This window comes from Manis pentadactyla, chromosome 13, assembly GCF_030020395.1.
Source record: "Manis pentadactyla isolate mManPen7 chromosome 13, mManPen7.hap1, whole genome shotgun sequence".
NCBI lineage: Eukaryota > Metazoa > Chordata > Mammalia > Pholidota > Manidae > Manis > Manis pentadactyla.
In genome coordinates this window covers 105,332,503-105,448,619 of record NC_080031.1, presented here as the reverse complement: position 1 = coordinate 105,448,619, position 116,117 = coordinate 105,332,503, and the positions used below count along the sequence as shown (strand labels likewise).

Here is a 116,117-nt window from a genome sequence, read left to right as displayed (position 1 = left end):
CCTGCCCTGTAACGCATTCTTCTCTTTGGTGCAGTCATTTCCAAACTTCTGTCATTCATGCAACTCGTATCTTTTTTTCATATTTGGCAAATTCATAATTTTGTACCACCTTTATTCTTGTTTTCTTAATATTTTTGTTTAATCAACATAAAACTGACCTCTTAAAAGAATTAGATTAATATTAAGCAATAATATTACTGGAAGAATGCATTGTCTTTCCTGATTCTTGCTTGAAGAAAGAATTCAATCAAGAGACAGACTTAGGACAGTTTTAAACAGTACAAGTTTATTAAGCAAAGCGTAAGTACACTTTGAAGAAGAGAGGAGAGCAGGCCGTCTGGAAACCAGAAGCGGCATTGCTCTCAGGGTTAGGTTGGCTTTTATATTTTTAGATGCAGTCCTGCCCTGCATCTGACGTCATTTGATTGACAGGTTGATTGACTGCTCTAGGTCATATAACCTTTCTCTCAGTGAGCAGGCACCTTACCCATAAGTACCTCAGCAAGCCCACAGCGGGGGCCAAAACCACAATGCTAATTAGATTTAGATGCTACTTTAATGGGGCGGGGTTACTTTCAGACAAGGTCTTGCAACCTTGCGCGTGCCTTGTAATCAGGGAAACGCGTGTGGTCTTAACTTTCTGGGCCTCCTGATAAGCTGGGCACCCTTGGCTGTGGAGCCGGGGAACTACGGCAGGTTTAGTGGTTGGCCAGGGAGGAGTCTCCCTTGGTGCTGGGCCGGCCCTTGTCTCCTGATTATGTCTCACTAACTGCCTATTCTAACAGTATCTGTGGAATTATGGGGTTTAATTAATTGGCTATATATTTTTTCAGTATCCATTAAGGTGGATATGTGTGTGTTGGAATTTGAGGGGACTCAATAAATATCATTTTCCCCCACTCAAGTTTAGCATCATCTGAAAGATATAATCAGGAAAATGGAGCTCAAAATACCAGGTTCATTACTAATAAAATTTCGCTTGGGGATGTTGCTCAGGTGGTGGATGATTACGGGCTCCCTGGGAGTGGAGGCCAGGCTCGGACAGACACGTCCACTTGCTGGCCTTGCCTGCAGCGCGGCCCGCCTCACCCCACAGCCAAGGAGAGGGCTGGAGTTGTCCTCCCTGAAGGAGAGATTCCGAAAGGATAGGGAGAGAAGGACTGGGCTGCCATGATGAGATTCTTGTCCAGTCGGGCAGTAGGAAGGGACCGAGAGGGATGGTCACAGGACCCCCAAGCCCCGATGTGTGTGCCCCTCCTTCAGTTCCAAGGTTGTGGCCTCACAGCACTCGGCTCAGTGGACAGGACAGCTTAACCAAAGCCCCTGCCTGGAGCCTTGCCCCTGTGCCTGGCGTAAGGGAGGTCACATGCCCATCCCTGCGCCAGCCGCACTCACCACGGAGGGGAGGCTGGTCGGCTCAGCCTTGGTGTCGGCGCCGCCCCAGCAGCACGGGGTGGCAGCAGGGTCTCCAGGTACCAACCAGCACAGGGAATGTGGGAAGAGTGTGCAAACGTTCTCTGAAACGTCTTGGACTGTGGTCGTAGAAGAACGTGCACTGCCCCTGGGTAAGGAAACACTGAAGGATGCCTACTGCGCCCTTCCTCCCGGCCTCGTAGTTAATGTCCCTTCTGCAGGGGGGCTTCCTTTGGGAAACACACACCAGCTCGGTTAGAGACTCCTTTTATTATCTCTCAGTAGTCCCTCTTCTTTCAAGGCAAAATATGTAATTTTGTGTTTATTTGTGGGATGGTTTGTCTCATATGTGTCCCTCACTAGAAGGTAAGGCTCTTGAGGGGAGTAACTGTATGTGTTTTACTTACCGATGTTTCCTCACCATGAACCGGCCTGTGGTAGGCTCCCAACATTTACTGAAAGAACTAATAGCAAATCCTACACATTGGATATTTGCTGATTTTAAGATGAAGGCATGGAGCAGAATTTTGGGGGTTTTGGCTCAAAGATACATGGCCTGGGTTTGGGTTACAAAGTAGACTAACAGCATGAATGATCAAGTGCTTCTTCAATAACCTTTAGACTGCAGCAAAATGAAAACACATATTTCCAAGAATCTGGAAACCAACACAGCATATTAAAGTGTTGTAAAAAAAATAAAAAACTAAGTAAATCTGTATTTTTCACCTTCTCTTCCTGGCTAGAAGATGAAACACAATCTGGTTATGAACTGGCTTAGGTAAATCCTATTGACACACAGACAACTTCAAAATTTTATTTTTATTAGCTCTTAGTTATTTAACCACTGAGATTTTTCATTTTCAACAAGCACACCTTCTTACATGTATCTGAGTAAATGTGTTGTGCTTCATCTTCTTCACCTATAAATTGTGTACAGAAAGAATAGTATCTGGCTACCGTGGTGAGGATTAAATAAGTTAATACATGCAAATTGCTCAATCAGTTCACAAAGAATAGTGCCTAGCACATAGTAAGTGCTCAAGAAACGTCACCTCTTATGAAGAGCTTGTATCAGTGCTTGTTTCTTTTATTATTTTATTTGGATAGACTTTTCCTCTATCAGAAAACTTATTTATACATTATCTTATCTGAGTTGCATGAGAGAGTCAGCATTTAGTGTTTGTAGGGTGCCAGAGATTAAAGAAATGTTAGACCCCATCTTATCTTTGTGAAATTTGCAATCTAGTTCCAGCAAAATATTTTATCCTATGGCTTGATTTTAGAAAAGAGCTCTCCAGGGAGCTAACTTTTTACCAATTAGGATTCTCCAAGTCACAAATAGCAAAATCCAACTCAGACTGACTTGAACCGCCAAGCAGATTTATTAGCTCATGTATGGGGCAGTGGAAATAGTGTGGAATTTAGGGGTGATTGGTCAGGGGTTCCACAGGGCTCCCTGAAGGCCCAGATTTTTCTGTCTATTGCCTCCAGTCATCACAGGAATGTTATTAAACCAAGGCTGTCTGCTCATAGGATGTCTGCTAGCCAGAGCCAGGGACACTTTCTTGCTCATATCCAGGGGAGCTAATTAACAGAAGACCCCAACTTACCTCTCTTTATGTCTTACTGGTCCAGACTAGGTCACATGCCCATTCTACCGCCAATCACTGGTGGTGGAGATCGCTCCCAGACCATTGAGGCTGATCCCTGCAGCTGGGAGTGGGCTGAAACCCTAAAGGAAAACAGGGTTCTATTTTGAAGACAGACGGGCAGAATGAATGCAGAGTAAACAACCAGCAAGTCCCCAGCTGCCCTCTGAAGGGAGAACCGTATCTTACTCTTCTTTATGTTCTCATATGTTCAGAGCCAGGTGCACTGAAGAAGCTTCATAAATGCCAGTAGAAAGGATGGATGGTAAGAGACCTACCAAAGAATTATTTGTTCACCTTACCTAAGGGTCCTAAAAAATGCTTGCCCCAGGAACTAGGACAACCAGTTTTCTTTGTTTAATTGCCTTCTCTCTTGGGACATGACCACGGACTCCACCGAGTCCCAGGAGGGGAGGTCTGGATTGCCCCTTTCTTCTGGAGTCCCTCATTGACTAGTGATAAGCTGTGATACTCGTCATTCACTCCCAGGTCACGGGGCATCTCTCAGCTGATTGGTGTATGTCATGGTAGATGAGTCAAATCTTTATGATTTGTGCCCAGAGAAATAGGCACTTTAGCTTCCTTTTTATTCCAGCTCTGAGGTTAGGGAAGCAGCCGTTGATGGACTAATTAGCATCTTAGGAGGACTAAGAATGATCTCCTCAACCTTTAACAGTTGTTTAATCGGTTATCCCTGGGAGACTCAGAGAGTATCCCTGGCATGTTATTTTATGCAGAAACTACAGGCTGGCCTAGCTTCCTGTCACCATCTGGAACACAGTGATCGTAACCACAGTAAACGAAACAAGTCTGTTATGCCTGGTCATATGTAAGGGTCGTGTTAGGGTGCATGTGACACAGGTAAATTTGTTACATCCCTGGAATTAACCCTTTGACTTGTGTGCTCAATATCTGTTTTATCTCATCTCTAACTAAGAAAGGGTTCATGTTTTGGGGTAACAGCTGTGCACAACCACTTTATAATATCATCCATCATAGTCGTATAAACTACTGGGAAGCTAAAGCAAAAGCTAAATAAAGGAACCACGTTATTTATTCTGAGACATCACTACCACACCGTTAGAAATGCTCCTACTGGTAAGGTCAGCCTGCCTGGCAAGCAAAGACAGGAACCAGGCAGTTGCTTGATGACTTAGGTTGACCTTGTATTGACCATTTTAGGAAAATAATATTTTTTGGGGGAAAGACTTAGTCAAAGTCTTTATGTGAATCATCAATTTCTAGGGGTCATGTTGTCTCTAGTATCTCTCTTTGCCTCTTGAATTTTATTTTCTCAGGGTTTCACAAGTCACCAACACCCCCTTTGGATTGGCTTCCTCTTTCTTTAGAAACACCAGTGCCTTTAATCTGGGCACTCTTGAGTGTTCTGCCTTCAAATGATTCCAGTTTTCTTCCAGTTACTTTGCACCTTTGCAGATTTGGGGAGACTGGATTCTATTTTCTTTGGATGAATTAATTAGCCCCTCCGAGCTTCAGTTTCTTCATCCATGAATTGTGGGTAATAATGGCGATGGATGTGATTGTCCTCTAGCCAGATCCCCTCTCCAGGGCCTGGGCTCCCCCCACCCCTACCCCCGAGCTGTGCTTCTTACTGGGAACTGTCCTCCACTGCCGGGAAATTGCCTCACCAGGTCCCTATGCCTTAAAGGGGGCCACCCAGCACCAGAGCTTCCTATAGGATTGGCTGAGGCCTCAATTAAAACCAGATTTGGGAGCACATTATCTCTTTGACCAATCCTGAGTCTTTGCTTGCTTGTGGGTGTTAGAGGCTCTAACAAAGCCCAACTCACTGCATTTTGAAACAAGTCAAGTGGTAAAACCTCTCCCCGCACGTTGCCCTTTCACCAGACCTTTCTGAGTTTCAGGAACTTTGCCTGGAGCTCCCTTGAAACCACTGATAAGGTCTTTGCATTCTTGAGGCAGTTTCAAAGGACACAGTCTCCTTGACACCATCAGGTCTGCGGTTAGTGTTGATTGGCCGCTGTCGTGCACGTACGCCCTGTTGTTTCACTGGAAGTTTTCCTTTAAAACTCTCTCACTTCGACTCGCACTTCAGCGATGGTCTTGGGACGCTAGACACCATCTTCCCAGGTTGCTGGTTTCCTAAATAAAGCAAACTTTCATTTTTCACCAACACTTGTCTCTGGAGTTTTAGCCTTTTGAGCTATGAGCCGCCGAACCTGGGTTCAGAACGGAGCTATATGACCCTGTCACATAGGTGTATCTGCCCAAAGTACCCCCAAGCTTCCTGTATATAACTTCGGGTCTCAAAGTCTGTTTCCAAAGAACCCAGTCTAAGACAAATGCCACTTCAGATTGTTGCTAATCAATATATAAAGGCCTTTGGACAGAAATCTCTTTGGAGTTGGGAATGAACTTAACATTTGAAAGCTATCATTATTCTTGTGTGGTATGTCATTGGCTTCTGTCTGATCTCATCAGTCAGATACCGACTAGCTCAAAACAAAGTTAAGTCGTGTTAAGTTTGTTATTTGTACCTGGACTCACTCTTCCTTTTCCCTGGTGTAGGTAAAATTGCAATATTTCCAGAATCCCTAGCCTGGCTTTAGTGCAACTCTGTACAATGGGTGTTTCCATGGGGTGGAGAGGAGCAGTCCATCTCCGTATCAGTAGGTGATTGCAAGGGCCAGGAGGGCTTATCTGGACCAGAGGGGTTGGGTGGGGGCTTCTTCTTCTGCAGCCTGGTCATGAGAGACGTGGGGGAGCAGAAGTGGATGACCACTCGTGACAAATAAACTTTATTTTTCCCTTTGACTGATTTTGGCTTCAAAGGTGTTTTGCTGCGGGGTTTCCCCCGGGAGTCCCACCTGGGCTCTTGGTAGTGGCGTCCTTCTGTGTCCTTCTCTGTCCCTGCTTCCCCTTGACCTCTTCCAGCCCTCTAGCACCTCACTGCTCACACCTTCTTCTCATAGAAAAATGTGGGGTAGGGGAAAAGGCTTGGCAGACTTATTCACACTGAGGGCGACTAGGCTGCCCCTTAGCTTTGTCTGTTATACTTGATCTGAACTTTTCTCTGTGTGCCTTTGGTTGTATTATTATTATTATTCTCTGTATTGTGGCCACAGCTGCCCTGCAGTGATTTCTGGTTTTTAGTCTGGCAGGAGATCAGGTTTTCAAAATTGGTCTTCCCAGAGATGGAATATCTTTCGCAGATTCTTTTGAAATGCATACCATTAATTGCTCCTGCTATTATAAAAATAATGTCCCCTTTTGTAGTAATACTGTGAGGTGAATTGGCCTTAAGGATGTAATTTTACCAAACAAACAAAAGGGATAAAATTCTTATTGGATCTTTAAATGATCAAGGTGAAAAGAGTAAAAACAGAGTTGAAAATACAAAAGTGAAAGGCAGTGCAACTTTGGAAGGTCTCCGGGAGCTGGGTTGATTTCAAGGTGGAAAACGACCTGGCAAGTAAAGGTCGCCCCTCCCCTCCCCTCCCCTCCCCTCCCCTTCCTCTCTCTTCTCCTTTTTTCCCCTTGGCATATGAACTCATAACAGCTATCTTTTTCTTCCACATCACAATAGGTAGGAAGAGTCTCAGTTGAAGTGATAGAAAATTCAACTCAAATTGAATTAAACATAAAAAGAGATTTCCTAGAAGGATCCTGGAGAAGCTGAGCAAATTCAAGAAGGAGCTGCAGAAAACAGGGCAACGTAGGGGACTCAGGGACCTAGTGCCACCAGACACTGCATCTTTCATCTCTGATGGTCTGTGTCGGCTGCTGAGGGTTGAATTGTGTCCAAAAGATGTGGAAGTCCTAACCCCCAGCAGACCTTATCTGGAAAGAGGATTTTGGCAGATCATCAAGTTAAGATGATGTATTAGTTTTCCAGAGCTGCCATTACAAAGTGCCGCAGACTGGATGTCTTAAGTAACAGAAATTTATTTCCTCATCATTCTGGTGGCCAGAAGTCTGAGATCAAGGTGTTGAGGGGCTTAAAATGGTCCTTAAAAATCGTCTATCATTTTGCTCAGTAACTACCCTTCCAGGACTCTATTCTAAAAAAGCAATAAAACATGCTGATAAAAATTTACCTACCCATAAGGATTTTCATGACAGCAGTAGTTATAAAAAAATAATAGAAAAGCCATTATTTAAAATTATGGCTCATTCATATAATGGAATGTAATTAATATCATTAAAATCATATTTTAAAGATAATGCTCTCAATTTGTTAAAAAGCATGACAAAAGGGTACCGAAGTCATGTATACTACATCGCTCAATGCTAAAAAGAGGGCAGAGGGCTTCTTCTGAGGCCTCCCTCGCTGGCTCGCAGATGCATGCCTCCTCTGTCTTCACCTGGTCTTCCCTGTGTTCATGTCTGTGTCCTCATCTGCTCTTCTGACAAGGACATGAGTCATGTTGGGTGAGGACCACTTACAGGACCTCGTTGTACCTTCACCATCTCTTGAAGGGCCCTGTCTCCAAATACAGTCCCGTTCAGATGTGCCAGTGTATGAATTTTGAGGGGGGCACAATTCAGCCCATAGCAGATGAGGTCATTAGGGTAGTTCTTAATCCAAAAAGGGGACACAGAGACAGACATGCATAAAGGGAAGATGATGTGAGGACACAGGGGGAACACCACATGCAAGCCACGGATGCCTGAGGCTACGGGGCGCTCGGAGAGGTGGAACAGATTGTCAAGTCCCTCAGAAAGAACCAGCCCCGCCGACTCCTTGATTTCAGAGGTCCCGCCTCCAGAGCTGTGAGACAAGCAATTTCTCTTGTTTAATCCAACTGTTTGTGGTCCTTTGTTATGGCAGCCCTGGGAAATGAGTATATCTCGGGTCATTTCCTTCCACAGTCAGGTGGGCTTTCTCCATGGTGGCCACTGTGCCCCTTAGGGGCGTCCGTGGCGCTTCCCATCTTTCAGTGTACTTGCCCACCTCTACCTTCACAGTGGATCTGGAACCTAACAGCTGCTCCCCACTTCCACCGACACCACCAGGGTCTCGGCTACCACCATCTCCTGTCCAGATGATTGCAGCAGCCTCCCAAAGGGTTTCTTTCTTCCGCTTGCCTCCCCTAGGTCCCTTCTCCACAATTACTAGCCAGGGTGATTCTGCTAAAACACAGAGTTCAGATCACGTCTTTCCCCAGCTCAAATTCTCAGTAGCTTCCCATCTCACACAGAGATGAAGCGAATCTCTTCGCGGTGGGCTAGAAGCCTCCACGTGACCTAGATCCTTGTTTCTTTTCTGATCCTACCTCCCAGGACTCTGCTCTCGCCTCCTTACACTTCTCAGACACAGTAGACCAAGTAATGCTGTCTCAGGGCCTTTGAACTTGCCGCTCCCTCTGCCTTGTTAAAAAACAAAATTTAACAGCACATTTGACGATCTAATTGGCAATTCATGAATCAGCCAGATTCCGTCAAGCAAAGAGAGAGATGCTCCAAAGAGTTGTTAGGGATGGAAAGTTTTTATAGGAAGGATTGTTGGGCAAGGACAATAGCAGAAGAAAAGAAAGGATTGTTTCGGACAAGGTCACCTTCCCTCCAGGGAACAGCTGAGGATGTTATTATGCAGATGACCTCATCTTCTGGGGGATGGAGAGGGCCCATCTGACAGGTTACCTCAATGGTGTTAACCGGGACATTAACCTGATTGACTGTTAAGACTAATTTCTGGGGAGTGAACTGTTTCTCTGAGTTCTGTGAGCTGCTCTAGCAAATAAATCGAACCGAGGAGAAAGTCACGGAAACCTCTGATTTATAGCCCGTTGGTCAGAAGTACAGCTAACTACCTGGACTTGGGATTGGCCTCGGGTGTGGGCAGGGGGCAGTCTTGGGGGACCGAGCCCTTCACCTGTGGGGTCTGATGCCATCTTCAGGTAGATACGTCAGAACTGAGTTCAACTGAGGGACACCCAGCTGGTGTCACAGAATTGCTTGGTGTGGGGAAAACCTGACACATCTGGTGTCAGAAGTATTGCAAGAATAAAAGAGAAACACAGGAGAAGGGCCGGGGATCTTCCTACTCAGCACAGGATAGGGCAGAGTGCGTGGTGCATAGAGCCTTCCAGTCTGGACGGCCTCACAGTGCTGTGAAGAAGTTACACAAGGAGAAGATAAGATTGGATGAAAATTGTGAGTGACAGAGAGATGGTCGGGGCGATCAGAAGAGGGAACTGAGCCAGCATGGGGAGCAAGAGCAAAGAGAGGAGAGGGCAAGGAGAGCGGGTCCGGGCTGCAGCCCCGTCCATTGGAACCGTACAGCATCTACGAAGGCGCACCATCCATTCACACGGTGCATAAGAGACATGCTGGGTGTCTACTGCATCCTAAGCACTGTGCCTCACCTTGAGGATACAAAGATTGGTTTGGTATCTTAAAGACCAAATAAGGTCATGAACTTGTGAGGTCAGCCAGGAAATCTCCAAAGTCAAGTTCCTGACAGTTTCAAGGCCATGGGAATTTGTTCCCCAGTTCCTCCTCTCTTGCTCGGGAACATAGCAAGTAAGACTATTGTTGTGCAAACTGGTGTGATTCTGAGCCACAAGATTACCTGGCAGTGGCAGGCATCAAGCCTGGCACACGTTTCCCCCTTCAGAGCGCCCCAATGTCCTTGAAACAGGCAGGTGGCCTTTGTTCTTGCACAAATCACTCGGCCCAACAGCTCAGATAAGGCCAACGGGCACTGGGTTCTTCCGCCTTTCGGAACACAGCCTTGGCCTGCGTGGCCAGTCAGGCCTTGGCAAGCAGCTGCCCAAGGAAACCTTCTGGAAAAGAACTGGTGGTCAGAGCTGAGTGGGGACACGGGGCCCGGTCCGGGCAGGGGCTTCTGTGTCACACCCAGTCTGCAGCTACCCTGTGGTAGCAGGGGCAGCTAAGGAACACCGTAAACGCCACAAGTTCGCCGTCTCTCCTCTGCGGACCTGTGCAGATTTAAGACGGGTGTTTGTTTTCTGTCTCTCTGTAAGGAGGGGCTGGTGATAGAGCAGAGCTGCTTCACACACACACTCAACACGTAACAGGCCTCGGTGCCTAGTCTTGCACCCGTGCTTCATTCAGTGTTTTGAGGAAACACTGCCTGGAGGTTTAGCAAGGTGGGGATTAAGAGTTAACTAGTGGATTTTGCGATTTGGTCATTGGTAGTCTTGGTAACAGTCCTTTCAGCAGATTGGCAGGCAACTCTTCTGAGGAGCAAAAATGGAGCAGAAAACTGGATGAGAGCTGGAAGAAGACATGGAGTTAAGAGTGGATTCTTTTTGTAAGATGGAAGAAATCACAATGAACTTGTGTGCTGGTTGGAATGATCCAGAAGAGGCAAAATTGATGATGCCTGAAAGAGAGGGATATGGCTAGAGAAATATCCTAGAACAACAAAGCGAACAAGGAACTTTTAGTGACGTGGTAGGGCTGTGTAGGGGAGCAGAAAGTTTTCCTGGACCCTATTAAGGTCCCTGGCTGGGTCTGAGAATTAAACTGACAAAAGACAAATCAACAGGAGAAAAGCATCCGCATTTACTTACTGTGAGTTTTATGTGGCACAGGGGCCTTCCTAAGGAAATGAAACCTGGGTGGTTTGTGCTGGGCCTGAGAAGGGTAGGCAGCTGTATAGGAATATGATAGGACAACGGGTATGAGGTGAGTGTAGCAAACTGGGCATAACTTGACACGGCCTGTTTGGATTCTTCCCAGCGCCCCTCTGTCCCAGAGAGAAGGATTAAATTGTGGGACACCCCGCTGGTGTCACACAATTGCTTGGTTTGGGGAAAACCTGACACATCTGGTGTCAGAAGTATACCTCTGGGCATAGAGAGGGCACCTCTTACACCTGCTTCAGGGCAGAAGGCAGGGAGGCTTTCCTGATTCTGCCATTTTCTCAAAGTCCTTCAACTTAAAATATTCAACATGCCAAGGTACCATATACTGGGGTGCTGTGTGCTGTTGAAAAGAAACACATAGACCTAACGTGGAGTCATTTCTGCCAGGCCAAGTCACCAAACCGGGGCTTAATGCCTGACTAGCTGCAGTTTCAACCTCCCCCAAAAACTTCGGCGGTCAGGAATTTTCTGGTCAGCATCATCAATACGGTAACCTGTCACGTGAGCATTTCTGTCTTCCCTAAAAGATGGGGTCGTCTGCATTATAAGATTCCCTAAGAGAAAGTGACCTTGCCTGAAATAATCCCTTATTTTCTTTTGCTAATAACTTCCTCTCACCTTCATGCCTGTAAAAACCTTCATTTTGTACAATTCCTGGGAGCATCTCTCTACTTGTTAGAGGGGATGCTGCCTGATTCATGAACCACTTAATAAAGCCAATCAGATCTTCAAATGTACTTGGGGTGAATTTTGTTTCTGAATAGTCCTGAACCCCACCACCTAGATGTTAAACACAGCTATTATTAAATATTAAATTATATACATTGACAATAAACTATATTTAAAAAGGTAATAGGTATGAAAAACTCATCCCCTCTTAATTATGGGACCACAGCTACCATTATCTGTGTTCCTGCGGTCATGTCCCTCATACATGGATGGTGGGAATACCACACAACCATGCGCGCTGACACTTCTCAACTCCGCAGTTAGTGACATCACATGGGTAGTTTGGAATTGGCCACCGTGGGAGTATTTACACCACGGAAATCACAACCACTAGAAATCAGGGACTTGTTTTGGTTGTTTTTTAAAGGAGAGCTGTTTGTCGACCATGTGCCAGCCCTCCACTGGATTGTGCGGGTAAGTGGAGGGACTGCCCTTAAACTTAAGTGCTGGCATTTCGTTCACAGCAACGGGAAAGAAGGCAGGCATTTGGACCAGTGGGTAATAGATGTGGTGGCGAGAGGCTTCCTATCACCTAAGAGAAAAAGGAAGCAAGGTAATCACCTTAGAATAAGGCTGGCTGGGAAGGGTCGAGGCGAGAGGGGTGTGGGACAGTGGGGATCAGAGAAATTAGTGTTTCTGCCCAGCACCATTAAGAGGCCCGTTGAGGTTAGCGGTGACAGTGGGTTTATGTTTTCCTCCAGTTTCTTTCGGTGGCTCGGGTGAAGCAGTGAGAGCTGTGTTTATCCAAGGCTAGAGGTTTGCTGGACCAGTCGTGCCTATAAATTAAGGCCCTTTTGTGCCAGATGAAGGTGACGTCACCTGAAATAATTCTTTTTTTTGTTCATGACTTCCTTGACCTGCGTTGAAAAACTTTTCTCTTTCTGTAGCTCTTTGGACCATTTCTCCCCTTGCTGAGGGCATTTAAGCCTGATTCATGAATCGCTAAGTAATGCCGATTAGATCTTCAAATTTACTCGAATTCTGCTTTTAACATAGGTGAGTCAGACATACTCGGACTCTTTTTCCATCCCTTTGTTCCTTGCTCCGCGGTGTCTAAACTCGAACAAGCAGAGTCACTTCCCTGCACGGTCGCTAAGCCCCGATACTTATTCCCTGGACACTCCCGGGGGACGTGGGCGGTCACTGCTGGACGTCAGACCCCAACCCCAGGCCTCGGAGGCGGCCGCCTGGGTCTGCGATCAAGCGCGTCCGCTGGCCTCCGCCCTGCGGGCCCCCGCGGACGGCGCAGGCTCGGGTTACAGCTTCCAGCCCCGGAGGGCGGCTGGTGCCCGAAAGCGGGAGGCTCTCGGGGCCGCCGGCGGCAGCTCGGCCTTCGCTCTGCGGCTGCGGACGAGGTGACGACGGGGACGCCCCCGTCCCGGGGCCCAGCGCGGGCGGCGTCTGGCCGGCAGGGCGGCCGGGGGCGCGGGGGGCGGGAGGCCGGCGGAAGGGGCGGGGGCGCGGCCGGCTGTCCGTCCCTCCGGGCGGACAATAAAGTTCGGCAAGTTTGACGAGGAGGAGAGAGCGCCGCGCGCGCCGCGGGCCGCCCGGGAGTGGACGCCGGCGGGGGCGCGGGGATGGGGGTCACCGTGGACGTGCGCCAGCTGTACAAGTACCCCTTCGAGCAGGTGGTGGCCAGCTTCCTCCGGAAGGTACCTCGCCCCGCGCCCCGGGCCGGGCAGCCCGACCCCCTACCCCCGGCTCGGGCGTGTGCGGGGCGGGGGGCGTCCCCGGCGGCCGGGGGGGGGCGTGTGCGGGGCGGGGGGCGTCCCCGGCGGCCGGGGGGCGGGGGAGGCACGGACTCCCCTTGGGCACCGCGGCCACCCCCGCCCCGGCTGAAGCGAGGAGCTTCTGGGGAGGGGGGCCGGGGCCCCAGCTGAGGAGGCGCAGGACTGGTCCCCCCTTACGTCACTGGCCCCCCGAAAGCCGGTGGGGGCCGCTGAAGCCGTCACCCTCGTTTACTCGGCATGACCGCGCCTACGGAGCAGCTGTGGCCCCTGGGCAGGTTGCCCTCCTGCCGGGGCCTCAGTTTTGTCATCTGTGAAATGGGGGAAAGTACAAGTACCAACTCAAAAGGAAGGGCTGTTTGGGGGGGAAATCCAGGGAGAATTATGTGCTGACGGCGGCTGATGCCTAGGTAAGGCCTCTTAAATGTTGCTGGGGTGCTGTGCCACTAAGACTGCGCGCCCTGGCCCCAAAGTGCGGTGGCCCTCTTTGCCCCAGGGCTGCCCCCAGGACTCTGTGGCTTGTGGTAAAAGGAAGCAGGAAATTTCTTTGAAAAAATCGGAAGCACCCAGGGCTGGGAGATGAGACCCTTGGACCCCGTCAGGCCCTTCCTTCCTGAGTTCATGTGATGACCTCGGTCAAGGGTCAGCTTCTCCAGGCCTGGGTGTCGGTGCCAGAAGGCCTGCTGGTCTCCCCTCCAGCTACCACATTTTGTGAATCTCCTTGGGCAGCAGCTATCAGATAAGGCGCTGGTTTGCAACCCGGAAGCCAAACTGGGAGGTACTGGGGGAGGAGGGTAACTTCTTAAGTGCTAAGATCTTACCTCCTCTGGAGGAGGTGGTATAGGTGGGGGCCCAGGTCACAAGCGCGTGAGTAGTGTGCTTGTCTAGAGTGGATGCCATCTTGTTGCTGACGTTCACTGGTCTGCAGCATCTAGAAGTGTGCAGCACCCACTGGGGGCTCAATAAGGATCTGGTGAATGATGAACGAGTAAATGAATTAAATCCCGACTAATGGGTCTAGTGTAGACTTTGCCTTTGGCCAGGCTTCTGGGCCCAGAAAGGAAACGGCCAAGAGCCTGTTTCTCTGTCAGGACGGGCGCTTGGCGGCATGGATTCTTTCGTGCCAGTGCCCCTTTGTGAAGCTTTCTAGGTTTTCCTCATCAAGAAGAGATCTCTGTCTTGTCAGAATTGGGGTGCTTGGGCCACACCTCACTGACCATCTTCTGTAGTGCTGGACCCTGACTTGTGCACATGTCTTTTTCCTCTCATTAGACTCTAAGCTTCTTCAGGGCAGGATTCACTCCTGCAGGAACGCGTAGCACAATGCCAAGCACTCATTTAGAGGGTGCTTGGCGCATGTCAAGCTTCTGGGCTAAATGCTTTTCTTTTATTCAACAGGTGTTTGGAGATACCTTTCTTCTATGTGCCAGGCTCTGTGCTTAGGCCTTAGGCCACAGCAGACAGACCCTTTTCATGAAGCTGATGGTCTCTAGTAGGTGAGACTGCCATTAATAGGTGAGGAACAAATGAACACATGATCCCAGTTGGTGATGCATAGTTACACGGGAAGTTCACGGTGCTGTGAAGAGAGCAGGGAGCCCTGCGGAAGGAGGGTGACCATTAGCAAAGCCTTCTCAAAAAGTGGCATGTGTGCAATGATGGCTGAAGCATGCATAGGAGTTTCTTAGCTCAGAGGTGGGTGTGGGGAGGAAGTGCTTTCATACATGGTCGTGTTTACTCCTCACAGCAGCTCAGGAAATAGTTATGACTCACTTCTGTTTCACTGTCCAGAGAAACTAAGGTTCAGAGAAGTTTAAGCAACTTTATGAAGTTCCCACAGCTAGAAGATGGCAGAGCCAGGATTTCCACACAGCTGAATCTGAAGCCCACAAACCTAATCACCAGGCTGTGCCGTCTTGCACAGAGTAGGCATTCAGATGATTCTTGAGGGAAAAAAATGTTTTGTAATCAGCTTGCTGGGCTCCTAATCTGATCGCAGTTTCCTTTTGTTCACAGTCTTCTGTCTGGGTTTATTCATCTCTGTTCATCTCAGTGGACCCCTGCCTGATAGAAGGATATAGCTTTAATGTGTGGTAGGGTGAGAAAATAGTGTTTCAGTTATACAGTGCTGTGTAACAAATCACCCTTATGATTTTTGTGGCTTCAAGCAATGATAGGCTTTTCATTCTCAAGATTCTTTGGGTTGCCTGGGCTATGCTAGGTGGTTTTTGTATGCTGTGTGTCATAGCTGAAGTCACTTACATAGTGACTATAAATATACAGCTGAAAAAGACCGAGGAGGCCACCGGAAGGCAGGGCCTGGGAAAGGCAAGGAGAACATTTTGCTGAAAAAGTAATCGGACAGGGTTAACACTGTGGACGGCGCTGTACTTCCGTTCTTTCTGTTCACAAAGCAGTCCTGCAGAGGTCCCTGGGAGGGACTATGGGACTGTTTCTAAGATGCCAGTAAATCTATTTGCTGTGAGAATTTTCACCTTACATTATTTAAAGGCCATGAACTGGCAGTCAGGAGATCTCAGTTCCAGTCATTGTGCTTTCCATATTAAAATCAGTTTTCAGTAGCCTTGGGAAGCCTTTTTCACAAGCCTGTACTGTGCCCTTGCACAACTTAGAAAGTGGCATCATCTGGGGGTGTCTACTCCACAAGCTCACAGTAAGTGGGGCTAGTGGAAAGTAAATGGTACATTTATGCAAATTAGAAAAAGGTGCCTCTTCTTCCAGGTGGCTGGAGCCCTATGACAGCTGGCCTGCTAAATCGGGAGACTTTGTGTGGTGAGCAGCCTGCACAACTGTATAAGACAACCCTACTGTCTTATTTTATCATCTGTGAAATAATAATGCCATGTACCCCACCTGTCTCCCGGGATTGTGAAGATCAAAGTTGTAACAGCGTGACAAGCATAAGCTTTTTACAAGCCTAAGGTAGTAAGAACGATCTTTTTGGCAAAATACACTTTTGTTTTAGTCTTTATGTACTTTTTTTCAAAGGAAAGCACTTGGCAGAAGGGACATCATATGAAGATCTCTGGGATCTTCATATGTGCAAAAAATGGTATGTTTTTTTGCACAGTGGTATGTTTGAAGTGGCTTCAGCACTGAGGAAGCTCTATTTTAAATAGTCCACTGATCTATGGCTTTTGGTATGTTCGGACTCGCCTTCCAAGTTATAATATACTACTATATTTAAAACCTGAGGAATGTTCGTTCTTCTTACACCTGCCTGCGGGATACCACAGGCAAAATACTAGCTACATGCTTTCAAAGCTAAGTGGCACCTTGAAAACAAACGTCACCACGCTCTTTGTTTATGGAAATAGGGTTTCTCGATGAAACTCTTCATGGAAGAATGCTGTGACATCCCAAATGGCTTATTCATCAGACGCCAAACTATACTTCCCACGAACTATAGTGTCAATATGCTTGACAGTGTGTTTTGTTTTCTTTCTTTGTATGAATCTTAGCTTTATAGCTCTCCTCACAGCAGTTTCCTTCCTTTTACTTAAAGCCATCTACAAAGAACGCAAAGCTGCATGTATGAATGTAGAGTCTAGAAGCCCGCCCTTCTCCGGAAGTCCACATAGGTCTGTTTAATGGGCTTGCCTCCCATGACCTGGATTCAAAGACGTCTTCAATTTCATCTGCCTGAAATTTAAAGTCATTAAAAAGGACCAGGAGGGCCACTGTGTTGACCGGATATTTTTGTGTATACTCAAATGAGGACAGGGAAGTTACAGGTTTTCTTACTGTTGAGTTGTTCAGGGTGATTTTCTTTTTATGTTACATGCAAGAGAGTCATTGTGAATAGAGTGTAAGCTTCATGGGCAGAGATTTTTGTCATTTGTTCTTGATGTATCCCAAGTGCCCAAAGAGTTCCCAGAACATAGTAGGTCTTCACCAAGTCCTTGTTGAATGAGTAACTATATACACTCTTCTGGGATTTAGCCCTGTGGAATACCAGACTCATTGTATCATTGTGGGGTTCAGTAACATGTCCTTATTTTGCGTACTGTAATAAAACAGACGGATTAAAATAATCTCTTTGCTTCAACACAGTGGCCTCGGGTTTTATTTTCTCCAGCCAGGAGCCTGGGGTGCTGAACAGAACGGCCTGACTGTTTACTCCTAAACTCATAAAGGGGATTTATGAATGGCTATTTCCATTTAGAGTAGAAAGTTGATTGGGTAATTAATAATGTTTCCATTTCTGATGCTATCTTTTCTCGCTTGGAAATCTGACACCTATATGTGTGGAACATCTCCCTGCAGAGCTCCTGAAATATCTGGAGTGAACCCACATTTTCAAAATGAGTGATTTGATAGGCCTAGTTTAACATAATGGTTATTTATCTTTTTGTTCACACTGTAATAGTCTTTCTTCACTTTTATCTTCCTGCCCTCAATTCTACCAAAATATCAGGCACAGCGTGAAGGAGGTGCAGATCTGAAGATAACGGGTTCTGGCATCAGATAGGGAGACGAGTGCTACTAGCCGTGTGGATTTGGGCAAGCCAGTTCATTTTCTGTGCCTCCGTTTCCTCATCTGCAAAATAATAATAATCTGGTACTGTTATGGAAAATTAGATAATGCACATAGTTGCATATAATATGCATAGCTTAAGTCAGCATATAGTAGGCGCTTTTGAAGTACTTCTTAAAAATCTTGATAATGATATTAACAATAATAATAACTTGTTACATTTATTCTATGAACCTGAAAAAAAAAAGTAGTCTTTGGAAATCTATACTAAGTTGGAGTAATAAAGGAGAGAGTGAGTGTGAATAAAGGTACACATTTGAATTATGGCTTATTTTAAAAATTACTTAAATAATATTAAAGTATACTTGGTAACTTATCTAGGGGAGGTCGTAGCTTAATCAGTGCACACAAGATAGGAGATTTGTAATTACCAAAGTACTAATGGCTGTTGTATGTCTACTAATTGACATTCATATTAAGTCTGTGCATCATTTGGCCCCTTGGAGATGCAAAGATAAATAAAGCCCTGACCTCAAGGAGCTCACTGTCCAGGGGAACAGAGGGAAATACATTAATTTTTGTGGTAAGTACTTTCTCAGAGGCATATTGCAGACATACAGGGTGGGGGCAAGGTTCATATTTTAATTATAAATCTATGAAAGTTTCTAGAGTACTTAGAGTCTGTTGCCTTTTTAAAAAAAGTCAATATTGTCTCTTATACTCTTCTCTGATGGTGTGCTAATACTAGCGAGGAGGGGTGTGTTAGGGAGGCTTACACAAATTGTGGATTGCTAAAGCATGAACTTGTGAGATTTTACTAGTCTAGGAAAGTAAGAAATATCTAATACTTTTAAAATCATCATTTAAATATATTTGGATTGCAGATGGATACCTGAAATATACTTAATGCCACACCACAGTAAATTGCCAGAAAAAGACTGGAGTCTTGAAACTAATTTTTTAAAAATGTTGATCCATTCTTTAGCAGCAAACCCAGCTACTGTTTATTGAGTACTTGCATGGTGCCAGGTGTTAAGCTTTACATAAAATTATTTCTTTAATTCACATAACAACTCTTTGAGGTAGGTTTTTTTTCCTACTGTTACAGATGAAGAAACTGAGGCAGACTGAGGTTGAAGTAATTTGCCCACGGTTCCCACAGATGGGCTTCAAACTGAGGTCTCTTGGATTCTAAAACTTACTGTTTTCAAAGCTCTGTGTTTTTATTTTAATTTTGTTTTTCTTAACTTTTCGTTTAGAAATAATTTGACTTGCAAGACCTTGCAAAAACAAAACTCCAGTACACCCAAACCACTGTATAATTTTTAAAACCAGGGAATTAACATTGATACAATGTTAACTAATCTGTAGATCTTACTCAAATGTTGGCAATGTCCACAATACCTCTTTCCAGTCTAGGATCCAGTCCAGGATCCCACATTAAATTGAGTTGCTGTGTTTTAGTCTCCTTAGTCTTCCTTTGTTCTTCTGTATCATGATGCTTTCAAAGAGTACTGGTCGTTTATTTTGTAGACTTTGTATCTTCTAAGTGCATTAAGTTTATATATGCATTTAATGTTGCTAAGAGGGTTGCCCTTTGTGTCACAGTTACCAATTCTTCCTTTCAAAAAACCTCATTATATCATTGCCAGTTACGTGGACGTTTTTGTGAATGAGGGAGACTTGACATTGGTTGGCCTTTGTTTTGAGTCGTACCTTGTTCCAGGTGGAAGAGCCTTTGAGGGTCCCCCTGCGGCCCACCGCCCTGGCTTCCCAGGCGGCGGAATCACGGCCTGCCTGTGCTGGTGCCTTGCTCTTTGCTCCTGTCGTCGTCCCACTGACCTGAAAGGCCAGTGAGCAGCCATTCAGAATATCTGAATATCATGAACAAATATATGTAGTCCTTGATCATTAAGATTTTGATTAATTGACAACTCATTTGATCTTGATATGAAATCAGCTTTGCTTTGCTACTAAGATAGACTTTTGCATGGAGCTCATAAAAGGAATTTGGCGCAGCCCACGGTGATTATTTTGTGTAGCTGAACACCTCTGAAAATCTCTTTGCAGTTGCTCCGCCTCTTTGCGTGTACATGTTTGGAACCAGCCGGGGTGGCAAAGATTCCCTTAATGCCTCCAAAACAGATCAAGTTAACATACCAGACTTATCACAGGCCATCTTGGCCTGCTTTTGCAGGACTAATCATATAGATCTGTCAGCTCAACTGCTTCTCTGTGCTCTCTTGGGTAATACCATTTGGAAGTTGGTAAACCAGGACTTCTTAGGAGGTCACTGACTCTTTTTGGGGGGTTATTATAAAAAGCTGGCATTGACTTACAAGGAGCTTTATGAAAGCTTATATATATTCCTACCCCCCCAAATAAGAAAGATAAATATATCTTTATGAAGCTCCTCCCACAAATACAATGAATATTACTCCTGGGACTAGATAGACTCAATTTCCTGGCCTCTCATTTTTCAAAGCTTTGTGTTTGCTTTAATGTACCTTTTGTTTTTTACCCAGTATTTTGCAATTTTTTGGCCTCTTTTTCATATGCAAAAAAATAAATGAAAGCAAGGTATGTGATGGTGTCGGAGAGTCTACGTTTTACCCTTGTTAGACTTTCACGTGCACATAATAAATACAGTGATATTGACAGTAGATTTATATCTTGGGGACAGGGAAAGGGTAGTGTCCTGTTTTCTTCACGTTCAGTGAAGAAACTAAAAATCATTAAGTTCAAAATGAAGTCAAATATACCTTGAAAAATCCCTTAAGTAACCCAGAAAGTATGGCATGCATGGTGAGTATGTATAGTCTGTGCACAGTTTGTGATCCACTGAGGCGGGTTTAAGTATGGCAAGGGGTTTAGGAAGGTATTTGGGTCGTCAGACCACTTCACTTCTATCGGAGTCCCTAGCGTGCAGTGGGGACGGGACAGTTCCAGCGTGACCCTGCTTGTCTGCAGGCTTTATGTCACTATGTTTTTAACGCAGACATTCCTAATCTTAATGCTTGTTTTGGGGAGGACTGGATGAGGTCATACACGTGGCAGCCTCCAACACAGCACCCTGCCTGGGCACAGCGGGTGCTCAGTGATTCTTCGATGGGCTTGATCCTGACCTACCTTGATCTGTTCCCCTGTCACACTGTGTTCGAAAAGGTTTCTGTGAAAACCCGGCCACCTGCTTCTTGTCTTCCCAAACTGGCACTCCCGGTTGCCAGCCCTTCTTAGCAGCCTTTCCTCTCTCAAGCCCTCGTTATCTGACATCAGATAAATTTGCATGAATTAAATCATGAATATTCAAGTTACCACAAGATGGCGTCAGATGATTTCAAGTAATGCGAATAGGAGGAGCCTTGGCATAATCTTTAATTTTAAAAAAGCTAAAATATATGCCTTTCATGTCGTGGTATTTAGCTATTGTAGATGAACGTTTAAGTTCCTTTCCCATTCTGGGATGGAAACTTGAGGCTCAAGTCTATTTACTCCAAAGGTAGTTGCGTCGGAAAGTGACTTGAATCTTGCAAATGATTTTGCCAGAGTAAATAGTTCAGGATCTCTTGGGTTTGGCTAATAAAACTTCCCTTTTACTTTTGTTATTTACAAGCATTGTCTAGTGGGTGGCCCTTAAGTATTTTACAATGTCCCCTTTCCACAATTTCCTATCTCCCTCTTATCTCTTAGTTTGATTTATTTCCTCCTAATATATTTATTTGCTTCTTGTTTGTTTCCCTAGCTAACATATAAAGTCTCTAAGAGGCTATAATTTTGTTTCATTACTGTATCCTCAGTGCCTAGAACAGGGCCTGGCATGGTAGGTACTCAAAAAACTGTTAAATGAAGAATAAATAGAGTTTCCAGTATTATTTAAATTGACACCCTAAATTATGTAAAAGTGCGAAGTTTCTGAATTTATAATCTTTAGGAATTTCACTGATAACTTAGTGAAGTAATCAGAAGTAACTACTATCCTTCTCTGGTGTTTATATTTCCAAGCTCTTCCATAATTTGATTCAGTAATCTTCCTTTCACTTACAGTCTATTTACAATATTTAGTCAGAATGTGTTGATGAATATAAAATGAGCAAACTTGGGCTGGAGCAAAGGAAATACTCTTATATACTCCTTTTACTTCAGTGTAAAAGTTCTAATTCATGAACGCACGCACACACACACACACACACACAGGCACACACACACTTCGGGGGTCTGAATGAGTCTCAAATATCTCCCTCACTTCAAGGGTGCTGTACACGTGAGCCTCTTGCTGAGGAACAGAATAGCTAAACCCGACTCTCAGTAATGGACATTATCTTCCAGAAATACTGAAGGCTAAACTTGAAGAAAGCAGTTATTGTAATTTTGAGCATTTTTTTCTGGAGCAAAAGTGAATGAATGAAAAAGAAATACTTAAAAAGCATGTTTGTGGTTAGTTATCAAGATTGCAGTTGCCGGGATGGAAGTGTGAACAAGAATTTATGGCATGGGCATGATGAAGTGTTAGCGCTGTTGAGGGCGGAGCCCACTGCCCCCCTCGCTGGTCGGTCTTTGAATGAAGTCAGATTTATTTTCCAAACTGATCCCTGAGGTCAGTCAGGTTTATCTTCTGGTTCATTGCTTCAGCAATTATTTATTGAGGGCCTACTATGTGCCAGACACCGTGCTAGGTGGTAGAAACACATGAGTGACTGAAATAGACAATATTTCTGCTCTCATGGAGCCTGTGTCCTAAACTGTGAACTTTTGATGGGGCCAGAGATATCTTTAAGAATGTGAAAGTAATGGCCCCTTTTCCCTGAAAATCAATCAATTAGTCAACCAGTCAACCTCTTACACACACACTCACACACACACACACACACACACACGCAGCTGTTGCAGGGTGGGGAAGACCCATACCCACCGAGTTTTATGTCACATTTCCTCGGTTCAGAAGACTTGAAGTCCGCCAAGCAGAGGCCCTCTGCCCCTTGCCCCACAGGCTGCTCTCACCTCCCCTTCAGCAGCTTGCAATGTCTTGGATCAGACTTGCCTGTTGTTTTCTGTTCAGATGTGATCCCTGGATGAAGCGGTAAATCTCTGGGACCAGAGGTCAAGGGGCGCTCAGCAGGCTCCGGTCAGCAGCTGCCCAGTCCTGTGGCTTTGAGGAAGTCGGTTCCACTCCCCAGGGCCTCCTTGCACCTGAGCAATGGAAAGGGTTGGATTTCAGGAACTGATGTGATTGGAGGCAGGTTGGGTGGGCAGGCTTTGGAGGCAGGAAAAATTATTTGCAGATAAATTATAGTCTTGGCACTCATTAACTAGCAAATTAGTTTATTTGAGCCTTATTTCTCACACAGGGAAGGGAAAAAACAGCATATACCTCATGGAATAGGTTTGGGATTTAAATTGAAATAATGTATGTTAAACTGTCTAAGACGAAAAATGATAGCTGTTATCCATGTTGTTGTATCCAAATTGTCTTTTGGGGAAATAAATCAATAAACAAACTGTTGAGCACCTGGCATAGGCTACATTCCTGTGATGCTAACCCAGCCACGAGGCAGTGGTATAGGGCAGTAGGGAGGGCCCTCACTCTGTTGTAGGCCTGGCTCAGTTTCCTGGCTGTGCCACTAACTAGCTGGGTCACCCTAAGCTCTCTGGTCTTTATTCGGTTTCCATTAATGAAAGATGGTAATGATAACTTCGGACCCAGACACATTAGACAGGCTCTTAGGATATTTAAACAAGATCATGCAAGTAAAACATTTAGCACAGTGCCTGGCACAAAGAACAATCTTTTTTTAAATTAAGGTATCATTGATATACAATCTTATGAAGGTTTCACATGAGTAACACTATGGTTGCTACATTCACCCATATTATCAAGTCCCCTCCACACCCCATTGCAGTCCCTGTCCATCAGCATAATAAGATGCTATAGAGTCACTACTTGTCTTTTCTGTGCTATACTGCCTTCCCTGTACCCCCACTGCATTATGTGTGCTAATCATAATGCCCCTTAATCCCTTTCTCCCTCCCTTCCCACCCTTCCCTTTGGTAACCACTGGTCTGGTCTCTTCTTGGAGTCTGTGAGTCCGCTGCTGTTTTGTTCCTTCAGTTTTGCTTTGTTGTTATAATTCACAAATGAGTGAAATCATTTGGTATTTGTCTTTCTCCACCTGGCTTATTTCACTGAGCATAATACCCTCTAGCTCCATCCATGTTGTTGCAAATGGTAGGATTCGTTTTCTTCTTATGGCTGAATAATATTCCATTGTGTATATGTACCACCTCTTCTTTATCCATTCATCTACTGATGGACGCTTAGGTTGTTACCATATCTTGGCTATTGTAAATAGTGCTGTGATAAACATAGGAGTGCCTATGTCGTTTTGAATCAGGGATCTTTGTTTTCTTTGGGTAAATTCCTAGGAGTGGAATTCTCGGGTCAAATGTTAATTCTATTTTTAGCTTTGAACGTCCATACTGCTTTCCACAGTGGTTGAACTAGTTTACATTCCCACCAGCAGTGTAGGAGGGTTCCCCTTTCTCCGCATCTGCATCCTCGACAGCATTTGTTGTTGCTTGCCTTTTGAATGTTGGCCATCCTAACTGCTGTGAGGTGATATCTCATTGTGGTTTTCAGTTGCATTTCCCTGATAATTAGCAATGTGGAGCATCTTTTCATGTGCCTGTTGGCCAACTGAATTTCTGCATAAAGAACACTCTTGATGTAAGTCTGGTTCAGTATTAACAGTATGACTTACTGAGCAGCTTAACCGCACCCCTCCTCTCCACCCAGGGCTAGAGTGGGTCTAAAGGTTTCCCCTGGATTTCATACATGTCCGGTTGTTCTGTCTCTCTAGGCTGAAGCAGTAAAAGTAAGACACTTGATGGAAAACTGGCCTTAGAGGCTACTTGGGAAATACTGTTGCTGCAAATAACTGGCTACTATGAAATAACTCACTTTGGTAAAAGATGAGTGGTAATTCTTCTTTATGTGTTTTCATTTAGTATCCCAACCCCATGGATAAAAATGTCATCTCTGTAAAAACTGTGGAAGAAAAAAGGGGTAAGTTCTCTGAATATACCTCACTTCAGTGATGATCATTAAGTGATACTGATTTTTGTGAAGATATGTACATTTGTGTGGGTGTGGCCTATTATGTCTTAAACAGGTATATTAACAGGTATACTTCTCTATTTGAGGTGACTGAGAAGAGAGTACTCAGCATTTATAACCATAGAAGTCTTGCCTAATATGCTCTTGTCATTTTCTCAGTTACTAATTGATGACAATTGTAATAGCTAACATTTTTGAGCACTTTATATGTCCCAGGCACTCTAAGTTTTTTTAACTCATTTAATTCAATAAATAATGTATGGAGTAGGTATTATTACTCCTATTTAATGAATGAAGAAAACAAGGTAGAGAGGTAAAGTTACTTTCCCAGAGTCCCTGGCTATATTCCTATAATATATCCTTACTTTATTTTATAGATGGCAAAATAGATGTGATTAATAGCATGTACTATATGTGATGTGACCATAAAGTGATTAGATTGTGGGGTCATGACTGTACTTACCAGTATGGTTCAGTACTGACTAGAGAAGAGGTTAGGTTGACAAACTATGCTTGTGCTGTCTGTTGTTTTAAATAAAGTTTATTGGTAGACGGTCAGGCCCATTTGTTTATGTATTATGTGTGGTTGCTTCCTTACAATAACAGCAGGGTTGAGTAGTTGTGACAGAGACTATGTAGCCAAAAAAATCCTAAAATATTTACCATCCGATCCTTTATAGAAACGTTTACCAACCCCTGCAGTAGAATGTAGGAGTCTTCACTGTTTTCTGACATTCACTTCCCAGAGGAAGTGTTTGCATTGTCAGTTTTGAATTTGCAAACTAGGCAATGCAGGAAACTATAATGATGCACATAATCTATGTAAAACCTTTGGAGACACTCGGCCCAGGTCCGCTGTACTTTTGAGTCCTCTGAGAAAATGTATGAGACGCTCTTCTTGGCCCAACTCTGAGACCTTCTTTGTACTTGGTGAACACAAATTTCTCTTTTGCTTGTGAGGATATACAACTTCCATACTCTTATCAGTATATTTTTGTACTTCCATATCTCTATCGGTATATTTTCAAAAAACATTTTCTCATGTATCTGCACTCAAGGTGGGAGAAATGTCATATTTGGCATCAGAGAAATCTGATTTTAAATCTTGATTTTGTTATTACCTATATCACCTAACTTCTGGGAGGCTCAGTTTCTTCATCTGTTAAATGGGAAAATAATAACAATCCTGCTTTTAGGTTGTTATAAAGCCCAATGGAGAACACAAATGTGCATATTCCCAAGTGGCATAGGAATGTTAATTACCATTCCTCCCATTGACGGGCATCTTTCCCTCCAGGGGTGGCTAATCCATTTGAAGAATGTGTGCTGCAAACATTGGCCAAAGGGGTGCCACCGGGCAGAGTAGCCACACGTGTCTCTCACCCTTCCAGCAGTTTCTGGGCAGTCAGGGCATTTGCACCGGGGTTCAGGGACAGTATCACCAGAGCTTTGAGGAACCCTGTAGAGCATGGCTGAGTTACAGTGAACCACAGAGTAGTTCCGGTCACAGGGGGCCTGCTGTCCTATAAGAGAAGAGTATGCTTAGTATAATTAATTGCAGGTTTAAATTCTGAGGCCAGAAATGGGTGCTTGAAAATATTGTTGGTGCAGAAAGCAGAATCATGTTCTCCATCTTTCTGTTAAAACGCCCTCTCTGTTGGAGTTGAGCAGGGGGCTCTGGCTGTTGTCATTGCAGTATTGACATGGATGGTCCAGAGCAGGGAACAATTTGCAGTTCTTTTGTCCTTGACTTTAGAATGAACAGTGTAAGTGTTTTACCCTTAATCCTTAATCACAGATAAGTATATTCGGAGTGATTTGGCCCCAAAAAGTGGTCGGGGGTACTGAGTTTTGAGTTAAGCATTTTCACTAGGAATTCTACATCTAGAAAATTGGGGTTGACAGTAAAAGTTTTATTGCCTTTAAGACAAGAATCCGTCTCCCTAACTTTGTGTTTGAATGTAAAAATTTTCTTTTCCAGATGTGTCAACAGGCATCATCTATAGAAAGAGGATCGCAGTCTGTCAGAATGTGGTTCCAGAAATTTTAAGGAAGGTAAATTCATTTCAAAATTGAATCAGATTTGCTGTAACGTTGGGTAATCTTCAGTCAGGGAAAGAGACAGCATTTTCTGGTGTAGAAGAGTGTTAGAACTTACCTACCTCATTGCCCTTCAGAGGGAGAAAGCTTCTCATATCCAACCTCAGCTTTGGCAGATGCCACCTGTCCTGCCAATGGGTTTCAGCCCCCGGCAAGTTCGCTGTGGATTCAGTGTGACCAAAGAAAATGACATAAAACGTTCTTGGGGTGGAAGGGTTTATTACCCGGCTTGTTCTCCTGGCGGCAGGTTGAGTACTAGCGTCTCTGCCTCCGCCCAGAGAACTTACTGCCTACGGGTGTGGAAGTGGTAGCCTGGCAACAGGCGAGTTACATCATCAAGGGGTTCGAGTTCAGTGAGGATCCCAGCCGTAGGAACCCCAACTTCCACACACCATCGGAGATAGTTTTTTTCCAGCCTGTTTCTGTCTCTCTCTCTTTGTTTTGTGGAGGTCTCTTAGTGGACATAGGGATGGTCTACAATTATTTTAAAGATACCTTGGACATTTTCTAGTCTGTCCATGGTTAGATATGACTCTCAAGTAAGAATGATCAGAAATGGGACGATGGTAAATATAAAAAATACCGATTTGTAGTAAGGAGGATAAAACTACCAGTTTCTCTTTTACTGTCAGAGACAGCAGTTATTTCAGGGGGGTACAACATTCTCAGGGCTGTCTGTATGTCTTTTTGTGTATGTTTCTGTAAAGTAATGGTGTTGATGGTGAAACCGTCATGATAGCAAATTGTTTTCTCTCTTTGAAATCCTTAAGCCTGCTGGTGATTGTTAGAAAAAGGTAAGTGGGAATTTTTAATCACATTGCTTGCACCAGAGAGATGATTGACAAGAGTCCTTTTAGAATCATTAAGACATGAGAGTAGAGCACGTTTTAAAAATGTTTCAGGTGGTTGTTTCACCCGGAAGCGATTCAGTGTGTGGAGTGCAGCTCGGCTGGGCTCCCGCCGATCAGCTTGCAAATCACGTTGCTGTGCTCTCTCTGTGTCACTTCCTTATCATGGGTTAAAACTAACTCTGTCAAATTTTTAGTGGAAAGAAAGCCGATACGATAATGAAAATGAACTTTCTTTGATTGTCCAGATGGTAAATGTGTTGCATCGCATGTGGCAAGTTATTACTGCTTTTCCACAGAGTGTGTACCTTGCCTTTGCTCTACATACATGCTCTGAATCTGTTATTTAAAGAGGCATTCAACTTTGTCTTGTGTCTCAGTTCTTGAATAATATAAGGGTATCTTTGACTTGTACAATTCTGCCTTTGTACTTTTCCAGGTCTCCTTTGCCTAGGAAAACATACATTTCTAGATATTGGATAGAGTTTAAAATGTAGAAAATATTTTATCGGATATTGTCCTGCATGTGAGCCCATAAGTGGGACCAGTTAAAATTCATCAATTTAGGAAGGCCGTGAGCAGCCCTGGAGGAGACAGGAAGGAGGCTGATAATTTGCTTAGAGTGTTTAGCAGTTAGAGAATCAGGCCAGGGACTGTACAGCCTGCATAAATCCTGGACCATTTGCATGTCCTTAACAGTATTTAGTAAGGTCAGAGTAAGTTTGATTATCAGGGGCTTACAGCCATTGGTGGTGAGCCATCAATTGTGTATCGGGGTCACTTGCCCTCTTAATTATCCAAGACTGAAGCACCTCTGGATGCAGTCTGTGGGTAGCCTGCTCTTCCTAAATTGAGAAAGCCTCTCTCTGTTGGACAGGTGAGCATTTTAAAGGTACCTAGTATCCAGTTAGAAGAGGAATCGTGGCTTGATCCCCAGGAAAGGAACATGGCTATACGGAGTCACTGCCTTACGTGGACACAATATGCATCCATGAAGGAAGAGTCTGTCTTCCGGGAAAGTGTGGAAAACCCGAATTGGTAAGATCACCTCCGAATGAGCACGTGTGTGTGTGTGTGTGTGTGTGTGTGTGTGTGTGTGTGTGTGTTTGTATGTTGGGTAAAGGGGTGCATAAATGACCACATATAAGAAGTTATGATTCCATACTTAGGTTCTGTATTTATAACTCACATAAATTACATGTTAATTAATTTTTAATCACAGAAATAATTAATGAATAGCTTTCCCTTTGGGGAGAAAATGACAGAGCTCTACTCCTTTCTGACCATCTCGCCCAGTCCTGGTGCCTTTTTCCCTCTCCTGTGGCAGTGAGTGTCAGCAGTATTCTGTGTGGTCCAGAATCCAGAGCTTTAAGAGGCACCTTTAGGTACACACGTGTGTACCCACAGAGGCTCTGTAGATAGTATGGTTTTGTGTATCTTTAACATACATGCTTTCATTCCATATAAATCGTGCATTTTCTTTGCCTAATAGAATGTTTCTAATCTTTATCCGCTCGATATATGTAAAATCTAGCTATTCCTTTGAACTGTTGCATAGTATTCAATCCTATGATTCTGTTTAGCTTTTTCTTTTTTGACAGACATTCAGACAGTTTCTAGTTTCTCCCTTACAAAAGTAATGCAGTATTTGTGAAGCATATGCTCCTTGTTTATGCTATATGTGAATGTTGCTTTACAAGAGCAATTTTAATTGCCAGATTTACTGAGTATTTTATTTATGATGCAATGTATTCTATTAGCATACAGTTCTGTAAGTTTTGACAAACACATATGCAGCTGTGTAACTCCTGCCACACTCAAGTTATGCAATGTTTAAGGTAGATTTTAAAAAGCTAGCTCTATGCTAAGATGATTCAATGGGGAAAGAATATTCTTTTCAACACATGTTGCTGTCTCACTGGATATCCACAAATAAAAGAATGAAGTTGGACCTTTACCTCACACCAAGTACAAAATTAACTCAAAATGCATCAAAGAACCTAAATGACAGAGTTAAGACTATAAAACTCTTAGGAGAAAACATAGGTATAGAGGTTTGTGATCTTGAATTAGGTGAGTTTCTTAGATAAGATACCAAAAGCAACAAAAGAAAAAATTAGGCAAAACTGACTTCATCAAATTAAAAAATTTTTGTATTTCTAAGGATACTGTCCAGGGAGGTGAAAGACACTCCAGAGAATGGGAGAAAATATTGCAAACCATATATCTGATAAGAGCCTAGCATCCAGAACTCAGGAATAGACAACCCAATTTAAAAAATAGGGGAAAGATTTGAGTTGGTATTTCTCCAAAAAGATATACAGATGGCAGTAAATGCTTGAGAAGATGCCGAACATCATTGGTCATTAGGGAAATGCCAGTCAAAAGCACAATAAGATACTGCTTCATACTGTAAGGATGGCTATAATATAAAGGACATACAACAAGTGCTGGAGAGGATGTGGAGAAATTGGAGCCGTCACACACTGCTGGTGGGAATGTGAATGGCTCAGCTGCTATGGAGAAGAGTTTTGTCAGTGCCTCAAAAGGTTAAACATGGGGTGATCACTTGACCCACCAATTCCACACTGTATTGAAAACATATGTCCGCACAAAAACTTGTACAGGAATGTTCATAGCACCATTATTCATGATAGGCAGAATTCAGAGACAAGCTAAAAGTCCACCAACTGATGAATGTATGACCAAAGGTGGTATGTCCACACAGTGGAATATTATTCAGCCACGAAAAGGAATGGAGTAGCGATTCATGTAACAACATGGATGAAGCTTGAAAACCTTATTCTAAGTGACATAAGCCAGTTACAAAAGGCCACATATTGAATCAGTTCATTTGAAATGTCCGGAATAGGCAAATCCATAGGGACACAAAGTAGATTAGTGGTTTCCATAGGGAAGGAAGAAGAGAGAGTGGGGAGTGACTGCCAGCCGGTATGGAGTTTAATTTTTTGGGTCTGAAATGTTCTGGAGCTAGTTTTGATGGTTGTACAACTGTGACTTTATTAAAACTGCTGAATTGTATGTTTTAAAAGTATAAATCTTACAGTATATCAATTATATCTTAAAGTTATGTGGCTGGTTCTCAGGATGTGCATATTTTCAGTTATGTAAATTCTGTCAAATTGTTTTCCAATATGTTAATACATTAATTTGCACTCTCATCAACAGCACATGAGAGTTTATTTCCCTACAACATTTTATACTTTATTGTCAGTATAATGGGTGAGTAACAATTCATTTGAGATCATCTCAAAAACAAGAGCAAAATATAATAAGCACCAAACATTAATAGTGATTATTTTCGTGAGCTATGATTTTGGATGACAGTTTTACTGTGTTTTTTGGTATTCTGTGTGGTTTGTATTTTTTTATTCACCTATCATTTTATTGGAAATATTAAAGCCCTCAAACCCAAAGAGATAAAAACCAAAAATCTAAAATCCATTCTGAAGCCCCATCCATCACTTGTACGGATCAGTCTTTTTTTTTGGTCCCTGTAATTTTGGTCCTATAGTGATAGTTCTAGAACGCTCTGGTAGCACACAGAACGAGTGTGAATGCCGAGGCTTGTTAGCATCAGACGTAGGTTTGCTGTGGCCCACCCGTCAGGTTTTGTCCTTAGTCCCCTTCATGAAAAGAGCTTCTGATAGGATGTAGACATTTGGAGGTAAGTGTAAAAGCTGTGGCCAGAGAGCTTTTCTTTTTTCTTTTGGTTCATAAAAATAGTGAAAGGACAGAATAGTCTGATTTTATGCAGAAAACACAGAAGTCTTTCATTTCGTCTCCTTCATTTTAGCCTCAGTTTTCTCAGGTACCTGGGCTCTTGGCTAGTCTGGAAAACTGAACTGAACCTTCGTTAGTGTTCCATGAAATGATCATTGGCCCTGAGATTCCAGGGAAAACATCCTTCAGGAACTTTACCCATTGTATTAAAAAATTGTTTTTTAAATAGTCACTCTGATTTTGGAAAAAAATGACCCACGTGTCTTATAAAAAATATTAAATAGTTCTGGGAAAAAAAAAGACACAATTCTCACCACCTCACAGTAGTGTCAGTGTACATACATTTCTCAGTCCATTCCTAACTGGCACTTAGATTGTTTCTGAACATTTTGCTATTACAAACAATGTTGTGGTGAAATCCCTACAAGTACATTATTTCCCTACTTATTCAATGTCTTTTAAAGTAGATGAAGCAAGGTGGGATTTCTGGATCAAAGATTATATGTATTTCATATTTTGATACATATTCCCAGACTCCTCTATAGAAAGGTTTGACCAATTACACTTTTTTTCTTTCTTTGGTTTGTTATGTGCTTGTCCTTTCCAAAACACTCTCTTCTAGATTGACACAGCAGGCCAGTGTTTATTGACATTTTTATGTCAAGGTCAAAGCTGGATTCTTCACCTGCAGTGTCTGAAGCTCAGGTTAAATCACTCACCCAAAGTGATATAGTCAGTAAGTTGCGGAGCCCGAGATGTGAATGCAGGAACCACGGACTCCACCTTCAGCCAAGTGGTGAGGTAGGAATGTGACATTTATAAAGGGCGGATTTATCGCAAACTGTAGACTGCTTTGGACCTCAGGTTATGGGAACGGGTTGGTCCGGCAGCCGCATGAAGGTTCCTGAGCAGGGGATGATGTAATGAGAGCCATGATCCAGATTCTAGGAAACTTACATTTTCTTAGCTCTTGACATGAATTTAGAAAGGCGTTTCAGGCAGGCATTCTACATGAGTGGGTAATCTTGAGGTGCCGTCAAAGAAAGACACTGGTATTCCTTTCATTTCCTTCCTTTACCAGGGAGTGTGAGGGTAATGGCCTCCCACCGCACCCACAAGATGAAATACAGACAGGTTTCTTTTTTGCAAAGAAAAAGCTATCTTGGCTGCTGAGTCTAAAATTAGACCTTCAAGCTGTGTGTTGGTTAGCAGGTGTGGGTGAGCGACGGGAAACCAGATGTCATTCTGTCCCTCTGTGTGGCCTGTGGTCAGTTCAGAAGGGCTTGGGGTGGGCTTCCTGTAGCATCTGACGACAGCCTTGCTCTGTGTCTCTTCGTAGACCCAGTTTTAGCTTCCTGCTGCCGTCTCTGCAGATGACAGAAGCCCTGACTCAGATGGTACCAGACATCACTTATGTGTGTTTGCTGTGTGCCAGGCACTGTTTTAAGTGTTTGGTGTGTGTGTGTGTGTAAATTCATTTAATCCTCACAGCAGTCCTGTGAGGCTGGGACTTTTATTAACCCCATTTTCCAAACTGAGGCTTAGAGGAGTAACTTGTACGAGGTGAGATGGCTGGTGAGTATCAGAGGCAGATCCCAGTACGGGCAGTTTGCCTCTAGAACCCAGGTCATTGGTGTGACCCTACCCTCTGGTCGGCGAGGACCTGGACTGTCTCTGGCCCAGCGGGCTGTGGGGTCCACAGTGGCTGCGCTCCTGGCGCCGCCTGTCCCTGTGTACCCAGCATTCCTTCAAGTTGGGCTCCCTCATGGCTGCCTGTAGCCGCTGGAGTCAGTGTACTTTGTTGTCCATTTAGTGAGGGGAGAGACCTGTGAGACAGAGAGAAACTGTGTCCCAGACATGGGGGGACAAGACCTTCGTCCTGTCTGAGTTAACTTAGGTCACCTGCTCCCACCTGGACCAGTAGGAGTGATCAGAGGGCTGATATGGGCTGACTGGCCCTGACCAGTCAGGACCTGCCCCTGGCCCTAGAGCTGGGGGTGGGGTCAGCTCCCCCTGAAACACATGGGCTGCATGGGGGAGCGGTGGGCCCCTGAACAAGAACAGTCGGGGCATAGGAGGAAGGGGGCACTGCGCACCTCTGTTCCTCCCCACCGTGATTTGGAGGTAGCGGAAGCTTCTAAGCGTGTCTGTGTTCCAGGGATGGACCTCTCAACAGGCAGGAGCCGGGAACCGGAAAGCCAGCAGGAGCTAAGGCATCCTCAGTCTCTCTCTTTCCCTGTGGCTCATTTCTCCGACCATCTATGGATCTCCTTTATTCACACAGCCAGCTGGCTGCCCCGGGCCTGTGCGAGCTCTCTCATGTCCTGTGCCACAGGGGCTGGCCAGACTCTAGGGTTAGAACCCCACCTCTGCAGCGACAACGCCCTTGCACTGCTCTCTGAGCCTGCGTTTCCTGAGCTGTGTCCTGGGGATGATATCGCCGCCCCAGAGGTTGTTGGGAGAATCGTCCGTGTAGAGAGCCTAGAATAGCACCTGCCCGCAGGGGGCAGTAAATGTGGGTGTTTCGTATTGTTACCTTTATTGTTACTGTCATCATCTTGCAAATTCACGTGACTTGAATCGAATCCTTACTGTGTGTTAACAGCAGGCTTTGATGATGATCCGCCATTGTGCTGCAGGCAGATGCTCCGCCGTGTGATTTTGCACACCAGCGCCCCAGCTCTGGGGACAGGAGCCCTTCAGCCGGAGAGTCAGGGGGAGTAGGAACCCTTCTGTTTCAGTTCCAGAGTGAGATGGGAGCCCTGGAGAGAGAGGCGTCCAGGGGTCGGTGCGAGCGTTTGACGTGGGCTGATTTCCCCCGTTTCCGGGGCCTGGTCTGGGTTCCTGCTGTGAGCAGGGCTCTGCGGGCCCAGGGGCGCCGCACGGGGCCCTCCGAGGACCCGCCTGAGCCTGCGGAGTCGGCGGTGCTGGGCGGTGCCTGCTTTGCTTTGGGACAGTCGGGCCAATGCAGAAAATAGGAAAGTGACTCTTAATCCAAAACAAATGAAAGGGCAGCTCTGGGAGAACGCACTTTATCACCTAGGGCGGGACACAGGCACTCACTCTTGGAAGCAGCCAACGGAGTCTATTATTTTACATTTTTTTCAGAAGGAAGAGAAAAACCATGGTTTCTGCCCTCTGAAACTTTACATTTCATGGTAAACTTACTACTTTCTTATGATTTTGTGTTTGTTTCTATTCTTTAAATTACATTTATTTGTTAGTTTCTGGTTCTTTTCCTTATAATAGATTTTTATCGTACTATAGGGAAATACAATTGATATGCGTTTGATTTGACTTTAATAATGGTAGGCAAGCATTCTGCTTCATTCATCTGAGCACATCTTGCACCATAAAGGGTCGAGGAGTAAGACTTGGTAACAGATGGCGACTTGAGTCCAGCCTCCGCCCTTCGCAGGGTCTCTGACCTTGAGTTAATCTCTTTAGCCCACACTTAACATGATGTCTAGCACAAAGCAGGGGCTCGGTGTCTATCAGTAAAAGAAAGGAAGGTAGCCAAATTATTCTAAAGGATAATCATCTTATAAAAGTATTTTCACCGGCCTTGCTCTTTCACCGTAAATAAATGTATGGGTTTTTGTGGAAGTAAAAACCCTGTGACCTTGAAGCAAGGTGACAGTTGTTCCCGTCAGCAGGGACTCACTGGTCCTGGTGTCCCAGTTGCCTTTGCTTTGGGGAAACAAGACCACCCCCCATACTCGGAGCTGAGCATCTCAGTGGCTGCTACCATCACCTTTCCATGTCTGAGAACTTTTGCTCATCCATTGATGCTTATAGACCTTATTTCTGAAATTTAAAAATGTTTAACCTAGTAGGGTGTGTGTTAATAACATCAGATATGTTGATTCAACATTTATAAAATACCAAGGAAATTTCTCCTGGGAAGTAATAAAAGAAACAAAAAGCCAAAATCAAACTTTACACACAGATGAAATTAATGGGATGAGCAGCTTTTCTTAGTTCAATACATTTTCATTATTACTGAAGTGTCGCACATGAATATTCTTCATTCTACTGAATAAGGTAAATAACATTTTGAATTTTTTATTATTAAATTTTTGGATGAAAACATCCCCAGTCTTGAGTATTTATCTGATGAATCACAAATAGTGTAATTTGCATGTTTTGAGGGGCTGTTAGCCATGTTTCCCTCATGTATCCATTTTTTCTCTGTCCTGCAGTCTTTTTTTCCCCCAGTAGCAAATATGACAGTTTGGTGACTTCCATGTGTTTGGCACTGGCCTTTTTAGTTGACCTCCAGACTTGCTTTCACTGAAATATTAAAATATTCTGGCTTTGTTAACTTTACTTAGGCATTATTTCTAAGCCCTGTCCTGACATTAAAGGGCTTGAGGGTGTAATTATCTAATAGCCTGAATAAATACCACTGTGTCCAGCCCAAACCATGCCTCCCTGCGCTCATGTTGACCTTGATTTTCAGGGCACCAGTGGGTGATCAAACAATTAGCAGAATGCACTGCCAATTACAGAAAAAAAAAGAGCAAGAAGGCCTCTTTTGTGCAAATATGACATCTGGGCAGTAAGCTCATTTTTGGCTCAGGAAGTCTGCTCTCCCAGAGACACTCGTGTGCCGTTTGTGTTTGTATTTGTGCGGCCAGGGTCTTCTCCGGGTGCCCATCCTGACGGATCCCTCGTGCTAGCACAGCGTGTGGCTTGCCCACGATGCTCTGCGTCCACTTGCTGAATGAATGTCAGCTGATGCCGCTTGCGGACTGAAATGGGGACGAGGGGAGGGAAGTGAAAAGGGATTAAAGGGGCAGGAGGGGCAAGTGCAAATTTGATGGAATTTGGTAGGGAGTTCAATGTAGAGGGAATCTTGAACCAGTAATACAGAGACCTGTCTTCCGGTCTTTGTGGCTTGGTCACTTATAAACAGTTTGGTTCTGGGAAAAAAGGATGAAGTCCTGAACTCCCTCACAGAGGGACATGAAGATTTAAGAAGATAATGGGAATGCTCTATAAGGCTCTAGATAAATGAAAGCTGTTGGAAATAATGGTGCATAGATGCCATTTTCAAAGGGGTGGCTCCTTACAGGTGCCGATGAAAAGCAGACGGAGCTGTTTTATTGAAATTGGTGGTGATGATTGAACTGGAAACGGTCATGTTTAGCCAAGAGAGTATTCTACGCCATTTAAAGGGAGCGGCTTTTGGAACATTTTAGTGAGGCCTGAGTTGTTTTTTAAATTCTCCTTTGCCCTTTGTTTTTGAGCTGTGTATTAGTACAGGATTCAGGGGGATGGTTAAACATGGACATTCACTGTGCTGACTAGTCCTGTAGGCCCGGGATTGGCTCCCAGGAATCACGTTTTTAAAGTTCTCCAGGTGAATCTATTGAGCAGATGGATTTGGGAGTGCCCCATAACTGGTCAGATGGATTTGGGAGCGCCCCATAACTGGTCAGTACCCTGTGGCCCCAGTGGTCAGCAAACAGATGGCTGGCACCCCTTTGCAACTCCATTTTTTGCAAAGTTCCTGTTGATCTTATAAAGCATGAACAATTTATAACTTGGCTCTCCAATAAACAGTAAACACTTAGCAGCGGAAACACCTTCCTGAAAAGTTTAACGAAATTCAGATGAGGGCCCTCTTGAATTTATGCGAGAGGAATAGTGGGTGGAAGTAAGGAAGGAAGGAGGGAGACCTCGGTGAGTCTGATGGGTGTTACAGTTGTGCTGCTCTCTCTGCTCTTACAGAGGAGAGATTCAAGTTAAATTTTCTTCCTTTCCTTCTTCCTTCCTTTCCTTAACCTTTCTTTTTTTGTTAGCTTCTTAGCTGTAGTAAATAAAAAGTTTGGGTATTAAAAGTTATAATATTTTATCAACCGCATATTGATACCCTGCAGAACGGCTTACAGGTCTTGAGACAATAGAAAGGAACTTGGTGATAATCTACTTGGTCTAAAGATCCGCCTCTCCCATTAGGTTGAGGATTGACTCAACTTGGGGGCTTGATTGTCATCTTTCTAGTCAAGATGATACTGGTAACTAAGCAAAGAGATGGGAAATAAAATCGACAAGCTTAGCTCAGTTTCCTGGTTTGCATTGGCAGCCACATTTTGAGCCATTTTCCCTGCCGGAGGGGCACATAGCTCCCCTTCATATGTGCATGACCCTGTCAGGAGGGTTGTAACACGGAGAGGAATTTAGCTGGTAATTCCTGACTTGTTCTGTTTGATTCTCTCCTCTGTTCTGGGATGACTTATCAGCCTTTGTTTGAAGATAGGAGAATCTTCCAGAACTCAATAAATCTAGTTTTGATGAGTCTTACTTCAAGTATTCTTTATTATCATATTTAAAAATAGTCCCTTCCTTTTTTATTCACAAGTATTATATGTTCATTGTCGAACAGTTATAAAATATGTATAAGAAAATAGAATATATCCATGCCTTCTTCAGCTATGTGCTCTTTCTAGTCAGTGGCCGCAGAGGAAAAGAAATGTTCTGACCTCCGTCCCTGTAGATTAGTTTTGCCTTTTTTGATCTGCACATGGAAGGGACTCACTCTGTTGTATCAGTTTTCTTTCGCCCAATAATCTGGGCGTGTCGTCTTGTGTGTGTGTGTCACTAGTTTGTTCCTTTCTCATGCTGGGAAACATTTCATTGATCCTGCCCACTGTTAATAATTTAGTTATTATCATATTTAAAATGTTGTTGTTAATGACCTGTTCGTGGGATGGGTTCAAAGACAGCAGCTCAGAGGGAGAGGGCACTGGAGCAGAGACTGGAGAGGCCGACAGCATGCTCGTCTCATACGGCTAGTGTGCAAACTGCAGTGGCTGCAGTTTATTTACTCATTCTGCAGAATAAACATTTTTACAAACATGGAATCATACTGCACATGGTGTTGTAATTTTAACATTAACATTACATTCCTGACTTCTTTTCTAATTAGATGTACCATTTAAAATATGATTGCTTATGGTTGTTCAAATGTATTCATTAGGTGAAATTATTCTAGTGTGTTTCATTAAGTGTCATAATTATTGGGCATTTGCATTATTTCCCACTATTTGATCTTGTAAGTAATGATGTTATGAATATCCTCACAGGCTGGTCTAAGCCCCCAACTAAGATTATTTGCTTAGGATACACTGTAAGAGTAGATGCATGGGTCCCGGGGTTTGCATGTATTTGGGGCTTTTATTAGGTATTGCTAAACAGAAGCATATATTCCTAAGCATCTCAGGAAACTCCGCAGAAGCTTGGCAGTTGGCAGTGTGATACAGACCAACATCTGAAATGGGATCAGGCTCAGCTATGTGATTTGCAGGGCCCAGGGCTTTGATAGTGGAGCCCTGTTGTATTCCATGGATCGCATGTCCTTGAAGCCAGCCCTGAAGCGGATGTGTGCACTAGTGGGCCGGATAACCTAAGTCACGCCTCCAGTTGGGCCAGATCACAACTGTTGTATGTTTTGAAACTTTGCCCACCACTCAGGATGCCGGTAAGCGTGCACTGATTGGACACTTTTCTAGGTAGTAGGATTGTGGGAGGGAACATGGGATCTGAGGTTAACTTTGTGGCTTCAAATGGTCGCCCTATCACTTACTTCTGTGTGACTTACACAAATTTGTCTCTTTGAACCTCACTTTTTTCATCTGTAGAAGAGGTGATACTAACATTACCTACCTCATGAGATTGTTAGGAGAATTAATTGCACTGTGTGTAAAGGACTTAGCATAATGCTCTGCCACAACAGGCTATTAAAAAGTGTGATCTGCCATTATTGATTATAAGTTCTTAAGTACTATCTTTCAAGAGATGGAGCCACCCTGCCCTCTAATGTGTACCCACACTAGGCTGCCAGCCTCCTGAGATGCCACTCTTTGATTGCTCCTGCCCACTGTTAATAATTTAGGGTTGTTGTTAATGACCTGTTCGTGGGATGGGTTCAAAGACAGCAGCTCAGAGGGAGAGGGCACTGGAGCAGAGACTGGAGAGGCCGGCAGCGTGCTCGTCTCATACGGCTAGTGTGCGAAGTGTGAGTGTGTGTCACCCATAATAGGGTGGAGAGCGGGCTGGAAAGGCGGGAGGGGCCTGGGTGGCGAGGGAGGGTGCGCTGCCACATGGTGCGCGGTGACCGAGTGCCGTCTAGAAGTCAGTGAAGAATAAAGGTTTGGGAGTTTACCAGAGTCTGATTTGTACTGTGGGCATTTAAATTCTTAGACATAGTGCTTCTCTTTCTGAAAATGTGAATGATAACGGTAGTGGTAATAGTTAGGCATTATTATTTACTACTGTTAGTGTTATTAACGAGCATTCACTGAATGCGTACCCATATTGCCTTGAGCGCTTTACACATTTTACCTTATTTGTCCTTGGAACAGCCTGTAAAATATTATCAACCCCGTTTTACAGAGGAGCCTGAGCTCACAGAGAGCTTCAGGAACTTGCCTGCAAGTGGGTCTCCCTCTGTTAGAGAGGAGACATGAATCCAAGCAATCTGACTCCAGGAACCAGACCCTTGATCCATATCCTACGTGTGTGTGTGTGTGTGTGTGTGTGTGTGTGTGTGTGTGTGTGTTTGAGGTGGAAAACTGACCACTCTGCAAGTTGAATTGGTTCTCTGAGGGAGCTTGATTGTTTAAGCGGCTGGGTAAGACACGCTGGGGTTCAGACCCGGGAAGGCCGGCAGGGCGTGGGCGGGCAATCTGACCTGCACACCCCGCTTTCCTTTGGGACAGCCCTCCGTGTGGTCACAGGAGAATACTGATAGCATCATGATTAGCACTGAGATTTCATCACAGCAAGGGTGTCTGTGGCATCTTTTTTCCCCTCAAACATGCTTTAATTAAATTCCCGTCATGAAAGCAGTTAGGCAAGATTTGCCATACCTAACCAGTCAATAATTCAGGTATAGGATCTCATTAAGAGCTTTTGCTTTCCTGGAAATTGCTCTTTTGAGGATTCAGAGCTGGTGGCTGCATGCTCTGGGGATTAATTCCTGATTCATGTTTCCTCTAACTTTTTAATTTTCCCAAGTCCAGAAGGAAACAAATTTTTAAATGACCTAGAATCAGGAGACTGATTTTATGAACTGCTATTCACTTTTACAAAGCCTTCCTAGATCTGAGGTGTGCTTTCTCTGTCATGAGCCTACTGTTGTTCTTTGTTGAATTATGCCTTTTTATGGACAGAGCAACAGGAGTGACTCAGATACAGGCACTGCATGAATGAGTAGGCCTCCTCTTTTAACATAATTTTCCAGATATTACGGTGTTTTCTCTCTCAGCCCGGTGAAAGCTGCCCCCTACTGACTTTAGCAGGTGGAACTCCTGAGATGATCGCTTCAATTTCCTTGACAAAAGTATGGAGATGTTCTATAAATGTATCCCCTGCTTTTGTTTCTTCCCTACCTCTTCCCCACCCTCCGTCTTTCTCTCCATCTTTTTGTTCCTAGTGCATTTTTGATTTCCTACCATGCGCCAGTCATTTGGCATCATCTGTTATCATGTTCTATGACCCAGATACTCAGCTGATAGGTACTGTAGAGACACTCATACACATGTGTACCTGGATGTATTATAAATATTTCCTTTACAGCACTGTTGATAATATCCCCTAATGGGTCCCTATTAAATGTCTGTCTTCAGTAGGCTGGATAAATAGTTTGGAGTATTTTTAAACAGTAGAACACTATGCAGCAATGAAGAGGCACACACAGCAGCTACATACAATAGTAAGGATGAGTCTCAACTGAGTACGCAGGGTTTATTCTCTGTGCCTCAGTGAGAGGTCAGTGACAAGACCAGTGTGTGCTTAGGGAGTTGCCCTTTAGTCGGTGTGGGTTATAGGGAATCCGAGCCAGAGACAAGGGCCCCAGTGGGTGGTGGTTGGGGTGCTCCTGAAGAGAAATTACTGTGCTGAGCCCAGGTCATAACAGCACCCAGGGAAAAGAATGGCATGGACTGTTTAGGGATGTTAGAACTGCAGTGGCACAATGTGGTGACTAATCAGATGTTTGGGTTCATTAGAAAGGGAACCATATAACATGTTGCTCAGATTTCTAATCTCATTAGGAAAATGGTTGTGTCATTAGCTGAGATAGGGTTTTGAGGCAGTAGATAATGAACTTACATGCATCAAACTATATGACCTTGGGCAAGTTATTTAACTTTCTTTACCACAGTTTCCTCATGTACAGAAGAGAAAAAAATTTAGGAGTAATAACCTAAGAAGATAACACAGTCCCTGATACATAATATACACTGTTGGTATATAGGTTTTTGAAGAGTAAGTATAACCCAGCCTGAGTATATAACATAAATATGATGCAGTCCTTCCTTTAGGCTTAATAGAGATAATAGATAGGTACAGGAAAACTTGAATCATCTTTATGTCTCTTGAGTGAAACATTGAACACTTCAAGCTTGAGGGTGGGAGAAAGCCTTAGAACAAAATGTATATGAAACTGAGGTTGCATAGTGTGGGAAAAGGAAGGTCAAGAGGTCATTTAATGAGACTTTAAATGAATGACACATCAGAAGATTGCATGTACCTCTGCTAAAGATCAATGGTTCTTGGTGGTGCAGTCTTTTAAAGAATAGCTTTGCATTTATACAAAAATGATCCTCAGGGCATTATTGATATTTTTGGTGACTACCTAGAATATACATGTTTATTATAGAAAATTAGTAATAAGAAGAACAAAGTAAATAAATAACACCTATAATTCTAATGCCCAAAGATTATGTTCATATTTCAGCTCTATCCATCTGTCCATCCATCCATATTTTTTTTCTTTTTTTAAGAAGCTGAAATTAAACTGTGTATTGTTGTACAGCCTGCTGTATTTTGTATAGGAACTTAAATGAAGACTTATCTATCATGTGGGATTTAGGTTAGCTGTGTGTGATAAGAAGAAAATGTCTGATGTGCTTTGTCAATGAGTTATTGAAGGAAAGTGCAACATTTTCTTCTCTGGCCGTCTTAAAATATAATAGGGTAAACTCCCATCTCGTTGATGGCAAGGGTATGACCCTGCTTTACTGCCCTGTTACTCACTAGTATGTGGCCAAATCCTGAGAGTGCTTTTCTGAGCACTTAGTTCTCCTAAAAGTGTAGAAAAAAATATTGGTTAGAATATGATGTAAGAGAGATTTTTATTAATCCCTCACGTACACTTGCCTTGAGGACTGAAGAGTTTATTTCTCCCAAGAGTTTAAGACTGCTCAAGTTTTCATTTTTAAATATTAAAATCACTGTAAAATTCTACTCTGACTAATCTGGAGTAAAGACAGGGAAGATCAGTGTCACTATGATAAAGGTTCATACGAGCAAGTCATTCTCAAAAGGCTTAAATCTAAGAGGTGAAGGCAACTTTGCTTGGACTGTTTGCCTAGACTGTCAGGTCTGATTGACTAGGATGACGTGTGTGTGTGTGTCTGTGTGTGTGTGTGTGTGTGTGTGTGTGTGTGTGTGTGAGAGAGAGAGAGAGAGAGAGAGAGAGAGAGAGAGAGAGAGAGAGAGAGAAGTATTCTGAAGGCATTCTTTTACTGTGTGCACAATCTAAATGTAGAGGCTGTTGCTATTAAAGAATTAGAGGAAGGTCAAATTAAGAGGTTATAATAACTACCGTTATCAAAATCATAGCTTTTTGGATCCATAATTTTCTCAGGCTATCTTTCTTTGTGTCAGAGAATGTGCTCAAATATATATGCACACACACACACTCATACACATTCAGAAGATGTGGCTTTCCTCTCCTTTCCACAGAGATATAAAAAAGTAGACTTTGTTGAAAATTTTTGATTGTAAAAATTAATATTCATTTAACCAATGCTCACGGAACTTATTGAGTGTAGGCACTGTGCTGAAAATGGAGGAAGGACCTCATCTAAAAGCATTAAGGAGTGGCGATAACCCATGTAGTCAGTGGTGCATGTGTGATTGTTACTCTGTGCCTGTTACTTGGTGGCCTCCGAGGAGAAGTTCTTGTCTTCAGGATAAAGTCTGAACTCCCCAGCCTAAGAAGACCATTTGCAACCTGGTCTTCATTTGTCCTTCTAACCTCATCTTCTAGCATCTTCCATGCCCGCCTTATGGTTCAGTCATTCCTAAGGGAAGAATTTATCTAGTCCCTTACTAAATATTGCACATTTTCAGATAACTTGCAGCTCCTCAGATACTTTCAGTTCCTTTGTGAGTCCTGCCTGGTCCTTGTGGTTTTCCTCGGGTGGAATGCTTTACTTCCATTTGCTAGTGTGACACCCACTTGTCTATTTGTCTGTCTCACTAGTCAGGGAGATCCCTGGGACAGAGGCCGGCTCCTTGCCTGGGTGCCTCTAGCACCTAGTGAGAGGCTTGGCATATAGCAGCCACCCGGTCAGTGTGTGCTGAACAAATGGCTGAGCAAAGCAGGGTTAAGTGTCATCCAAATCTCTTATGGTGAGGGACTCCCTCATCTTCTGTTTATCTGGAGAAGTCTTAATTTTGCCTTCATTTTTGAAGGATAGTGTTGTCAGTATGGTATTCTTGGTTTGTCGTTTTTTTCCTTCATCACTTGGAATGCATCACCCCAATTACGTCTGGCTTACTAGGTTTCTCTTGAGAAATCACTGGAAAACTTATGGGAGCTCCTGTGTATGTGACAAATCACTCTTTTCTTGCTGCTTTCAAAATTCTCTCTTTGTCTGTGACTCAGCAGTTTGATTATAAAGTGTCTTGATGTGGGTCTCTTGAGGTTTGTCCTGTGTGGTATTCATTGAGCTTCTTGAATTTGGATGGCCATTTCCTTTCTCAAATTTGAAAAGTTACCCACCATTATTTCTTCACATAGGCTTTCTGACCCTTTCTCTTTCTCTTTTACCTCGAGCACCCCCTTGGTGTGCGCATTGAGCCACTCAGTGATGTCCCATAAGCCCCCTGGGCTCTCTTTCTCACCTTTCTCCAGTCTTTTCTTCCTTTTTGCTCCTCTTGATGCAATAATTTTAAATGACCTGTCTTCAGATTTGCTGATTCTTTCTTATATATATTCAAATCTGGGGTCAAATCACTCTGGTGAATTTTTCAATTCAATTATTGTGTTCTTCAGCTCCTGAATTTTTAAAAATGGTTTCTGTCTCCTTGTTGATATTTTCATTTTGTTCATGCATCATCTTCTGGATTTTGTTTACTTGCCTGTCAGTATACTCTTTTTACCTCACTGAGCATTAAGATTGTTGTTTCGAATCATTCGTCAGGTAGTTCATAGATCCCCATTTCTTTAGTGCTGGTCTCTAGAGATTTGTTTTGTACCTTTGGGCCATGTTTTCTTGTTTCTTTGAATACTTTGTGATCTTTTGTTGAGATTCAAGCATGTGAACAAACAGCCGCCTCTTCCAGTGTGTAGGGACTGGCTTCGTGCAGGGGAGACCTTTACCCACTAGCCTGGCTAGAGACTCCGGGTGTCTTTCAAACCTTTTCTGGAGAGGCATCATCTCTGGGCTAGTGTGTCTAATTCCCCGTGCAAGAGGACTGCCTCTGTTCTCAAGGGCCTGGGATCTCTTGCTCTCCCTGGTTTGTGTCTGCGGTACCGCAGACTCTCTGGTGCTGTAACAAACTGTCACCCTCCCCTGTGTCCTCAGCAGCCCTAGGCATCCGAAGTGCACTGCTTTCCTCCTTAGCATTCTGGGTCAGGCGAGACAGGCACCTGCCCACTGGGCAGGTTTGTTGAATATTCTCCTCTCTCCTTCCCAAGGGAGAAGCCGGAAGTTGGGAGGTCCCCTAGTCACCCTGTGCTGAGCTGGGTGGATGGGGGCTGTGGCGGGGAAATGAACAGACTTCCTCACCCATGTCGGTGTGGTTCTTCTCGACTCTGCCCTCGTCTGGGTGCTGAAACCTCTTAACTCGTTTCTGGATTTCTCCCAAAGGCAGTGTGGTCCCTGTATTGTTGTTGAGTCAGAACCTCCGTGAGGGAATGAGGGCCTAGGGCTTCCTGCTCTGCTGTCTTTCTTTTTTTTTTGTTTTTTTTTTTACATTACATTAGTTTCAGGTGTACAACATAGTGATTCAACATTTATATACATGACAATTCTAGGTACCAGCTGTCACCATACCAAGCTGTTACAATATCTTGACTATATTCATCACATCCCGGTTACTTATTATTGTGTACTTTTGTTTTGTTTTTGTTTTTGTTTTTGTTTTTGTTTGTGAGGGCATCTCTCATATTTATTGATCAAATGGTTGTTAACAACAATAAAATTCTGTATAGGGGAGTCAATGCTCAATGCACAATCATTAATCCACCCCAAGCCTAATTTTTGTCAGTCTCCAATCTTCTGAGGCATAACAAACAAGTTCTTACATGGGGAACAAATTCTTACATAATGAATAAGTTCTTACATGGTGAACAGTACAAGGGCAGCCATCACAGAAACCTACGGTTTTGCTCATGCATTATGAACTATAAACAGTCAGTTCAAATATGAATACTCATTTGGTTTTTATACTTGATTTATATGTGGATACCACATTTCTCTCTTTATTATTATTATTTTTAATAAAATGCTGAAGTGGTAGGTAGATACAAGATAAAGGTAGAAAACATAGTTTAGTGTTGTAAGAGAGCAAATGTAGATGATCAGGTGTGTGCCTGTAGACTGTGTGTTAATCCGAGCTAGACAAGGGCAATAAAACATCCTCTGCTGTCTTTCTGACGTCACTCTCAAGTATTTATTATCCAGTCTCTACCTTATGAAGGGAGGTAGTTAATGTTGATAGAACTTTAAATAGGGTAGTGGGGTAGTGGTCTCTCTTTAGTAATAGTTGCTAACATTTAATGAACTGCTCTTTTTGGGTTAGGAGCTGTTCCTCTTCCTGTTATTTGTATATTTACTTTCAAAATAGTTGTAAAAGGAAGATAACTATGGTTATTCACATTTTATATGTGAGGAAACTGAGTTAAGAGACTCTAAGTAGTATACCCAAGATCATATAGCTGATAATTGTCTCAGACTCAATTTAAAAAAGGCATTTTATAGCATAAAATGTATATATGTATATATGTGTGTGTGTATATATATATACATATATATATATATATATATATATTTTTTTTTTTTTACTTAGAATAAGTTAAGTTTGTTTATTGTGGGCCAAGTAGAGCAACATTTTAAGGTAGAATATAGAACTCCTGACTATCACGGTTTTACTGTGTAACTTTTTTTTAGGTATGACTAGAAATCCTAGTTCTATGGTTACTTTAATTAGAATATTGCACTATTTTTTTCCCCTCAGTTTTATTAAGGTATAATTGACATATAATATTGTATAAGTTTAAGGTATACAACAGAATGCTTTGATATATGTACATACTGTGAAATGATTACCACAGTAAGGTTAGTTAACACATCCATCACCTCTCATAGTTAAACCTTTTTTTATGAAATCACTTCTCATAGTTACAATAAAAGGTGAGACCTTTTAAAATTTACTGTTCACAATTGGAACAAATATTCTTTAATTTGAATAAGACTATTACTTATATAAACTGTAAGTCTCTTTTTAACAGATTCTTTTGTTGTAACAGGGGATTATTGAATTATTACAGGGATTATTTTGTGTTGATTACATGCTGTTGGAATCTCTGTAGTTTAAATATCCCGACATAGGATGATATCAGTGATGTATATTTCTGTTTTCTGCAGGACAGAGTTCATTCAAAGAGGCAGGATTTCAATCACCGGGGCCGGCTTTCTCAACTACATTTTGGAAACTTTCGCCAGCACGTTCTTAAGACAGGGTGCCCAGAAGGTAATCTTGTTCCACTTTGAACAGCACTAATTTTAAGAAACCATGGAGATTCCCACTGGGTTATTGAATAAGGCTCATGAACAGACATAATAAGAAAAAATACAGTTAATAAACAAATGTGTGCGAAAATTATTACCCCCACTAATTATTACATAAATCTATATCAAAGTAGAACCAAAGTACTATTTGTGGCCCATTAAATTAAAAATATACCAACAAAGAGTATGTGATAATATAGAGAATACTTACAGTCTAATTAAGAGAAATAATCAGAATGAATAATTATGTTTGCATTATATACAATACGATGACAACTATTTAATATAAAAGATAATAGCTAATATTTAATTGGGCACTTACCATGTGCTACTCATTGTAAAAATAATTTTTATTTATCTTCTTGTTAAATGCTTGTAAACCTTTGAAGTAACTATTACGGTTGTCCCAATTTTGTGGGTAAGGAAGACACAGAGACCTGAAGCTCCAGGTCGCCCATTCTTGTGGTTTTTCAAGCTCTGTATGCCCGGGAGCTGAGGTTTCCATGAACGTGGTTCAGAGGCCACCTTGTCCTTCTAAGGTCTGGTATACTCTGTTTTAAGTAGAGCTATTCTGTTTTTAATCTGCCTAATATAGAGATCTATATATCCTATTTTCTTGCCCTCACAGCATTATTTTCAAAGCTCCTTTAGGGCATGGTGCATTCCGTATGCATTTTTCTATCTTATTGCAGGTGTTGTGAAGTGTTTTAAATTACCATTTTATTTTTATTAGTTTTATTTATAATACTTTTGTTTTTGTTATTATTATTAATTGTGATGATGAGTGTAATCACTTACTTCCATACTCAGGACTTTTGTATATGTTACCTTGTTTTGTTTTGTGGGATAGGCTTCGAGGCCGGACTAAAGAACTGTTGTTATGACCCAGAGCTTTTCTGGACTATGGACCTTTGTTCCCGTTTTGCAGATTAGGCTCAAGAAGGAACCTGGACTGTGCTTGGTAGTCTGGGAGGTGGAGGGTAATGAACGAATACTTGGTACTGTGCTGTCTTCCATAGCCATACCTTTGAGGTCAATGACATGTTCCTGGCCCAGTAGAATATGCACCCACACTGCCCAGTCTGCTTAAACTGGCCTTGAATGGGGTAGTTGAGCTTCTGGAAGGTCTGATGTAATCTTCATTCACACAGATATGTTTGCAGGTTTTTGCGCTATATTGCAAAACATGTATTTGTAAAAACCTCCATGTTCTGAGAAATTGCTCTCTAAAAATAATGGGGCTGATGAGAAAAATAATTTCATTGCTATGTCCCTGCTGAGTTGATTTCTTGTACATTGTTTAGGTCAGGATCGGCAAACTTTTTGTGTAAAGAGCCAGAAAGTAAGTATGTTAGACTATGTGAGCCAGGTGGCAAATTAGAGATACATGGAGGTGTTTTATAACAAGGGGCAAACAAATTTCCACACATTTTTATTGACAAATTAAAAATATAGTAATAATAATTAAATATATATTTTTTGGAATACAGGTCTATTGATTAGAAGAATGGAATTCTGATTTTTTGGGGGAGAATAAGATTTAGCTGAATTGGGAGAGTGAGTGTTCCTGACCATCAAATTACTTACAAACGTTCAGTTGTAAAACTCTTTTTTCTCTGATGGACCATACACAGTAGTGGGCTGGATATTGCCTGTGAACTATAGTTTGCCAACCCCTGCTTGTCAAATAAATATTGTTTGATTAATCCAAGTGGGTCTGTCCCGCTGATGGACATTTGACTTTTCCATCAATCTGCATCTGTTGATGACATTTTACTGTGTGGTGGTTGTGTATGGTCTGATTCCGTGAGATGCATGAAGTAGGTATTATAGTCCCGTTTTATCGATGAGAAATGTCATGAAGAGATAACGCAGCTAATATGTGGATGGCTGCTTGCCTGCCTTCCTTTCTTTTACTGATCTATGCTGAGCCCCTGCTTTGTGCTAGACATCGTGTTAAGTGTGGGCTAAATAGATTCACTCAAGGTCGGAGACCTTGGAAAGGGTAGAGGCTGGACTCAGATCTCCATCTGTCATCAAGTCTTACTGCTTGACACTTCACTATGCAGGACGTGTTCAGATGAGTGGAGCAGAATGTTTGCTGACTCAGCACATGCTGTGCTTAAGATGAGCTTGTGTGTGCTCTTACTCCCGCTGCATTTATTGGCGCTCTGGTTGCAATGAAGAGAAACTACTTTAGGCCAATTATGTAGGAAGGGTACAAGGGTGGTGGGTAGGCAGGTTTTGGAATTATCTTTGCTGGACTGAAAGCTGCCAGGAACCCAGGCAGTATTCCTTCTTTAGGTCTTGTCTGTAAGACTGTGCATCTATTTTATTCTCTTTCTCTGCAGCCTGGCTTTCTCTGCTTCGTAGGCTTTGCAATGTGATGTGGGCCTCCGTAGCCCCCACTTCACAGTGTGCACGTTATGTGGAGTTCTTGCCAACAAAGAGACTGTCTGCTAATTTTTTTGCATTTTCAGATTCTCTGGAAGGGACTCTTACTAGTCTTCTACAGGTCAGGCATGTCCCGGAGGGTAGACATCGGGTTGTACATAAGGGCTTACTCTGTACCACAAGTGGTTCAGGGTGTCACTTCCCAGAAGTAGGGGTGTTGGGGTGGGACAGATATTCCCAAATCTTTCTGGCCAAGGTTACTGGTCTCACAGTAGATTCTTTGCTCTTGATGGCAGAAAGGGGGTGTTAATTTTAATCCTGGTTCCCCTAACCCGTAGTACTTTGGACAGCGCTCATACATTTATCGGGAATGAGTAGAAGGGAGACAGAGTGCACAGCCGGTTGGTTTCTGATGAATATTATCTGGAAATCAAATGATTTAAAAATTTTTAAAGTGAGGAACCCAAGGGATTCCTCCGTATTCTCACCTAGTATGCTTAGCAGAATATATTTTTCCTGCTAGCTTTTCCTTTTTTGACGTGACTTTTTCTTTTTAAGAGGCTTAGTTTAATTAGTTAGCTTTTCAGTTTTAGGATCCACTCATGCTTAAGTGTCTTTTACCTTTTATCCTAGTGGTGATGTTTTCTGGAATCAGCCTGACTTCCTGACAGACGTCCACAGCCCAGTTGGCATAGATGGCTTCTGTGGAAGACATTGTGAGAGTGTTTTAGGGGGCAGTTTTCACTTTAGGACTTTACCCCTGAAATTAAAGATGGATCTGATATCTATTTTTTTTTCCCCCAGAAAAAGTAGAACTAGGCACCCAATAAGTTTATGTCTCTCTGTTTGTAGATTGAAAACTGGCTCTAGGGGTGGACCCCCAAGGGGAGGTCACGGTGTATTTCTGCCTCTGGGGCCTTGTTCTAGTGCTTTTCTCTCCCCCCTTCACCATTCCCAGGTGACTTGCAATTCTGGGGCCTTTCTGACCCAAATGCTGGCTTTTCCTGCATTGCTGAGATCCTGCTTTCCTCTTGGAACAGAAGTTGAGACACAGTTCTGGCCTTAAGACCCGCTAAAGCTCATTGTCTTTGTGGTCCTGCACAAGTCACTTTGCTCCTCGGATCCTAACTCAGTTTGTCCACAGAGTGAGAATTTCATGCATTCCTGCAGATCGGGATGAAAGCTTTGTTGAAAGCTTTCAGTGAATTGAAGAACGCAGGTCAAACATACATAAGGTGTTCGAAAAAATTCCTACTCGCATGCTTCTTGTTCATACTTTCTTTTTTTGGATACATTTTCTTTTCGGACTCATGTGAATGCACACTAGATTTTAAACTCTGACGTTCAGTTCAGCTGCGTGCCAGGTATCAACTGTGTGCCGGGCATTTGGTGGGACACTGGAGACACAAGCAGAAATAAGATGGAATTCACAAGGGTAGAGACTGCCTTCTAGGGCTTTACTTCCCAAATGTTTAGCTCAGAGGGCAAAGCATGACAGGCAATGAATAAACAGCTGCTGAAGCTGAAAATTTTTTGGGCCCCACTTGGTGTTCAGGGCTCAGCACTGTGATCAGTGCTGAGGATATTAAAATAACCACAGGTATGCAAGAGCTTCCTGGATGCCAAGCACTGTGCCTGGCATGCACTACCTCAGCTACTTTTCTAAACAGCCCTGTGAGATGGGAACTGTTTTTCTTTTTATACCCACAGGTAAACTGAGGTCCCAAGTGGCAAAGTAAAATTCTCAAGGTCACAGAACTAGTGAGTAGTGAACCTTGGATTCGAACCCAAGCCTCTATGACTCCAGAGTGAGCCGACGATGATTCACAGTCCCCCCTCCATGGGCTCTGCACTCACACTGCTTGTGTGGGGCGAGATGTGTGTGCTTGATAGAGCCAGGGCCAGGTGACGTGGAAAGTCCAGTGAGAATGCAGGAGCGCAGAAGCAGGGAGCCTGCTGCAATGGGAGAACGTGGCCTCGGTCTGAGGAACGGGGGCCGTGATGTTGGCTGTGACTTGAAATGGGCTTGAGTGGCTCGAGAGTGTCCTCCCCCTGTGCAGAGCTGCCAGCCTCTGTTCTTGTCTAGATTCCTGCTGGCCTTACTTCCAGAGTGCCATGCAACTTGAGGGTGTGTTTACCTGGCATTTCTACCACTTTTATTATAACAACATAATCTTTTTCTGTTTTTAATAGGTTATGGATTTGTTGTTATGCTATTTGTTTTGAAAATAATTTTATATTAAAAAAGAAAATTCCAGTGGCATTTTTCATAGAAATAGAGCAAATAATCCTAAAATGTGTATGGAACCACAAAAGACCCCGAATAGCCAAAGCAATCTTGAGAAAAAACAAAGCTGGAGGCATCACATGCCCCAATCAAAAGAGATTATAAAGCTATAGTAATTAAAACAGTATGCTATTGGCCTAAAAACAGACTCACAGATCAGTGAAACAGGATAGAGAGCCCAGAAGACACTACACATACATGGCCAACTAGTTTATGACCAAAGAGCTAAAAATACCCAATGGAGAAATGACAGTCTCTTCAGTAAGTTGCACTGGGAGAACTAGATCAGTGTCCTGTACCACACACAAAAAGAAAGTAGCAAGGACACCCAGACTGATTAAAAAATGGTCAGTGGATCTGAACAGATACTTTTCTAAAGAAGGCATACAGGTGGCCAAGAGGCAGAAGGAAAGGTGCTCCACATCACTAATCAGGGAAATGCAAACCAAACCAACAATGAGACACCACTTCATACCGGGTAGAGTGGCTTGCAGTGAAAGACAAGAAATAACAAGTTTCGGCCAGGATGTGGAGAAAAGGGAGCCCTCATGCATCGCTGGTAGGAACATAAACTGATGCAGTACAGAGGTTCCTCAAAAAATTCAAAACAGAACTACCTTATGATTCACCAGTTCTACTTCAGGGTATTTATCCAAAGAAAATGAAAACATTAACTTGAAAAGATAGATGTATTCCCATGTTCACTGCAGCATTATTTACAATAGCTAAGATATGAAAACTAGGTCACCTAAGTGTCCACTGAAGGATGAATGGATAAAGAAGATGTGGTATAACACACACGCGCGCGCGCGCATACACACACACACACACACACAGTGGAATATAATTCAGCCTTAAAAAAGAAGGAAATCTTGCCATTTGTGACAAAACTGAGGGTATTATGCTAAGTGAAATAAGTCAGACAGAGAAAGACAAATGCTGTATGATTTCACTTACATGTGGAATCTAACCTCTACTCACCTCCCAAAAACCCAGATAGATAATGAGAATGGACTGGTGGTTGTCAGAGGTGGAGAGTTGGGGTGGGGAAAATGAGGGAAGGCAGTCAAAAGGCATAAACTTCCAGTTATAAGTAAGTCATGGGGTGTAGTGTACAGCACAGTGCCTATAGTTAATCATACTGTATTGCGTATCTGAAAGCTGCTGAGAGTAAATCTTGAAAGCTATCACAAGAAAAAAATTTTCTGTAACTATGTATGGTGATGGATATTAACTAGACTTATCATGGTGATTATTTTGCAATATATACATGCAGATGTCAACTCATTATGCTGTACACCTGAGACTAATATAAGGTTGTATGTCAGTTATACCTCAATAAAAAAAAAAATTGCTGGTGAGGATGTGGTTGGTGACATACACAGGATGAGACAAGAAAGTCATCCGTCAGGTGGAAAGTGAGGAGCCCTGGGCTCGCGGAGTGGAGAAGACCTTCACTTCCCGAGCTGCTGGTTGGCTCCAGATTTGGACTTTGCACACAAGACCCTCCGACTCAGAATTTTGGGGGTGCAACTGAGTCCGTGCTCCACAGATGTGGTGATATGCAGGTTTGGGCAACAGAGCCTCAGAGAAGAGGAAGCATGGGTTCCCCAGAAGTTATTTGACTTGCCAAAATCATTAATCAAGAAGCAGAAGTAAAACTACAGTAAAGGTCTCCTGATTCCCATCCCCCCAAAAGAAGAATAATAAAAAGTATATGAAATAGTGATAAGATACAAATTATGTAAAATGTACTATTTTAACCATTTCTAAAGTATACAGTTCAGTGTCATTAAGTACATTCCTTGTGTGGCCATCACCACCATCCGTCTCCAGAACTTTCTCATCTTCCTGAACAGAAACTCTGTGGCCCTTAGGTGTTAGCCCCCCATCCCTCTCTCCTCCAAGCTCTTAGCAACTATTGTTCTGTTTTTCATCTCCATGAGTGTGACTTCTCTGGGTCGTTCATGTAAGTGCAATCATACAATACTTGTGCTTTCGTGTCTGGCGTATTTCACTCAGCATGATGCTCCCAAGGTTCATCCATGTTATAACATGTGCTAGAATTTCTTCCTTTTTAAGGCTGAATAATATTCCGTTGTATGTATACACCATGTTCTGTTGATCTATTCGTCCAATAATGGATACTTGGGTTGCTTCTACCTTTTGGCTCCTGTGAATAGTGCTGCCACGAACGTGGGTGTAAACGTGTGTTTAAGTCTCTGCTTTCAGTTCTTTTGCTGGATTATATGGTAATTCTGTGTTTAAATTTTTTAGGAAGTGCTTAGAAGTTTGTTTTTGAGATAGCTTTGTCCATGACACAATGGGCTGTACCATTACTGTGTATTTTTCTCAAGTTTGTGTATAGAAGTGTGAGAGCTGTGTGTCCTACATTCTTCAGCCAGTGACACCAGCAAGTGGGCCATTCGGTGGCATTGGGTCTGGGAGCGCTCACTGTCACCTGACGCTGCCGTAGTCTCCCTCCGTCTGCCTGGATCTCATCGGCTGGGGGACGGTCTGACCCATGATGGCCAGCAGAAGATGGGTTGGAAGTGTTGAAACAGTGCCATGAACAAGTAGTGTGCTGGATGCCAAATACATATTTTAATGTGCCTCCAGGTAAGCAGGCGCATTCAAAAAAGAGAGCAAGGAAACAGAGAGAGAGAGATCTGCAGGAAGATAGGCATCGGTGAGAGTCTGACACCTGGAAGGCTCATACACATTTCTGCAACCGGGGGGAATGGCGAACAGCTGAGGACTGCAGGCCACTCAGGTCTGACCTAGGGATCCTCGGAAGTGGGCAGAGATCAGGATATTCCCCCGGGCAAGTGGCTCTACGTGGGCTCCCTGCTTCTGACAGGCACCCCTGAGGCCGGTGCTGCTCCACCCCAAGGAGCCCTTTTAGACACTGGTTTTCCTAATTATCCCCAGCCTGTGAAATTACAATATCACAGATATACGATTATCTGTCTATATACTACATTATGTCTCTGTTTATACACAGAAAGTATAATATTTTTCATTCCAAAGAGCAAGTTGTCACCTCGTTTTGATCTTGTTCCCACTGAAAAGCGTGCTGTGTGCCACATCGGGTGTAACTGTCTTTAGGGTTTTGCCTCCATCTCTTCAAGTCAAAACAAATTAATCACCAGTTCTTCTCCCGTCCCCCACTCAAAAGAAGACAATGAGAAATGAAAAACCAAAAAACCAAAACTCCAAGCCAGATCAGAAGCACTTTTGGTAAACTCCCATGTGGTTCTTGCAAATCCCACATTTTTTTTCCTGGGCGAGGCCAGGAGATGATATGGGTGGTGACAGTCTTGTCATCAAGTGAGTCATCTGAGTACTCGGACATGACTGCACATGCTGTGGAAATGTGAAGTTCTCATTATGCACTCACATACAAGTTTTTTTTTTAAGTTTGTGAAATACATTTTCTATGTGTGATAAAATAATTTGTTATTTCAGCCGCTCTCCTGGCAAGGCCCCATTGCTAGTTCCATCATTACTCTTACTGTGTTGATGGGGAGGCTGGAGCAGAGAGAGATGGAATTCAACAGCATGTGAAATATTTGTCAGAGAAACAATGTGGGCGAGTCAAACAATTTGAACATCACTTTGAAGAAGGTCTGGCCCAGACGTGCTGCAGTTAAAGAGGCACGTGCTGCTTCCTGAGGGGTGTGATTTTTTGAGCTTTACAAAAGTCAATTTTAATCGCAGAAGATAATTCTCTTAAAATATACCATTCTTGTATATATACTAGTATATATAAGTATGTTATATAGCTATATACACATTATGCATCATGTTTGTGCATATATATACACACACCATATGTTTAAAAATATACTATGTGTATGTTTATATACACACTGAATATATATGTATATGTGTACACACATATATATGTATATGCATATATATGTATACACTGATAAAGTATATGTGTAGTCCAAATGGGCATTTGAAAAACCTGGCTACTGTTTTGTTGCATAAATTTTTCAAACTAACTGTCTTAGTTATATATTGCTGTGTAACAATTTACCCCATCATTTTACAGTGTGCAACACACATTTTCTGTCTCTCAGTTTCTGTGGTCTGGAGTCTGAGCATAGCTTGGGTCCGCCTCTTCAGAGTCACACAAGGATGTGGTCAAGTTGTCTGGGGCTGTGATCTCATCTGAAGGCTCAGTGGGGAAGATTCGGTTCCAAGGACACTCCTGTGGCTGCTGGAAGGATTCTGCCAGCCTCCCTTGGTTCCTTGCCACATGGACTTCTCTGTAGAGCTTCTCATAGCATGGCAGCAAGTGAGAGAGAGGGCTATCGAGGCAAAAGCCATAATTTTTTTGTTACGTAATCACAGAAATAACATCCCTTCATTATTCTGCATTCCATTCATCCGGAGCAAGCCAGTAGATGTAGCCTGAACTCAAGGGAAAGAGATTACCCAAGGGCATGAATACCAAGAGGCAGGGATCACTGGAAGCAATGTCGGAACTGCCTGCCGTACCAATCTGAGCTGATTGGCGCACCAAGTTGTATGCATAACTGTTAAATTCTTTTTGGTACATAATGGGAATTGATAAATAGAGGCTTGTGAGAGTCAGCTGTACCCTCACAACCTCACTTCCAGCTTATAAAAAAATCATGCCACACATGCAGACACTTTGTTAATCATTTATTTTTAAGTAGGCACAAGATGGCTTACCTGTAAACTTGTGCATCAAGCCTCTGTCCTTCCGGGTGCTCTGAATCGCATCAACAGTTCACTGAAGGCAGAGCTGACAATATTCCAAAGGCAAGATTTAGCTATTTTATAGATAGCGTCAGGCAGACAGAATCTCCTGATCCAGCAGTTGGCAGGTGAAGGGCTTGCTAGATAGAGACTAACATCCTCATTGTGTGAGGACAGGTGCTTCTCTAGAATATCTCCATTTCCCGTATCTTAATCTCTGCCAATTAAATAATGAGAGTCCATTTCTAGCATCCATTAGGCTAGTTAGCAAGCTACTGATTTCACAAGTGAAAATTCACAATTTTAACACTCCTGCTATTATCAAAGCCTCTGGTATTGCCAAGGATGAAGGTAACTGAAGTTTCTGGAGAGGGAAGTTTCTGACTAGGACTCTCACAGGGAAGCCCTGAAGTGTGGAACCTGCATTAGCAGAACTGACTGTACCGGGTGTGTGCCTCGGAACTAACACATACACCATAATGTTGTACTGCTTGTACTGCAATACTGGAACAAACTAGAGACATCCTAATAATCATATGTCAAACATCAACTCTTGAATTAAAAGCCTTACATGTTCTGCCTTTAGAGAGACCAGTCAGTGTGAAACAAGATTTCATAGTATTCTGCAGCAATTCTTTGTATTTCTGTGGTGTCCTTTGTGACTATTCCTTCTTTGTTTCTGATTTTGTTTATATGTATAATCTCTCTTTTTTTCTTGATGTCTGGCTAGGGGTTTATTTGTTTTGTTTATTTTCTGAAAGAACCACCTTCTGATTTCATTTGTTTTTTTTCCTATTGTTTTGCTTTTCTCTGTTTTATTTCTACTCTGCTCTTCATTATGTCCCTCCTTCTAGTAACTTTGGGGTTTATTTGTTTTTCTTTTTCTAGTTTCTTTAATTGTGAGTTTAGACTGTGTGTTTTGAGTTCTTCTTGTTTCTTGAGGTAAGCCTGTATTGCCATATACTTTCCTCTTAGAACTGCCTTAGCTGCATCCCACAGGTTGTGGGCTGTTGGCTTATTTTCATTTGTCTCCATGTATTGCTTAATCTGTTTTAATTTGATCATTGATCATTAATTATTTAGAAGCATGTTGTTTAACCTCCATGTGTTTGTAGGCTTTTTTGTTTTCTTTGCATAATTTATTTCTAGTTTCATACTTTTGTGGTCTGAGAAGCTACTTGATACAATTTCAATCTGTTTGAATTTATTGAGGCTCTTTTTGTGGCCTAGTATATGATCTATTCTGGAAAGTGTTCCATGTGCACTTGAGAAGAATATGTATCCTGCTGCTTTTGGGTGGAATGTTCTGTAGATGTCTGTTAAATCCATCTGTTCTAATGTGCTGTTCAGTGCCTTTGTTTCCTTACTTATTTTCTGTTTGGTTGATCTGTCTTTTGATGTGAATGGTGTGTTAAAGTCTCCTAAAATGAGTGCTTTGCATTCTGTTTCCCCCTTTAATTCTGTTACTATTTGTTTTACGTATTTAAGTGGTGCTATGTTGGGTGCATAGATATTTATAATGGTTATATCATCTTGTTGGATTTACCCCTTTATCACTATGTAATGTCCTTCTTTTTCTCTTGCTACTTTCTTTGTTTTGAAGTCTATTTTGTCTGATAGAAGTACTTTAACTCCTGCTTTTTTCTCCCTATTATTTGCATGAAATATCCTTTTCCATCCCTTCACTTTTAGTCTATGTATGTCTTTGAGTCTGAAATGAGTCTCTTGTGGGCAGCATATAGATGGGTCTTGTTTTTTTATCCATTCTGTAACTCTGTGACTTTTGAGTGGTGCATTCAGTTCATTTACATTTAAGGTAATCATTGATAGGTATGTACTCATTGCCATTTTATTGTTTTCTGGTTGCTTTTATAGCTCCTTTGTGTTATTTCTTCATCTCTTATACTCTTCTCTTGTTATCTGATGGTTTGCCTTTGTGTTGTGATTGGATTTCTCTTTTATATACTTTTTGTGTATCTATTATAGGCTTTAGGTTTCTGGTTAACAAACGTTCAAGGATAGCTTCCTTAGTATATAATAGTCCATATTAAGTTGCTGATTGCTCTATTTCAAACACAATCTAAAAGTACTTTTTTTCTTCTTCTTCCTCCTCCACACTTTAGGTATTAGATGTCATAATCTGCCCTTTTTGTGTGTCTGTTGACTGATTTTGTGTATAGCTGCCTGTGGGTTTATTTTCACTGGTGAAAGTTTTTAGCTGTGGGCACACCTCCATCTACAGCAGTCTGTCTGACATGTCCTGTAATGCTAGTTTAGTTGTTATAAATTCTCTGGGCCTTCATTTATCTGGAAATTCTTTACTCCCTGCTTCAAATTTAAGTGATAATCTTGCTGGGTAGAGTATTCTTGATTGAATATTGTTTCAGTACATTAAATATTTCATGCCATTCCCTCTGGCCTGTAAAGTTTCTGCTGAGAAGTCTTCACAGGGTTACTTTAAGGATTAAGTGAGGATGTATAAATGAAACAATTGGCATATAGACAAGCTTCAACAATTAGCATCAATAGAAGTTCTATGATAAGTAAATTATCTTTTAAACACTTAACCAAACAGAAATTTTAGATAGCAGCAGTAGAGGTCATGTTTGTGCTGTTTCTTTTAAAAAGCACTTTAAAATCATTTTTTAAAAACCATAATTTTAATACTCAGTCTATCTACATTTAACATTTTGATATAGCTTCTTCCGGGTGTCTTTGTATGTTTGTATATATGGTTTTTTTTGAGAAACAAAATAGGGATGATTCTGTTTATTTAGCCTGGCTTTTCATTTGCTGACATTCTTGGGATGTCTTTCTATGTCCCCACATATCCTTGAGAACATGATTCTCAGTGCCTTACTGATATTCTACTCACATACTAGCTCTTCCTGCTGGTCTCCATTTTGCAGTATAATAATAATATTGGGGAAAAATATGTGATATAAGTACTTGTGTATATTTCCTTTTCCTGCTACTTCTTTGGTTGAAGAGTGTGCACATCTTTTGGACCTTTGATGCACATAGCCAAATTTCCTTCGAAAAGAATTCTGCCAATTTGTAGCTTCCACCACGAGCTGGCTCTGAGTGTGCTCAGTTTTCTTGCTGTACGACTTGAAGGAATGACTTAACCTCTTAGAACTTCCATTTGTCATTAGGAAAGCAGGGTTAATTATTCGACCCTCAAAGGATTATTGTGAAGAAGAAATGACATTATTAGCTCTGATCTTCTGGTTCCTATTCGATAGACTTTGAAAGTTCACGCTTGTGTCATTAGTTGGTTGACCTCAGTCCTCTGCCAGGCTCTTTAAACGGTGCTGCTTTGGACGAGCTGTCCTGAGCTGCTCCGTTCCTTATTTGTGGATTGAATGTCTACTGCACACACATGCATGGTCATCACAACCCTAAAAAAGAGTGGACATTTCAAAATCCAATAATTCCAAGATAGAGGAAAAGAACCAATAAAACTGTCATGCAAAAGAATAAGTAAAAGTCACAGGTATGACATGAGAACACCTGTGTGATACTCTGCTGAGTACATTGGAGACTTATAGCTCCTGTTGGTTATGTGAATTCTTTCAGGACCTTTCCATTACTTGAATCACTTGAGGGAATTGATGAAATATGTTCTGTCTCTCCAGTTCCAGGGGGTTTATTTCCCAACTCTTAATTTACCTCTATTGATAATACTTTTTAATGCCACTCTTGACTGCTCAAGTAGATTGATTTACTCTGTATTTATTCATTGGATGCTGTGAAAATATTACCAGGAATGCTGATTTTTAACAAAGCATTTCTAGACAAGTGGTAGGAGTGTCCCCTTCTCACCATACTCCTCCCATCCGCTCAGCTCATCCTGCTGTTATCTCTAGAGTTCTAGTCCTGAGAAATGTAGCCTTTGCAGTGAAAACACTGTGGTAAAAATGAGTATTCTGTGAGTGGTACAGTTTTGGTTCCTTCCACTGAGTTTAAATCAGTGCCTTTACTTCGGCGACGAGACTTAGGAATCCAAAATTCCTAGGTGGCTCATTTGAATTCATCAGGTTGTGATAGACTGCTTAGTGGCAAAGCTTTTGGGAATCCCTTAAATCGTCCAGCTGAAATTCTGGGGTGTCACCTTCTATGAAACAGGATGAAACCTTGGGAGGTTAAGCTTTTACCTGCAATGACAGAAAGTGGTTTCCTGAGCTCGAGATTTGCCGGTGTCATTATTTGCATAGAGATCAAAAGTCTTGTCTCCGCACAGTACAGTGTGGAGTCCATGGGCCAGGAATGAGGGTATCTGGGCTCTGGCCCTGCCTTGGCTGGACTCTAATTAATGGCCACTTGGCTTGGACTAGTTGCTCTAAACTTCACTATCATTTTTTGTAAAATCAGGGATTAGACTAGGAGGTAATTTAAAATCCTGACATTGTATGATTTTTTGAATGTTGCCTCCTTTCCCCCAATGTATAAATACCAAGATTTTCAAATTTGTTTGACAAATAGTCTTTAAGCCTGCATAAAAATTCAGGAGTTAATTCATATAACATGTAGATAGTCAAGGGTTGCATGTGGTGGGGATGTTACAATTTCATTTTATAATCCTATTCATGTGAGCTGAATAAACTGCATATTACAAAGATTTGCAGGCATTGTATGTGTTTTGGGGTATTGGTGCCCAATAATACATATATTGGCTTCTTTTTTATCCATGCCTTCTGTAAACACAGAATGTTCTGGCCAGTGATGAAAGCCAGATACAATAATAATAGTAGCTATCATTTATTGTTTATCATGAACCAACCACTGCACTGTTTTATGAACACTGAACTCTCTCAATAACTTTCTGAAAGAGGGACTGTTGGTATTCCCTCTTTTCCATTTTACCGATGAGGAAATGGAGGCACACAGAGGTTAAGTTGCCTGCACAGGGTCATCAGCCATTAAGTGGCAGGGTTGGAATTCCAGGGGTTCTGGCCTCAGTGTTCACCCTCCTAATTGCCGTGTTCTTTAGCTCCCTGACTTTGAGGGAAGAATCCTTTGCCCTGAAGAGCTTGGGCGAGGAGGCAAGACAAGTGCATGACTCTCCTCCATCAGCACTGGGTGTCACATGACCTCGAGGTGGACGCCTAGAACACAGAGGAGACGTCCGTGTCTCAGTCATATTCCTGGTGCCCCTTTATTCTCACACCCAACTGGAAATCTTTGCAGGTTTGGAAGCCGTGTTCTCTCCATTGTTCTGATAGAATTTCCAACCAATATGTAAGTTTTCTAAGCCTGTTCTTGCACTCTTTTGTGCTAAATTCAAACACAAATACAATGAGAACATAGAAATCCTCACGTACCCTGTGTAAACCTAAGGCAGGTACAGAATTGGCACTGAAACAGCTCTGGTCAGGCTGCATTGAAATACCAGGAGAAAGATTGTGTGTCTGCAGATTGTGTGGATTAAGTGCATTTGAGGCACAAATCTTTTTTGGATCAAAATTTTTAGAGGATTGGGCTTGGATTTCAGCTAGGCTCTGAGCTAAAATTAAGGCTCTTAGTTTGACCAACAAGGCCAAGAAAATGTCATTCAGGCATCTAAGGTCCAGGGTTAATATGGAATTCTGGGTAGAGCAACTTGAATTGCAAAGGTAATTTAGCTTCTAAAAGGTATATCCGGTAGTTAAACTTCCTTGTGGGCTGCGGCCCTGCGGCATGCCAATCGCACGCTCCCCGAGCTCTCCGAGGAGGCCAGCTGCCCTCCTGGGTCATTCTCCCCACCTCTGTTGGTGGCGATTTCTTCAGTCTGTCTCCCCATTCTGCAGTGGAATTTGTTTCTTGATTTTGTTTCACGATCCCTTTGGTTGTACCCACCCTTTGCTGGACTTGGGGTGCCAGGCAGCGCCCCAGGCAGGTGACGGGAGGAGGCTGGAGTGTCTGCATGTTAAGGAGAAAGGATGTCTTGGGTCATGAACCCACGCTGGTTGGAGTGGTATTTCTTTGCAATCCCATTTGCTGCCTGGAATATGACTCCTTATTTCCTTTCTGTCTTTCTCCCTTAGATTCTAGCTAACCTGTTTTTCTATTTTTCTCTCAATTTCCTTAGTCAAGGAAGATGGTAGCTTTTTGAGAGTTAATTAACTCCTTTCATACTGACACCCAGTTTAAGAAGAATTTAAGACCTATATATAGAATTTAAAATTTTCTCGATCAGTGGCCTGTGGTGAGGATGTAGTTTTTGTTATTTTTCAAGACGTTAACATTTGCTAAAGCTCACTGGTTTTTATATTCTCTACGCTTCTTGATGTGTTTGAATATTTCATAATTTCAAAAATCGCTGCACTCCTCCCAAAGAGACCCTTTGATTCTTTAAACAAAACATTTTTAAATAAAAAAAAATGTTTTTGAATAGGTACTGCTTGCCCATAAGTGTTTTAAATTATATTTTCCACAGAGCCGTTTGTGTTCTTTGGGTCTTGCTCTCCTTGAAGCTAGCGGACTACCCAGCCTGGCCTGCTGCTGTGTGACCTTTGGCTGACCATTGAATTCTCTGAGTCTCTTTTCCTCATCTGTAAAATGAGGATAGTGGAGCCTCCCTCGTAGAGTACTCAGGAGGGGTAAAGGAGTGAGGTGCATGGAACAGCTTGGGGCAGGACCTGACCATTCGGTCACAGAGCATAGTTATTATTTGAAAAGAAAAATGCAAGGAAGTTATGAGCAAAAATGTTTTTCCCATTATGACATCATGGATAAATGTTTAGTGGCTATGAGGAGCCTGTCTCTGGGTCAACACAACCTGACTTTAAGTCTCCGTGTCCTCTCGCATGGGTAGGTGTGAGATGTGAGGGGCACCTGCCCTCTGAGTGTGAGAATTAAGAATGTAAAGCAGTGCTTGAAATTCCTCTGCACGTATGGAGTCCATTCAGTACTCCATAAATGAAAACTGTTATCTTTCCACTAGAACTCAAATTGGCATATTTCCTTCTTGTCTTTTATATGCACATTTTAAACAATCATAATTGTGGTATAAGTACAATTTCATATCTTGCTTTTTTCAAGTAATATTATTTCACAAATGCCTTTCACAGTAACTACACTTCAAAGCCAATGTTTTAGTGACTACACAATCTTTCATTAAGTAGTTATATTAATTGATTTCACCATTTCTTTAGTATTGCGTTTGAAGTGATTTCCAAGTTTTACCATTATAAATGGGATCACATGAAGCATCTTTATACATAGAGCCCTTCGTATTATGTATCATTACCTGAGAAAAGATTCCCTGAAGTACTCTTACTGGTGTGTGACTGTTTTCATAATTCTTTGAGTATATTGCTTGTCTCCTGCCCTGAGCAGTAGGCTTCTGTGTGGAGCTCACCTCTTTACCCTCAATGCCTAGGGCATAGTCAGTGCCTAATGATATTTATTGAATTAGTGAACAAATGCACATATTATTGTATTATTTTCCAAAAGTAGTAAGACCTCTCTATGTTTCCATTCTATTATCTTTTAAAAGTAGTCTTAGAAGCAGAAAATTTTTTGTCCATTGGGGTAAGAAGAAAGGAATGATAATAGGTAATATTTATTGAGCACTTTCTATGCCCCAGGTATCATCCTCAGTACATTACATGCATTACCTCCTGCAGTTCACCCAGGAGCTCTCTGTGGTAAGTACTGTTGTCATAGATGAGGAGGCACAGAGAGGTGAGCTGACCTGCCCAAGGTCACATGGGTGGTGAGTGGGAGAACCAGATTCACCCTGGGCAGTCGGAACCTTAGCGTGAGCACTTCATGACTAGGCTGCATAGCTCCCCTAATTTTACTTTTCCAGCAGCCCACCCCCCCTTACACGTCAGCCCTCTAACAACTATTTCCCAGGGGACCCAGATGCCAAACAAGGTGTGCATCAGAGTTGTCCCCCAGCCTTGCAGATATTGCCTGTCTCAGAACAAGAGTCAGAACTGCGTATGATGCTTGTTATTTAAAAGGAAGTCCACCATTGCAGTTCACCAAGTGAAAGATGTGTGAATGTATTTTTTATAAGCCTTAGCTTTTTTTATTGAAGTGCAGAATTTTATTAGATTGTTTAACATTCGAGACAGCTGGTAGATTTAGAACATTGCCCATGTGGGAGTTACTAATTCATGTAGGAATATCTGGGACCAAACAATATAAAGATATGATCGTCGGGATTAACCCATAATGCTTCCCATTAAGTTAGCCACTGAAATAGTAGAGCAACTTTAAAAAAGTACCAACTGCCTTATTACACCCATTTCTTCAACCTCTCCTTCCCCCTTATCCGTCTATTAAGGAGGCGAGGGATCATAAAGAGCATTTTCATCTGTAAGCACCAAAGGTGACTTTTCTCCCTTTGCAAATGGTTGACCCTTAAGAACAACAGGTGGTGGTTTATCTGTAGACTGTTCTTTGCATATGGAGAAATTATTTTTTAGTCACTTATATGTTGCTCTTGTTTTGGTTGCTCTTTTTAATTAGTGATGTTAAATGCTTAGAATTTTTAAAAAAGAATCACTTCCTATCCTCACCGTGGACATAATGGTCCCCCCCCATCCACGGGTGCCGCGAAGGGTGGGAGTGCGGGCGAGCCCCCATGATCACATCACTCATGTTCGTGATGGCCCCTGGGCTCCACGGTGTGACCTGATGCCTCACCTACCAGGTTCTGTCCTCAAGAAATGTTGATCATGTTTAGCACCAAAAGGCTTTTAGGGGGAAGTAAAGGGCTGTCCAGGTTGGCATTAAACAAAACCAGGAATTCTAATTGGCAGCTGTTGTGCTGAAGCGAATGCCCGTGCGTGTTTGTCCTCTGGCCTCTCGGCTGCACGAGGGAGCTTCACCGGGCGTCAGCAGGACATGCAGTGGGCTGAGGTTCTTTTATTCCTAAGAACTACCTGTGGTTCCGTCTCATTCTACCCTAAATTCATAAAAGTAAAACCACCCAGATGTAGATGCAAATAACTGGGATGGCAGGATGGACTCTGCCTAAGGTGACATGTCTTTTCTTTTTTGGTGATTAAAGAAGAGAAACTTACAAATTTACCTTTTTTAAGGAAGTGGTATACAAGGGCCCATTGTCGCAAAAACCTGGGTGTGCATCTGGATTCTGCAGTTAAATACAGCTGAGCGTCTTTGGTCGAGTTTCTTGACCTATCCGAGTCTCATTTTTCCCATGTCACTGACGTGTCGGTTGCACGTGAGCTCTACATGAGATAAGGCATGAAATGTGCTCAGCACAGCCTAGGGGGGCCTTACCTCCTCAACGACCAGTTCTCTCCTGCAGTTGGGTTCTAGTTCTTTCTCTTTTGCTATGACCTTGGGGCCGAGGGAAAGCCGGTTTCCCTGCCGAGCTCAGTGTTGTATCTGTTGGAGGTGATGTGAACAGCAAGTAAAATAATGGTTCGTGGACTCATTCAAGCCCAAGGTGAGCCCCTGCTGACAGTTCCTCTAGGTCACTGACCACCACCTAGAGGGGGTGCCCCGTGGGAGCCCCGAGGTGAGGGGCCCTAGTCAGATCTAGGTGCATAAGGCTGTCAGTAGCCTCTTCCCAGGCCCCGGAGAGAACAGGAGGCGATGGTTAGTTCCCAGAAGTCTGTCATGGGTCAGGAGCTTTATGTGTCACCTCCCCGAATCCTCAGAGCAGTCCTGCAAGGAAGGGCACTTAGTCTTTTCCTTCCACCCATTTTACGGGCGCAGAAACAGATTCAGTGAGGCAAATACCCGGTTGTGGGAAGAGTTGGAGAAATCCAGGTTAAAATTCCAGGTTGGACACTTACTAGCTATGTGACCTTGAGCAAGTTGCTCATTTCTCGGAGGCCTAGTTTCCTTACCTGGAAATGTTGAGGGGATTAAATGAGATAATGCAGGTGAGGCCCTGACGGGCAGTCAGCCCATGATCATCATCATCAACCTCAGTGCTGTCGAGATCTGGTGCAGTGGGTTTTGGGCTAAATTATGGCTTTGGAAAATTATATTTTGTTCAAAGGAAACACCCAATTTGAAGACACAGTAGACTGGCCCTACATGTAAAGAAGATTGATGACTTACAGAAATAAACAAGTCTGGGGGAAGAGAAGGGTTGAGATAAAAGATAAAAGGAGAATTATCTGGGCATCTTTCTGATTTATTGTTATCTGGGCATTGTTTGGACTGATTTATTCTATTAGATACAACTTTTTGATAAATTGTACAAGCATACTGCTAACCATTTTCTCTCTCAGAAAGAAACAAGGCGAAATTTATGACTGAGCTGAAATCTGATGAGTAGTAAAAAGAATGACCGATAAAGGGAATTGATAGGAACCTTGTTGTGTTTTAGTTTTTAAAAGTCAGGCAACGAGTTGGTGCTGGGCCCTGTTGGTGCCAGGCTCCGAGGCGGTCCTCCTTCAGCTTAAGGAAGGTGGTCTTATAATTGGGTGGGACACGGATGGCCTAGGAGCAGAAAGCTTCCCATGTATGGAGGTTTCTGAGCAGGTGACCAACTGTCAGAGATGTCATGGACGGGATGTGGTCCTGGGTGGGACACTGGCCTTGACTGATGGTGAACGAGCTGAAATTTATAAAGACGTCATGTTTTTAAAAGTTAAAAAGGACAATAGACTAAGTCACTTTGGAAGGTGGGGTAAGTAACTTTATAAAACAGAAAACAATGACTAAATGTCTTTCAGCCACTGAAATGTTCGTGTTAGAGCAGGGTTTATTTGAAAATTGGCAATAGGGAAATGGCTTTGTCACCTTTTATTCTGCTGATTGATCCCAGGACACCTCTTACATCAGATGGAAGCCACTTTTAGTCCTTTGCTGAGAGTTTCCTGTCTGGACTAGATAATATAATGTCCTTTCCGATTTTTAAATTTTACTATTTTGGGATATATTTTCTACTGCCACAAATTGTGGAATCAAATACTCTCTTTAAGGAGAGAGGAAACTTTATGATGTGAAGCAAAACTATCTGAATTACTCTATCAGTTTAATGTTCTGCAGTTACACCTAAAGATTTTGAGTTATTTATCAAAATAAAAATGAATCTTACTCAAGAGTTTTTTACCCACTATGGGAAAATTATATTGAAGTCATACATTCTATCAGGATGTTCCCACTTGAAAAGCATTGTATTTAAAATAATTTGTGATGTGATTAAATATTGATTCATGTATTAAGAATCATGCCATTTGGTTTGGGAGCAGGGCTGAAACACCGACTAATTTATCAGGCTTTTTGATCATTTTCAGTGCTGTGTGCCCACTCTCTAACAGATGTTCTCAGGTACACAATGCCAGTTCAACATTTTGCCTCTTTGTTTTGTAACATCCTGGGCCCTGGACTCTCAATCCTGATGGTCTCAGGAAAAATCCAAGCTCTGTTTCTTAGGTATTGGGTGGTTTAGGTCTGGATGCTTAACTTTTCTGAGCCTTGGGTTTCATCCCCCAAAAAGATAACAATCCTCTAAGGTTAATAGGAGGGTAAGACAAGCCAGTGTGGGTAAAACACTGAGCACAGTGCCCGGCACACAGGATGTACTAATACATTTTGATGATGATTATTGTTTGGTGTAATCCCAGTTTCATAGACGAGGAAGTCCTAAATATAAAAGACTTGGAGAGCATCAGATGAAAAGATGCTTGCGGCCAGAGATCTCTTCCTGGAGAAGTTTTGAGCCAGTGTTTCTCTCACCTTTTGATGATAACTGGGTGCGGGGCCCCACCATCCCCCTTCCTTCATTCAGAGATGATGCCCCCTGCAGCACACATTCTTTAGAGGGTGGGGGTGGTGTGACAGACAGTGCAAAATACTAAAAAAGCATAGTGAATTTTTGTAGTGGTGATGCTATAAAGACAGTAGGACCAGTTCTATGATCCAGGCCGTGGCTGGGCCGTGTCAGCAAGGGCAGTCGGCGTCCCCGAGGGGTGCTGGGGGAGTTGGGGTCTGCACACTGCAGGGACTCAGCATGCCGGTGGGAGGTCTGGGGCTGCGCCTGCCAGAGGGAACAGTGAGAGAAGAGGAAGGGAAGGAGCGTGTGGCATGAATAGACAGCTGCAGTGGGGGGAGACTGGAGGGACTGCCTGGGGGGCTGGGAGCAGGCCCTACGGAGCCCGAGAGCCGTGATGAAGAGAGTGGGCTTTGCTATAGGATGGAGGGGGTACTGCTCAAGGGCAGAAGCAGGGGGGTCCCATACTCTTCTTTTATTCCTACATTGTGATGCTTTGTAAAAGAAATGAAAAGACTCAAAGTTTTATGTAAACCAAGTTAATTTAAAAAATTAGAATCAAAAGGGAAGTGAGGCTTTTATAAAGTAAACTGGATGCAAGTCTTTTTATCAAAAGGGGAGTGGTTTTATAATGCAAACTTCAGCATCCGAAACGATCCCTCTTACCTAAAGCACCGGATCGTTCAGGACCCGTTTTAAGTCCCGTCCCCTGTGAGGTCTTTCCACATCATTCTCTCCCTTTTGCCTTTCGTACTTCAGTTCTTCATTCTTCCGTTGTTTTGTTCTTTCCTTTCCTACTGCAAGCCTTGTTATCCTCCTGACCTTTTCAACCACACTTTCAGGAATTCTGAATACTGGGCACTGAACTGTAATTCCAAAATTCAGACCCATCCACCTGCATTCAGAAGTGCCCAGTTAACCAGTCTTCTAATCCATCACCACCCAGTACCTGTATGTGCCAAATTCTGCCCTAGACAGTAGGCATCAGGTGTCGGTGGCTTGTGCTCTCTGCCTCTGAGCACCTGGCCATCTGGGCAGTGGACTTGTAAGCTGGTCGACAGTCATTCACTGAGTCTCTAGCCCTTTCCTGCCCCCCTTCTATGTACGGCCACTGTTCTTCCAGAGGAAGTAGATGATCACAAAAGACAGTTAGATGAACAGCTATTTATTACTGCCTGTTTCCCAGAAGCCAGATAGTGCGGTAACCAGATTAGGCATTATTTCAACTAATTCTCAGAACAAGTCCATGTTATTATCTCCATTCAAAGACGAGGCAGTGGAAGATTCAAGAGTTCAAGCAAAATATCCAAGATTTCACAGCTATGTTGAACTTGACTGGAAATCTCTCTGATAATGTCGTGGCATAACTACAGCGCCCTTTGGGGCAATACAGGACAGAGCAGAGCTAACGTGGGAGGCAGGGTGTGTGCAGGCGTGAGGAGTGGACGGGTTGGGCTTGTGAGGGTCTCACCTCCTTGGACGTCCAGTCCTGTCTCCCACCCTTCAGGAGGGCAGTTGTTGAACGGTGTGCACGCTGACGTTCCCACCCCCTGCCTTTTCGTCAGCCTCCCTCTGCCCGGTGCTTCCTACTCCGTTTGTTAACACTCATAACCGGACCTTGGGTCGGACTCACAACCCTCCTCTAAGAGCAGCTTCTGCAAGTCCTCTTTTTCTACAAGATGAGTCTGACCTTCCTTTCTTCCATTGAACCTTTTCCTTTTAAGCGTGATAATGCTCCTCAAAGGCTGTCTTGCCTTTCTGTTATTTTGCATTCCGGCTTCCTCCCCAAGATCGATGGACCCTTAAGTAGAGGCCTCGTGTCTAAACGCGCCCCTATCCCTCACAGCGTCAATGCAGTGCCCTACACACCAGGGGCGCCCCTACTGTTCCTGGCACTCCAAAGCCATGACCCCCAAGCCCACCCCAGGAAGGCATTGTTTCCTAGCGGGGGACCTTGAACACCTGTCTTTGCTCATGCTGATAATTAAGTAGGCAATGCTTTTTTTGTTAAGAGTACCCCATAGATGTATCTTTTGAGAACTGCCTTGGAACTTTAAAATTCTTGTAAGGTCTAGTAGTGTTCTTCTTCGGACCTCCGAGGTGAGCCAGGGTTTCTTAAGGAAACATGAATTTCCATAACAAAATTTGTTTGATAACAAAATGAATACACTGTCTGGATCGAGCTCCCTTTAGTTCTAACTTGGCCTGGCTCCTCCTCAGACAGGCTTTTTGCTTCCTGTAATAAGCAGCCATTTCTGAGAGATTCTTCAGAGTGGGAGCTCATGAGGTGCTTGAGTCTGAGAGGCCCTGCGGCTCCTTTGAGGGGTGCGTTTGGGGTCGGGGGGACGGGGCAGGGCTCCCTCACCTGTACGTCGGCAAGTAGAGGGCTTTGCAGAAGAGAACATTCCTCGGAGGGAAAGGAGAGATGAAGTCAAGCTGGTTTATGGTTTGTCCAGGAAGCTCTTAAGCCGCATCCATCCAGGTGGACCCACTCACTGTTTGTTCTGCATCTCAGGCATCACTGTGTGATAAGGGGTGGCATACATTGAGCCCCTTAAAGCCTGATACCCCGAGGGTTGAGTTTTAAGCATTGGAACTTGATCTGAAAGGACTCTGTCGACTGGGCTTTGACTGGGTCCTTCTTTAGCAAAAAGAGGTACTAAATAATGGTTTGGCCCCCCTGTTGGGTTGTCTACTTTTAAATCCGCCTTGTAGGTCTCTTTCTCTGCCCCCTTTCTCCACCTTCTCTAAAGTGGTATGAGAGAGGGGAAAAAGGGAAAGAAAAATCAGCCGTCACGTTGTGAACACAATTAATTCAGTAAATGACGTCTTTCACTTCCTAAGGCAAGCCTCGAAGTCTTCAGTTGCGGCAGTTGGTTCAGCCTGCTGGGGGGAGGGCCCCAGCACCTGCTTCCCGAGGAAGGACTGTGCTCTTCTGGTCTTGAACCCACACCGTGTAGGTTTACGGGCCCGCTCTGCAAAGAGAAGCTTGAAGTGGAATAAATGTGGACATTTTTATTCCTCCTGAAAATAGAAAGAAGGCACTTACTTTTTGTTCAGGAGTTTGTTGAAACATAAAATTGAAATGGGGCGGTGCGGGTGTGTGTGTGTGTGTGTGTGTGTGTGAAATTCACCAGCGGGCAAATTCCATGAAGACAGGGACTTTGTCTTGTTTGCTGCTTAATCTGCCGTGCATGCAGTGGGTGCATAATAAATATTTGTTAACTGAATCTGGTGTTGAGTGAATGAGAGCAGAAATGAACACAATTCGGATTTCAGGTTAAGAATAGGTTAAATTTCATTCCACTGATTGTTTTCATCCCCGCCTTCCTCCTTGTAGCCCTAACTCTTTATGGGGAGGGTAGCTCTCAGAGTACAGGCGTACAGTGTATACTGTATCTTCAGCAACGATGGAGGAGGACTGCTTCCTCGGCTCCCAGACTGGCAGAGTTGGAAGGGGTCTTGGAGGTGGTGTCAAGCTTCCAGTTACAAATTCCAGCAAATGAACTAGTCGTGCTTCAGAACCACGTGCGGCATATTATCCATACAGATTCCAGGTGCCAGCCCTGGAGCTCTGATCGCAGTGGTCTGGGGAAGCCTGGGAGTCTCTGTCAGCTTCTGCGGGCTCCCCTCGTAAGTCTTGGGTGCAGCTGCTCGGCCCCGTCTGCCTCGCCGTCCCCTGAGCTCTCGGGTCTGAGTCAGTCCTGGGTGAAAGTGCCTTAGCCCAAGGGGCACAGCAGAATTACCGGCGGGGCTGCGACCAGGTCTCCTGACTGACCAGTCAGGACCCCGGCGCTCCTGGTCCTGCCGTTCGCTGCTTGAGTTACTCTCTGCTCCTCAGCATTCTGTCGAGGTCCTTTAATTAATACTTCTTCCTTCCAAGACAATGAAAGTATCTGTGGAGATGACCAGCCCGGATCAGAAGGACATCCTGCAACCTGAAGGAAATACTACATTTCATTCAGTGTACTTTGGTACTGAACCTATTTTATTGTCTCCTGCAGAGATGCACTGCCCTCCTGGGTCTCGGATCAGCCCCCAGGCAGGAGTCCCTGCCTCTCTCCTCTGGGCCTATCCAGTCTTGCAGACCTGCCTGATGATGAGAATCATTCGGGTGCTTGTTGAAAGTACAAAACTCAGGGGCCTACTTTTTCAGTAGGACTAGAATCAGTCTTCCTGTGAGGGGCCTGGGGAGCTGTATTTTAAGTTGGCTTTGGTCATTTTTATTCTTTCTAAACCAATTACCAGCCCCTGAGAACAGAGGCTCCCATTCCCACGGATCCAGCTTTGACTTCCTAAACCTCAGCTCATAATGACATCCAAATCCTGTCATAATCACATCTTTGCGTCTGAAGATTGACCCTCTCATTTGCAGGAGAAGAGAGGGATATTTGCTTACCTCTTTCCTCCAGGGTGGATTCTGACTGGTAGGCACACATGGAGACAATGTATGTGAAATTGATGAGTAAAATGCTATAAAAGTCTAAGGTATGACTGTGAGCCTACTTTCCTGAAATGCACATGTCCATGACTTGGATACCGTGGAGGGAAAGGGTTGTGATAAATATAAAAGTGATTGTCCGTGAAATACGGCATTTTGGCTTTTCTTTTTTTCTCTCTGTAGGGAATTAGGATAATGGAGATGCTGCTAAAGGAACGGTGTGGTGCCCCCTTAGCAGAATAAAGAATCCTCAGTAAGTACCAAAAGCAAAATCAGAATTATTTACTCAAGCCATGTTTTCATGCTTATACGCCCGGCGTTATGCATCAGTGTCCCCATTATTCGTGCTGTACGTCTCCCAGTCATACGCGCAGGACACAGTCTCGCAGGCGTTTCATTATCTGTTCAGTACCTTTATTTGCATAGTTGTTTGATTTTCAGAGCAGTTTTGTACTGTGTGCTGGGTCACTTTCCAACTGCATTTCGGAACATTTTGAGGACCATCAAAAGAGGAGTTTAAAGCTGTATTTGGAGCACAAAGGAAAACAGAAAGGGGCATGTTGATTGGCTAGTGAAATAAATGTATTTTATGAGACATATGTACTCCCACTAACTGGGGTTGGCTGCATAAAATTTTATTGAGAAGGATTCTGAGGCCTTGAGGATAATTCTCAGGCTCTGGGTAGAGGGCCTTGATTGATTAGCAATGCCTGCCATGGGCACACAGGATGGTAGAAAGATGGCACTTGTGCTGAAACACATGCCACTTCTAGTTCAGCAGGTAGCAGGGGGATTTCACAATTAGTTTGTTTTCCTTAAGCTTTTATGGTCTATATCAAGGAGAATGGTCTTCGTAGTGGAAAAGGACAGAGCAAAGTTATTTAAGAGAGAATCAAGGTTAAACTAAATGAGTATAGTGGGCTTGCATCTTATAACATTTACTGGACATAGATTTTTTAAACATCTGAAAGAAGGTAAAACCTTTGAGTAAAGCAAGCATTGTCTTGAGTGATTCAGAATTACCTCAAATTTCCTTATGTCGGCTTAAAACTATACAACACATGTATTATGTAAGCAACCTGGTACCCTGTTCGTAACATGCAATAAGATTTGAGAGCAGTTAACCAAAGCAGCAGCAAAGGTACATCTTTGTACAAGTGCTTCAGCATTCAAAAAAGGCAGGCCAGGCCTACGAATGAGAACTGCAGGATTACAAGATGTTCCTGCTCGTTTGCAGGTTTGACTCCATTCTGATTAATATAAAGCCTCTGTATACATAACATATACAAATAGATGTATTCACTGCTGGAGAGGCCAAACAGGTCATTTCACCTAGCACAGTCATGGCCCTTCCGTGCTGCTGGAACAGAATCGAAATATGCTGTGCTCTTACGTCCACTCTGGGCTTTCAGGAACTGTAGAGAAGAACTTGGCTGCATGGCTCTGTTTTTCCAGGCTGGCATTTTTGTGAGACTCATTAACCACATCCAGTGCTCAGCACTAGGGCACAGGTCCCATCTTTCAAGGGAGGGTGGGATCTAAAGTAAGGTCCAAGTTAAATGAGAGAATGAAGGGTCACTGAGCAACAACTCAAGAGGGAGGCAAGCAGATGAGACAGAGGTGACGTTGAACTGCGATGTCATTGCGGTGAAGGTCTCTCCGATCCCATGGGGAGCTATGACTAGGTGGGATGCCCTGCAGGGCCGTCTGGAAGGGAGGAAGAGGGCTGGGCCTGTAGACCCCTGTGTCCACCAGTCATTGGATGTGGGCTGCCCTGGAAAGGGGAAGGACCCCAGGGCAGGCATCTCCCTTTGGCTGAGAGTGTATGCAGGTGTATACTGGTTTTCAAACGTGAAGTTAGTGACTTTGAAACACTAGTGAGCATCAGAATGAATTATCTGGAGGATTTGTGAAACATAGTTTGCTGGTTCTATTCTCAGAGTTTGTGATTCAGGAGGTCTTGGGTGGAGCCTGAGAATTTGCATTTCTAAAAAGTTCCCCGGCGACCACCCTTTGAGAATGGTGGCTTTAAATGAGTTCTCATCTCTGAGTGGAGACGGATTAAATGCAGTGGTACTGAGAAAGCTATAGCTGGGGTTTTGAAATTGTTGCCATGTATTCCAACGACTTCAGATTTCTTCCTTTGTCCGATTTTAGCATCTCAGCCTCTTGTCTGCTTGAGTGTTGATGGGCTCCGTACTGGAGCGATGACAACAGAAAAGAAAGAAGATGAGACTCACAGCCATGTGGCAACGGAAGTTAGGAAATGAAACAAGCATTACCTACTGTCTGAAGTTACCCATGTCCTGGTGTTCTCGTTGGTTTTGTTTTTACTGTGGTTTCTAAAAAGCAACTTATTTTCCTCCCTGAAGTGAAGTGGTTGAGGTCTGTATACCACCAGGAGTTTAGTGCAGGACAGTCGCTTTGAATGCATGCAATGGAACGGACTCCCTGAAGGGTTTATGTAATTCAAGGTTATCAATTCATGATCAGTTTTCTCAGAGGAGCGAATTTCAGGAAGGGGTGTGTGATGGCGTCCCAGTCTCTGCGGTTACTGCAAATCAGAGGCTGTTGCTGGGGCTTTAAGCTCTTTTCACAATCAGCTTCCTTGAGGTATTATTTGTGTACAGTTAAACTGACCAATTTTAAGTACATGGTTTGGTGAATTTTGGGAAATACACAGTCATGTAAGCATCCGGAACAACGTGATAGGGAACATTTTAGGGCTTTGATGTCACTGCCAATTATGACTTCCTTTTCGTACCCCATTTCCCTGACTATTTTTATAAATTTTTTGCAAGCTTGAAATGTGCCTGTTGTAATGGAGTTTTTATTTTCTCAAAATTAGCTTGATGGAAATGGAGAGGATGGTTGTAGGTGGCGGAACTAGTTTTAATGAACAGTAAAGTGCTATGTTAAAGATTGGGGGGAAATTAGCTCCCTGGTCATAGAGCAGAGGTGAGCTAACTATGGCCCACAGGACGATTCCAGCCTGCCATCTGCTTTTGTAAATAAAGTTTTATCGGACTTTATGCTTCTGGCTATGTTTTGGCTTTTTCTAGCGACAACCCCAGACTGAATAGCTGTGACACAGATATTATAGCCTGCAAAGCTTAAAATGTTTACCATCTGGTCCTTTAAGAAAAAGTTTTTTGTCTTTTGGGTTAGAATGTACCTTTTCCTAAATTCCCATCAGGGAGCCTTGTGGTGGTGGTTTTGGACTTTTTATTAAAGCATCAGATCACATCTTACCTCTGTTCCAAAGTTAATAGTGTGACAGTTTATTTTCTCTGCATTAGCTCTAACAATGCAACTTGGATATGATGTTACTTTAAGGCATAAAAAAGCATTAAAGTTATGACAACAGTGAAGTGAAAATACCAACAATAGTAATCATTAAAATTGCCCATGAAGTTCCTGTGCATGTTCATAGCGGAGTAGAATTATAGGCATTTTGTTTAGCAGATAAAGTAGCCCTGTGATGGGGCAATAGGTGCTGTTTACAATGTACTCAATTTGCCAGCTTTCAGAATGTTGCAATACTTAATTTTTAAAAAGAGTTCTGTGGGGTCTGCACAGTGTACACAGAAGACGTTATTTAAAGTTTTTATGTCATACCACATTTCCTATTTGCATAGTGTAAATCACATAGAATGTGACCGCATTGCGTATGGGACCCAGCACTACAGAAACCCCCTGGAGCTCTCTAGCCCATGCATCCAAGCGGGCATTTGAAAATCAGAAAGCTTAGAAGGCAATTTTATTATGACCCAGAACGGAAGTCCATAAATCTCACTGACCAGCCTGCTTGTGTGTTGCTGCTGACAAGTCCATTTGGTCGATTTTTGATTTCCTGTCGTTTTTGAATAAAACAAATAGCCCTGACATCTGTTTTTGCTGCTGGCAGTTGGGGGACCCGGCTTGGTAAGGGTTGATGACATAGCAGCACGCCTGCACATCAGGGTGATAAAGACCTCGACTTCAGCTATAGCTGAACTCTGCTTTGAGCCAGCTGCTCGGGTAGTTGGACTTAATACAATGAAGTTCTTGCTTTGTTTGAAGGTTATTAGAGGCAGAAATGCAATTTTTTCAAGAATTATCCAGTGGTAGCATCCAAGTGACCCTTCAGAGTTGCTTCAGAAAAGTGGGTAAGTAAGTATTGATTGGTGAGGCGTGTTTCGTAGGTGGTGAGGCCTGTTTGCTTTCTCTTTCAGGGGAGCCGCGTTGTGTCTTCTTGTGCTTGAGAATCACTTGTCAGCCACAACACGTCATAGACGCAGCTTTCGAAATACAGACTAAAGGATACAATGTTGGCAGCTTCACGAAGAAGAGGCCTTCCTGCCGAGACATGGAATGATCCACTCCCCTGGGATCCTGCCTCAGAAGTGGCGCTCGTGGAGACGAGATATTCTAGCTGGATTTTTATGGCACAGTCTCTTAATGATTTTACAAATAAAGCAAAAAATCCCATAGAAGGTGATATCCACCCTTCTTCTGGGTGCCTTGCCGATTGCCTGATGGTGGTGTCAGGGCACCCAAGGATAGGCTGGCGGCCTGGGGGGTGATGCTTGTGCCCTCATGTTATCAGCATCATTACTCGCAGGGTTCATGAGAGGCTTCTGGGATAAATAAAGGAGTTGACCCTGACACCTGAATTGTAGGTGGTTTGGAACAGACAGGAGTGTACCAGACCTGTGTTGAGGCTAAGACATATTTATGGTAATGTGTAAGATTCTCAGAGATCAGGAGCATCTGATTTCTACCCGTAAGTACTACACACCTGCCATTAGTATATCGCTTTTATAATGTAACATGTGAGCCGTGTGATTTGGTCCTCTGAGAGAACATGAGATGAAGAAAGGCAGGTGATCACCTGGGCTCCTACTAACTTGTTCTGTGATGGGGAACAAGTCCTTCTTCACCACTCTGTTCCCTGGGCAAACGGGGATCACGTGCACGGATGTTTCTATCTGTGGATCGTGATGATTAAATAAGGTAGTTTTGTGTGAAAAGACAGACTGGGGAGTCTGAGACACAGACCCTGTTTGAATCCACACACCGACACTCACTAGATCAATGATCATGTACATAATTTTAAATCTTGCTGAAGCTCATTTAAAAAAATTTATAAGTGGGGTTATGGATTAACTTTGTGAGGTTGTTGGACCGATTTGAGACCATGTCTATCCAGTGCCTAGCATCTTACCTGTTGCATAGTAGAAGTCCAGCAGAGGCTGATTTTATTATGTGAAATCATTTTGAAAATGTACTTTCCAAATGTAATGCAAGGTATGTTACTGTTTGAAAATGAGATGACAGTAGTTTCCATTTCTCATGATTGGGAGTCAAAATATAAATGCATACTACCTAGCAGGAAGCTCGAAGAGAGACAATAATTTGGAATTCATCTTCTTAAGATAGAAGTTGGGCCATTATTGGAAAGTCTTGAGGAAATTGTTCTTTTTTTTTATATTTGAAAAGTTTTCCTTTTAGTGCATTGATGAATTTCAAAGCAATTGTATTTTTTTCATACAAGCCTGCCACTGTGAACCTCTTCTTATTGTATTTGAGCAATTTGTGCTGCCTGAGTTTTGTCTCTTAGGATAATTTTTCCTCATTTTCTTTGTGTTTCATTCTTTAGTTGTGATGGGGGGAAAATGAACGGTAGAAACCAGGTCACATATTGACCTCCCTTTCCAGTTTGTAAATGGCATTCTGTAGCCTTATGGAATAATAGCCCATTTCCAAAAATAAGAGGTGATACAAATGATCATGGAGGGGAGAGATAAGAAATTTGTTTGAATGTTGACATGGAGAAACTTAACCCTTCCTACCCAACAACCTGCACCCTCCGAAGGCAGGAGTTCTCAGCCTTGGCTGTCATCGGAACTGCCTGGGGAATTTCATGCACTCCTGGTGCCCAGATTGTACCCCAGGCCAATGAATCAGAATCTCTGGAGACAGAACGCAGGCATCTGTATTTTTAAAATCTTTCTGGGTGATTCCGTTGGGCAGCTAGGGATGAGAATACTACAGTGAATTATAGCATTCTGACATCTGATTTTTTTTGTCAAAATGCCTCAGGTGGAAAGAACTTTGTAAGAAAGTTTTCCTTAGAAAGAGTAAAGCACAGAGAGGCTGAATTTTTGTCACAATTCCTTGAAGCAGGGATGTTCAAGGCAAGCGCTTTCATGGGTCCGGCAGGCGATCTGATGAGCCAAGTGGGCTGGCGGCCCCAGGGGCGCCCCGGGAGCACACACCCGGCTGGAGGTGGGCAGGTGCTCCCTGGCTTCTGCATGGTGCTGCTGTGTGGCTGGTTTTTCTAGTTCTTCCAATTTCCAGTTTTCCAGATACAGAGAGAATTCTTTTCTCTTTTTTAATTTTTTTTATTTTGGTATCATTAATCTACAACAGAGAGAATTCTTAAAAAAAAAAATCTCCCAATTCTTACATGTTGGAGTGAATTCACAACACACAATTAAAACACTGTGCGGCCAAAACAAAAATGTTGCCAGTAGTTCGCAGCCTCTGGGAAGGACCAGCCTGCACATCCCGGCCCACGTGGAACAGATTTGCATTTTCCTCTTCTGGAAGCGAGCTGCATTCTGCCTCCTCCAGGGCTGCTTTTAGATGTCCACCCCCCCCCCCCAACTCCCAGGCAGTCCTCTGGACTTGGGTCAGATGCTCGTGCTCCCTCCTCATTTTTACCCCCTTGTCAGACACCCAGGACTTCAAGCTTCACATACGTGGTTTAGAAAGCTTACATTCTTTTTAAGATTAACTGAGGCTTGTTAGGGTTTATTTTTATGACGTACCAGAATCCCTTTTCTGTGATTAAAACATTTAGAGGCCCACATTTAACTTCACTATTTAGATTCCAGTATAAGAGACGTCAAACCAGGAGCATATCCTTGACCAGGTATATTAGGAACAAGTGGGGGACAGGGTTGACCCCCCAGACCTGGCCAGTCTCTCTCCGACTCATCTGCTGAGGCTGTACTTCAAGGTGATGATTTACTGTAGTGATTCCCGGACCCAGCTTGTGCCAGAAATCCTTGGGTGGGTGTGCCAAATGGCAGGTTCCTGGAGCTGCCCCCAGAGATTCTGGTTTGTGAAATTTTAGTTGGGACTCAGGGAATAGTACTTTAAAAAACAAGTCCACCAGGAGATTAGGGTGTGCTGTTCCACAGACCATACTTTTAGAAACACTGTTTTAGGGCGGGTGTTTTTGGCCTCTGAGTCTCCTACCATATAAGATTTTTGTGTTTTTGCAAAATCAGTACAGTTAATCACTCAGGACACAAAATAAAGTTCTCAAGCAGAGAGAAGCTGACTTAAGCTATCCCTGCTCGATTGTGGTGCTTTTATTACTGCGAGGGGTTTTTATGTTTGCGATCACAGGTGGATAAAAAAGGTGCTATATTCTTTTTATATAAATTGCTTTGTGTATTTTATAAGCAGTCTGTGTATAATAATGTCCCATTTATCAGACACTGTGAGATGCATGGTATAGATAAACTCAAGGTTACTCTTTTTTGTTTCATTTCAACCATTTGCATGCAACTCTTAATTCGGTAAACCTGTCCCTGCTTTTGCAAGCAGGATCTACTGAAGATAATGAAATCTTTTCAGGGTTGTCATGTATGTTTTTAATTCTTTCAGGTCTTACTAGGTTTGTTAAAGCCGCTATACTGAATGGCTCCATTCATTGAGTTCCTAGCAGTTTTGATAGTTTTTCTTGTCTCCTCACTGTTGTCTGTTCGTTTCTCTCTGATATTACTCTGCCTGCCTCTAGGAACTTCCCTCTCATGGGCTGCAAGGGGTGGGAAATTTTGAATGTTGACATTGGGATAAACGTACATGTAATTGCATAGTCTACGTCAAATCACAGTGAGCAGGATCTGAGGGAGGGTTTGAGAGGCTTCTTTAGCTCTAAAATGAATGAATGTTGCTCTGTTAACTTGGTGACTTTATTTTTGTGGTTCTACTTCCTCTAATTTTACTCCCTGATCCTCAGCCACAATTGTTACTAGGTCTGGGACTTCAGGATAAATGAGATGTTGCTACAAATGATTTCTTTTCAACTATAAGCCATTGTCCTCCCCAGTCGTGTTGGTGTTTTTACAGTCCTAAAATGTGAAACATAAATAGATTCAAATTCAAGTGGACATTTTTCAGGCCAAGTGTGCAGGATAAAGTGTTTTGATTCAGTGTTCCTGTGATTTAGAGCCATAAATTAGTTGTATACTGATGAAATTCAATCCTGCAGTCATTCTGAAATAAAGGTGTTACAACAATATTTATGCATGAATTTTAATTTCTTGGGGGTATGAGCTCACTGAGCAGGGCTTGTGTTTATCATTGTAGTAAAGATCCTTACTCTTTTCAGTAGCCCCAGATGAGCCCCAACATGTCATGTTAGCTCCCCACCTTCCCAAAGTGGGCCATTAAAGTTTATCCCAGAAATAAACGGCGGTCGCTCTTACAGGGTGACCTGAGTGGGCCATGTGCTACTAGAACAAAGGACTGGGGTCTGCAGAAGGAGAGAAATGGAGCACAGCACAAAAGTAGCATGAAATCAAGGGGTCCCAAGAGGGAGGGAGAGACAGAGCAGCTGCCTGTTGACCTGTGAGGCTACTTTGTTGTAGCCACTACCTTGGTGCCTTGAGATTTGCCTTTATTCTTTCATTTGCCCCCTTTTTCATTTGAATGTATTTGCATGGGTTTCTATGCCTTGTTTCCAAAATGCCTTGTCCAAGCCTATTGATGACTTTCTTTTGCTAGAGCCTGGGTGCCTTTAGAGGTAGAGTCCTTAGATCAACCTCCATTTACTGAGCACCTTCTGTGTGCAAGAGAACAGCAGGAATTGTCTTTTCTTTTGACTTGGTCCCTTGTGTTTCCAGAAGGCTTGTACCATGGTTATGCTGACAGATGACAATAGTAGACACCAACTAATGGTAAGACCGGACAGAGCTACCTCTTGGGTAAGTCAAATGGTGATTGCTTATTTGAAGGAGGCAAAAAAAGTACAGGATGCACAGTGGAGAAGTCAGCACAAAAATGTGTAGCTCCGAGGCCCTGAAGCCTCGCTGGCAGATTGTGCAGTTGCGGATGATCATGTGTGAGTGAGCGAGGGGCCCATCATGCCTTTTGGAAGATAGCTGGTTCTCCTTAGGCCACCTGCATACGGAAGGGTGGAGATGCCCTGCATGAGACTGCCTCCCCATCTGAGCAGCACGGGAACTTGGTAGAGCACAGTGATCACAGAATATAGGACATTAAAGCATAATTGTCTTTCGCTTTCAGATTGTTCTATTACAGCCTGGTCTGTGCACATTCCTGAATTTAGGGCTGCAGAATCAGCAGTGGTGTTTCCTGGGTGCCTATGTGGCCATGCTAACTAGTACGGGCTCATCCTGCAAACCTCAGGACCTAACACAAGCCTTGGAGAGATGGAGGCAGGTAGAGAGGTAGAGTCCCAAGAAGAATGACAAACCCAGTGTGATGGAGACAGAATAGGAATCAAGTTAACCAATAGGAAGAATTTATAGGACTTTAAAAGGCAGTATTTAAATGTTCAAATGCAGTATTTCTCGCATACCTTGACTGCCAGTTGAAACCCGCTTGGGAACTTTGCAAAATACTGATGTCTGGTCCCACCCCCAGGGATTCGAGGTTGCAGCCCTGGCATCGGTATTGCATCAAGCTCCCCAGGTGATCCCGAAGCCGTGGGCGACAGTTCCTACCCACTTCAGAAGTAATGGCCGTTCTCGCGTGAGTGGTGACCCTTCAGAAGCTGGCTGGAGGTGGCGACTACAAGATGAGACCTCTCTAGTGTCTTACCTCAAGTCCTTTGGAAAAATATAATTCACTGTCTAGGAAAAAAGTGCTCCAGTGTCTCTTAAATGCTAATAGAAGAAAAGAGACCCTAAAAATACTCTTCTTTATGATCAAAAGCTTGAGTTTTGTTGGAACAAAATCTCATCTGAAAAAAGGATCTCATAGTAACTCAAGACCTTTGCTTGTCTTAAGAGTTAACTGAAGTAACTGCACTGCGGGACCTTAAGATGTAGCCATCCGAGGTATGGACAGGCATGCTGTGCAGGAGGCGGCCGAGAGAAAACAGCAGCCACCATCCTGTTAAATTAAACTCCATGGAGCTATTCTCCTGCATTCTCAGGGAAGGTTAGAGCCATTTTGTGCCTGCCATCTGTTAGGCTGCTGATGGAATCATTACTTCTTTGTGTCGGTGCCAGGATGAACTTTTAGATCCGATGACAAAGGAGAATATGCTAACCGTTCAGTTGTGTGCTTTTGTTTATCCATTGCGAGTTTAGGTGTCTCCCTAAATTCCAAAGTCCATCCATTGTTTGGACTTTGAAATTACTACAGGCCAGTTTCTTTGGAGGTTTAGAGGAAATTATTTTCTGGACTCGAGTTCCTTTGTGATCTGTGTTTGTTTAAGGATGTAGTTAGTCATCAGTTTGGACAAAACCAAAATCATTGTTGTCAATCAGCTAAAAAAAAAAAAAAAATTCCCCTGGCCCCCCATATCAGGAGGTTTACAAAAAAGCAGCCAGAAAGAATTTTGATGAGTGAATTACCCCCAGAATATAGCTACTGTAAATGGAAACAGGGCGTGGGCGAGGGGAGGAGAAAGGAAGGGGGAAAACCCACCACGGGGGCGCCTGTCGCTGATGAGGCCACCGTGGCTGTGAGCAGTATTGTCTGATTTTTCTTTTCACAAACGACATTCCAGAGAACCGGAGGGTGCAGCCTGGCGGTCGAGAGCCTCCATTCATGTCTTCCTTCTTCTTCTTTTTTTCCCTGAACATATCCATTGATACAGGAGGAAAAAGTCCAGTGCAGCTGCTCTGCTCATATCCCGGTGATGAGATCTGAAGCCTTTGGAAAACTTGGAGTCATATCTGAGGAACTAGATGGCTACAGTTTTAATTACAGTTGGAACTGTTCCGGCATGGAAAGTCATCTTTTTGTATGTGTGAAGTCAGAAGCTAGCATTATAACTTGTTACCTTAGGTGTTAATTATTCTGTCAGATATGAGGAGAACCATTTCTTCCTGGACAAAATAAGTGGTGACAATGTTTTTGGGGCCTGATTAAAGGCAAGGAATTTGCAGAGAAGAATGGGGAAAGGGCAAGGTGTCAGCCAGGCCTTTATTTTACCCTGATCTGCTTCTGAAGCCACTTCCTGGGGTGTGTCACCTGCAGCTCAGAACAGGGTATTAGACCCCTGGGAATACATAGTCCCTCTGTGATGGGGGTGTGAAACCACTAGAGAGATGGGCATTCATTTTTCTCAAAGATTTGTGGGGAAAACATTATTTTTATATCACATATAACTTGGTGGAATGTAAAACTGGAATGGACCCTTAATTGCTTAAAAAAATGAGGCTTAAAAGGCACTTTGCTTGGAGCCCTGCTTAGCATGCTGCTTGGTACATAGCAGGTGTTGTATTAGGTTGAGTCTAACAGAAATACCAAAGACTGGCGATTACATATGCTTCAGCCTGATGCAGGCACTTGCAATGACTACATCCGAAGCGCTCCAGGGCGTGGTTCTTTCGGAGGGAGTCAGTTCTTTCTCTGGAAAAGCTGGAGAAACCCTGCTGTAGGTCACCCCCAATCCCTGGGACTCTCAAAAGTCCCGTGTTCCTCAGAGTGGGCCTCACATCCCAGAGCATGGCCTTTGCCTGCCAATATCTTTTAATACCCAATGGCAGATACCCAGTCAACTTGAGCAAGCCATCGGGGGCATCATAGGCTGACTCAGGGCAGAGCTCTTAGTTGCTGAGAAGCAGAGCCTAAGTATGAACAGCATTGAATGAATACTAATATTAAATTATTTTTCTTTGTAAGATTTTTTTCGGGGGGCGCAGTCATGTTTTTTGTTCAGAGAAAACACTAGTCAGGAAAATTGTATTTGTCAATATAATGTTCGTAATGTACTGTTTTTGCCTACGTGGAGGCAGTTCAGATCCACCTACACACTGCAGCTTTCTGTGACCAGTCTGTCTGCAGTGTTTAATTCAGGGTGCTTGTTAAAATCAATGGGAAGGGGTATAATCAGTCTTGATGGGAAAAATAACAAGTGCAAGGAAAAAATTAATGAAGCAGTGTTTTGATTGTTGATCCTTGTAATTATAATGGTGCTATGGTGAAGCTCTTACCGTTTCCAATAACAAACCTCTTTTCTGGTTGTGTTCTCTCGGACATGTTTTCACTGTCATCTAGAGGGAAATTGTATGGCAGTTGCCAGCAGGAATAACCTTTATTTTTATTTACAAACCACATATATTTCTACCGAGAGTGCCAACTATGATAGTACCCCAACTACTTTGTTGAAGTAGCATGTCTTGGCCAGATCTGAATTTTCCTGTCACAAAAGTAAAATTTAACAGTGAATTTGGTAATAGATTAAGATTAAAATACAAGAAATCTGAGCATGTGATTTGATTCAAATGCAGCCCAGAAGCCTGAACAGGAACCTGGCTATGCTGTGTCCTAGCTGTGTATAGAAGCTCTCAGGACTTCATTTTCCTCATATGAGATGGAGTGTATAAAATAGGCACTCATATGAGAGGGTCTATTTTACAGGGTTGTTGAAAGGATCAAATCAGTTCAAGACATGTAAAAACAGTTGGAACAGTGCGTGGCGCACAGTTAACACTCATCAATCTCTGGAAGAGATTGTGTTGAGTTAGTGTTAATTTCCTTAAACATTTGGTAGAATTCTCCAGTGAAACCACCTTAGGCCTGAAGACTTCTGACTGGGAAGATTATTAATTACAAATGTGATTCCTTTAGTGGCTGTAAGGATGTCCAAATATTCTATTTTGGGTGAGTTGTGGTAGTTTGTGCTTTTTGAGGAACTGGTCTGTTTTCTTTTGTCAAATTTTAATGTGTAGAGTTGTTCATAGTATTTTCATATTATCCTTTTGATGTCTACCTAGTCTTTAATGACATGCTCTATTTTATTCCTGATACTGGTTATTTATGTCTTCTCTTTTTCCTTTGCCAGTCTGCTAGATGTTTGTCAATTTTATTGATCTTTTCAAAGAACCAGCTCTTTGTTTCTTTGATTTTCTCTATTGCTTTTCAAGTGTATTTTATGGATTTCTGCTCTTTATTATTTCTTTCTCTGTTTGCTTTGGGTTTATTTCTTTCTTCTCTTTTTAGGTCTTGAGGTGGGAGCTTAGATTATTGTTTTAAGAATTTGCCATTTTTCTAATGTATACAATTAGTGCTATAAATTTCCCTCCTAGCACCACTTTGGATCCGAAAAATTTTAATATGGTGTATTTTCATTTTCACTCAGTTCAATGTATTTTTTAAAATATCCCCTTGAGACTTCTCTTTGACCCATGGATTATGTAGTGTGTTGTTTAGTTTCCAATTGTTTGGAGATTTTCCTGCTGACTTTCTGTCACTGACTCTAGTTTGATTTCAGTGTGGCTGGAGAACACACCCTGTGCATTTTCAATCCTTTAAATCCACTGAGGTTTGTTTTCTGTCCCAGGATGTCTAATCTATTTTGATATACATTTCGTGGGAACTTGAAAAGAATGAGTATTCTCTGTTGTTTGATGGCATGTTTTTCAAATGTGGATAGATCCTGTTTGTTGATAGTGTAGAATTCTTTTCTGTTATATCTGATGTTCTCTCTGGTTGTGCTATCAATTGTTGAGAGAGGAGTATTGAGATCTTCAACTACAATTGTGGATTGTCTAGTTCTCTTTTTATGTAGGTTGATTTCCTGCTTCATGTATTTACAGCTCTGTTGTTTGGGGCATATATATTTAGGATTGCTATGTCTTCCTTTTGGGTCAATCCTTTTATCATTATATAATGTCCTTCTCTGTCCCTGGTAATTCTATTTGCCCTGAAGTCTCCTTTAGCTGGAGTGCCTGTATTTCTTATTGTTAATATTTGTATGATATTTATTTTTCAATCCTTTTACTTTTAATGTGCCTGTATTATTTTGTTTGAAGTGAGTTTCTTGTAAATAGCATAGAGTTGGGTCAAATTTTTTAATCCATTCTGCCAGTTGCTGACTTGTTGATTTAGGTCACTTACATTTGATGTAATTATTGACATATTAGGGTGTAAACCTTCCATTTTATTTTTTATTTCTGCTTTTCTGTTTTTTTTTCTTCCTTTGGGTTATTCTAACACATTTTAGAATACATATATATACACACACATATATAAATTATAACACTACTTGTAAGCATGCTTACAGCAGTCTTCTGGTATTATAAAAATTTTACCAGTTTGAGTGAAGTGTAGAACCCTTACCCTCTATGTTCCTACCTTTCTGTGTTTATAATTAATTACCTTAAATATTTCTTCAATATGTAGTTAGAATAATATCAGCATTATAGTTTTTGCTTGACCATCAAATGTAATTTAAAAGACTCAATAGAAGGAAAGTTTACTGTATTGCCCATATTTTATTTACCATGTTTTTTTTCCTTCCTGATGTTCTGAGATTTCTTTTTTTGTCATTGCTTTTCTGTTTAGAGAACCTACTTTAGTTATTCTTTTAGGATAGAATTGTGGGAAACCAATTGTCTTAGTTTTTCATTATCTTAAAATGTCTCGATTTCCCCTTAATTCCTTATAGATATTTTCACAGGATGCATAGGATTCCGGGTTGACAGGTTTTCCAGCACTGAAGAACGTGCCACCTCGTGTGGCCTCCCTGGCTTCTGATGAGAAATCCACTGTTTGTCTCTAGGAAAGGCGTCCTTTTCTTCTTAGCACTTACAGGATTTTTCTTTTTTAGTTTCTTAAAGTTTGGCTGTGATGTATTTTATTGTGGATTTCTTTGTTGTGAGTTTTTCTAATGTGTTTGAGGTTTACATTAATCTATAGATTCATGTCTTTTGCTAAATTTGGGAAGTCATTTCTTCAAGGAGGCTTTGAGCCCCAGCCTCTTTCTTCTTTCCTAGAACTATGGTGACGTGAATGTTAGACCTTTGATATAGTTGCCTAAGTCCCTGAAGCCCTGTTTATGTTTTTTCTTCAGTCTCTGTTGTGTAGATCGAGTAATCTGTTACTTTCTCTCTCAGTTCACCAATTATTTCTCTGTCTCCTCCATTCTCCTTTTGAGCTCAACCCTTGAGGTTTTTTACTTTATTTTTTATAGTTATAAATTTTCCATTTGGTTCTTTTTTCTGTTTCCACTTCTTTTCTCAGACTCTCTAGTTTGTCATTTGTTTCGAATATGTTTGTGGTTGCTCATTGAAGCACTTTGGTAATGACTGCTTAGAAGTAAATTTGCCAGATAATTCTCATGTCCCTTTCATGTCGGTGTTGGCATCTATCGATTGTCTTTTGCTTTCAGTTTGAGATCTTTCTTGTTCTTGATATGATGAGTGAATTTTTGATTGAAACCTGGGCATTTTGGGCATTATGTTATGAGACTCTGGATCTTATTTAGACAGTCTGTTTTAACCAGTTTATTGTGACACCGAAGGGGAAGGGTGGGCACTGCCTCATTACTGCCACTCGGCCTCCACTGAGGGGGGCAGAGACCCTTGTTACGGCTCCGGAGGAGTGAGGATTCTGGCTTCCTGCTAGGCCTCCCTGACATCTTCCTGGCTGGGATGGGTGAGAGTCCTCAGTACCACTCCCCACCTGTCCTCCACTGATACCACAGGGTTGGCGAGTGTTCTAATTCCCTGCCGCACCTCCCAGGACACCGCCTCAGCTGGGATGGAAAGATGCTCCTCCCTCCTGCCAGGTGGGGGTGGAAACCCCATCTCCTCTTACAGTCTCTGCCAGGAGCGGGTGGGTGCTCCTTACCACATTGTGGGGATGAAAGCCCCAGCTTCTGTGTGGGTCCTTTCCAACCCTGTCCTGGCAGGGGCTTGCGAAGCCCTGTTCAAGCCCAGCGAGAGTGGGGGTCTAGGCTGCTCACTTGGCCTTTGCTGACATGAGTTAAGGTAGCAGCCATAGTTTTTTCTATGGTATTTGGCTGCAGTACAGAGATGATCTTCCAAATGTTTTCTGTCTTGCAAGCCTGCCCCTTCCCTGGTGCCTAGAGAGCAGGATTTTATTGTTATTTTTTTTCTGTACCCATTGGCATTTCCAGGTTTCCAGTTTCTCCAGCACTTAGTGTGGCATACCTGAAACAAAAAAGGGACCAGGAAGCTCCCTGCAGGACTGTTCTTTGGTCTCAAGTTTCCTAGATGGGGTGCCTTCTTCACTCCCACCGTGGACTTTTTAGAAGCACAAAGGTTTTGGGTTCCTCCACCTCAGCCCCGTCTTTCTTCCAAGTCTTAGCTGAAGTGCCTTCTGGGAATCTCTCTGTGAGTCTGCACATCAGGCTGGGTCTCCCTAGTGCACTGCCCTTCTCGTGATGACCTCGTTCAGTGTCTGTCTCCTCCATTTGACTTTAAGGTCTTTGAGGGCAAGGATTGGTCTCATCTTGAATAAATGAGTAACACTGTCATTTAGAATGAAGGAATTGGAATAGATTAACTTAAAGATCCCCCATTGATAGAACCCGGACAGGAGTACCACCATCCCAGAGAGACCTAGGTTTCATTTTACTTAGGCCACAAGCGTTTTCCAGAGGACGCATCAACAAGCCACAAGCCCTTTCCCCGATCTGTCCCCTCAAAAGCCCGTCAAAAAACCCCGCCATAAAAAGCCTCTCAGCCTGTAAGACAGGCCTTCTTTGCTCTGCTGGCCAGAACAGAGGGGTCCCTCTCAGTTTTAGCAATAAACCTGCTTGAACTGCTGAGTTCGTGACCCCTCTTTTCCTTTTACCCATCTCTTCCTGTTTCTTTTCTCTTTCTCTCTCATCTCTCCCAAATAATTTTCAAACTAGAATCATACTTGAAATCCTCCCCTTCTGTGCCCTGCCAATTGTAGATTTTGTCATAAAAACAAAATCAGAATTCTGGTTATCTGTTAGATGAGTAATGACATCTGATTTTGGTTTTATTTTGCACTTGATTGAATACCGGGAAAGTTTGTTTATCCTGTCAGTAAATATTGAGCATCTACTATGTTCTAATCTCTCTGGGGGGCTCTACAGATAGAATTATTCACAAAACAAAGCTGGGATCTCATGGAACTTGCAGTTGAGGATTTTTCGTATCATTGACCATTTACATATTTTTTGTGAATTACCTCTGCACGTCACTTGCTCACCCCCTGTCACCCTCTCCTCCTTTGCTCCTTTGTTCATGCTCAGGAGTGTGAGAGATGTGAATGTGATATTAGGACTTCTTTTCACAATTTACTTAGCATCTATTCTGCCTCACAAGTTCATACATTCAAAGAGAAATATTTTTCTCAAAAAGCAGGTCTGAGTAGCCCATGCATCCCTTACTGCTTATACTGTAAAGAACTTGAGGAAAACTTTTTTTAAAACAATAAAGGCCTGAGCACTTGTGATTTTTGGCATTTTATTTCTATAATAAATGCGTGGCCTCACTATATGGCAAGTTAAATACCGTATGTAGCAAAAGGGAATTGAGCAGTTGGACTTAATGAAACCATTTCTCAAGAACCAGTTGCAGCGTTAGGTCTACTTGCAAAGGAACTTACCTGGACTTCAGTTCGTCACCTTATTTCATTTTAAAATAGTACTTGGTTTGCATTTTCCAGACATCAGAGGCAGTGATGAGAGGTCCTGGGTGACAAACCTGTAACATCAGTAGGATTTTAAACAAAACCAGCCTTTTTGTGATGAGCTAAAATCCTGCTCCTTGCAGAGGGAGCCCTGAGTGAGCCTGCTTTATTCTTGTGATGGTTGGTCCTGCCGATCATCCATTTCACTTATTTCACACAGAGTTGTAATTTCTCAGATCTGTAGAGGACAGTTTATTTACTAAGCACTTCCATATCCATGATCACACCTAATCCCCGTGAACATAGTGGAGGCGATTCACAGATGAGGAACTGAAAGTGACCAGTGGGCAAGTGACTTGTCCAAGAGCACACGGCTAGGAAGTGGCTCAACTGGAGTCATCGTGTGGCATATTTATCAAACCTCAAATCACATTTCATAACAATGCTACCTAATACTGGATACATCAAGGAGAAATGTGTATATATCCTTTGACTTATATTTTTCAATAACAAACTGTTATTTACGCCATGCCATACCACTGTTATGTGATCTTATTGGCCCTCTTTCTCTGAAGTGACATAAATTCCATTTTGACTCACTTGATGAGTTTCTGTGTGCATTTGAAAATCCATCTTGTGAAAAGTCCTCCATTCAGTTCCTTTAAAATTACCCTGTCTTATTATTCTATTTCTTGCTGTGATTTTGACTGCTGTAGAGATAGAACTGGTTAAGCTAACTGTAGTTTTTTCCGTTCATAAAATGAGATGTTTGGGTTAGAAAGTGGGAAATGTAGAAACTCAGGTTTGGAAGGGACCTTAGGGATTGGGGTTTTGAATCAGACGGATCTGCTGCCTGGTAAGTTTGCCATTTTCTGGCTGTGTGGTCTGAGAAAAGTTATTTGAGCATTTAAGTTTCCTCATTGGTGAAATATAATTGAACATGGTATTTCTTTACAGACTTGTAAAATGATTAGCACAGTGCCTGACATATAGTGACCACTCAAAAAAAAAGAAACCTAACCAGTAACATAGGTGCCTTTTTTTCTGTATGGTTGGCTGGATTAATGAATGGTCTCCATTTTTCCATAAACCAGGCCAATTGATGGCCACAGAATCCTGAATTATCACTGCTAGTGTACCTTACTCATTTGCTTGTAGACTTTTGGTCTCCAAGGTTGAATTACATGTTTTACAAGGGTTACTTGCATTTATTCCCAAATCAGTTTATACCCATTTCATTTATAATTATTCATTTTAGTTAGCTATTATGTAAACTGGTGTATTAGTTTCCTATTGCTGTTTTAACAAATAACCACAAACCTACAAATTCATTGTCTTACTAGAGGTCAGTCTGAAGTGGGTTTCGCTGGACTAAAATCAGGGTGGCTGGCAGGGCTGCAGTCCTTCCTGAAGTTCTAAGGAAGGATCTAGCTTCTCAGGGCTACCTACATTCCTTGGCTTGCGGCTGGCTCCTTTCTCTATCTTCAGAGCCACCGGCAGAGTATTTGCAAATGATTCTCCTCTTCTCTTTTTCACAAAACACCGGTGATTACATTGGACCCAGTGGATAATCCTCCACAGTCTCCCCATTTTGAGATCCCTAATCGTATCTGCAAAGTCCCTTTTGCCCTGTAAAGAAACATATTCATAGGTTCTGAGGATTAGAGCATGGACATATTGGGGGACCATATTTCTTCCTACTACAACTGTTGATGTTTGAGAGGAGAGAGGGAGATATTTTTATGAAAACTAGTGTCTTTGAAAATGACTCAAATTGAAGAAGAAGTTGCTTTTGAATTAGGTATGAGTTAGATAACTATACAATGTTGGGAAAAATATGAAAGTCAAGGAGGATTCGGCACTTAGGTTGCTTTAGAAGTGTCTATGCTCTTGCTGAATTTAGAGAAGCACTTGGGAAATCAAAATGCATTATGGTTTTAATTTATGGAAGAAATATAGTGTAGAAATCTAGTCAATGGACTCATTCACAAAAAAAGTTCTTGGCTCTATACCAGAAGACTGGCAGAGGCAAATACATGTATATTTATATAAGTTGAAATAAAATATTTTAAATGTATGAGTACTGTTTTTTAAAAATGTTTTCCCACTTCGAGATAAAAATTCTCACATTCTTGGTTAACCAGCCAACTCCCAATCCAACTGTGTCAGATAAAGGTTGTCTGTTTCATTACTTAACCAACCCATATTCCATTCCCATCCCTTTGGTTCTGAGGTTATTCTTCCCGAGCTCAGAAGTTCTTGGCATTTTGGTGGGAATTTGGACCTCCTTGAGGATTTGATTAGAGCTCAGTCTGACCTTGAAAAACACCCATACAAACAATTTCTTCTTTCTTCTTCTTTTTCCTTGGGTACAAAGAGTTATTATACTCTGCACTTCTCAGTCCACTATCATTTTCAGTCTGAGCAGAGCCATCCCTTATTTTTATTTTATTTAATTTTTTATTTCATCTTATTTTCACCTCTGCCCCTCATCCCCATTTGCATTCCCACTCCTGGACCCTCCTCCCCATTGATATCTACCCTAATTTGTTTAATACTTATTCTTGGATAGCTATGCTTTTTATTGGAAGAGAAATAGTATTGTTTTGTGTACTTAGTATTTCACATACAATTTCATGTGAATTTATGTGGCTTTTGAAGGCTGTTCTTGGACATTAGGATGTGTTTGGGTCCCAGGTCAGGAACCTTTTCCTTAATCTGCACTATTCATTACAGTGGCCACTAGCCTCATGTGACCATTTAAACTCAAATTTAAGATGATATAAAATGAAAATTAGGTTTCTCAGTCACAGGAGCCCCATTTCAAGTGCTCAGTAGCCGCTGTGACTTGTGGCTACTACTCTACAGCACAGTGCAGGTGCAGAACCTGTCCATCCTCACAGAAACTTCTACTGGACAGCCCTTCTCTAAATGCTCTGCGAGAACTCTCCCAGCTCTAATTCTAAGGATTATTCTAGCTGGAAACGTTTTCTTTAACTGGCATGCCTTTGTCCTTCTGTGGAATAACTCACTCTTCAAAATCGTTTGAGAGAGTCCCTGATAAAGCAGATGGGAAAGATGCTCAGGACGTGAGAACCCTGACGGCTGATAGACCCAGCAAGTTAGAGGACTTCAAATACGCCCCTACCCAGCTGCCCCCTGGAGGAATTCCACACGGACACATACTATAATCTTTAAGGTCATACTTACAATCCCTCATGTTTATATATAGCACTTTATAATTTGAAAACAGGTTCATTTATAGTTGTCTCGAGTTGATAAGAGTTATTCTTGTAACCATTGGTTGTGCATGGGATGTCCAGGCAGGTAAGAAAATGCAGAAGTTGATGCACAACAGGTTGTTACCTTCCTCACTGAGCCGCCTTTCAGGATACCCAGGAGGTCGTCAGAAGCTCTTACTTCCTTTGTCCTCCTCCTCTCCTTGCTCCTCTTCCGGGTTCTGGTTCCCTTCTGGAGTCGGGGATGCAGAGCCCTCCACCCTGGCCCCCGCTGAGATGACAGACAGACCCTTACGGCCTCGGCCTCCTTGTAGAGAAGAAGGCTCAGGTACTTAGATCCTTCAGAATAGAGACAAACAAGCCCTTCTCTTGGCTAAATTTGACAGTTTCATAGCCTAATTTCAATGGAAGTGAGGGGTAGAAGGAATAAAGTGAGACAAGGAAGAGAGGAGTGGCCTGCCATTTATTATGACCTTATTTTCTGTTAAAGACACAGGCTGAGAATGGTCAGTGTCACACATAGGGTCAGTCAGCTGGTGAGTCTCTGCTTCAAACCCCGTTCTCCCATCTCACACTCTTAACACTTTGGGATAAAGAATTCCACGGCGCCTAGGCCTTTTCGATGTATGACTGTCTCTTGATATAGTGGACTCGCTGAATAGCGTCAGGTTCCATCTTAGCCACTTACGACTAGAGAGGCGTTGTGGCTGGAAAGAGTAGTTGCTTCGAGCATTTGCCATGATCAATAGATGTTATCAGTAAATCAATAACCGGACCCTTATGTTCAAAATTAGATACGTCTTAAGAACTCTGACAGTTCCCAGATTTATAGCAGATCATTTCCCCTATGAACCCTAAGTATACTTAATGGGCATCAGCACATTTGCAACAAAAGGGAACAGCAAAGTCGCAGTGAGGTTTAATGTGATGTGAGGCTGGGCAGTTACTCTGGATCATTCACAGATAGGAGACTTGCTTTGGTGACTCTGTCTTTCCAGGGCGTGCGGTTCGTTAGCGTGTGGTTCAAACTCATGCCTCAGGATGACGTGCCTGTCTACACTATGTCTATAACCTTGTCTTGGGTCTTTATGTCACTCACAAATAGTCAAAACTACCGTAGCTCGGCATTTTGAGAGTGTGCGAGTCATTCGTGCTCTTCATTAAATATGACTGCGCCTACCTTTCGGCATCTGGTGGAATCGCACTTCTCTTCCCTTTCAATTTGGCCATGACCACGTGAATTACTTTGGCTGGTGGAATGTTCTTGGAAGGGACAAGAGTCGCTTCCAGAAAGAAGCCTTAAGAGTCGATGTCCAATGTGTGTGGGTGGGATAAGCTCCCACATATTTGGGAGAAAGCCTAAGTCTGAGAAGTTGATAGATACCAGGCAGGGTGGGAAGCTGTCATGTGAAAAGCTGCAGGTGATGTGAACATGGGCAGTGGTGCAGAACAGCTCCCACATACTCTCCAGGCGGGTGTCGCCGGATTGCACCTTCCTTTCCGGGCCCCACAGTGGGATCCAGCTCCCTGGTCCTGCACACAGTCTCCAGTGGACAAACTTGTACGTATCTGTTCACTTGCCTATCAACCTATGGATCTATCGAATCTACCCACCTATCTACCTATCCACCCATCTATGCATCCACCTTCAGAAATGGAGTTTCCAGTGCATGTTGACCACGACTGCCTGAACATTCCCCTTAGCTTGACTAAACTTTAGAAAAGTAGCTTTCTGATTGTGGACCCCTGACCTTCCTTTGGTTTGAGCATTTACTTTAGGAAATGTGTAATTATATCTTTTTTAAGGACCTGTGAGTGATCTCTTTGAAGTGTAATCATGGACGGAGATAGTGTCTCTATCTCTCAGTCTCTGTGGGGGATAGAAGCCTAACTTTGAAAAGTGACAATTAGCAAACACAGGTGACCTGATTACACCGACCAACCTCCCCACTAATGTCTAGTACTTTTCCATTAGCTCGCTCCAGCGTTTAAAAATTCTCCTGCCTTTCATTTCAGCAGAATTGAGTTCAGTCTCTTTCCCCATTGACCTTTTTAATAAGTGTCCAGTGAATTCTTCTTTAATAGTGTACATATATTTAATTTCATTAGGTAGTGCCAGATTGTTATATGGAATGACTATACTGGTTTATACTTCCATATGCATCTATTAGCAATGCATAAGGGTTCCTATATCCCTACATTTCTACCAGTTGTCTGCACCTCCTGCAGAGAAAATGTCTCAAAATTATTTAGAATTCTAATGTTTGTGAGTTTTCTAGGGTTAAGTGATATCTTATTGTTTTTTAAATTTTCATTCTCAAATTAGCAATAACTCTGAGCATCTTATTATTATATGTGTGATTGCATTTGGGGTTTCCTCCTCTGTATGTATCTGTTCATGGCCATGGTCTTTTTTTCCTCTTGGGGTGGTTGTTTTTTGTGTGTTGCTTTGCAGAAATTTGTTCTACATTCAGTCAAGGCCTTGTGAATTTTTGACACTCCAAATACCTTCTCCCATGTTTTTAACCACCTGTGAACTTTTCCATATTGTCACTTGTCAAACAAATTCACATTTAAAAAACTATTTTTTTTGCAGAAAAGTTGCAAAAGTAATACATAAGAATACAAAAGTTTATATATTATTTACTCATTAATTTTAATATTTTGCTCTGTTTTCTTCTCTCTACACACACACACATCCATAATTATATTTTTAAACAACCATTTGCAAATAAGCTTCAGACAACATGTTTCTTCACTGCTAGTTATTTTAGTGTGCGTTTCCTAAGAACAGGAACAGTTATTACCAGAATACAAGCATGAAATCAGGAAATTTAATATTGATTTGATATTATTATCTAATCTACTATTCAAGTTCAAATTTTGCCAATTGTCTTGATACTGAGTTTATAGCTAATTTTCCCTCCATTCCAGGATTCTGCCTGTCACATCTTTTATTTCCTCTCCTTTCTACCCCTCAGGATTCTTCATCTTTCATACTCTTAACATTTTATTTTATAGATTGTCGCCACATTTGAGTTTGTGTGATGTTTTTTCATGATTATGAATTTTTTTCAGAAACACTTACAAAGGTGATCTTATTCTCAGAGCATCATGTTAAGAGGCATATGATATCAATTTATACCATTACTGAAGGTATTAACTTTGGTCACTTATTTAAGGAGAACCTGCCAATGACCATTTTTCCTTTGTAATTAACTACTTTCACATAGACGTTTTGTGACTCTGGGAATATAAATATATCTTCCACTCTCCCTCTCCCTCTCTTCCATTTTTTATTCTATCAGAACATACAGCATTTTTGGTTATTCTTCTATGCTTGTTTCCAATTCTGTTTTAGTCTTAAATCTAAATTAAATTTGTCAAACCCTTACCATCACTCTTTTCGCCTAGATTTCCTTAGTTATAACTTGTTTAGATGAAATTCATCCTTCAGTAGATTCTTCCAGGAACTCATGAAAAACAGTATTTCCCCAATTTTTGCATGTGTAAACTGTTTTTTTAATGTTACTTTTTATTTATGACCTTGATTTTGAAGAACAGTTTAGCTGGACATAAAATCTTTGGCTCACATGTTCACCCCTTGAGTTTCTTGTAAATGTTGCTTCTTGCCTTGATTTGTATATTGCTCTTGGGAAGGCTGAGACGCTGAGTTCTATTGCTGTTTTAAAATTGTTAGTCTTTTTGCCTTTCTGGAGACCTGAGGGTTTTTTTTTTCCTTTATCTTTAAAGTCTAATAGTTTTATTAGACTATATATGAGGGTTGATCACTCTGGTTGAATTTTCCCAGGTATCTGTTTAGGCCTATTTTGAATGTGAATTTAAATTTTGTAAAATTTCCTGAACCTTATCATGGATTAGATTTAAAAATATTACTTCTATTCCATTGTTGTTTTTCTTTTTTCAGAAAGTCCAATTATGTTGTGATTGGATTTCCTTTGCTTGTCTTCCATTTAAACTACATTCTCACTTTTTTGTTTTTACCTTATTTTTCTGTTTTTTTCATTTCATCTGTTCACTTGAAAATAATCTTCCTAAGGCAATTTGTAATTTAGTTTTTCATTTCTGAGATTTTTCCCCTTGTTTTTCCATTTCTTTCCACTTTTTTTTCAACTGACTCTTACTTTATTTCCTCCTGTTTTGTGTCCTGTTCTGTTCCTTAGATTTTGATCATCTGATTCAAGGTGTTTTTCATATTCTCACATACTTGCTTGAAAATACCAGATGTAGTGTGGGGTATTGTGCTAGAGTTTCCTCTGTCTTGTTTTCAAGCAGTGTGGGAGAATTTTTACTTTTAAATGTTTCAATTTTAAGTTTCACTATTATTCTCCCAAGTTTATATAGATGCAGACTGTTGGAGAGTCTATTTGGTGGATCAGGTTGGCAAGATGAATGGATCAGGTTGGGAAGATTAAAAGTATTTAATTCAAGTGTTTCCTCTTCTGTAAAGTGAAGTGCAGTTTCTCTAATAGATCATCTATCTATTGATCTACCATTTATCAGCTGTGTGCATCATAGTGGGTGTCTTGCCAAGGGGTTTCTTCCCCGGGCAAGTTCACTATGGATTCAGTGTGACTAAAGAATTGACAGTAAAATGTTCTTGCAGTGAAAGGGTTAAGCCCAACTTTATTTCCACGGTGGCAGGTCAGTCACTAAAATCCCATCCACTCAGAGGGAGTCTGCACGCAACAAGCTGGTCTCTGCCTCTGGGCCCCTCTGCCCACACGGCTGTCTTCTGGGCCTCTGTCCTCGGCGCTGCCACCACTCCAGCCTCTGCTCTGCTCTCCTGCAGCTGTGCAGCCCTGCCACCATGTCACCCAGAGCACTGGGCTGGGCTCTTTATACAGAGTCAATAACACATTGCCCACACGTGTGTAGTGAGCTAGCCAACCAGGGCCAGGTGAGAATCCTGGCCACAGGAACCTTCCTTTTATCCACACTATGGATTCTGTGAGACCGAGGAAATGACAATAGCATGTTCTTGGGGTGAAAAGGTTTATTACCGGGCTTGTTTCCCGGCGATAGGTCAAGCGCTAGAATTACGTCTGCACCCAGCAGTCTGCAGGTCTGCAATCCTCCTCCTCTCTGCCTCCCCCAGAGCCCTGGGCAGAACTCTCTATAGTGACTCGGTCAGTAGTAGCTCATTGCTCACAGGTGGGGAGGCAGGAACCAGCAGCAGGCCAGTTACACCATCCCGAAGTGCAGGTTCAGGTGAGGGTCCTGGCCACAGGGACTCAATTTTCTCCACAGTGGGAAAGTCACTGTGTATTTCCCAATTTTTAAATTGCCTTTTGTCTTGTGACATACCAAATGTCTTCCACATACTTTTCTCCTCACCACCCAGACTTTAACGTGTTTTTTTTCCCCCTTTTAGATGTTTCCTCTCTGAGGCTGCCACCTTGGGTGCTAGACACCTTTAGGTAACTTCCATGTAGTCATTCCTATGACTTTCTCTTTCTGAAACTGATACTAATTCAATCTTGGTCAACTCACCCTTGCTGTAGGAGGTCAAGGAGAGGCCATGACCTCTGGTGAACCTTTGAGCAGGACCCGGGGAATCAGAGGCCCCTCACCTGCTCCCCCGTCCTCCGAATGTGCTTCTGCCTATGGTCCCACAGCTGGAGCCGTTTTCAAGGACGCAGCCTTGAGGGAGCAACGTGCTGCCGAGACCGCCTGGACTGGGTATGCGCTGCAGCCCAGGTTAAAGCGCTGCATGCACCTGAGGACCCTGGCGTGCGGGCGTGGAGACCTCACCTTGCAGCCGCTGCCGACGCGCCGGCCAAGTGAGTAGGGCTCCCGGCCCGGGGAACCTGCCCCTCGCACCCTGCACTGGCCAGCCTCTTTCTTCTGTTTGCCATTTCCAAATCAAAAACCCCTTCTCTGCCCTCCCAGTTTTCCCGGACTTCTCTCACTCTCCACAATGCTCGCGGTGGGAGCTAGGGCCCTCTGTCTTCTAGTTACGCTGAAGGATGGTTTTCTGAGGTTTGGTTTGTTCTGGTTCATCTGTGTAGTTTGGAAAACCTGCAGAGCAATTCTGATGTAGGCGTGGTGTCTTCCTCAGCCCCCCCCCCCCGCAAAAAGTAGAAGTCCCCGAATGCCATGCCCCCAAATCAGTCACTTTCCCCCCACCCCGATCTGGGATATGCCTTTATTTTGTTCATTTACGAAGTTCAAGATATTTTCCTTTGGTTCGTCTTACAGCTCTGCTGTCTTTACATCTTAAACCTGTCCAGAGTTGCCCGTTTTATATAATGTTATGAAGGGATGTGGTTCTGTGTTCCTACGTGTAGTGAAAAGTTTTCCCGATACCCTCTCTTCAACAATTCTTTTCTGATTTATTTGCATTTTGTTATATATGAGGTTTTCATATACACAGGAGTGTTTCTAAGCTATTTAATCTGTTCCAACGGTCTGCTGGTCTATTCTTACGGCTTTATAGTGTCTTAATATCTGGTGGCCACCTGAAAGTTTTCTGTTTTAAACTGGACCCAGGTGTGGACACCCTTTTTCTCCATGTAAATTTCAGAGTAAATATGACTTTTTCAAATGTGTTCAAGTTGAGATTTGGGAACTTATTCTGATGGGAAAATTTACCTTTGAAATATCATTGGAGTTCTCTTTTTTTCTGACCATCTTTGTCCTCCATTAGATCTTGAAATTATTTTCTAGAGAGGTATTGAGTTTTATTGCTTAGTTTTATATTTTATATTTTCGTGGCTTATATTTTCTAATTGGTTATTGATGTCGTGAAATACTGATTTTTGCAGGTTAACCGTACATGAGCGACATTAAGATCTCTTTTTTTTCTAGTAGTTTGTCAGTTTTTTAAAATAGATGATCATGTGTAATTTATAAATAATGCCTCTACTTTCTCTTGCATTTCAAATGTTGTATTTTGTACTCTTGGGTGGAATAAAAGGAAGAAAATTTAGCAATGTAAGATTTGTTTTTTGTTGTTCATGAGCATCAGTCATCTTTATCATTATGGTCCAGCATGGTCATTGAGAGCTGGCAGCACATATGTGTGTATGTATGTGTGAGTGTGTGTGTGTGTATGTGTGTGTGTGTGTGTGTATATATATATATATATATATATATATATATATATATATATTACTTTTAATGTAGTATTATGTTAAAAACCCACTATGAAGCTAAGAAAAGTCATTATTTGTACCATGGAGGAGAAAATATTCAACCTCTGAAAGCCAAATGAACTAAGGAGAGACGTTACTCCGAAATCCCCTCATTTGTGTATCTGTTGATCTTGATACTTTGGTGAACAAAAATCAAACATTAATATGTATTTTACTTGATTTGAATTTCAAAAATTTTGTTATTTTTAATATACAATTTAACTAAGCAAGTAATAAATTGAAAACGTTCTAATTGTACCTTATTCAAGTCATATGACTCAAATGAAAAAACTGGACAGAAAAAAAGCCCTTGTCTTACTTCATATCTTTACCTCCACTTCCTTCTGCCACTATCAAGTTTTCTGCACATCTTCTTAGCCCCCTTCTTTATATTTAAATATGTATATATATTATTAACTTTTTCTTTAGTTAATTTTAAATTTTATTCCTTGAAATGCAGTTCGTATACCATAAAATTCACCATTTGAAAGTGTACAATTCAGTGTTTTTCATCATAGTCACAATTTTGCACTAATGACCACTATCTACTTCCAGAACGTTTTTATCACCCATCACAGAAACCTCACGCCTGTTGGTAATCACCATTTCTCCCTCTGCTCTGAGTATGGCAACTGGTAGCATATTTTCAATCATGGGCTTGTGTAGTTTGGGTATTTCATGTAAATGAAATCAAACAATATGTGGTCTTTTACTTACCTGCACATGACTTTTTAAATAGTTATGAATAGGATCACGATAAACATATTCTGATTTCTTTCTTTTTTCTCCTAGTAGTTCTTCTATATCATCCTCTATATTTGTGCAATTATCTTTAATGGCAGTGTCATATACACAGATCAGATACATCATAGCTTATTCAAACATTCCATTATTGGTGGATAGATAAGTTGTAGACAGTCAATATTATCAACAATCCCATACTCAAATTATTGATACACACAGTACACATTCAAATGCCTTGTCTACTATGGGAATCTACAAAGTAGAAATAATAGTAACCACCTTCAAAAGTACTGCGCAGATAAAACAATACCAGTGCTTTGAGCAATGCCTGGCATATAGTAAGCTCTCAGTAAATGCTAGTTATTATTAATATTACAAAAATATTGAGCTCTGCAGTAGCATAGAAAATGTTTGATACAATAGTAAGTATAAAAAGCAACCCAGTAAAGTAGTATATATTCTATGGTTGCAACTTTATGCAACTGTATCTACTCATCAATAAAAACTCAGGGAAATGTGTATAATGTGGAAAGCTTTGCTGCAGTGATGGTATTGTGGGTTGCCTTTTCATGTTTTCAAAATGTCTTTAATGTGAGTATAAAATTGAAATATATAGATAGAAGAGGAAGTGTTGATTTGCCCTTGAAGATGAAAGAGGCTGCTGTCCACCATCACACTGGGGCCCTGGTTGGAGTGACCAAAGACCAAGGCAGCTCACCATGATTTTGCACCATGAAGACTCCCTTGTGGTTTTCCTTCATCCTGAACATCTTTGCTTTGTCTCCTTGGTCGGTCCTCCATCTAGTCATTTAATATCTCTGAGAGCCTGGTGAGTGCCGGGCACTGTTCTGGGCCTGGATAGGCAATGGGGAACTATGGGGAATGGGGACACTCTTGGATTTGCATCATAACACAAGTCTTAGACTTAAACCAACAGATAAACAAAATATCAAAGCTAAGTGCTGTGTAGATAATTAAAATACAATGACGTGATGATCTGACCTGATGACTACTTTAGACTGGTGGTCAAGAAAGACTTCTATGCAGAGAAGTGTACCTACTGAGAACTAAATGACAAGAAACAGCCATGCGTGGGAGGATCCTGGGAAGGAAAGTTTCAGGAAAGTGAAGAACACACATGAGACTGTAAAGCAGAAAGCAGCTTGGTGGGGGCGAAGGGCAGGAACAGGCCGGTGTGGTCGGAGAGGGGGCACCAAGTGGGAGCAGAAGGAAGTCAGAGGCAGGTAGGCATGGGTCGTGTGGGGCTTTGTGAGCTGGCGCAGGGGGTTTGGACTTCATTCTAAGTGAGATGGGAAGCAATGGATGGTTGGTTTTAAGTAGAATGACTTGATTGGATTTGTGTTTCAAAACACATCCAACTGGCTGTTCTGTGGAAGTGAATTTTAGTGACTCGGCAAGTCCAGTTGGGGGTGTAGCAGTGGTGTAGGTAAAAGTGCGATGATGATGGCTCAGGTTAGGGCAGGGGCAGCAGAGGAGGAGAGAAATGCTGGTCAGGGTGGTTTTGAAGATTAGGTTGCCTGGATCTGCTGTTGAATTGATTGTGGGACATAAAGGAAAAGTTACCCAAAGATCACCCCTACTTTTGTCTTGAGTAATGGGGGCAGGGTGGCGGGCAGTGGTGATGCTATTTACTCTAAAGAAGACTGAAAACTTTCTGGGGAATAAAGAAGTTCTACTTGATCATGTTAGATTCTTACCGGACGTCTAAGAAGAAATGACAAACAGAGGCTTGATTAGATGAGTGTGGACTTGCAGGTGAGATTTAGGAGTTCTTGTGCAGACGTGGTGCTGTGAGCCCTGGGACAGTGTGTGTTTGGGGGTGAGGATGTGTGTGTGTGTGTGTGCACACATGCAGATACAGAAGTGAAGGGGGTCCAGTCTGATTCCTGCAGCCTGAGGCGGTTCTGATGTCTGATTTCAGATAGACTCAGAAGCTCTCCCCATTCCTGAAGCCTTCCACCAATCTCACCCAAACCAGACATTCCACAAGTAAAAAACGACTCCGTTTCCGTTGAAGTATGATCACCTGGGAGAGAGATTACAGGGGGCCGCATGGGTGTTCGTACTTTGGAATGATTGTGTCTCTTCCCGATGAGGTGACAGTGAGGAAGGCGGAGAGACGGCCAGCCGTGGGTTCCTGGGGAGTCAACACTGAGCACCACCAGGAAGCACAGCGAGTGGGTTTAGTGGGGGGGGATGGCAGGCCAGGGAAAGACACACACACGGAGCCCGAAGGTCCCGGGTCAGCCCTCTCCTGCGCCGCGGTGCTCGGGGTATCTTCCGCCAGCTCGGGAACCGCAGTGCTGTGCACCCCGTGGGGTCAGGGACACGGTGCTTTTCGCAGGCCCTTGGCCCAGCGGAGCTCGCGGCGTCCCACAGCCTCCCTGCAGTTTTCTGGGCGGAGGCATCTGTAGACGGTGTCCTTGACGCCAGTGTGCCGGGGAATTTTCCACAAAAGCACACGAGGATTTGTCCCACCCGACTGGAAGGCTGCTTTTCTGGATGGATCCCTGTTTATGCATGAGGAAACTTGGCACCGGTGCAGCCGTAGCTTATTTTGTTCTTTTTTGTTTGGTTTTATTTTGTGCTTCAGAAATAGAACAGATTAGGCATTACTTGCTTTTGAAGGCTGCAGCTCTCCCTACAGTCTGACTTTAAATTTTGTTCTTCCCAGAAGAGCACATGGAAAACATCTCTTCTACCTTTTGTTAGAAGGGATGCAAATGCAGGGAATATACTTGAAGGGAGTTTTAGTTTAATTTATATGTCTTTGAAAATATTTTCTTTAAAAAAAAACTCATTGTAAAGAAATCAGTACAAATCAGAAAAAATACAAAAAAAAAAGGTGGATGGCAATTAAAATGATGAAATAAAATTATGTTCAAGGTGGAAGGTCAGAAATAATCTAACTAAACTCAGCAAACTATATGGTATTACGGATGAAATTGGGCCCAGAGAAGTTGAGTTGTGCAGTCACGGTCACACAGCTAAATAAGAAGAAGAGTTAGGATGAGAATCTGTCTTAGTCTTTTAATCTTTTTCTGATGTATCAGGGATTTTCAAAAATTTTCTTTTTCCTTTTTAGGGATGAGACTTTAAGTCGAATCATAGTTAGGAGCTCCATATATAGAGTAGGGATGTTCTAGTTGGATGGAAGCAGGTTGTGGGGAGACTGCAGGCCCGTTCTCTCCACCAACCATGAGCCTTGGAATGTTTGGAGACACCTCTGCAGAAAGCCTCGGATTTCCCGCAGTAGCATTTGATACATTTAATAAGCACAGCCTGATACCATTCCATCATTTATTTATTCACCAACTACTTACTGAATGTTTACTATGTGCCAGGCATCTTTTGAGGTGAAAGAAATATGGCCTTGAACAAAACAGGCGGACAGGCAGGGTGTGGGAGACGGGGCGAGGTGGCCAGCAGGCAGTCTGCCTCTCTCGGGCCCGGGCTCCTGCTGGCCTGTGGTCACCTTTTCTACTCCCTCCTGAGGTTTCGGGTGTCCCTTAGGGCTTGAATCAGGGATGGCACTTGATCTAAACCATCCTGAGAGTCCTGTTTTTTTTTTTTTTAACTTCTTTTGAGTAATTGTTAGTCTGTCTTTGTTCTAGAAAGATCCAGCATTTCTTGTTCACTCTTCATTTGCAGCCTTCCATTTCTATTTGGCTGATTGTGAACTTAATAGTTGCCCTGAGACTAATTTCTCTTTCCTCTTTTCTTAGGAATGAGGAACTTGCCAATTCCAAAGGCTGACATTTCAGCACCTCTTAGACAAACCTCATATAGATGCTATACATCTGTACTTAACAGATGTAAAAACGAGCTCATGTCTGGCAGATACAATGAATGTAGCTCATTATAGGTCTAAAGCTTACACAGAAATTACCCTCTTTCCAGCATCAGTAGTACACTCAAATCCCAAAGGCCATCTGAGCCCTCTTCGTAGTTGGCTGTGTGGTCCTCCGATTCTCTTTAACCCCCTATACACAAGCAGGAGGGGCAGGCAGGGTGGTGCTGGGGTCTGTGGGGTCGAATCCTGGCCTTTGCCCTCACTGGCTGTCAATGGAGGGCAAGTTATTTAACTTCTTTGAGCCTTAAGATCCTCACCTATATATTAATACAATGGGTATGAATCAGGGTCGTGTGTGATTAAAAGATATAATTATTTTTATTTTATTTTAATATACATCAAAGGGGTACAGTGCCTGGCCCACAGGCACTTAATGCATCTTGTTTCCTCCGCCTCTGAAGAACAAGTTTCTTAGGACAGTGACTTTGACTCATTAATCACTGGGGGATTGTGTCAAAATGCACATTCAGAATCAGCACGTCTGAGGGGGGGGTGCCTGAAACTCTGCTTCCAATAGGGGCCTAGGGGTTCACTTGGCTGGCAAGGCCCTCGGGCACGGCTGCTTAGTCCTCCGGAGTCAGACCCGTGACTGAATCCTGGCTTCGCCAGGTGCTGGCTGGGTGGTCAAGGGCAAGTCACACTGCCTTTCTGAGCCTCAGTTTCTCACCTGGGTTATTATGCATTACAGGTAAAATGAGGGCTTATAGCGAGACAACAGGTACAAGAAGTATAACCCATTATTATTACTGCTATTTTGTTTTGGGCATACGAAACCAAACCCTAGCAGTACTGACACTGAGAACATGGCCTGTACCCACTGGTGGAGAGAGTGTGGCTTTGAATAGCACCTCTCAGTGCCTGGCACACAGGAGGTGAACCACAGATGTTGACTCACACAGCACTTATGATGTTCCTACGGGCAGAGGCTGCCGAGAATCGGGAAGTGTTGCCGCACGGAGGCACTTAGGCCCTGGGAGCGTAGGTGGGTGCTCCTTGTGCTCCCTTGTGTAAAGGAAAACCTGCTAGTCATTGATCGTCTGGGTCCAAGAAGGAGTTGGGCTCATTCATTTCTTTCTTTCTGGAGAACACTGATTCTAGGCTGTGGGGTTCTTATAATAACTTCTGGAATTGGAGGCCAAGAGAGCTGAGGCTAGTGTGCTTGGTAACAGGGCTCCGTGCTGACATGAGAAGCTCATTTCAGACAGGACTCCCTGCTTCGGCTCAGTGGTGCAGTCGTGGCTCACCAGGAGACGTGCACCCAGCTTTTCCAGCATTTCAGAGGTCTTGGGAGGCTCCCACGCCCCCACTCTGCCATGGTCCTGCATCCTTTTTGGCCTTTTAACTGAATTTCCTGACTCTACTTTCCTTTGTCAAAAAAGTTAATTAAAAATAATTGCATAAGTAATAGAAAGTATAGGTGCTCAAAAAGAAGAAAATAAGTATCATTGAAACCCAAAATAATTTATCTTAAGGTGTTAAAATTTCAAAGTAATACTTTCAAAGTTGTACTTGTCTGTGTGTCTGTGGGCAGCCCACAGCTAAGAATATATTTTGTATTTTATATGTTTTAATGGTTGAGAAAAATCAAAGGATATTTTGACTTATAAAGTTTATATGAAATTCACATTTCAGTGTCCGTCAATAAAGTCTTATTGGAACACAACTACACCCCCTGTGTTTGCATATTATTGATGGCTGCTTCCTTGATACAAGAGTAGAGTAGTTGTGACAGAGATTGTATGGCCCACAGAGCCTGAAATATTAACTATTTGGCCCTTTACAGAAAAAGGTTGCCGGCTCCTAGTCTGATCAGTTTCTATTTTGGTGACCTGACCATCTGCTCAGTGATATATCTTGAACATCTTCCCGTGTCAAGAAATTCCTTTCTCCAAAATAATTTTGTTTTTTCATGAAAAAACAGTACCTTTGTCAGATCTGTTCTGTCCGTCATAAAATTTATCATTCTTATCAGTTTTAATAGTGCTTTCCATTTACAAAGCATTATCATCTCATTTAATTCTTATAGGCACCAAATGAGTTAGGCATACATTATGAGTTCATAAAAATTCTCTGCTTGCAAGTAACAGAAGTCAAATGTCTTAAGAAAAGGAGATTGGGAAAGATAGATTTAAGGTCGTGGGATCTGCCATTGAGCTCTTGGGCAGGGCTGTGGCTGGGTTCTGGAAGGGCCTGGAAAGCAGTGCCACTCCTTCCATCTCCTTCAGGTCCTTTGTGTGTCTGCCTTTCGATATTTTTGCATAGATCATCTTCCTCTATCAGTACACGGGGTGGGCGCTGGTGACAGTGGCATAAAGTTCCATATTACAGGTCCCACCACCCTGAAGGGGCCTAACTGTTCCCTTTTGGGCCTATTTTTAAACAGTATCAGGGAGAGAAATATAGTTGGGCCCGAATGTACCCCTGGTCCAATCACCTGCAACTATTGTAGAAAATGACTGCTGCGGAAACACTTAGCAAATGGTTCCTCTAGGGGACACTTAGAACGGGTAATTGTGAATCACACAGTTACTTCGAAAGTTACCTACTTCCGTATACTGTTCCCATTTTACAGAGGAGCAAATGGAATCTTACTGACACAAAATGAATTATGCAAGTAGCAATGTAATATGTCAAATATAAATCTACTGACTCCAATCTCAGGCCTGTGTCGAGTACAATGGACTGCTATTCATGGAACGCTGTGGATTTGAGATGTTACAATGGTAACACCCGCCTATTTGGAATGCAGATCGTGGCTCACTCATTTTTCATCTCATGGCTTCATATGTCATTGGAAATAGAGGATTCCCTCTGTGCCTTCTGCTTTGTCTCTGGCCTGCAAACTGGGAGCTGGATGGACAGACACAAGTTTTAGAATTTTCTCCTAGTTGACTGCTGTGCTCAGAATTCTTTGATTTGTCGACGGAGGGAAATTGAGTGAAAATCACCCACATGCCATCTGGGCTAGCGTCTCACGGTTTTTGTCTCACATCTTTGTGTCTAATGCCAGCGACTAAATCTCCAAGCTCGATTAGCAGTGGTTACAGCCCAGTGAGCACAGACCCAGAAACCACTGTGGCATGAGGTTCCATCAGTGAGAACTGTAGCCTCAACACCTGCTCCCGAGCCAACCGAGAAGGATGCCTCACGTACCTGGCCTCTGATCCTGGGCGTGCTTGCCGAATAAAATACGCCATTTTTAATGGATCTTTTTTCTCTTATATTAAATGAATAAGCTGAGCCCTGGGGTTTTATAAAATGTAGCTCTGAAATAACCCTGGGAACAAAGCTTGCTGGAAAAATTCCTTTATGTGGAGAGGATCTCAGGCGTGGAGGACGGGTGCAGCAGGACTTGGTCATCCCAGTGACCGCTGCTTTCTTCTCCCCTTCTCACTATGCTTGGAACATACCCTCTTTCCAAGTGGTTTGGAGGTGGGACTGAGCCCACGCACCATTCCAAAGCTAGGCTATGACTGACCATGCCAACCTGCATGTTTGTCCCCCTGGTTACAGTTTTCAGTTTGGGTTTAGTCAAATGGCTCATTTGGGGACAATGCAAGATGAGATGTGCTCTTGGAACTGACATTTTGTTTTCCAAAGATCCTTTAGGATAAGGATATGGGGCCTGAAACCGAGGCAGGTATTTTGGCATAAAAGCAAACCTTGAGCTGCTGTGCATGTGTGGGCGGGTCTGCCACCTAGAGTCCGATGAAGCTGACCCCGTGGGAGGCAGAGCCAAGACACAGGAAGGAGATGAGCCTCTTGGGGCCCCTGGCGGTAAGGCCCGAGCTGCTGGATCGACATGCCGCATCAAAAGCTCACCCTGAGTACATTGTTCAAGTCATTTGAGCTGAGTTTTAAACAGTTGGTATTAAAAAAAAAAATCCCTATCAGATACAAGTAGTATCACTAATTGCTTTGACTGGATGATGTTTGCTTGGTAATTTGTTCTCTTCCAAAGGCTTTAGCACACTTATTATTTGATGGGCAGTGGGTACTGCCCAGACCAGTAAAGGATGGTAAACCTAGCTCCCAATTTGGACTCAGCTTCCTGTTTGCACTGCTAGTGTATAATTTATCAGGGTTGAGCGATAAACGATTGCTTTATTTTGATAGGGAAATGATTATATCAGTGTGTTAAAGGACTCTCTCTCACCCTTGGGGTGTACCTTTATGAATTTTCCTAATGAATATGGAACTTATGCCCAGGTGTATCTCTGCTGACTTTGGGCTGAGGTTTCCTTGGGGCGCTCTGGAATGTGGGGAATGTCTGGCCGAGTTGGCGTCACTGAGATGCTCCTTTCCCCATGGAGTACTTGGTTGAGAAGGGTGTATGTGGCTCAGTTATGGCCCATGAGACATAAATGGAAGTCTTCTGGGGGCGGGAGGGCTTTAGGGAAAGGGGTCTCAGCTCTTGGAAGAGCAGGGGACCTTGATGTCATTGAACTGCTGTCCCTTCGGCTTCTTGTGTGAGACTGTTGTCTCTTAGAGTTGTCTTCTGTGGTTCGTTGTCAGGTTTCTTTTCTTTTCTTCTTAATTTATGCCACAGAAAACATCTGATGAATTCTGCCACCACATGAAGTGAGGGAGGGTTGATTCCCCCAAGGAGGGATGCTGAGAGAACCCCTTCCTGCCAAGAAAAGAAAAAGTGAAATAAAACTCGGTCCCCTATAGTTCCTTTCCATTTTATCTGGACATCCTGATTCTCTGCACGGCTCTACCTGCAGCCCCAGACAAGCAGAGGTTTGTGTGACTCCCAGACCTGGAGAGCTGCCCTGTGCAAAGTAGTGTGTTTGAATTCTGTACTCAGATTAACAAAAATTTGCTAGCTCACTCTCATACACACTTATCAAACATCCTTTTTGTAAGTGATGCAGGGGTGGTGTTTAAAAATACTTAAGCACTAGAGTAATATGAGTTAGTGTATAAATCAAGTTATATATAAAAAAATTAAACACATATTCCTCCTTATTCTCTGAACTAAACTTATAAAACTGCTTGCCAAGTAACAGAAGTTGTAGTCATATAGTTCATTAAAATGATAACAATCTACAGATCATCTGTTTGTGTTTAAAAAAAATTTTTTTTTGACATTGTGATGTTTTGACAGCATGGCTGTCACATGCTCAATGACACCTTGTGGTTTGAAATAGGGAATTACATCCAACTCTTTTACCTCCATCTCTGTTCAATTGATAGTCATTAGGCAACTGGCAGTCTTAAAAAGTAGATAATTAAAAAAATAATCAGTATTATTATTCATGGTCCTAAGACCTTTCAGCTTCTGGTAAACTAAGCAGTTACACTAATTTTTTTTTCTAGATTTTATAATGTTGCCTAAGATTTTTGTATGGTCAGATTCTCTCTTATCAACTAAGCCATGAAAATCATTTACTGGAATGACATTTCTAACGAAGTTGAAACTATACTTCAGGCAAATGAGAGGCAGTGCGGCGTGAAGGTTAAATGCACCGTTTGTGGCTGGGTTTAGACATGGACTCTGCCACCCACAAACAGCCTCTTCAATCCTCTGTGTCCTTGTCTATGAAATTCATAAAATCATAGTAATTATAGGACTGCACAAGATACTTTCCTCTCGCGAGTGCCAGCCGTGGAGTTGGGGCCTCCAGCCATCGGCCTCACCCTGACCACCTTTCTCTGATTCTCTCAGGCCCTGGCTGATGGTGGCTGCAATTTTTACCAAGTGGCCACACAGAGGCTATGCTAGGGAATGCCAGCCTGAGTGGGCAGTCAGCCTCTGAGGCCCAGCTGGGGGTGGAGGGCTTGCTCAGGGCTTGTTAGCTGTAGCACCAGAGGCATCTGCCACCCCACTGCTGGTCAGGGCACACGCTGGCCAGTGGGATACAGTGGACTGGCTGCTCCTGCATGTGAGCGTCAGGATGGCCGGGGATGCCCAGGGCCCAGGGTGAAGTGTGGCTAGCCCTGGGGGGCCCGTGGAGAGCCTATGGGGGGGCAAGGAGAGCTACTTCCGGGCACTATGGCTGACCTGGGTGTCAACCAGTAAAGATACCAGCTGTGGGACCAAGAGGTCCCAGATGTGTGAGTTATTAACTGTTTTGTTGCTAATTATGGAGAGATTCTGGGGATAATGCGAGGAGGGTTCCTTGAAGAGCTCAAGGCGGTAGCTATTTATTAAAACTACAGATATAGTTAATATTTTATAAACTGCTACTGCTGCTTATGAGAACTGAAATATCAATCAAAGAGGATATAGGAAAGTACACCAGTATTTTTTTGAGCATGTGTTATTAATACACTAGGCTCAGACACATCAGTTAAGTCGCCCAACGTCACACAGCCACTGTGTGGAGGATTTGGGATTTGAATCCAGTTCTGTTGGTTCCAGAATCATTACAGACAGGTTCATGTCTAGAAGAGGGCAAGCTGGGGGCCCAGCGAACCTCTGTGTTCCCGTGACTCTGAAAATATCAGCCGAGTGGCTGTCAGACTTGCGGAGGTCACAGCACTCTGCCCCAACCATTCTCCTCGCTTGTCAAACGGGAATGAAATGACCACGAATAGCAGTGTGGCTGTGTCCGCCCCTATCTGAGTTTGCTCCAAATGGAGAAGGGCTTCCCATCTGGGAGGTTTCAGAGGGCTCTAGGCTTAAACTCAGCCCCCCTAGCTTGGGAATGTGTCCCCAGGAAGTGAGTGACCGATTCGAACTAGGAAACCAGGCGGCGGGGCGGTGGCATTCACCAAGCACCAGGTCTGTTCTGGAATCTCTAGGGGTCCAAAGAATTGACGGGGATGTTCTCTTGTCACAGCTGTGGCGCAGCTTTGCCACCGAGGGTGGGGATGGGTGGGCGGCCAGAGTGCCGGAGAGTATGGGGCTGAGCTTAGTTTAAATGACAGCTTTTGACATTTCTTCTCCCTGAATTTGGAGATTTTAAAGCAAAATCATATGGCTCTGAAATCAGTTTCTTCTTAGAATAGCCCAGCGTCATGAGTGGAAATGGCAGGTAGGAAGGGGTGGGAAGGCTTCCAAGTCTCATTAGTGTGGGAAGCAGGGAAGAGGTGCCCAGGATGGGCAGAGAAAAGCTCTGGCCCCCGAGCCAGCCTGAGACAGCTCCCAGGCCTGCCCTACTGGGCAGATGGATGAATCCACACTTTTCCCAGCCCCAGTTTGCCCATTTGTACGTTAGTGCACGTGGCTAGAAGGGTAGTGACTATATCCAACTTGCATATGTTAAATATTGTATCCTGGTCCAGGTTTCCCCAAATCCTTAGCACTGAGTGTGTGAATATTGAGGCAAGGGTACTCTCCCCATATAATTCACCTGCTTCGCCCTGACACCTCCTCCGAGCAGCTTTCCCAGTCTTCCAGGGGGAATGAAGTGCCTTGTTATTCTTTCTAGAGCCCTCTTCGCACATTCTTCACAATTGTAATGCTATAATTATTTTGTTGTTTTCATCTGAGCTGTCTTCTCCAGCAGACTGCACACTCCAAGATAAATAAGATGAAAAAACAGATATGTCCCTATTAAAAATGAAAGTCATTTTTTTTGGTGAGGGGTGTATAGTGGTGAACAGGCTACTGACACCTGAAAAGTACCTGTTCTATAAGCCTGGCATATAGTAGAATTTTGTTGAATGAGTGAATACATTAAATTTTGTGGTTGGGGAATGAAATCTAAATTTTCTCTAGATTGATTTATGTGATGGAGCTTGCAAAGATGCATGAATGCTGTTTTTAGTGAATAGCACCCAACGTCCTGACTTTACATTTTTCATGCCTTCCAAACTGCATCTCTGCAATGATTTTTTGTACTTGAGGGGCATTAGGAGAACCATAGGTCTCATATATGAACTTTGAAGTTTGAAGGCTGCAAATTTTTAGTGATTTTATTTTAGAGTGTCAGATAACTGGCAGCTGAAATCAAAACAGCTTCAAATGTCACAAGATGTCTTCTTGTAATTCTTCTCAAGCGTTAAATGCATTAAACCTTAAAGGCACAGTCCGAGTTTCCCAACTCACTGTACATTTGAGATGTCAAAGCAGGCATAACCACACCCAAGAGACTTTTCTTATCTAAATGGACTGCAATTATAAGGCTTTTCCCTGAATAGTCAAATTAGTTTTTCAGATAAGATAATGGCTAAAAGCGAGAGTTAGGAGAATTTTCCTGTAAAGGGCCAGACAGTATTGTGACCATGGGATTTTATACTTTGCAAAGTACGGCAACAACCATGATTGCTTGGACACTCCTGTATCCTCAGCACCCATCCCGGGACCTTGCACACACACCCAGTGTTCGATGAATCTCTGTGGAATGAACATTTGTATTTATCAAAGGACCTTTCATCTGTTCTGGCATATAGTGCCTGCTTGGTGAGGCTTAGTATGACCGCCCTTTTAAAAACGGACACCCACCCTCCTTCTTTCCCCTTTGCCTGATCCTGGCCACCTTGTTTCATTTTATTCAGACCCAATTATTGTCTAATGTGCTACATAATTTACTTGCATTTTTGGTTCCTCCCAATAGAATGTAAAATACATGAGGGTAAGGATTTTTATGTATTCTATTCATAGTAGGCACTTAAAACATTAAGCACTTAAAATATATATAATATATGATATTAAAATATTAAGTGAGTGACATTTCTGAATGCCATAAAGGGATAGTTGATCCCAGGAAATAAAACATTAAAAAAAAACAAACCCTGCAGTCCTAACTTAGTTTCAGGTTCTTCAACTACAATGGATTTGTCCTTAATTCCAACTAAAATCTGCAGATGTACATCATATTATATTGTAATAAACTTTAAAAATTACTGAAGTATATTAAAAGCAAAAACATATAAGAAGTGATTTCATTAAAAATTAACAACTTTTAAAATTACAAAAATGTTGTATCTTTATTTTAGAAAAGAGAAAAAAAATAAACAGATTAACCTAAAAGGTTCCCTTAATCCCACTGAGATAATCATTGATATTTTGGAGCATGTGTTCCAAGTGTTTTTCTGTGTGTTATATTTTCATATGTTGTGTTTAAAAACAGAAACACACTGCACATGTTAATAAGAGCCGAGGTTTATGTTGCACTTACTATGTTTCAGGCACTGTTCGAAGTGCTTTATTTATATTTATGTACTGTGTTTTACAACAACCTTATGATCTAGGTCCCAGTATTACCCCCACTTTACCGATGAGGAAACTTGAGTCACCAGGAGGTAAGTAACTCGCCCGACATCATAACGCTGGTGATGGTAGGGCTGGGATTGGGTCCGAGGCAGCCTGGCTCCAGGATCCATGCTTGAAATCACTATTTTTGCTGCCCTTAGAACAGTTTCTGACTTGTTCTTTTTCTCCCCTTATTGTTGTATCAGGACTATTTTTCCTAACTATTATATATTCTCCTTTAACATTATTTGTAAAGGCTATATAGTATTTCAGTAATTGAATACTCTAGTTCTGTTTTTTATAAAATTAGGAACTTTTTTTTCTACTGTGAATAAATATACAATAAAGTAATTTGAAGGTAAATCTTTGTCTACCTTTATGACGCCTTCCTTAGGTTATGTTTCTTAAACTGGCATATAAAGTTCAACAAAGGCATACCATTTTAGGAATTTATGGGGAATAGTTTTGAAAAGTATAGTTCTTTTGGTTGTGTACATCTGGATATTAGGCATTGCTTCATGTATATTGTCAGATGAGGCCCACCTGTAGTTCCTCTACTTATCAAGTGGTGCTTCTGCTGAAAATCCACTTGGTGACCATGTGCAAGTGAAAATGTGTTCTTAAATGGAGACATTATGTGGGAAGAACTATAAATGATCATGGGAGATAGAATGAAAATCCAGGGAAAGACTGAGCAAGTAAAGTAAACCAAATCTGTCTACTTACCACTACAGGCAGATGAGAGGGTATTTCAGGCCAAACAAAAGATGTTGCTTTATGAAGGCAGACAGCTAATTAATCTATGTCAAATTGTTTTTTAAATACTTGTGTTCTGGATAATTTAAACTCACTGTTGCAGGAATTCATCTCTCTCCTGTGCCATTTGTAATTGTTGACCTGACAGGCATTTACTTTGGTGTTTTATTTTGTTTTTTTTTGGTCATGTAAAGTGTTTATGGTACAAAATTAACATCATTAGACAAAATGTCATCCTTTGGGTGAACACACTGAACGTTTTTACCTCAGATGGCAGCCCGGGCTCTTCTGATTGCTGCCTGGTGCTGTTCTGGGGGAAGGTCTCCAGCTGGCCCCGTGTTCCCTTTGCTGGTATTCGCAAACACACAGCACGGTTACACCTGGGGCCTAGGGGTGTGTGTGTGTCTATACATATGTGTACAAACAAGTTTGCAGAATACATGTAAACATTTTCCTCCCTATCACTAGAACTCTCAACATTCAGGTGCAAAATCAGTTTGGAATTTATTCACTAATCAATTGAATAAGCCTTTATTGAGTATACTTTGTGTTTGCACAGCTGTAAGTGCTGGAGTATGAGGAAGAATGGAGAATCTCTAGAGTACATGGTATTGTGGAGACATTGACAGGTAAATAAGTAATTGGAGTCCATGAGGTACTGTTACGGATGATGGTAAGTGCAGGGAACAGCATTCGTATGAATCAGGAAAGGAGAAGGTTTGAGGAAGCAGCACAGAGAGCGGCTCATCTGTGTTAGGCCTTGGAGGATGCATTCATCAGGTATGTGGCCAAAGTAGGGAACGGCATTCTAG

General features: G+C 42.7%; 1 protein-coding gene across 9 annotated transcripts; it reads left to right on the top strand.

Moving 5' to 3' along the window:
* Positions 1-12,849: 12,849 nt before the first annotated feature.
* Positions 12,850-105,945, top strand: PRELID2 (PRELI domain containing 2). Of its 9 annotated transcripts, XR_005026756.2 has the most exons (9): positions 12,860-13,041; positions 24,617-24,674; positions 26,707-26,780; positions 28,551-28,711; positions 47,089-47,194; positions 72,964-73,033; positions 81,684-82,250; positions 82,447-82,554; positions 82,813-83,306. XR_005026756.2 is itself a non-coding variant. In XM_036894968.2 (7 exons), exons 1-6 carry the CDS (start codon positions 12,967-12,969, stop codon positions 73,021-73,023), a joined length of 534 nt encoding a protein of 177 aa, XP_036750863.1. In that variant the 5' UTR covers positions 12,860-12,966; the 3' UTR covers positions 73,024-73,033; positions 105,277-105,945. The 9 variants fall into 9 exon arrangements, 6 of the variants coding, with proteins under 6 accessions (XP_036750808.2, XP_057347023.1, XP_036750863.1 ...); XR_008993468.1 differs by lacking the exons at positions 81,684-82,250; positions 82,447-82,554; positions 82,813-83,306 and adding exons at positions 55,382-55,505; positions 76,995-81,079 and having other exon boundaries at positions 12,854-13,041; XR_008993469.1 differs by having other exon boundaries at positions 81,684-82,554; positions 82,813-83,308.
* Positions 105,946-116,117: the final 10,172 nt, after the last annotated feature.

Coding starts and splice junctions, on each gene's coding strand:
- PRELID2 (XM_036894913.2), top strand. CDS start 12,967: ATGGGGGTCACCGTGGACGTGCGCCAGCTGTACAAGTACCCCTTCGAG. Junction 13,042..24,616: donor TGGCCAGCTTCCTCCGGAAG/GTACCTCGCCCC, acceptor GTTTTCATTTAG/TATCCCAACCCCATGGATAA. Junction 24,675..26,706: donor AACTGTGGAAGAAAAAAGGG/GTAAGTTCTCTG, acceptor TTTCTTTTCCAG/ATGTGTCAACAGGCATCATC.